The sequence below is a fragment of the Dermochelys coriacea genome, chromosome 1, assembly GCF_009764565.3.
Source record: "Dermochelys coriacea isolate rDerCor1 chromosome 1, rDerCor1.pri.v4, whole genome shotgun sequence".
Lineage (NCBI taxonomy): Eukaryota > Metazoa > Chordata > Testudines > Dermochelyidae > Dermochelys > Dermochelys coriacea.
In genome coordinates this window covers 26,193,810-26,315,705 of record NC_050068.2, presented here as the reverse complement: position 1 = coordinate 26,315,705, position 121,896 = coordinate 26,193,810, and the positions used below count along the sequence as shown (strand labels likewise).

Below are 121,896 nucleotides of genomic sequence, written 5' to 3'. Positions count from 1 at the left end.
TGCAAGGCCAATCAGCTTCTCCTGTGTCATTGTGGAGTGTAGATGTGTTTTTATTAACTTCAGCTTGGAGAAACTGGCAACTGTTACAGGAAGTGTTAGAAGTATGCGCAGAGCAAGAAAAGCATTTGGAAAGAGGGTGGTCATCTTATTTGTGCACGTATATTTCAGAACAGCCTCTGGAGTTGATCCTGCTGAAATGTATCTTGAAAGGGCTTTCAGTTTATCACCTAAATCACTCCCATCAATATCGCACATGTCATCATGTGTCAACACTGTCTCTAGTGCCCTACATTGCTGGTGTAGGTCTTCTTCAGGTATAGTGAGGAGTTTTGGAATATCATACAACATCCCAAATATACTGCTGTGTTCCTTGAGCTGCATGAAACGTTCTTCAACTGACTTTATTGCACAATCTAGCACCTGGTTAAAGAATTCAACTTTGAATTGTTGTTTGGGGTCTTTTATGTAATTATCCCAAACTTCGTAATCAAAATGTCTTCTTCGGTGACTCTTGTATTCTTGAATGGTGGGAAAATAGCTTCAGTGTGAAGTTCCTCTACCAACTTCTGTGCACTCTTCAAAACATTTTGAAATCCCTCATCTGACCAGTAAGACTGTAGGTATGACTTTGCTTTGTCCAGTTGTTCCATTGCTCCAGATATATCAAGGTCAACACCTTGGAGTCTCTTGCTTATAACATTTATTTCAAGCAGTATGTCATGCCACAGCACTAAGCCACACAGAAATTTGAAGTTATGTATTATTCTGGTGATTCCATTTCCCTCTGCCACTGTTCTCCCACAAACAGTTCCTGTGATAGCATTATCTTCTATAATGGCAACTATGGCATCATCTATCTTCCCAATTTGGTGTTTGATAGGCTTTATCGCCTCCACTCGACTTTCCCATCATGTGGCACTCAGTAGTTTCAGTGTCAGAGAGGATGTTACCAGATGTTACTTCAAAATTTGTCATCAATGAGTTGATGCCCAGAGAAAAATACATAGATGCTTTGAATTACATTAAAAAATTCAGCAGCCTCACTAGAAGCTGATGATGCATCACTGATCACCAAGTTCAATGAATGAGAACTGCATGGGACAAAAAAAGCTCGAGGGTTTAACTCTCTGATCCGTGTCTGCACTCCTTTGTTCTTTCCTCTCATGTTGGCACCATTATCAGAGCCCTGACCTCTCATGTCAGCTATTGCAATTCCCATATCTTCCAGCTTTTTAAGAAGCACATTTGTCATACCAGCTCCTGTAGTATCATCAATGTCAATAAATTCTAGAAAATGCTCTCTGACAGTCACCATTGCAGGGACATTTTCACTAGGTTCTGTTGTTGTTACAAAACGCACCACTAAAGTAATTTGTTCTGCATGGCTGATGTCAGGTGTGCAGTCCAGAATAACAGAGTAATATCTTGCTGACTTCAGATCTGCCGCAATCTTCTGTTTGACTTTTGTTGCCAGTAACTATATGATCTCATTTTGAATTGTTTTTCCAAGGTAGTGGTGTATGTACATTTCTTGGGTGGTGACTCTTCTTAGATGCTCCTGGAGTACAGCATCAAACTCAGCCATCAGCTCCACAATTTTAAGGAAGTTTCTATTATTTGGCACATACAGCTGATCTGAAGTGCCACGCAGTGCTAGGTTTTGGGTAGCAAGCATTCTCACAATGGCAATGAGCCTTTTCAGAATATTTTGCCAGTAAAGAGACTCTGATGTAATCTTCTCTTGATGCTGATCATCTATGGTGGCCTTTAACCTTAGTCTCATCTCAAGCTCTTTCCACCTATGGAATGCTCTCTGGTGATTTGCTGCCTTCTCATGGCATGCCAGATTTCTAGCCAGATTTTTCCAGTCCTTTGTTCCTGTAGAACCCAATGTGGCTGGAACATTAGACTGGAAGAGTTTGCAACAAAAACAGTATGCAGCAGTCTGGGTTTTTGAGTACATAAGCCATGGCCTCTCCACTTTGTCACCATTGGGGATTTCACGCCAGTAATGTGTTGGATGGAAACTTCTATTTTCATTGTCTTTGGGGAACATGAAGTTTTTCACTTGCTATGGCCCATGCAGTACAAGGAAGTCCCTCAGGCTACTGCTCAAGTGGGTCACCAGTCCTGGATCATCCAGACTTAAGGACCAAAACTCAGCAACAGCTATTTCTTGAGCCTTCACCACACTCTTCTCTGATCTGTACTTTTCTTCAGGAATGTGCATGGTTACATCCATTTGAGATGGAGATATGGATGCTATAGTAGCTGCCAGGTCACCTGCACTCTGACTAACTGGAAGATCAGGCATCTCCTCACCACTCACATCCTCACTGCGGCCAGAAGGCTCACCATGAACATTTGTGTCTATGTATCTCTGGAAAGCTCCTTCCTGCTTAGAAAAGCTTCCTTTGCTTTCTTTCTTTTTCTGAATGCTGCCCCAGAGGGGCGTTTTCTTCTTTCACTCATGACTGCTGTTCTGTGCCAGCTATAGTGGCTCTCAACACTCAATTGAAGGGAACAAATAAGCAGGCTGGTAGCAGGGCCTGAGTGAGGGAAGATATCAGCATCTTCAGGGATTAACTGGCTCCTACTACTTCAATTGACTGCCTGTTCTCCTCAAGTGGGTTCAGGGAAGCAGCAGGAAACAGGAAACTCCCTGAGAAGCTGGTGTTAATCAGTCCAGGCTCCTGGGGGTGGTACCTAAGGTACCTAAGGAGCTCCTCCTCCTCTCTCTCCCAGCAGCTCCTACTGCTTTCTGTAATTCCCTCTCACCTTTTCTCCTGCCTGCCTGTTATGTCTCTTGTGCCCTCCTTCCTCCAGCACAGCACTCCACCATCTCTGTGCATCTATAGCAGAGAGAATACACATGCACCAGCAGCAGACACAATGTTCTACACTCTGGGTCCTCGTGGCGCCTCCTCCTGCCCAGTCTAGCACCTGAGGCGGCCACCTCAGTTCGCCTCATGGTAAGGCCAGCCCTGCCAGTGAATGATGTACATTGTTGAAGAGCTTGAGAAAACAGGCTATTTCACAGTTGTGAGCTGCAGACTGAGTGAACCAATGTAGATCTTCAATAGCATAACTTTTCTGAACAGCTATTTCTTCACACTCTTCTAACTACACGGTGAGCAGTAAGAACTTCGTGCCCCATTCCCTCAGTGTGAAAGGAAAACTGCAGTAATTATTCCTAACTAAATAACAATGATAACATGTGAAAGGATAGTCTTGTGGTTAAGGCATTGGATTGGGACACACTTGATCTAGGTTCACTTTGCTGCAGACTTCCTATGTGCTTAATTCATCTTAATTCCTCATTGGCGAAATTGGGGTAATAATACTTCCCTACCTTATAGGTGTATTGTGTGATGTTAAATCCATTGTTATGGTCAGCACCACAAATGTCTATAAATAATACAGCCTTATATTTCTATAGAGTCTTTAATCATAAAACCAAGATCCCAAACTGCTTTACAAACTTTATGTTGAAATTATGTCTCCTAGTACTGAAATGTAGCAGCCTCTGGAAGGGAAAAAGACACTCTGTTCATGTGCACAGCAACACTTCGTGACAGCATACGGTAGAAAGTGAAGAACCCTATACATAAGAACAGCTATACTGGGTCAGACCAATGGTCCATCTAGGCCAGTATCCCATCTTCTGAAAATGGTCAATGCCAAGCGCTTCAGAGGGAATGAACAGAACAGGCAATCATCGTGCGATCCATCCCCTGTTGTCCACTCCCAGCTTCTTGCAATCAGAGACTATGGACACCCAGAGCAGGGGGTTATATACCTGACCATCTTGGCTAATACCCATTGGTGGACCTATCCTCCATGAATTTATCTAATTCTTTTTTGAACCAAGTTATAGTTTTGGACTTCACAACACCCCCTGCTCTAAGTGTCCGTAGTCCCCCCTGCTCTGGGTGTCCCAATGAGTTCCACAGGTTGACTGTATGTTGTGTGAAGAAGTACTTCCTTTTGTTTGTTTTAAACCTGCCTGTAGGTGACTCCTGGTTCTTGTGTTATGTGAAGGAGTAAATAACACTTTATTCCCTTTCTCCACACCATTCACGATTTTATAGACCTCTATCGTATCCCCTTTTAGTCGTCTCTTGTCCAAGCTGAAAAGTACCAGTCTTTTTAATCTTTTCTCATACAGAAGCTGTTCCATACCCTTACTCATTTTTATTGCCCTTTTCTTTACCTTTTCCAATTCTAATATATCTTTTTTGAGGGGATGACTAGAATGTCAAGATGTGGGCGTACCATGGATTCATATAGTGGCATTAAGATATTTTCTGTCTTATTATCTATCATTTTCCTAATGCTTCCTAATATTGTTAGGTTTTTTTTGACTGCCGCTGCACATTGAGTGGATGTTTTCAGAGAACTATCCACAATGACTCCAAGATCTTTCTTGAGTGGTAATAGCTAATTTAGACCCCAGAATTTTTTATAGATAGTTGGGACTATGTTTTCCAATGTGTGTCTGCCATTTTGTTGCCCAGTCAACCAGTTTAGTGAGATCCCTTTGCAGTATCCAATAGAAAGTACAAAGTGAATCCTAGGCAGGCAGCGTGTAATTTCCCAGACTGGAATTTTGGTCAGGATACTGATCAGCGCCCCTTTTGGTTTTGTAAAAATGTGCCACATTTTACTACTCACTGAACTGCATAACAGAGGGTAGCATGTAGTCCACTATATTCAGCTTTTTCAAGCTGTGGGCAGTTCAGTCTACACTTTCCCATTCACTTGAGTTACACACTTGCAGGGCCAAATTCTACCACTAGTTGTGCAGTGGGACTGAGGAGCAGGCACCCAATGACTTCAAATGAAGAAGAATAACATAGTAACATCTATGCCTGGACATAGAGAATAATGAAAAATCTATTATACCATCTGCTACTACATTACAAGGTGACAAGGCCAGGCGGAGGCAAATTTTAGAACCCAAGAAGGTACATTAAGATGAAGTGATACCTATTTGCCATTGCATTTGGTTTGTAGTTTACCTTTGACACAATCATATTGGGTCATAATGTTCAGCAGAGGTGGCCAAGACATACAAAGGTTCAGTTCTCTAAGTTCCCGCAAGCAGCTTGCCTGAGCCCTCATTGGAGGAACTCAGGACCTCACAGGAGCAGAGCTACATGATAGACCTCGTAAGAAAATGTATGTTAAAATAGGGAAACGTCATTTTGATTAAATGATTTTTTTCATGAAGTCATATTGATTTCAATGAAGTTTTGTTTAAAAGTTTGAAATAAAAATTTTTGATTTTTTTGTTTTGAAACTTTTCATTTAACAATGTCCTTTATTTTTTATTTAAAAAAAAAGCCAGAAAAGGGTCAAAATCAAAACACAAAATTTTGACTGACCCAAAATGTATTTTTAAAAATATAATTTAGTGGAAAAAATTGAAATTTTGGCTTTTTTGTTCTGATTTGGAACAATTTTCTTTTCAAAATCTCAATTTTTCATGGGACTGAAAACCCTTTTTCCTGACAAGTTCAGATTTATAAGTATAGTTTGCAGATCTTGCATCAATTTTTGTTAGAAGTGACAGGGAGATTATATCTGTAGAAGTAATTCAGATTTTCCATGACAACAGCTTCTACTAATATATTTCTAGCTACTGGTGGTCCAGGCAAACAAAAGTATAAAAGAATGCACAAAAGAACCTCACAACAACAGAAAAACAGTAAGAATCTAAAGAGGCAAAATTAGGTAATGCGTAGAGTAGCTGAGCCTGTTCAAGTAGGTAATTGTGTTAGTTTTGACTCAGTATAATCATCTGTCTTTCATAAACTAATGTTTTGCATGACTGGTTTTCTGTGAGCGTAAATGCCTTGGATTTCTTCTTTCTTGTTATTGCATTTTATAGAAGAAAACAACTACATGGACTGAGGGAAAAAAGGCTAATTCCTAATATTTTTAGGAAGGGAAATAGAAAAAGTCAAGATATGAGGAGAATTGCTACAACTATTAAGGTTCTGAATGATGCTTGTCACTATGAGGAATGGTTCCAAACCAGAACACCAGATCTGAAACACACACACACAAACACATGTCAAACTCCCTAACTTTGGGGAAGTTTAGATTTGGATCCAGTTTCAAACTTTGTGCCCATCTCTAATCACTATTAGCCTGATTCTGTAACCACATTTGCACTACTAGAGAATCACTCTCTATCATTTATTGCCACAGCAAACTGTGGTGAGGTGAACACTGTGATGAAATATAACATGTGTCTGCATTGTAAATGTGAGTCCTGGAGAGATATTATCAAAAGAGGTTAGAGACTTATCTGATGGAATCCAAGGGACTGAACCGATATGAACTTCTGCAAATAAAATGTGAAGAGAGACTTTGGAACTGAGCCCAGAGATGGTTATTGATGCAGACCGATTTTTTCATATCTTTCACGGAAGCCCTGCCATTAATAAATGAAAGGGTTCTAGGTTGAAAGTAAACTTGCATAGCCATGTGAGGGACATGCCTCCCAGGGTTAGTTCAATCTGCATGCCAGTCCAGACCTGGGACTCCAAGGCCAGTGCCACCAAGGATTCTAGTTAGTGCTAATTGTGGTGTTTCTGTCCAGGTGGACTTCTCCTGTCTGTTAGGAGATAAGCAGAGATCACTAGTTTATTTTACTTCTGTTTACTTACTAATTTATTTCTGTATATAACAATGTAGGGAAAACCTGTCTATCCTAGCACCTTACATAAAATCTCTCATTGCAGCCAACCAAAGTAAAGCCACTCTCCAAGGCAACTATAGCCAACTCAAATAAAAATAAAGCTTATCATAGTCCCCTCCCTAACATAGAAGTGCCTGTGTCATGCTTCTCCCACCCCAATAGCTTGTGCTTTATGGTGGGGTTTAATTGTCATCAGTTCAGGCTGTTTTGAACCAAACAGGCAGAAGTAGAAAGAAAAGGAGTACTTGTGGCACCTGAGAGACTAACGGTTCCACATTTGAAGATCCATCCCAGAGAACTGCAGCAATGTCCACATCCAAAAAGAAGGGTCCCAATCTCCAAGCCAGATCAAAATGGAAAAAAGCAACTCTGGACACAGCCGATATATGATATAGCCTCTGTGGAATCAAAAACACCTTCTGATTGCATCATTCCACCTTCCCAGCCTCAGTAAAGTGTCCATCAAAGAGGGGCACAGGTAGGTGCCAGAATGAGGTGGTTTTAAGGGCATGCTGCAAAAGCTATACCTATACCCTGAAATGCCATTGAGTCTTTTAACAGATCACTGAATAGCCAATAACTATAGGCTGGGATTAAGGTAGTGGTTACAGAAAAAAATCCCAAATGGCTGAGCCATCTGGACACCTATTTGCTATGACTTAGGAAAATTAGAAGTGGATCCACAGTAGCAGTATATTTATACAAAGAGGAGTCAAATTGTCTCCTGAATGTCCGTGACCAGCACAGGATATTTTAAAATGAAAAGGATTTTGTATCTAAGTTTCTCCAAAAAAATCTTGTCCTCCTGACACTGAACATATTGTCAAAAAAAAAAAAGTTGACTATTTGTGTGAAAACCCTATGGGAAGCAAAGTTAGGTGTTTGCCATTTAAATAAATTTCTGTGACATAAAAAGGAAGGTGTGATGGAAATGTCAAACTACAACCAACAGTAACTAACATTGCATAATATAATTTAGCTTATTTGGACCCAATTCTGCAAAGAATGGAGTTCTTCCTGTGCGTTACCCAGTCACCTCAATTCTTACTGAGATCAGTGGGAGTTGAGGGTGCTTAGCATCTTGCAGGAAGTTGCTCAGCACCACGCAGGATCCAGCCCACAGTACAGACTCTAACAGTCTTGCAGATATGACAGGTTCTTCAGAAGAGTGGAAAGGTTGAAGAGAAAATTATACTGTATTTCTTCACAGGCTTATTTTTTCTGAGATACAACATCAGTTACACACTCATATATTTCTGGTGGTTGAATATGAAACTGTAGGTAGGTGAGTTAGGGAGCTTTAGGCTTTGTTTCTGTAAGTTTTATGTTGTATCAGTGGCACAAAATTACATGCACCGTGTGTCACAGAAGCAAAGAAATATGCCATGCACATTGACAAAGCTTTCTTCATTACAGTACGTTGAAATAAACACCATTAGATCTACTTATAATTTTTCACATTATCTCCTGTATAATGTGAATTTTAGTCACAATATTTAGTTGCATGAAATATATAACACCATAAATTTTGCTTTTACAGCCTATGTCTATCCTGGTTTTGGAATTGTGAGCCTTTGAAAGCAAATGGTATACTTGCTTATTCTCAAATAGAATTTACAAATGATTCTTTTAAATGAAAAATGCAACTGTAAATATGCAAAAAGAGTAAATTTTCTAGAACAGAATTTGCCTACAAAATATATTACTTTTTGTAGTGTATATAACACATGAATAGTAATGTGCAGTGGTGTTGTAGCCATGTTGGTCCCCATGATATTACAGAGACAAGGTGCGTGAGGTAATATCTTTTATTGGATCAACTTCTGTTGGTGAGAGAGACAAGTTTTCGAGCTTATACAGAGCTCTTCTTCAGGTAAAAGATATTACTGGACATTTTATTTGCAGTAAAAGATATTACTGGATATTCAAGTACTGAAGAAGAGCTGTGTAAGCTCAAAAGCTTGTCTCTCTCACCAACGGAAGTTGGTCCAGTAGAAGATATTACCTCACCCACCTTGTCTCTCTGATATAAATGGTAAATCAGCTATCAGAATTGGCTAGATAATAGTTTTATGCCCTCAGGGAAAATTCAGCTATTGTTATGATGTATTATTTCTAATGGGAGGAATGTGGCCTAGTGGATAGATGACCGGATTGGGACTTCAGAAACCTGGGGGCTAGTCTTGGCTCTGCCACTGGCCTGCTGGGTGACCTTGGGCAAGTCATTTAACCTCTGTCTTTTGTTTTCCCCCTTGGTAAAATGGGGATAATGACCTCCTTTGTTAAAGCACATTGAGATCTATTGAGAAAAAGTGATATATACAAACATGGTGGTGGTGGTAGTAGTAGTATTGTATCTTTCAGTGTAGTATTCCTGTTGTGAAAGGAATGTTGCTGTTCATTTGTCCTGTAATATGGAGACATAATGAGGAGTAGTAGAGAAAAAGAAGAGTTTCCATGTTTTATTCTTCACTTTAAATGTCAATGGTCCAGGATCTCAGTTGGTGGAAATCAGCGTAGTTCCATTGACTTCAGTGGAGCTATGCTACATTACACCAGCTGAGGAGCTGGCTCTTTATTTTCTGTCACAATTCACATGTTCTTCTAAAGACAGCTTTTCTTTGGTAAATTGCATTCTGCAAATGTTTTAGTCTCCAAACTAAAAGAATGTATTAAGTGACTTTTAGTGTTTGTGGGGATGCATCAGAAAGGCAGCCCAGGGGACTGTAGTCTGCTGTTTGCAGAACAAGTCCAGCAGGAACAGCAGCAATGCATGACGCTCCTATTGCCTTGGCAATATGGATCTGCCTGCTTCTGGAGTAATCTCCTCCAGAAGAGAGTGAGAGTAATGCAGTCTTTTAGCTAGTTCAGTCAGTGGTCTCTCCAATGAGGTTGCCATCGAGAATACCAGTTAAAAACTAGATGGAATTTCTACACATAGTAATAACGTTTGGTCACTCTTGACCTGAAGCAGATTTCAACTGGTAAGCTAGCAGGGAAGGAACGTACTATCATTCACCTAAGTTACCCACTCTCACCAGGAGAAAAAAATGCAGGATCTAATCTTGCACTATTGAAGTCAATGGGAGTTTTGCCATTGACTTCACTGGGAGCAGAACTAGGCCCTTAATGCTGTCAGGCATTTTGGAGGTTTAAAACACATTTTGACAGCAAACAAATCTGTGAAGTTGTGTGAGAGAGAAAGAGAGGATGGGGGGGAGGGGGAAAATGGTCCTGCTGGTGCAACGTAGAGAGATTCCCATGGGGATACAGGCCTGAGTGGAGAATAGGGAAAGGGGGAAACCCCAAAATAAATTATCTGAGAAGTTTTTACTATAAAGGATGCTGACACCTGGTGCTAGGTTTAGCTGATACTATGTAGGTTTTAAAACAATATTCTGCTTTTCCTCTCTTACTCTCTTCTTTCCTCTTCCCCTCTTAATCTATGAAGCTCTGGGTCATTCTTTAGCTCTGCCCTTCTGGAATGGCCTTCGTGAAAAAGTGGCTCTCCCATTGCTCTCTGAACATTGTTAGTCTGGGATTCATCCCCTGTGATAATAAGTTCCACAAACTGGGGCTTCTTTGGGGAGCTGGAGGCACAGCATTCTCAAAAGTTTCACTCTGGGCTTCAGCATCCCTGATGAATGCTGCTGTTTCAGGGAACTGCAGATGGAGACATGGTCTCTAGCCTATGCAGAGAGTTATAGATTAGGACCCAGGATCTTGTATCTAGTATTGAATGGGGAGCCAAAGGAGTGTACAGAACACTGGTGTTCTTGCCCTTCTTTTCTTGTTCAAAAGGCAGGCTGCTGCATGTAGAACAATTGGGAGTCTCTGGGAAGCCTTTTCCTTCAGCCCTAGGTAGACTGAGTTGCAACAGTCCAACCTGAAATTAATGATTGTGGGGAGGACCTTCTCTGACAGAAAAGAGGTCTGACCTCCTGGCTGGCCAAAAGCAGAAGTTGACATCTGTCACCTCTGTCCCCTACTTTGAGTGTTCAGGAGTCCAACCTCACCCAGAGAATGCAGTCTACTTGGATAACTGCTGGCTAAACACAGTCAGCAGATGGTGAGCTCAATGTCCTGGCTAGCTACTGGCATTTCCTGTTGGCATTGGCTCAGCTTGAGACAGCTGATTTTCATACATGCAGCTATGCTTCTCTCTTTCAGGCACTCACACATCTGTGTGAAAGCTGTGACTGAGGAGGAGACACAGATGGGTGCTGTCAGCATACAGGGAACATTGAGGGCTGTAGCATCATTATCTCTTCAAGAAACCAATAAAATGAGAGGAGACAGGAGAGATGCTCATGGGAATGCTAATCATAAGGCGGTTGTGTAAGAAGAGCGGAAGGCTAATACCCCTCTGGAATCTGTCCAACAGGACTGTGCAAAGCCATCTTAGTGCCGCTCCTTCCACGAGAAATTTTGGGCAGAGGCTCTGGCCTCCCTACTGCTTCTTTCTGGCAGCCAGACAGTTTTTTAATCTTTACTTTTCACCCTCCACGAGGGGTCCGTCTTCCCTGCAGAGCTAGGCCAGGCAACAGCTTGGTGTTGTGCCTAACCCCCCCTTTTCAATCACACAGAAAAACCTCTAACTCAGGCCTGAGGGTGCTTGAAGCCCAGGCTCGCAGGCACAGCTGAGGTATAGGGTTGAGCTCCAGTTTTGCTTCAGCCCAGGCTGGCAAATTGCTTACTTTTAGAGCAAATGCAGGCTAAATCAACCTCAGGAGCCATTAGTCCTCCAGTCCTATCCCCAAATTCCTTATGGGTTGCACTTTCTTGTCTAACTCCTCCCTGGGTCTGCACTGCGTTTTAATCCCATGTTTGCCTGCTCCATTTCCGCTGCCCTTCCACGGCATTTGAACAGAGATGCTGTCCAAGAAATTCTTTTCTTGCTTGTTGGCCAAAAGCTGACTCCAGCCTGCATGTACTTTATATATAACTGTATATAAATCAGGTTTCAGAGTAGCAGCCGTGTTAGTCTGTATTCGCAAAAAGAAAAGGAGTACTTGTGGCACCTTAGAGACTAACAAATTTATTAGAGCATAAGCTTTCGTGAGCTACAGCTCACGATCTTAAGTGATCACTCTCCTTACAGTGTGTATGATAAACCCATTGTTTCATGTTCTCTGTGTGTCTATATCAATCTCCCCTCTGTTTTTTCCACCAAATGCATCTGATGAAGTGAGCTGTAGCTCACGAAAGCTTATGCTCTAATAAATTTGTTAGTCTCTAAGGTGCCACAAGTACTCCTTTTCTTTTTACTGTAAGGAGAGTGATCACTTAAGATAAGCCATCACCAGCAGCGGGGGGGGGGAAGGAGGAAAACCTTTCATGGTGACAAGCAAGGTAGGCTATTTCCAGCAGTTAACAAGAATATCTGAGGAACAGTGGGGGGTGGGGTGGGGGGAGAAATAACATGGGGAAATAGTTTTACTTTGTGTAATGACTCATCCATTCCCAGTCTCTATTCAAGCCTAAGTTAATTGTATCCAGTTTGCAAATTAATTCCAATTCAGCAGCTCTCGTTGGAGTCTGTTTTTGAAGCTTTTTTGTTGAAGGATAGCCACTCTTAGGTCTAAAGAAAAGGAGTACTTGTGGCACCTTAGAGACTAACAAATTTATTAGAGCATAAGCTTTCGTGAGCTACAGCTCACTTCATAGGTCTGTAATCGAGTGACCAGAGAGATTGAAGTGTTCTCCAACTGGTTTTTGAATGTTATAATTCTTGACGTCTGATTTATGTCCATTCATTCTTTTACGTAGAGACTGTCCAGTTTGACCAATGTACATGGCAGAGGGGCATTGCTAGCACATGATGGCATATATCACATTGGTAGATGCGCAGGTGAACGAGCCCCGATAGTGTGGCTGATGTGATTAGGCCCTGTGATGGTGTCCCCTGAATAGATATGTGGAGAGTTGGCAACGGGCTTTGTTGCAAGGATAGGTTCCTGGGTTGGTGGTTCTGTTGTGTGGTGTGTGGTTGCTGGTGAGTATTTGCATCAGATTGGGGGGCTGTCTGTAAGCAAGGACTGGCCTGTCTCCCAAGATCTGTGAGAGTGATGGGTCGTCCTTCAGGATAGGTTGTAGATCCTTGATGATGCGTTGGAGAGGTTTTAGGTGGGGGCTGAAGGTGATGGCTAGTGGCGTTCTGTTATTTTCTTTGTTGGGCCTGTCCTGTAGTAGGTGACTTCTGGGTACACTTGTGGCTCTGTCAAACTGTTTCTTCACTTCAGCAGGTGGGTATTGTAGTTGTAGGAATGCATGATAGAGATCTTGTAGGTGTTTGTCTCTGTCTGAGGGGTTGGAGCAAATGCGGTTATATCGTAGAGCTTAGCTGTAGACAATGGATCGTGTGGTATGATCTGGATGAAAGCTAGAGGCATGTAGGTAGGAATAGCGGTCAGTAGGTTTCCGGTATAGGGTGGTGTTTATGTGACCATCGCTTATTAGCACCGTAGTATCCAGGAAGTGGATCTCTTGTGTGGACTGGTCCAGGCTGAGGTGATGGTGGGATGGAAATTGTTGAAATCCTGGTGGAATTCCTCAAGGGCTTCTTTTCCATGGGTCCAGATGATGAAGATGTCATCAATGTAGCGCAAGTAGAGTAGGGGCATTAGGAGACGAGAGCTGAGGAAGCGTTGTTCTAAGTCAGCCATAAAAATGTTGGCATATTGTGGGGCCATGCGGGTATCCATCGCAGTGCCGCGGATTTGAAGGTATACATCGTCCCCAAATGTGAAATAGTTATGGGTGAGGACAAAGTCACAAAGTTCAGCCACCAGGTTAGCCGTGACATGATCGGGGATACTGTTCCTGACGGCTTGTAGCCCATCTTTGTGTGGAATGTTGGTGTAGAGGGCTTCTACATCCATAGTGGCTAGGATGGTGTTTTTAGGAAGATCACCAATGGACTGTAGTTTCCTCAGGAAGTCAGTGGTGTCTCGAAGATAGCTGGGAGTGCTGGTAACGTAGGGCCTGAGGAGGGAGTCTACATAGCCAGACAATCCTGCTGTCAGGGTGCCAATGCCTGAGATGATGACTGTTCCTCAGATATTCTTGTTAACTGCTGGAAATAGCCTACCTTGCTTGTCACCATGAAAGGTTTTCCTCCTTTCCGCCCCCGCTGCTGCTGATGGCTTATCTTAAGTGATCACTCTCCTTACAGTGTGTATGATAAACCCATTGTTTCATGTTCTCTCTGTGTGTATATCAATCTCCCCTCTGTTTTTTCCACCAAATGCATCCGATGAAGTGAGCTGTAGCTCACGAAAGCTTATGCTCTAATAAATTTGTTAGTCTCTAAGGTGCCACAAGTACTCCTTTTCTTTTTGTATATAAATCAGTTCTCTGGCTTTTCAAGGGGCCAGTGTAGGCAGGCTACCTGCCATTCCTGGCAGGTGTTGTATGTTGGACAATAGTACCTGGTAGTGCCTTTGGTTTAGTTCAGACTACAAAGTTTTGCTGGCATAGTGATGTTGGCTAGAAGTGTGAAAAATCACACCCTCTAGCTGATATCGCTGTGCTGGCAAAACCTCCAATATAGAGGCAACTATGCCAACAGAAGTCTGTGTCTGGCTTAACTAATGTCATTCAGGGACTCCTCCTGTCGTCTTATGCTGTGTTCTCTACGAGGGGGCTCTGTAGTAGGCCTGTCCATTGTGTCTTAGGTATTGGTGACCCGGGGTCATTTCCAGTCCTATTTCCTACATTCCTATGAACAGTCCATCACTATAAATATGGACCCAGGAGGGATGTAATTACCTTAATTGATTGGGAAAATTCCTCCAAGCAAGGAAAGACTCAGCAGGAAGAAGAAATACTGCAGCTACAGTCAGCAAGGTCTTTTCCTCAAAGATTAACAAGGAAGCTAAAGTGACTTAATTAGTGCCTCCCAGCTTGGCATTCATCCCGGTTCTAAAACCCTGGGTGTGGAGCCCTACTTGCTTATCTTTCCCTTCTCTTTCCAAGCAGCTGCCCAGAAGCCTTTCCCCATAGCACTTATTTACGTGGAGGAGAAAGAGGAGCAGACCCAGTCACATGCTGGTAGTATTTTTTGTTGTTGATGGGTTTTGTTTTGTTTTTTGGTGGATGCTATTAATATTGAGTTATTGGTTCACTGGAGATACTGTACTGTTTTGTAAAAATAAAAATGCTTTAAAAATCTTTGAGTTATGTTAGCATATAAAATCATCTACAAATTATAAGCAATTTTTAAGTAGGGTTTTTTCATAACTCCAAATTGTCTGAGCAGATTTTTTTCCAGATTTTTGAATAAAATAGTAAAGATGATAATAATTCTTCCTGGCATTAGGTTTTGTATATGAAACCAAAAGAGGTTTTTACTGAGAAGTGACATAATTTTTAAAGAGTATTATAACACAAATGTCAATATCTTAACATTTCAGCCAAATCTTTTGACTTACTGTACTGAATTGCTGACTACAATCAATACCCCAAACTGCCTTATTTCTCTTGAACAAAATGTATAGCACATGCCCTGCATTCAGAGGAAAACAGGTAAATAAATCAATAAACAAACCAAAATTTTCTTAATCATGTTTATAGATTCATAGATACTAAGGTCAGAAGGGACCATTCTGATCATCTAGTCTGACCTCCTGCACAGCTCAGGCCACAGAATCTCACCCACCCACTCCTACGAAAAACCTCACCTATGTCTGAGCTATTGAAGTCCTCAAATCGTGGTTTAAAGACTTCAAGGAGCAGAGAATCCTCCCTCAAGTCACCCATGCCCCATGCTACAGAGGAAGGCGAAATACCTCTAGGGCCTCTCCAATCTGCCCTGGAGGAAAATTCCTTCCCGACCCCAAATATGGCGATCAGCTAAACCCTGAGCATATGGGCAAGATTCACCAGCCAGATACTACAGAAAATTCTTTCCTGGGTAACTCAGATCCCATCCATCTAATATCCCATCTCAGGGGATTAGTCCTATTTACCCTGAATATTTAAAGATCAATTACTTACCAAAAGTCACATTATCCCATCATACCATCTCCTCCATAAACTTATTGAGTAGAATCTTAAAACCAGATAGATCTTTTGCCCCCACTGCTTCCCTTGGAAGACTATTCCAAAACTTCACTCCTCTGATGGTTAGAAACCTTCATCTAATTTCAAGTCTTTATGGTGGGCAGGAACAGATGGGGAAAATCCCATTTACCCTCATATAATCATTGTTATGAATAGTTAGACGTGATCCTGTTTATTACGTAACTGACAATGTCCTGGTGTTACATCATTTTGTTGACATAAAATCTATGTAAATTACAGCCAAATGTTGACGTTATAAAGGTTAGAATAACTGTTAATCATATCAGCCAGTATTAGACAGATTTATCTATGTAAAGTTTTGAGATAGCCTATTGTGGTATTTCATCACAAATACACAATAAAACTTAGTTAATAATCAACTAATTATGCATTTTAAAGTCCAAAAATATTACAGGAACATATCCTCTGACTTCTTTAGCACTTCTGATCTTTGACCTATACTGATATTCCATTGGGAAGAGTGTGCAGGAGTTAGAGCAAAAGACAGGAAGCTAGGATTTCTGCATTCTTTTTCCAGTTCTGCTACTGACTTGCTGTGTAATGGTGGTCAAGTTGCTTACCTCTCTGTACTTAATTTTACCCATCTATTAAATAGGTATGATAATATTTACAGATATGTTATGAGAATTAATTAATGATATGTTTGAAGCACTTTGAGATCCTTTGGTGAAAGACTGTAGCTATTATACAATCTGATGTGTGAAACCTGCAAAATTTTTGAACTTTTGTAGCAGTGTCTTAAACTAGAGGTTTATAATAAATATTCAGACAGACCAGACTAGCAATTAAATAACAAAAAGCTTCATTAAGTTAAGTTTGCAAAGTGCAATTCAAGTAAAGATGTACCATTAAACATGTCCTTTAAAAATACAAATATTAAAAAAGAATGAAAATCACAAACCTAGGGCCTATGAATAGTTCTGACACAAACATAGATTCTTAGGTCATGGTCCCAGACAATTAAATAGAAAATTCTCAGTGACGCTGTGGCTGTTGTATTTTATTCACATAACTTTCTCTCACAATTGTACATAAATATATAAAATCCTTAATCCCATTCATATAAAGGTTGTACAAAGTCTGACCTTTAATAAATAATTCACAGAATCAAAAATAGAAAGAAAGATTTACCCATTCAATTTAATATTAGACATACTGGGGCACATTCATCCCTTAGGTAACTCCACTGAAGCTACACTGGGAATGAATTTGGAACACTGTAATTATAATCCGTCCTTAAGTGCCAGTTTCAAATTGACAGGTTTCAGAGTAGCAGCCGTGTTAGTCTGTATTCGCAAAAAGAAAAGGAGTACTCTAAGGTGCCACAAGTACTCCTTTTCTAGTTTCAAATTGTGATCCCTTCTGTCCATCTCCCATGGCTGTGCAGGTGAAAGTTAAATATTTAATAGTACTTTTCAAAGATTATGGGTAACCTGGTGTTCGGGCCAGCAGAGTCTAATGTCCCAAGATATGTGTTTGGGAAGTAGAATGGCTACTCCATTTGTACACACAACCACTGCACTACCCCCTCTAACATTATTTCATAAGCACCTTGAGATACCCACAGTCTGAAAGGTGTTTTAAGACTGTTGTGAAAAAGCTATTGACACAGTGCAGCCAAGATGATCTGAGCACCGTCATTGCCAGGAGACGTTGGAGATGGATCGGTCATGTGCTTCAGATGGAAACTGATTCCATCACCAGAGTAGCAATAAGATGGACACCTGAAGGCAAGTGAAAACGAGGCTGCCCAAAAACAACATGGCGAAGAGCTGCAGAAGCCGAGCTGAAAAACCTGGGGCACAGCTGGGGAACCATTGAAAGACTTGCCAGAAACAGACGGGAGTGGAGGAGCTTCGTCACTGCCTTAAACGTCAGAGACGTGATAGGAACATGATGATGATGATGAAAAATCCACACCCCTGAGAGACCTAGTTAAGCTGACCTAACTCCCGGCATAGACAGCACTAGGTCAACAGAAGAATTCTTCTGTTGATTTAGCTACTGCCTCTCGGGGCGGTGGATTACCTATGCCAATGGAGAACCCCTCCTGTCGGTGTAGGTAGAGTCTATACTGAAGCACTACAGCAGTACAGCTGTGCCACTGTAGCATTTCAAGTGTAGACAAGCCCTTAGAAAATACAGTTTTATTTCTTCTCTGCTCTAGCCCCAAGCAGCTCAGTGTGACTTGACCATCAGCAATAGTATTTCTTTGCATCCTGAAAATCAGATTCTAATCCCAAAGGAGCAGTGTGGCTGGAGATTAGAAATTTGCTCACAACTGGAAAGAACTGAGGTTCTCTACAGAAATGAAAAATGTGGACTATGAGTTAATACCTGTGTGATGTTTTGGGGGATCACCCAGACCAGTATGGGGGCTTTGTCACCACCTGCCTTATAACTTTGGGTGCATGTGTAATGGGGTGACAGATTCCAGTCATCGGCAGGCAGGATCAAACCTGCGACCTCTGGAACTAAATGCATGAGCCTCTACTGTATGAGCTAAAAGCCATACACCCCTTAACTGGCTGTAGCAGACTCATTAATCTCTAAATGGTCTCGGTGCCACTAGAGGGGACAGAGCACCACACTCAGAAGGAGTGTGGGTTACACATGGGCAGCGGGTATAATATGCCAGGGAGGCTCCACTGCTGCGGCTGGACCCCTGATTGCGGGATTCTGGGGGGAAATTTTTGCTTTATTATGCCCCATGTTGTTTCCAGGGTTGCTGATGAAGCATTATGTGCTATTCAGCTTCCTGGGTTCATTGGTAATCTCCCTAGACATGAGAGATTACTGATGAACCCAGCTGAGTAGACAATACCACCTCCTAAACCCGGAACCTGCATGGGGCATATGAAAAGCTTCTTCGGACAATAGTGGAGGGGAGGGGGGGCCTCAGGGCTCCAGCTGGGGGAGGGGGATGAGGGGAGCGTGCAGGCAGAAGGGGCAGAGCTGGAGCCTAGCCTCCCCTAAGGGGGGGCTCCACCTGCTGCTCATGTCTGGGCGACTTAATGATGTGCTGCTATGGCTCAGAGCTCTAACATCAGTAGCCAGCCAACAAGCAAAAAGGTCTCACCCGGGCTTCCGCCAACCTAGTTACTCCTTGTAGGGTAACTCCAACAGCCCTTCCGGTGCCGAGTCTCCCCAGATCCGTCTACCCTGAGTTCTTAAGTATCAGACACTTGGACTTTTCCCCTTTGGTTGGTCACTTTTGCAGGTGTGAAAACTGCCCCCTCAGTTATCAGTTCACTTTGGCACACACACACACTGCACAATTTGCACACCAGAGACGTGCTTGGGATAAAAATAAAAATAAATATCACAGATTCAAAGAAGAAATAACAAAGGAAAGAAAACACATACAAGTTACAGAGAAAATAAACATAAAGACGCAACTTCAGGCTTTACTCTTGTATATTAGTTAAATTCCCTTTTCTAATACCGGTTACCCATTGCCTCTGAACCTTTTCCCAGAATGCCCCTAGCCCTAAGGGTGGGTTCCAGCAATCACAGACCTTCTCCCCTCTTCCCCCCCCCCCCCCCAGATCTGGACACTTTTCACTTCAAACTCCTTCCCTTTTAACAGGGTTTGCAGGTTTTCTTTTATCTTTCTCTCAGACTGTCGGTAATTCATGGTTATTCAGAGTGGGGGAAGCAGAGTGGGGCAAGTCCCTCTTGACACAATAGCTGGTGCGTTTCAGTGTCTTCCCATTAACTATTATGGTCCATCATTTGTCTTTTCCATGGGTTGTACCATGGGATTGTTACCTGCATCTGGTTTTGTGTAAACATGTGGCTTGGGAGGAACCCCTCCAGTCCCTGCTGTGAGATGTATTTGAAATGGTAATACTGGTCATGAGCATAGTATTCTATATACATAAATGCGTAGATTCATAACTACAGTCTGTATACATATCTCATGATAACCATCAAGTTCAGAACATTACAAATTTTCATAAAAGGCCTTACTCAACATATTTTTATACACACTGTTCCCCCTTTTGTGTGTCTGGACCCTGATTGTCACAACTCATGATGCTCTAATATAACTCAATTAGGAAACAGATGTTAAGGTGCCTGTCATAAATATTCACCCAGGAAACTATTCTCAAAATGTGAGATGGGCCTGGGAGAGCTTTGCAGCTACTATTACTGTGAAACAAGAGGGATGGAAATTCTTGTCATTCAGGATTTCTGTGTAAATCTCTAGGCCAAGCTTTCTCAGTATTTAGATCCTGGCCCCAGTGATGGTCATTGACTAGATAAGGCCTGAACCTCTTGTTTTACATTGTTTATTTATTCTCCTGAAAAGTGGCTTTCTGAAATTTTCTGTTTTCTACCAGCCACAACCATTGACTCCCTCAAGCACCCAGCCGAGCTGCTGGAACTAACTTGAGGGTATGTCTACACTTAAAATGCCACAATAGCACAGCTGCAGCCCTGAAGCTGCGTCACTGCAGCACTTCAGTGTAGACACTCACTGCAGTGATGGGTGAGGTTCTCCCCTCGCTGTAGTTAATCCACCTCGTAGAGAGGTGGCAGCGAGGTCAGCAGAAGAATTCTTCCATTGACCTAGCGCTGTCTACGCCAGGGATTAGGTCCGGTCGGCATAGCTATGTCTCTCGGGGTGTGGATTTTTCACACCCCTGAGAGACCCAGCTATGCTGATATAAATTTTCAGTGTAGACCAGCTCTGAGATTTGCCCATAGTGATTCCTCCCAGCCTTGGGGTGCTGGAGGCACTGGTACTGCACCGAGGACAGGAAGACTGTTCATGCTTCTAGCCTCCTTGTTCTCTTTTGGTGCATAGCCAGTTCTGAGCCATTGGAGTGGAGGCAGTAGCAGCCAGCTGTTTCAGGGCCTTACTGATATGGAGGTGAGAGGGTCAATGTTAAGCCCTATCCACGCCCTATGTTCCCCCTTCAGCCTCTGTTCTCCTGGGGAGATTTGTAGGTCCCTTTCAGTTTTACTTTGGGCCAATCATTCCACAACTGGATCAACTCTGTGCTCTGGATCAAGCTCCTCCGTCCCAATGGCACTTGTCAAGGTAAAGACTATGATAACTGAATATACTCTTAACATTCTCCCGTTTCATTAATAAAACACTGCATACAAAGAACAAATTAAAATAATGTTTTTAGGTTGAATGCCAAGCACTGAAAGGAAGGAAATAGCAGCTTTAGGGTTGCCCATGCAACCTGAATCCTGCCCTCTTGTGTATCCAGCCTGTAGTACGCATGTGGCAGGGGGCCTGTAGAAAAAATAGTCTGTGATCACATAATTAAAAACTGCATCATATTGCAGTGGTTCTCAACCAGGGGTCTGGGGCCACCTGCGGGGGCCGCCAAGCATGGCCAGCACTAGACTCGCTGGGGTCCGGGGCAGAAAGCTGAAGCTCCACTGCATGGGGCTGAAGCCCACGGCCTTGAGCCCCGCCACCTGGGGCTGAGGCCAAAGCTTGTGCAGTGTAGCTTCACAGGGACCCCAGGCAAATGCTCCCCCGTAATGTGGGCTCTGACTTTTATATTGAGAAAACCAGTTGTTGTGGCACAGGTGGGCTGTGGAGTTTTTATAGCATGTTACTGGGAGAGGGGAAGGGGGGGGAGGCTCAGAAAGAAAAAGGTTGAGAACCTGCCCTACTTGCACAAGGGGGCTGGAGCGAGGTTGAACGTGTTCAAGTGCTTGACCTAACAACCTAAACCATGTTCTGTCTCCAGGGCCCGCGTCCCTTGCTGCAGAATTGAGGTTAAGAGTCCCTTGGAGTGCAAAGAGCTACATCACCTCGCTGGCTTGGGACCAGGCTACTGGCGAGATGGCCCCTCTCCCTATGCAAGATTGCCACAGTTCAGTTCCCTCCGTTGAAACAGGAGGGAGGTGCAGGCCGGGCATTTTCTGTGAAAGTCTTTCAACTTCGGGAAATTCCCTCTCCCCTGGGCCTAGCAGCGCCGGGGTTTGTGAAGCAACTTTCTAGACATGCCGTAAAGCTCATCTTGCATCGCATGCGTTGGGGAAGGGCAGGGGCTGAATTTCTTGGCAGGGTTTGGCGCTGGGGGTTTGTGTGACCACAGTCTAAAGGAATAAGAGTAGATGCCGGAACGGACCATGTCCCTGGAGAGCAGCCTCCAGGGTGCCGCTTTGTCCTGCGGACGGAGCCTGTTGGCGGTTTCCCTGAGTCTGCCAAGCTCGGCTTCGGGCTCCCACGCTCGGGAGGAGGCCGGGCAGGATCGGGGAGGGCAGGCTGGAGGCCGGGGCAGCGGGTCCAGCCTGCGTTCAGCAGAGGGCGCCCCGCGTTCCGCTGGAGCGGAGCCGGGAGGAGCCTCCCTGCGCCGCTCGCCTCGGCGCGGCCGGTTCGCAGCTGGTGCTGCCACGTCCTCTGGGCTGAGCCGGGACTCGGGCGCGGCGGCCGGAGCCCCACGTGCGCGGGGAGCCGGGACCCGGGAAGCTGCTGCTGGTGCCCGGCGCTGGGAAGTTGGAGGCGGCAGAGCCCGGACCCCTGGCGGCAAAGACAACTCCAAGTAAGGACCCGCGGCAGCCGCCCCCCCCCCCCCCACGGCTGCACGGGGAGCTGCGGACAAAAGGGGCCAAGGAGGGCGGGCGCGGGGGGGAGCGTGGTTAGGGCTGGGGGCGAGGAGGGAGTTTGGGGCTGCAGGGAGGGGAGACGAGAGTCCCGGATCAGCGCTTTGAGAGGCGGCGGCGGCGGCGGCGGGGGCTTCGGCAGGCACCAGGGAGTTACCTAGGGGGTGTCGGGGCAGGTCGCTGTGCAGACAGAGGGGAACATGGGGGTGCCCAGATCAGGGCTGCAGGGAGCAGGTGCTTTGGTGTGACTGGGGAGACTCCCGACGTGGGGCTGCCAGGCGGCTGTTCTCCTGCCTACACTACGTGGATTTAACTCCCGGGGTGGAGTCCCGCAGGCCAACTGCCTGGGGACTTGGCCGCTGCTGCCAGAGCCCCCTCCCAATAGCGTGGTGCTTGGATTTACACTCAAAGTGAAACCAAAAGGAAATCGGTTCCAAAGGGAGTCCGATGCTTTGGGGGAATCTTTCTTCAGGTCCGAGGGAACCAGTTACAGTGTGTTACTGGTGCCTGGGGACAGATCTGGATACTCTAAGCGCTCCTACCCGGTAGGAAAGGATAGTTGTGGTTCAAACAGCTACATTTTTAATAAAAAAACACCCACAGGCATGTAATAATCTTAGCAGAGAGGTGTTGGGGGGGGGCGTTGGTAGTTGTAAAAGTAAATTTAGCTTGGCCGTAGGAAATCTGAGTAAGAAGAGGAGCCTCTAAGTGACAGTCCAGAACTGCTGGGCTAACATTTCAGTCCTTTCTGAATAGTGAAGAGTAAAGGCTGCTTTATTATTCATTTAGAGTAATTAGCTGAATCTTGTTAATTCTTTCATTCTTGATTTATCCAGGGAAGATAACAGACCATGAGTTAAGGCTTTTAGCACTAATCATTAAAACGAAATTTCCATGGACAGTATTTTACTAGAAATCATTGTTTTTGTTGCTGCCGGTTTCTGTGCTCGCTGAGTTGGGGTAGGGTTTTTTTTTTGGTACTGTCAGTAATTTAAACCAATATCAATTATGCATTTCTGTTCATTATTCTAAGAAGAATTACGGTATTTGTTGCTGGTGACAAATCATAGACTTCCCTTCGATAATTTTATTAAGATTCCATCGCTCCCTTTGAAAATAGTTCTGAGACATTAATAGGAAATAATTAAATAAGAAACGCTTTTATTGTTGAATGTTTGGATTTAAGCTCCTTAAACTTGCAGTACAGTTGTAATTGAACAATGATTGAGACTTGTATTGAAATGGCATATTGAAAATCTTAGGAGAGCATTATAAAGAGACCCAGTAAACTGTAGGATAATCCATTTTAAATTTAAGTAATAGGGCTTTGTCTAGTTTCTAGGCCTAATGTATCAATTTGTAGGGGCAAGACACTAGTGTTCTGAGGCAAGTTTAATTTATAGCTTTTTTGTGTTTTGATTGTCAGTTACCTACAAGAAACTGTTGTTGCATCTATAAACCACTTAATTCTTAATGTTTCAAATCTTATATTGAAGAAAAAGAGAAAAAAAACAAAACCATGATTGTCAATGGAGATTTCCCTTTCTGTGGTCCCAGTTCTGTTGTGAAGTCTTCACAGACTCACTCCTACATCCATTTGGATTACATTGCAGCAGCAGGGCCTTAGCATGTTTCCTGTCCTTTTTCTTATAAAACTCTCAAATCCCAGATGTGTGTTGCCAATTATTTTACTGTTGGCTTCTGCTACAAATCTTGAGCTATTTAAAAAAAAAAAAAGTTGAAATGTGCTCATGTGTCTTGTTGAGCTAGATCCTAACTGCATTTTAGAGGCCTAGTTACAACATATAACCATCTTGAGGTATAGTTGAGAACAAAGTGTCTTTGAAATGTGTTTCTGAACTGTGCTAGGGCTATGGACTTTCAGGTAATATCTGCACTAGAGAACTGAATTATTGGTAATTGAACCAGCGATATAGCACCAGTGTAAGTACTAATTGCAGAGTGTGTCCCCCTAGACCGGAGCGGCCAACCTGTGGCTCCGGAGCCACATGCGGCCCTTCAGAAGTTAATATGCAGCTCCTTGTATAGGCACCAATTCCAGGGCTGGAGCTACAGACGCCAACTTTCCAATGTGCTGCAAGATGCTCACTGCTCAATCCCTGACTCTGCCACAGGCCCTGCTCCCACTCCACCCCTTCCTGTGCCCTCCCCTGAGCCTGCTGTGCCTCCTCTCCCCCCCCACACCATAAAACAGCTGATCAGGAGGTGCAGAGAGAGAGAGGGGGAGGTGCTGATTGGCGGGGCTGCTGGTGGGTGGGAGGTGCTGGGAGCAGGGTGGGGGAGCTGATGCAGGGCTGCTAATGTATTACTAAAAAAGAAAAGGAGTACTTGTGGCACCTTAGAGACTAACAAATTTATTAGAGCATAAGCTTTCGTGAGCTACAGCTCACTTCAAAGCTTATGCTCTAATAAATTTGTTAGTCTCTAAGGTGCCACAAGTACTCCTTTTCTTTTTGCGAATACAGACTAACACGGCTGCTACTCTGAAACCTGTCATAATGTATTACTGTGGCTCTTTGGCAATGTACATTGGTAAATTCTGGCTGCTTCTCCAGCTCAGGTTGGCCATCCCAGCCCTAGGCTTTAGAAGGGCCTTCTGCAAAAGGAAAATTAGGGAACAGAGATCAAATTCCCTTCATTCACAGGGAAACTTCAGTAACTACCTGGAGAAATTTCCATAGCAGTACCCGTTTCCCAGGCATTTCCTCAGCGTGGAACACTTGATGCTTCCATACTGCTCAGCAAGGAGGTGTGTGTTTGAAGCATTTCAACAGTGAGTGCAAGGTGGTTGCAGTGAGGTGGTAGAGGGGATTCTGGCAGTTGAAGTAGAGATGCAGAGACTAAGATGAGCAGCTTTCCAGCTATGTCAGGCAGTTATTGTGCATCTTCCACCAATGTCTGAATACATGTTTGTCTGTGTGCTATACCTGAGGATGATCTTTAGCAGGTAGAATGTTGCTTTGGGGTCTGGTCCATGACCACAGACTGGTGGGACTCAGTTGTTCTCAAGACCTGAGACCCACAGCTGTAGCTATATAACTGCAGCACCTTTGTATCTCTTTGTTTAGAACTACACTGCTGTGTTGAGATAGCCAGTGAAGCAGGAGGAGTGGAGATTGTCCTATGAGAGCTGGCACCAGTTTGTGGCTGGGAAATGAACAGTGGTAGCTACTGTTGTGGTGGTGATCACAACAACAGGTGGGATAGGCAGTGTAGTTATTTCCCCACTTGTGGCTTGTGTCAGTTTGCTAGGATAATATACCTAAGAATATTTTTCACACATTAAATAGGAAGACAGTGAAATATGATATGTGTAGGTAAGAGCAGCATGCTAATGAGATGCCATGATCTGGCACATGGGACAATAGATGCACTATACTATAAATCCTTTGGCTGTGGTGCCTGAAATTTTACTTATTGCAATAACATTGTAGTTGCTGAATTGTAGTTTGTGTTGCGTTTAATCCTCCACTTCTTGTCATTTCACTGCTGGACAAATGACATGACTTGACCAGCTGCTGTTCACACCAGATCGAGCACCTTGACTGGGAGTAGTGGTCAGTGCTGCTAAGTAGGGTCTCCAGTTTCCCACGTTAGGGAGTTACAGAGGAACCAAACTGGCTGGGCTGGGGAGGGACTTGGTAGCTGCCACTTGCATTATGGAGGTGTGTGTGGGAGAGGGAATGGGAACTGGCAGAGCAAAGGGAGAGATGGATGTTCCTGTTCTCAGAGGAGGCTGTATCTATCCTTTTACAGTGATGGCAGTGCTCATAAGAACCTGGAAAATTCTGCCGGGTCCAAGCCTGCAAAATCAGCCCTCACAGGTACACTTGACAATAAAAAGCTACTTACCTGACCTAGACAGCGCCTCATCTCCTGATTCCCCTCCTGGAGTGAGTTGGGCTCGGTCTCTGCTGCCATGATTAAATCCCAGTTCTGCGCACACAGCTCCTGGCAATGTCTCTGGCATCTCCTCTTCCAGTTTCTGTGGTCTGTGTGGTTCATTGAGCCAGATATCTCCTTGTCCCTCACCCTGCACAGCAAGATGTATCCATGTTGGCCAGTAGCATCTTGGGCTGCATGGCAGAGTGAGGTTCCAGGTGCCTCCAAGAGTCTCCCTAATTTTCCAAACAAAGCCCTTGTGCACACATAGGATTCCAAGTCTGAATGCTGGTGCCTGGAGTTTATAGTGCTGGTTGCAGCGATAGGTGCTGGGGTGTGGCATTCCACTTGGCTCAAGTTTAACTTGCTTTTAAAATCACTTGCTCGCTAAAGTATCTTACTCCCACCTCCTCTTATGGCTTTTGTGAGGTGGAGATGGGAGTTCCACCATGGCATCAGGCGAAATGGCCGGTGGCCAAATTCCTGGTGGGGTCTCACAGTGAGACCGGAGACTGTCTCAGGCTGACGCATGCATTTGGAGGAGGGAATGAACTGGCCATTGCAGGAGCAACTGCATTGCCTTCTGACTCCCTGCTACGCATGCACAGGCCTCCACGACTACTGCAGGGTTAGCTGTTTTCATGGTGGCAGCTCTGAAAATATAGATGTGGGCTTTTTATTCAAACGTGTCATTTTTGAGCATGTGAGATCCCCTAGGAATCTCCTTGAGTGCATTGTTTTGTGCCGATGTTCTCTGGCCCGGCAACTGTGTTATCTTTTTGCCTGAACTTTTCATTCAGTTCCCGATAAAGGTGAAAAATTCTCTTGCTTTCTGCATGTACCCAGAAGAGCTAAGGCAGCAGATTGGTTCTGTGATGATCCATGAAGCTCACAGTTAACCCTGTTTGTGGGTAATAGTGAGGCCCTTTCAAATTAGTATGTCTGTCCATGGATATGAAAGTCTTGTCTAGAATAGGGAAATTTGTGCTGGTATAATTGCTTCAATATATTTGCAGTGTTGCGTCAGCCCAGTGTATAGGCCCTCTATGCAACAGCAAGCTCCTTTTTGTGCTGATGCAGTATGTCTAGGTTAGGGGTTTGCATTGGCATAATTACATCAATGCAGTGACAGTGGTGCAAATTTCTGTAGTCTAGATAATCCCTAAAACAACTACTGAGAATGGGGGAGGGAGGAAGTAGGCTCTGTACATTAGTGCTGACAAACTGAAAATCGGATGCGATGGGGCTGCTTTATATATTCAGCCACAGGAAGATGAATTCAGTTGTTCCTTCTGCTGTGGATCTTTAGATGTACCTGAGCCTTGATGGGATGAGAATGTGGTATGTTCCGTTGGTCTCCGTACTTTTTTCCCTCCTGAGTTTAGTCCTTTTTTCCTATCCTGCTCCATTTGGTCTCTTGCTCCTCTTTTTTGTGCTTTTGCTCTGTGACTTTTGTCATCTCTTCCTTTTGTATGTGAGATTTTTGCTTTTGAAAGTGAAGGGACTAAAGAGTCTTAACTATTTTAGTAATTAAAAACTCCATGGCCCTTTTCACAAGAGTAGGGGATCCCCTGCCCAAATGACTCTTTAAATTTCCAAAGTTAGCTAAATTACATTTGGTGTATATAGAGCTTACAAAGACTCTTCTCACAGATTTATCATTATTGGCAAAATTCTAATCTGAATAAATAATTACATTGTGCTGATTTGACTTCCCTCTTTGATTTCAGGTGGATGTATTAGACATTTCTTGTCCTGAATAGTTGCTGTATGCTTGCAGTTGCCTCTTAAAGAAAGAGCTGGCTGCATTTTGGTGGTGGATAAGGTAATCCTGTATCCTGTATCCTTGGTTGGTCAACTGTTTGGGATTATTTGGGATGACAGGCAGTTGAGTGATTTTGTCTCCATCCCCCAGTAATATGCAGTGTTGTGGGATCTGCAGTCTGGTGACCTTAATTCTAAGTTAACCAAGCTTTTTGTGTGGGATATTGAAAAAAGCAAGACCCAGAGCCAGGTGTGGGCTGTGTGGGCGGGCAAACAACATATAAATAAGCGTTGACCCCCAGCATTCTAAATGCTCTTCAGTCCTGACCTGCAATGACCGGTACTCTCCTGAGCAGAGGCTGCCAAATGTGCCAAATTATTTTTCTCATTTATTATCTTAGGCACAGAACTTACTGTCTAAATGATGATACAAATTGGACACAGTGGGAGACTCAGGGGAAGTTGCTGTCATAGGGAATGGTAGTTGTGATAGGGGCACTTTCACTGCATTTTACTAATATGGTTTAGCATCTGTGGGCTTTCCATGGGTTGGTGAATTTGGAGGAAGAATATGAATGGAGAGAGTGAGTGCTGGGTGCACTTGGATAGTTGTGATTTGCCAGAGTAGTGTGCAGTGTGGCAGAAGGTGCTAAAAAACAAGTATGTGGTGCTTTTTTGGTTTAGCCAGAAGAGCATCAGAAAGGAGGCTGAGGCCAGGTCTACACTACAGACTTGTATCAGTATACTATGCTGATTACAGGTGTGAAAAATCCACACCCCTGAGCGATGTAGCTATGACGACCTAACCCCTGGCATAAACAGTGCTAGGTCAATGGAAGAATTCTTCTGTTGACTTCACTACCAGGTCTCTAGGGGGTGGATTAACTACAGCGAAGGGAGAACCTCACCCATGGCTGCAGTGAGTGCCTACACTGAAGGGCTACTGCAGCGCAACTTCAGCGTTACAGCTGTGCTGTTGTAACATTTTAAGTGTAGACATACCCTCAGTTTAGTTCCAGCAGCCCAGTGGTTGTGGTGTAGTCACGTCTTCACTAAAGCATTACAGTGGTGCATTGGAGCGCTGTATGAGAAGACAGGCTTTGAGATTCATTATCAAACTCTGTAATGCTTATGATCCAGGCCAGAGTCTGAACTTGTGACTAGTGCATTTAGCCATTGTCCTAGCTAGCCTCTGATCCTCTTCCCTTTCGTGATCTCTATTTTATCTTCTGTGCGGATTGAAGATCTTTCTGATTAGACTTTTTCGAATGAGGCTTTGCTCTGTACGCTCATTATTCTGTGTGTTTTCTTCACCTGTAACTTTCCCCCAAATGTGTTCTTTATTTGTCACTCCTCTTTTGGTTATTTTTAGCTACACCCCTTGGTTTTACTTCTTCTTTTTTTTTTTTAATTTTGTTTACACTTGGTCTTTCTTTGCTTTCATTGCCTTATGTTTTATTCCTTTCAACTTTAATCCTCAAAGGAGCTGGTTTCACTCTTGGAGACCAGCCCTCCCCTATTGATTGCCAGCTGCTTTTATTGAAACTAATTTGCATTCTCCACTCTCATTGTGCTAGACAGAGCACTAGTGATTTTGATTAAAGTTCTGTCCCCAAAGGCTTTGCTCAGAATTGTCTCTGTATTGTACAAAAGGAATGGAGAATAAGGAGCAGCATCAGTTGTAAAAGCTGTTTCTGCCTAAACCAATGTGCTTGTGTCTCTGTCACAAGGAAAGTAAGAATGTGGCAGCCTGTGCCCAGGGCACAAATGACTCCTTGAGAGGAAGGAGTGCTGTTGCCCACGGTAGCGAGTTATACTGTGCACCCTTTTATAGTGTGTATACCAAAGAACCAAAGCAGTTTGGCTGAATCTGTTTGTTGCCTCAATCCTGTTGTTTACAAGCACTTACCGACCTGTGATTTTTTTGCCCATCAGCAGGACTAAAAAAATTGATTAGAGAACAAATATACTAAGGTTAAAGAGCCAGGATCAAACTTCTGCAAACTTGGAAAAAACCTTGAGCAAATATTACTTTTTAAAATGTTATGGTAACTTTTAATGCTGTGGGCACTCTTTATTCCAGACTTTCTCCTTGCACCTTATCTTGATGGGGACATATGCTCACCCTCAACCTGTCTTCATTTTGGGGTTCCCACTACCCTATGTGTATGTGTGATCATGCCTTAGATGCGCTGGGCCCTTGGGTTTGGAATTCAGATCACCTCTTAATTATGCCAAAGTCCTTTCTGTTCTCAGGCAGTTTTCCCCATATTAATAAGTTATCCCCGGACCCTTTTTCCCTGTGTCAGTTTGCTCGTTTGACACTTTGGAGGGTGTTTCTGTGTATATCATACAGTGGCCTAAGTGCCAGGGCTTGGAGAGGAGCGTTATAAACAAATTATTATTAAAACTCAACCTAGAAGTCTTGGATTTTATACTTCATTTCCTAGCATGGCTCCGATGAAGTGAGCTGTAGCTCACGAAAGCTTATGCTCTAATAAATTTGTTAGTCTCTAAGGTGCCACAAGTACTCCTTTTCTTTTTGCGAATACAGACTAACACGGCTGCTACTCTGAAACCTGTCATTAAGTTAGGACAGAAACTGAAGAATAAAATATCCAGTTTGAAACGGCGTGAGGAATTTAGGTTGGCAGTGTTAGGATCTAGATATTCAGGCCTTCTCTCGCTGTGACAATCTGAGGCCCTGTTCTTAGGCCAAGGCCTTCGGCTAACCAGCAGAGGCAGCCATAAGCTGGGAAGCGACCGGTCACCTCCTCATATTCCAACCTAGTCAATATGGGGCTGTTAGGAAAGGGATCCGATCTGTCACCTCCAGAGAAAGGGAATAGCCTAGAAGATGCAAAAGGAAATTTAGGTTGATAGTTTTCTGTCTGGTAAGAACTCACTTATCAATAGACACAGCTGGGAAACCCTTATGTCTTTATAGATGTAGTTGTGAAATCCTCACTTCTGTATTGTTTTGTTATTAAAGTTCCCACTTTGCTATTGTTTATTTGCATGGTCTCTGTCTGGTTTGAGATTGTTCTGTCTGCTGTATAATTAATTTTGCTGGGTGTAAACTAATTAAGGTGGTGGGATATAATTGGTTAGCTAATCATGTTACAATATGTTAGGATTGGTTAGGTAAATTTCAGTAGAATGATTGGTTAAGGTATAGCTAAGAATATAACTATATAAATTAGGGGCAAACAGGAAGTAAGTTGGGATTTGAAAATAAGGAAGAAGGAACTTGGATTTAAGCTTGCTGGAAGTTCACCCCAATAAACGTTAAATTGTTTGCACCTCCGGACTTCGGGTATTGTTGCTCTCTGTTCACGCGAGAAGGACCAGGGAAGTGGGAGAGTGAAGGAATAAGCTGTCTAACAGGCAGAATGCAGTTACCTGTATTGAATTGCAGGCACTTGTTAATAGATATTTCCTTGTATTCATTCTGCTTCTCTTGTTTGACTGACTTAGGGGCGAAGTCCAGCTCTGTGCAGTCAAATTGTGCTCTTATAATCCAGTGTTTGTAACCTCACCTATTGCTGCTGTCTGGTCTTGTTGGCCTATAAAGGCCAAATTCTGCTTCTTGGAGCACAGCATGTGGCTCCTGTAGAATTTGGTGTATCTGCATGAGGGTATCCAAGGACACAATTTATCCCTTCATGTGCATGTATTCACAAAATATGATTGAGCAGTAACTGCAATGAGAATCATAATGTTATATTTCCTGCTTCTTGTGCAGAATCTCAGCCACAACAAGTTATTAACTCTTTTTTGCATTTAGGATACTTTCAATTTAAGTGATACTCTGGACTGAATTATTTTACCTTCCATTGTTGCAAGTAAGACCTAAGATTTACTATAACTGAGACTCAAGAACAAAATATTTCCATTTTTTCCAGTTTGTGTACTGCATATGACAGCATCTTCACTGTTTTCCCCATACTTAATCAATCATTGAAGCCTTGTCAACATCCAGGAATAGCTGCACTTTAGCAATCAATGTAGCTCCACTCTTGCTAACCCTTAAGTGTAGGCAGAGACATGCAGTGATTGATCTAGGAGGTAAAATTATGCTTGCCCTGGACTAAATAATAGGGGTCAACACTGATACAACTACATTGGTTGCTGGCAACTAATTGTTGCTGAATACAAGAGACTATTACCACATATAAGGAAAGATTGATAAGAAATAAGCAAACCACAGTATGGCTTCGCACGTGGAAAAGGCACAATGTACACCGTTGTGAACTTGAAGCTTATATTAGAAAGATCAGTTGAATGGAGAAAATGGTACTGTTTCATTGACTTCCAAAGCGCATTTGACAAAATCCACCCCTACAAATTGCTCAACATATTAATATCTGTAGGGATTGATGGATACAAATTCTGAGTAATAAAACAAGTATAGAAAAATGAGAAGGCAATTATAATGGGAGATGAAAATGAAAATAGTAGAGGCCAAGAGAGGAGTGAGACAAGGTTGTATAATGTCACCAATTTTATTCAACATTTTTGAGGGTTTGATTAAATTAGTCGAAGAAACAGAAGAAGGTATTAAGATGAATGGAAAATGGGTGAATAACATTTTCTATGCAGATGACAGAGTGCTATTGCCTGATTCAGAAGAAGGTCTGATGAAGTGAGTGGAGATTATATGTGAGTATGGCAAAGAATATGGTCTAGAGTTGAATGTGAACAAGACAAAACTGCTAGTATGCAAGGATCCTGGGAAAACACGCAAGATTTCAAGTGAACAACAGAGACTTATAGCAAGTAAGAAATTACTTATGAAGCTTCATTACAGAAGATGGAAGATCAGATACTTAAGTCAGCACCAGAATAGCAAGAGGAAAAGAGACCTGCTAGAAGAATATCTGATGAGAAGGGTCAGAAATCTAAAGACTAATTTCTGACTTTTTAAAACTTGCATTTGGTCTGTGTTAATTTATGTCTGTGAAACATGGACATGCCAATAATCGATTATAAAGAAATTGCAATCCATTGAATTACGATGTTATGGAAGAATTCTGAAAATATCCTGAATAGAGCAATTTACCAGTGAAAAAGGACTGGGGATGACTGGAATGCCAAAGACGCTCATCAGAGATACTATGAAAAGAAAGATTCGATTTGTAGGACACCTTTTAAGTGGTTCAGCACGCGATGCACATTTATAGGCATTGGAAGGAAAAGTTGACAACAGAAGACCGTGAGGCAGAAAGAGAAGATCTTGGATTGATGATATGGTATCCTGGGTGGATCAAAAGGACTATTAATCCACAAAGATTAGCATATTGTACAGAATTGGGCTACCATAGTTGCAAACCTCCAGTAATGGAGAGGCTATAGAAGACACAATTGTTGCTAAATCTAGGCTATTTATTCCATAGTGTAGACAAAGCCCTGGCTGGTTTCCAGCATTGAGGGAAAGACTCTCACAAACAGCAATAAGGGAGACAACCATCTAACAAAATGGTGACTGTAAAATCAAAAAATTTGTCAGAATGCCACAGTGGGGTGGGGAGTGGGTCTGCTGCTTGAAATTACTTTTAACACAATTTAAAATTAACTAGATTTCGAGCTAATCCACTTGCAGATGTCCTTTATCGTCACAATGATATATGCCAGCAATGCCCCTCTGCCATGTACATTGGCCAAACTGGACAGTCTCTACGTAAAAGAATGAATGGACACAAATCAGATGTCAAGAATTATAACATTCAAAAACCAGTTGGAGAACACTTCAATCTCTCTGGTCACTCGATCACAGACCTAAGAGTGGCTATACTTCAACAAAAAAGCTTCAAAAACAGACTCCAACGAGAGACTGCTGAATTGGAATTAATTTGCAAACTGGATACAATTAACTTAGGCTTGAATAGAGACTGGGAATGGAGTCATTACACAAAGTAAAACTATTTCCCCATGGTATTTCTCCATCCCACCCCACCCCCCACTGTTCCTCTGATATTCTTGTTAACTGCTGGAATTAGCCTACCTTGCTTGTCACCATGAAAGGTTTCCCCCCCCCCCCCCCGCTGCTGGTGATGGCTTATCTTAAGTGATCACTCTCCTTACAGTGTGTATGATAAACCCATTGTTTCGTGTTCTCTCTCTGTGTGTGTGTATATAAATCTCTCCTCTGCTTTTTCCACCAAATGCATCCGATGAAGTGAGCTGTAGCTCACGAAAGCTTATGCTCTAATAAATTTGTTAGTCTCTAAGGTGCCATGGGTACTCCTTTTCTTTTTGCGAATACAGACTAACAAGGCTGCTACTCTGAAACAATTCAGGTTGTGTATTTAGTTTTTTAAAGGACCTAATTCTAATAAATCTTTGCACGATGTTTTAAAAATGTCATTGTCATTTGTTTGATGTTTACATACAAACAGTGTGCTGCAACGCTTGCCACTCAAACATTGCAACACTCTGCTGGTCAGAGAACTAGAAAGAGAAACCTGTCTGTTATCTCTGTGTCCAAGCTGAGTGCAATGCAAAAATTAAAAGGCACAATGGGAGAAAATAAACTCTATTTAAAAATCCTTCTCCTGTTAATAATCAAGTGTATTATTATTACTAATACACATGAGGATCTGGTTTTTTTAAGGGGCTTTAATTTTCATATTCCTTTAGGCGGAGATTTCAAAGACACAAAGCAACAGCTAGGTGTCCAACTTCCAATGGGAGTTGGGTACCTAGTGGTCATTTGTGCCTTTGAAAATCTCCCCCTTAGTTTTGTTTTTAAGAGGGAAATAGAAGTGCCTGTGCATTTGACTCTCTGATTGCATATCCAGGTCTGTGGTCTACAGTCATTAGGTACTTAGGCCCTTTTCCCCGTCTTTACAGTGACAGTGAAAAGAGTTCTTGCGGCTTGTCTGCTGGATACCTGGCATCACTTGATGTCACGTGCTGTTGCAGAGGCCTGATCCTGTATTCCTTGTATGCCTGCATTTTCACTGACTTAAGTGGGAATTTGGGGTGCCTGAAGAATGAAAGATCGAGCCCTAGCGGTAATGCACCTTGACATGCATGACCCCAAATGTAATGATATTTAAGATTTAAAGGAGCTGAAGAATTCCTTTTAAAATGTGTGTCTGGGGGGAGGACCTGGACCTTCTCTTCGCTGTTCGTTCCCCTTCGTTTTGCCCGAGTACTTGCAGGGTTGCTTGAGGTTGTGGTGTTTTTGGTTTTCTTTTGTTGCACTGTTGTCGGTGCCTGATTTCTGAGTCGGGCTCCTCTGGAAGAGAGTTGGCTTCTTTCCATACTTTAGCTGAAAAAGCAAACATTAAAAGCTGTCTATTTAGAATCTAGTATCATTTTAAATAGGAGCTGAGGGTTGGTTTGTTTGTTTTTTTAATGCCTGACCTAGCTAGCATGCAGCAGAGTGGAGTCCATTCAAAGACTCCCTGTGCAGAACTGGAGCTGTAGCACTTTGAAAAAGAAAATGTTTGAAGTAAGACAGGTATGCTGGCAGTTCAGGCTCTGACAACCCCCACGAGCACTGGAGGGCAGCATAGGAGAAGAGATGGATTGTGATTAGCCCAAGGAATTAATTTTAACATTTTCAGTCCCCTTCCCCCTTTCACTTATCAGAGTAGCAGTAGCGGGAGCATTAAACATTTCCCACATGATTTTTTTGCAGCACTGGCAGTATTTGGGAGCTGTACAGCCACAGGAGGTAGACACTAAACTTAAGCTCTCTGGCATGTCAGTTTTCCTATCTGTAAAATGGGAGTGATGGCCCTAACCTCCTTTGCAAAGCACTTTGAGATTTACTGATGAAAAGAGCTATATAATAGATTGATAATATTGAACATTTCAAAATACAGTATAGGAAAACAGTCAACAAAATACATAGTCTCAAAAAAGGAATGATTAAAAACATTTATATATAAATCTAACCTTTTAATTTAATTAAAAAAAAGTATGTGTTCCGCACTGTGCTTTTGCTAGATTATATGTACTAGTTGGGCATATGGCAGAAACTTGGCTGTATGTCCCAACTTTGTTACTCTCTTGTGTGTCAAAGAGAAGTTTACTTGTGCAGTGCACGGGGTAGTTTTTTACATGTGAATATTGTAATTCACGGAACATACAAAATGTAATGAGGATGGATTATTTATAAGAATTACCATAACTGGTCGTTTGTATGTGGTGTTATTTTTCTGTAGTTCGTGTAAGAGTTCTAGTAAACTGAAGCAACCTTTACTGTAACTTAATTTTTGTGTGTGGAAGTTTGCTAGTGCATGTTAGAAATTTATATTTGTCACAGTTCAGGTTAATTATACCTGTATTCCCCCTCCGCTGTCATCTCTCTTGGCTAGAGACCCATGTCTCTCTTCCTCCTGATTGGGATTTTTCCTGCCTACACTGTGATATCCCCAGCAAGCCAGATGGCCTAAACACCCAGTGTCTGTGCTTTGCTTTCTCTCCAGAGGTTATGAACAGTGTAGTTGCTAGTAGTTATAAGTTACCCCACAGCTCTTCCTAAGCAAACACATTTATTCTTAAGGTGAAAGCATTACAAAGAAAACATAAAAAACAATAAATGTTCCTATATGCATGCTAAAAGGTAACCAGAGGTCAGTCTTATGGGAACCGAGTAGGTCAAGTCTTTCCATCCCCTCCACAAGGATTGGGGCCCCCATTGAACTGAAGGTCCTTTCTGCTTGCTGGATCAGAAAGGGAAGTCCTCCCCCCACCCCTATTAGTTTAAACTTAGGTTATTTATCCAAAAGTCTTTCCTTTGTGTGTTGGTCTCTGGAGAATCCAGTTTGAACTAGTATATGCAAACTGTCCCAGGAGGTAGTAATACCTTTCTGTGAGGGTTACATCCTGGCTGATTTGCCTTAGTCACCACCCACTGCTTTCAGTTCCTGGAGGAGGTGCGATAGCCCTCCCCAGTGAAGTACAGCACAGTCATACATAAACCTTTCATTTAATATAATGAATCCTAAAGATACTGCGTGTGGTTGCAATATCTGTTACATCTTCCCCTTTGAGAGGTTACATACAGTTCTGGCCTCCAGTGATATATAAACCTAATGCAATAAGGTATGTCAAGGATATTGCAGGAAATTGCCATATCTGTTGCAATATATAACCTCTGAATGTTTAAATTAAGTCATAAAAAAATTCCTCCATTGGGTGGGTGCATGAGGTTTCCTGTGGAATTGTGCTCCAGAGCTGAGTAGAAGATGGGCTCTGTAGATACTACCCTGTGAAGTTTCTGACTCTTGCAAGAGAGAGGTTTGGATTCTTTTTGCGGGTGTGATGATCGGATTCTCAGTACTTTAGAAAGCTCTGTATGGAGAAGGGAATATCAGGGAGAGACAGTATAGTCCCATGGATAGGGCACTGGAGTCAGGAGAGCTGCATTGTATGTCTCTCTCTACCACGGATCTGCTGTGTCACATTGGGAAGGACATTTCACCTCTCTGTGCCGTTATTTTCCCTGCTATCCTTTGTCTTGTCAGTTTAGATCAGTGGTCACCAACCCATAGATAGCCATCGACTGGTCGATCCTGGAGCCTTTGCTAGTCAATCGCGATCTCTGGCCGCTAAAAGTCCGGCGGCGCAGTGGTGCTAATGCAGGCTCTCAGTGTGCCCTGGCCCCAGTCCGCTCCCGGAAGCGGCCAGCACCCCCCCGGGGAGGAGGGGCAAGTCTCTGCACACTGCTACTGCTTGCAAGCACCGCTCCCGCATCTCCCATTGCCTGCAGTTCCCCATTATTGGCCAATGGGAGTTGCGGGGGCGGTGCTTGTAGGCAGGAGCAGTGTACGGAGTCGCGTCTCCCGCCCCCACCCCCCCGGGGCCACAGGTATCTGCTGGCCACTTCCGGGAGCGACAAGGGGCTAGGGCAGGCAGAGAGCCTGCCTTAGCCCCTCTGTGCCACCAACCACAAGCCGCCAAAGGTAAGTGCCCCCAGTGGGAGCCTGCACCCCAACTGTCAGCATCCCAACCCCCCTCCTGCATCCCAAGCCCCAGTCCTGAGCCCTCTCCCAGAGCCAGCACCTCATACCCCCTCTTGTACCTCAACCCCAGCCTTGACCCCCCTCCTATACCCAAACACCCTCCTGCACCCCAACACTCTGCCCCTGTCCGGAGCCCCCTCGGTACCCAAACTCACTCTCAGAGCTTGCACTCCTTACCCCTTCCTGCACCCCAACCCCCTGCCCCAGGCTCAGCCTGGAGTCCCCTCCCACACTCTGAACTCTTCAGCCCCAGCCCAGAGCCCGCACCCCATTCCAAACTTCAACCCCCGCCCCAGCCCGGTGAAAGTGAGTGGGGGAGGGAGAGCGAGAGCGAGCGACGAAGGGAGAAGGGGATGAAATGAATGGGGCAGGGCCTCAGGGAAGGGGCAGGGTAGATCCTGGGTTGAATTTAAATTCAAAAAGTGATCTTGTGTGTAGACCACTGGCTTAGATTGTGAGTTCTTGGGGTAGGAACTGTGTCTCACTACGTGTTTGTATGGCGCCTGGCAAGATGGGGCTCTAATTTCGTTCTGGGCTATGGGTTCTGCTGTATTGTATGTATAAATTCAAAACATTACGTTAAAAGAACACTAAGGTTGCAAAGTCAAGTACTCAAAAATTAGGAAGTGCCAGTATTAAACTTGCCCGTAGAGTCTTAATTCAGGCCCCTTGGGTGTCTCTATTATGACACTGTCTTTAACTACATCATCCCATATTATTTCTCCTCTACTACCACCTCAACTGGAGCTTCTCAGTGAAATGGTTGTAAGTTTTTATGTGTGTTTTTTTTTTTTAAACCTAGGCAAAATAACATTTTCCCCTGTTCTCATTCTTGCAAATTGCTGAACTATTTTAATTGAAACTTTCAAAAAAAAAAAAAAATCAGCCTGGTGCAGACCCCTGGGATGGAAAATTTCAGTCCAAATGGTTAAAGGTTGGCAGAGTTATTATAAGCAACTGAAAGCATGGAAAGTAAATGGCAACCTTAACTCTGGGGGTGCTAGCAGCTCCATCTACAGTATTAACACTAAAAGGACCCAGTCACTATCCTTAGCTGTGCTGAAGTGCAGAGCGCCTTTAATTTTCAGAGTCATGTCCATGGCCCCTTAATTCTTTTGAAGGGGTTGGGAATTCTTTTCCAACCTATGAAGCTGAGACTGTACAAGAAATGGGGGATTAAGTGACTCTTGGCTTCTTCAGTACAGCAGTATTTCTGAGACTTACTGTTGAATTTGTTAAGGTCTCCTGTTGTGTTTGTTTGTTTGTTTTTTTTAAAGCAAACTGGATTCTAGCTGAGGCACTTAACTTTTACCACCACAATATTTTAAGGAGTTCACTGGAGTCAGAGGCTATCCTTAGTTCCCATTGCCCTGGGGAGCTGCTAAGGTTGTCAGGATTCCTGGCCAGCATTGGAGCACCCCTTCATTAACTCTGCCTTGTGGAATTCACAGTATCAGAGAGGCTGGGACATGTTTCCATAATGTGGGCTGTTTCCAGGTTCTCTGGAATTCTCCTGCCAATGGCAAGTCTTGCAAATATAGCATTGCTGCTGCAAAATTCTAGCGAGCCCTGAATATAATGTAAACATATCACTTCTGTGTTTCAGTGCAAGAGCGTCTGCTGTCAAAATTCGGCGTCACTTATTTGGTTGAAGGCCAGTGGAAAATAATCCAGTAGAGCCACTAGCTCAGGGACCATCTGTGAAGCCATTCTCTGACATTTGGGTGCTTTAACATCATATCTTAATAAATAAATCCTTGAAACATTAGGGAGCTAAGAAACAGCATAAAGGTTTTAAGGCTCTGAATTCTTGTCTGGTTTTACTTCTTACTTATCCAGTTATTTTCTGCTCCTATTGTCTAGAATTTCTCTGGCATTTCTCTGGAACATGTTTGCCCTTTGTTTTAATATCCCTTTCTGACTATGCATTTCGTATACCTGAGCTTAGTTGCTGCTCGTTCTCTAATTCTGTGACAGCCTTGTCCTCTTCATATTCTTCACGATTAAGAAAAGTTTCCCTGGATCTGCTATCATCCCTTTTACTCATTTTGAACGACACAGCTATCTCCTTTTTTCTGCTAACAGGGAGCAGTTGAGCTTTCTTCCTCTGCTTTTCCTGCTGCTAAGGTTTGTCACTGTACCCTTGCTTCCATTTGTGTCAGGCCTTCTCTAAGCAGGAACGACATTCATGGAGACTTAAATTAAATAAGTGGGTCAAAATGATAGCTACAGAAAGATGAGAAATTCATAGGCCCTGAGGCCTTCACAGTTGTCACTGGGCTACACACCATGGCTGCGTGGTACTTCACAGCAGCAGAGGGGAATAGAAAACTCGGATCTTCCTGGTTTAAAAGAACAGACCTTATCACTTGAGGTAAAGGAAAATCTCTCGGGGTGGTTAACAGGGTAGGACCTATGCCACACAATTAAGCTGTTCTGAGTCAAATATTTAAAAAAACAGGAAAATGTGGTTGGAAAAGCAGGAAGGTTGTAAGAGAGATTTGGAGGCAGGTATAAGACCTCAGACAACATTTAACTCATTTCTTGAAACTGACTGTGTCCCTTTGTGAAACAATAGTAATAATATTGAGCTGTTTCTTTGCATGCTAATGAAATTCCCTTCTAAAAAGTGTTGAGAGCAATATAAAGAGCAGAAGTAGTTGGGGGAAATATGCATTGGGTTTTGAGCACTAAAGCAGCATGGAGAATAAAAATAAACTTTCATTTCAAGGTTTAAAATCCTGTGTAGTTTTGTTAACTGTGGGCACAGAACAATGAAAGAAAGAGAGGTCTCCTATCATATAGTCTGCATGTAACTAATCTGTTTCTATTTAAAAAAAAAAGAAAGAAATTGTAAAGTTCAATTAACGTCAAACTTTCAAAAACAATCCCCCCAAATGCCCACTACCCTCCCCCCCCCCCAAAACCAAACCTGAGTTATGATACCTGTTTAAGAAAACAATGGGTTTTTTTTTCTTTCTCTAGGCTCTTGATTTTATTCACAGGTCAACTTGTTTCCATCTTGACAAAGTCTGGATGTACTGATTAACCTCTTCCTGACCGTTCTATAACTTGTGGTGTCCCATCTCTGTTTCTCCTAGATAAGCATTAAGCCTCAGTAGTCAAAATGATGATAAAATGCAGCAGTGGAATAGTGTGCTGCAGGAAAAATCTGTTTCCAAATCCTGTAAGCAGTATGTATGACTGTCACTGAAACTGAGTGAAACCTATTAAGAATTTTGATTATTTATCACTTCTCAAGTACAGTTAAAATCTTTGTCAGGTGTGGTGATCAATGATGTCTCACGGGTAGCTTATCTAGTAATAGTGCCATCTTCTTTCATTGAGAGGTGTTTTCTTTAGCAGTTTAGTCAAGTGTGGTTTGTTCATTGCACATACAAAGTTGAGCTCTCAAGTGATACCCTACAATAAATTTTAAAATCCTTTCCTCTGTTCTATCTGACCCTGGTTCATGCTGCTATGTCACCCTTCCATTCAGCAGATTCCATGTGTGATTTTATGTACCATGTAAGCAGCCATACACAATGGGGAGGGGGTATGTGTTTAGTATAAAGACACCGCTGCAAAACGCGCAGTTAGATACAAGGTTCAAAGCTGAATGTCATCAACCTTTAAGTCATGTGATTATTTCAGCAATAATGAGCCCCAGAATATCTTGTGGATTGGATATTAAAAAAAAAATCCACACTATTTTAAAAAATAAATATTAGAAGTATTCTGAATGTGATTTTAATTTATTAAATGGTTCGTATAATGTTTATATAGCTGATCAGGAAATTATAGTGCCTTTTCCTGATAGGCTTGAACAGGAACCCTTTTTAACATTTCCCATTTTAAATTTAATCACATTAATCCTAGTTTACATCGCCTTTACTCTGGTAAAGCTCACATCCTGTTCCCTGGGAGTGGACCTTCATTTCCCTGTGGGGGCTTGGCTGAAATGAATGGGGCTCTGCACTAGCACGTGGGTCTATCAACGTGGAACAATTTGGGACTTAAGTCATTCCTTTCCCTCCTTGCTGTTGACACCATCTGTATATGTGTAGCCCCATAAGTCCAGGTCTTGTCCAGTTTCTTTCTCTCTTTAAACGTCTCCTGTCTATAGCTGTTTTACTTGCCATTTGTTTTCATTCCGCTTGTGTCCTTTTTTCACTTGATGGAGATGAATGTTGATTACAGCTGCCCCAGTTGTTTCTGAAACGCTTTTCACTTCCTACTGCTCATTTCCAAAACGTTATTTGGATCCCAGCCAGCTTTCTCTAGCTCATTTTGCATTCCTTCTAAGTCCACTTCTTCTGAAGTGTGTAAATATTTTTGGTGTTTCTGCTCTACAGAGACTCGATGAGCATTTGAGACCCAGTATTAGGATCCCTTGATGCTAGGTGCACTTCAGCCTTTTCCCAGGCTCATGTGGGGCTGTACGCTGGAGCACTTCCCAGTGCTAGTGGGTAAACACTAACCCCACCCATAAGGTTGCTTTATGACTGCTGTTGGAGCCTTCAAGCTGCTGTAGCTCCCATAGCAAATGCACTTCTGTTACAAGGGGACAGAGACCAGTGGTTGGTAGATCCATCTCCCGGCCTTCATAGAATCATAGAATATCAGGGTTGGAAGGGACCCCAGAAGGTCATCTAGTCCAACCCCCTGCTCAAAGCAGGACCAAGTCCCAGTTAAATCATCCTAGCCAGGGCTTTGTCAAGCCTGACCTTAAAAACCTCTAAGGAAGGAGATTCTACCACCTCCCTAGGTAACGCATTCCAGTGTTTCACCACCCTCTTAGTGAAAAAGTTTTTCCTAATATCCAATCTAAACCTCCCCCATTGCAACTTGAGACCATTACTCCTCGTTCTGTCATCTGCTACCATTGAGAACAGTCTAGAGCCATCCTCTTTGAAACCCCCTTTCAGGTAGTTGAAAGCAGCTATCAAATCCCCCCTCATTCTTCTCTTCTGCAGACTAAACAATCCCAGCTCCCTCAGCCTCTCCTCATAAGTCATGTGCTCTAGACCCCTAATCATTTTTGTTGCCCTTCGCTGTACTCTTTCCAATTTATCCACATCCTTCTTGTAGTGTGGGGCCCAAAACTGGACACAGTACTCCAGATGAGGCCTCACCAGTGTCGAATAGAGGGGAACGATCACGTCCCTCGATCTGCTCGCTATGCCCCTACTTATACATCCCAAAATGCCATTGGCCTTCTTGGCAACAAGGGCACACTGCTGACTCATATCCAGCTTCTCGTCCACTGTCACCCCTAGGTCCTTTTCCGCAGAACTGCTGCCGAGCCATTCGGTCCCTAGTCTGTAGCGGTGCATTGGATTCTTCCATCCTAAGTGCAGGACCCTGCACTTATCCTTATTGAACCTCATTAGATTTCTTTTGGCCCAATCTTCCAATTTGTCTAGGTCCTTCTGTATCCTATCCCTCCCCTCCAGCGTATCTACCACTCCTCCCAGTTTAGTATCATCCGCAAATTTGCTGAGAGTGCAATCCACACCATCCTCCAGATCATTTATGAAGATATTGAACAAAACGGGCCCCAGGACCGACCCCTGGGGCACTCCACTTGACACCGGCTGCCAACTAGACATGGAGCCATTGATCACTACCCGTTGAGCCCGACAATCTAGCCAGCTTTCTACCCACCTTATAGTGCATTCATCCAGCCCATACTTCCTTAACTTGCTGACAAGAATGCTGTGGGAGACCGTGTCAAAAGCTTTGCTAAAGTCAAGAAACAATACATCCACTGCTTTCCCTTCATCCACAGAACCAGTAATCTCATCATAAAAGGCGATTAGATTAGTCAGGCATGACCTTCCCTTGGTGAATCCATGCTGACTGTTCCTGATCACTTTCCTCTCCTCTAAGTGCTTCAGGATTGATTCTTTGAGGACCTGCTCCATGATTTTTCCAGGGACTGAGGTGAGGCTGACCGGCCTGTAGTTCCCAGGATCCTCCTTCTTCCCTTTTTTAAAGATGGGCACTACATTAGCCTTTTTCCAGTCATCCGGGACTTCCCCCGTTCGCCACGAGTTTTCAAAGATAATGGCCAAGGGCTCTGCAATCACAGCCGCCAATTCCCTCAGCACTCTCGGATGCAATTCGTCCGGCCCCATGGACTTGTGCACGTCCAGCTTTTCTAAATAGTCCCTAACCACCTCTATCTCTACAGAGGGCTGGCCATCTCTTCCCCATTTTGTGATGCCCAGCACAGCAGTCTGGGAGCTGACCTTGTTAGTGAAAACAGAGGCAAAAAAAGCATTGAGTACATTAGCTTTTTCCACATCCTCTGTCACTAGCTTGCCTCCCTCATTCAGTAAGGGGCCCACACTTTCCTTGGCTTTCTTCTTGTTGCCAACATACCTGTAGAAACCCTTCTTGTTACTCTTGACATCTCTTGCTAGCTGCAGCTCCAGGTGCGATTTGGCCCTCCTGATATCTTTCCTACATGCCCGAGCAATATTTTTATACTCTTCCCTGGTCATATGTCCAACCTTCCACTTCTTGTAAGCTTCTTTTTTATGTTTAAGATCCGCTAGGATTTCACCATTAAGCCAAGCTGGACACCTGCCATATTTACTATTCTTTCGACTCATCGGGATGGTTTGTCCCTGTAACCTCAACAGGGATTCCTTGAAATACAGCCAGCTCTCCTGGACTCCCTTCCCTTTCATGTTAGTCCCCCAGGGGATCCTGGCCATCTGTTCCCTGAGGGAGTCAAAGTCTGCTTTCCTGAAGTCCAGGGTCCGTATCCTGCTGCTTACCTTTCTTCCCTGCGTCAGGATCCTGAACTCAACCAACTCATGGTCACTGCCTCCCAGATTCCCATCCACTTTTGCTTCCCCCACTAATTCTACCCGGTTTGTGAGCAGCAGGTCAAGAAAAGCGCTCCCCCTAGTTGGCTCCCCTAGCACTTGCACCAGGAAATTGTCCCCTACGCTTTCCAAAAACTTCCTGGATTGTCTATGCACCGCTGTATTGCTCTCCCAGCAGATATCAGGAAAATTAAAGTCACCCATGAGAATCAGGGCATGCGATCTAGTAGCTTCCGTGAGTTGCCGGAAGAAAGCCTCATCCACCTCATCCCCCTGGTCCGGTGGTCTATAGCAGACTCCCACCATGACATCACTCTTGTTGCACACACTTCTAAACTTAATCCAGAGACACTCAGGTTTTTCCACAGTTTCGTACCGGAGCTCTGAGCAGTCATACTGCTCCCTTACATACAGTGCTACTCCCCCACCTTTTCTGCCCTGCCTGTTCTTCCTGAACAGTTTATAACCATCCATGACTGTACTCCAGTCATGTGAGTTATCCCACCAAGTCTCTGTTATTCCAATCACGTCATAATTCCTTGACATCACCAGGACCTCCAGTTCTCCCTGCTTGTTTCCAAGGCTTTGTGCATTTGTATATAAGCACTTGAGATAACCTGTTGATCGCCCCTCATTCCCAGTATGAGGCAGGAGCCCTCCCCTCACAGACATTCCTGCCTGTGCTTCCTCCCGGTATCCCGCTTTCCCACTTACCTCAGGGCTTTGGTCTCCTTCCCCCGGTGAACCTAGTTTAAAGCCCTCCTCACTAGGTTAGCCAGCCTGCTGGCAAAGATGTTCTTCCCTCTCTTCGTAAGATGGAGCCCGTCTCTGCCCAGCACTCCTCCTTCATGGAACACCATCCCATGGTCAAAGAATCCAAAGCCTTCTCTCCGACACCACCTGCGTAGCCATTCGTTGACCTCCACGATTCGACGGTCCCTACCCAGGCCTTTCCCTTCCACGGGGAGGATGGACGAGAACACCACTTGCGCCTCCAACTCCTTTATCCTTCTTCCCAGAGCCACGTAGTCCGCAGTGATCCGCTCAAGGTCATTCTTGGCAGTATCATTGGTGCCCACGTGGAGAAGCAGGAAGGGGTAGCGATCCGAGGGCTTGATGAGTCTCGGCAGTCTCTCCGTCACATCACGAATCTTAGCTCCTGGCAAGCAGCAGACTTCTCGGTTTTCCCGGTTCATCCCCAGCCCTATCTGCTTGACAGAGAAGAGAGCCCCACCGGAGCTCTGAAGAGTGTACAGTTAGGTATGGGCTTCCCAGATGAGCTGCTTGTACTGCACGACCTCACCCATTCTGTTGGATTGGGCAGGATGTACCTCTGACTTGATGTATCCTGACAAGGATGGGTGAGGTAATATAGTTTGTTGGACCAACTTCTCCTGGTGAGAGAGACAAGCTTTCAAGCTACATGGGCTCTTACAAGAGCGATGAGCGTGATATAAGCACCTAGGTAGATCATGTCTACACAAACTCATTTTCTCCCTTCTCCATGGTTTGGTGCTTTAGTTTAGTTTATTTACCTCCTTGTTTTAAATGTTTTGTGTTTTTTTTATGGCATTCTCCCCCCCACCCCACCTGGTTAGTAATAATTTGCTAAGAAAACAACATACTCATTTTGCTCAGCCCTGAAATTTGGAAGCTGACATGGCAAGATGCCTCTTATAAATTGTGAAAGGTATTTGAAGATACACTTTCATGATAAAAATTGGGGTTTCTGGATCAATTTCTAGGGTTGATAATTGTACTGAAGAGCATCCTAATTTGGAACAGTGTTGGCAATATCTCCTCAGCATATATTGGTCTGTCAGGTCAGTACAGGAGCTTTATGTAATCTAGCCTCCATCCCACTTTAACTCCAGAAGAACTTCAGTGATTAATATTTATACCAAATGCTTTCATGTTTCCACAGTGAAATTGTGTTACTATCAAATGAAATGGTGGCTTTTCCCTGTTGACTCAGTGTGAAAAAGATTGCAGAGGCTTTCAGCAACGCTGCATCTGAGACACACTTCAGCAAGAAAACTAGGCTCGTCTTTAATTTGGTGTTTCATTTTGTGAAATCGCTTACTCTGAGAGAAATAATACATTTACATGTATATTAACCAGTGTTTGCCAGCTCTTGGAACAAAGCCAGTTCTCTCAGGGCCAAACACACTTGGAGCGAATGAGTAATAATCTGCTGTTGTCACTCCTAATTTATGAATGGGTAGACAGAACAACGCTTGCCATTTTAAGTTGTCCTAGTTGCTTCAAAGCCCAAAACCCAGTGTGTTAGCTATAGATTCAGAAATATAGATTATAGACAGCATGGCTTCTCATTGCAGATTTACTGGGTATTGCAGTGACACCAGATGAAAAACCTCCTTGGAGGAAAGAAAAGGAGTAATAGAAGAATGAAATATATGCATTCTTATATATATATATGAAATATATGCAAGCTGGAGATGATGAGGGATGGGAACTTCTAAGTATCAGCCAGAGGCTAGCAAGGTATGTGGAGTATGCTCTCTTTAAAGGTGACCTTTAAAAAGAGGGGGGGGGGAAGATTGGGTTTGTGCCCTTCTTTATGATGTCCAAAGAGATCCTGAAGATTTATTTCCCTGTCCCTCCCACACTAAAAAATTCTGCTGATTTCTGAGATAGAAATATCAAGGTTATTTTTGTTGTTGGCAAACAGCGTGTGTTGGAGCTTTCTCATTTCTCAATCAGAAATGTGTCTTATACTGTGTTTCAGAAATTCGGAGTGTGTCAAATCTTCGATGTCAGACTAGAGGCACCTGAAAGAGCTCTGGGTCTTCAGAACCTCTGAAAATGACATAGGTATATAGTAAGGTCAGGTACTACCTAATCCAGTGACTTGGTCTTTAGGATTTGGATCAGGTTATTGATGTTGTAAGGTTCTTTGAGATCCTCACATTGCCCACACTCCCAAATGCTGACCGTGCTTACACCACCTTCTGTTGTGATCCAGGTTTAGGCTATCTGGGAAGTGTGGTGTAATTGAAGGTACATAGGGGGAGAGCGTTTGGCATGTTCTGAAATCTCCAGAAAAGATGCTAAGAGTAGATACCAGCTGATTCAGTTCAGTTTTGTGCAGAGGGAGCAGTATTTTAAGAAATCGGTCAGTAGCATCTGTTAGCTAATAAATTTGCTTTTTAGCATTTACTTTTGGCATGTGTCTTGAAACTGCCATAACTTACAAGGACTTTTTGAACAATCTGCATAAATCTACAAAGAAAGAAAGGTATTTGTGGTATTATAAATAGAAAGCAATGGAATGGAAGCACTTATTTATGATGGTTTAAAAGATTGCAATGGAATGGAAATAAGAAAAATTACTATGGGTCCTGACTTAGAAGTGACTTAAATAACCGTGCTGCCAGAGAAGGCAAAACATAAACGGGACTAAGAGACATTCGGAATAAGAAGTCAGTTATTTTATTAAAGGAATATGAAATCTATGGCCCTTTTCGTCCTAGAGTGGAAGATTGGATGGAGCACTGAGAATTTTGGTGGGATGTGGTTGAACCTTAATTTGTTGGATGCCGTTTCTAAATTATTGTATTTTTCAAAGCCTTTTCTGCGATTTTTTTTGGAAAATATTCTAGTGTGGCACAACCATTCTTTTTCCACGACAGTGTTGCAGAGCATAAGCATGTTTAGCCCTGTGGTCTGGAAGACCTGCTGTGATACGTTGTGGCAATTACGCCTCTGTTCTATCTGCACTAGTACTCCCATCATTGCTGCATTAGCGGAACTTCCTGAAAAATGCTTGGGCAGACACAGCCTGTAAGTGAACATGTTTCCTGGGCAGTGAGTGGGTGCGTACATCAGAATACGCAAATTGTATTTATTATAAAATATTGTGAGAGAGAAAAAAAGGAAGCGTGAGCTAATGATAAGAGCAGGAGTCTGGGATTTGGGACTCCTGGATTCCATTCCCAATTCTGCATTGGATTCATTGTGTGGTCTTAACCCATTTAGATGAGTTTTTCAGATAGTGTGCCTGTCTAGGTTTTGCGTCCAAAACACCAGATGCGTATATGCGGCTTAGGGAGGCACATGCACATGTACTCGTACGTGTATGTGGTCCTGAGCAGTTTTCCTTATATTACTCAGATGCACAAATGTGCATGCACTTGAAAATGTTTGGACCATAACCTTCCCTATATGCAAAATGGGGATGAAAATAGTGTCTGCTTCACAGTGTTCTGAGGCTAATTAATGGTTTAGAAGTACTTTGAGATCCTTGGGGTCTGCCTCCCAGGGTTATGGAATACTAAGTACTGTTTATAGAAGTAGTGCATGCAGAGGGTTATGTATTGTGCTTTGTTCCTCCTTCCTTTTTTAATTCTGTTACATCAGGAGAACTGAAGTCTTGGTCTTGATAAGCGTTTTTTTTTTAAAAAAGTCACTTTTGTGTTTCTATTTTGTTTTCTGGGTTGTGGTATGAACCTGTAGTTGTTTCTTGAACTTTCCAGAAGAACTTCTACAACAAGGGTTCTCAAACTGGGGGTTGGGAGTCCTCAGGAGGTCGCGAGGTTATTACATGGGGGTTGCAAGCTGTCAGTCTCCACCCCAAATCCTGTTTTGCCTCCAGCATTGATAATGATGATAAATATATAAAATATGTTTTTAATTTATAAGGCGGGCTGTACTCACAGGCTTGTTGTGTGAAAGAGGTCACCAGTACAAAAGTTTGAGAACCAGTGTTCTACAAGATGCTCTCCGATAGTCACCTGCATTTCTCATGCTTTTTGGTAATGGACTGATGCATTAGCCACCGGGCTCTGTGCCATCTGTTACTTTCAATGGGTTTTGTGCTGCTGGAAATTCCTAACTCAGGTGTTACTCCTCAATAAATAAATGTGTTGGGTAAGCCATTGTTGCAGAACTGATTAGATTTTACCTTCATGAGACAAAACAAGTCTGCAGTTTTTTGTTCCTAAGCCACGTGGGCTCTCATTAGAGGACACTTATGCTGGGAAAACAGTCCTTGGTTAGACAATGTAACGCTTTTCCTTTTTTCTCTTTTATTTTATTAGGTCTTAATTTAAATTAAGTTGAATTCGTTTACGTTACTGTTGCCATATCGTCCTATGTGTAAATTGAGGAGAACTAACATGGATTTGATCAGCCTGATCCAGCTCTATGTAATGATGTGTCATCTTGCAGGTGGGTTCAATCAAGTTGGAGAAGCCATGGTGCTTTGTTACTGCCTGGGATAGGTTAGTCAAATATAACACGAATGAAGGAGTAAGCTTGAGAGTAGATTGAATTAGATTTTAGTAAATTGGAGGGGGAAAAAACCCTAAAATGCCTGTGAAAACTCTGATTCTAATGACTGAGTGCAGCAAACACTACCTTGAAAGGTTATCAAGCATGTAAGAGAAACAAGAACTTGAGAGTAGTTTGAGCAGGCCTGGATTCCCCAGCACTGGGGGAACCCTGCTTTGAGTGTACGTGGCTTGGGCAGTTCTCGCCTAACGTCTTGGTATTATTTTAATGTGGGGATGGCAGTTTTTGGGTGTGCAGATATGCACGACAGGGAGAAGAATCTCTCTTTATCACCCCTCGGTAATGTCCCGGCTCTGAGTGAGTGCTTTGGAGAGGAGGGCACAGATGAAAACCAGACCAGCAAAGCCATCGCATCGCTTACATTCTGAAATATTCATCCAACCTGAAAATGTGGTGATTGGTGGAGGAGTGGGGAGAGTCCCTATCCCTGTGGGAATTAAGAGGGAGAGTCTCCTGGCTCCCAGCTCACCCTCGTCAATAATTGTATCGGGGCTGAGGGATTCGCTTTACATTTATTTATAAACCGTGCAGTACTTATCTAATGGGCTAATCAGATCTCTCTGGGTGCATGCGCAAGCAGGAGCAGACAGGCACAAAGCCAGCAAAGGCTTTCCACAGCTATCCCCTGAGAAGCCTTGAAAAACAGGGCTTCCAACGTGCCCTGAAGGAGTGAGCTTGAGACCAGGATTGCTCTCTCAAAATGCCCTGGCAGCAACCTCATCTCACTTTACATCTGTGAGTATTTCCAAGATACTTAGTAAAGTAAAAAGCATCCCAGCTTGGGTGTACTGAAGCCCCACAAGGAGCTCACTCACATGAGCTCTTCCCCAGCCTGCTCCATAACTTCCAGCCACAGGAGATTTTTCCTCCTTTTATGTCCTGAATGGAGTAATCAGCCTTTTCCCCAGACAATTAGGGTCCAGAGTGACCTAGACAAATTGGAGGATTGAGCCAAAAGAAATCTGACAAGGTTCAACAAGGACAAGTACAGAGTCCTGCACTTAGATTGGAAGAATCCCATGCACCGCTACAGACTAGGGACCGACTGGCTAAGCAGCAGTTCTGCAGTAAAGGACTTGGGGATTACAGTGGATGAGAAGCTGGATGAGAGTCCGCAATGTGCCCTTGTTGCCAAAAAGGCTAACGGCATACTGGGCTGCATTAGTAGGAGCATTGCCAGCAGATCGAGGGAAGTGATTATTCCCCTCTATTCGGCATCTGGAGTATTGCCTCCAGTTTTGGGCCCCCCCACTACAGAAAGGATGTGGACAAATTGGAGAGAGTCTAGTGGAGGGCAACGAAAATTCTTGGGGGTTGGGGCACATGGCTTACGAGGAGAGGCTGAGGGAACTGGGCTTGTTTAGTCTGCAGAAGAGAAGAGTGAGGGGGGATTTGATAGCAGCTTTCAACTATCTGAAGGGGGGTTCCAAAGAGGATGGAGCTCAGCTGTTCTCAGTGGTAGCAGATGACACAACAAGGAGCAATGGTCTCAAGTTGCAGTGGAGGAGGTCTAGGTTGGATATTAGGAAACACTATTTCACTAGGAGAGTGGTGAAGCACTGGAACGGTCTACCTAAGGGATCGCCATCCTTAAGGTTTTTAAGGCCTGGCTTGACAAAGCCCCGGCTGTGATGATTTAGTTGGTGTTGGTCCTGCTTTGAGCAAGATGACCTCCTGAGGTCTCTTCCCATCCTAATCTTCTTGTGATTTTAATTCGGATCCAACAGGCCCAGCCACCTTGCAGTCAGAAGGCTGTTGACCTGCTGTTGCTGATCTTGCCCCCATGTCTGAGGGATCGCTTCCTCTGTTTTTCTCCCATTCCCCTCCAAAAAAAAAAAAAAATCTAATTCTTGGTTTTTAGAATTCAGTCCCCTCCTGCTGTGGGCATAGACTTTGCCTGCCAAGTTTGAGCCTGAATGTCATTTTCCGTGCCAAAGTTTTAATGACAATAAAGGGGATTATAATGAAAAGCATCAACAGTCCTTTCATATTACAAAACTGCAACATCAGGCTTCAGATTTCCTGGTGCTTTGCTGTGCTTGTGCCTTATAAATCTGTTTCATGTATAGATTTATGGTTAGGCAGTTTCACAGAGTGGATTTTTGGGGAATCTGGTAGTTTGAATGAAAGACGTAACAAAGTGTATATATTGGATAATAGGAAACAGAGTATTTCCCATCTTAGGTCATCACCAGTTCAAGGGATGAATGATGACTGTTCAGTTTGTGAGAGGAGTTGGTAGTGAAAGTCAAATTCCCAGTGGACAGGTGCCCCTAATATAGTTATATTGGAAAACCCATGTTATTTTCAAATTTGGTTTCCTTTGCTGTTCATTCTCACAAAGGCTGAATGCTTGTTGTTTGAAATCACTGCAGGCTGCTATCAGTGACTGGTTTAAATCTTCCTGTTTGGTGGTGGTGTTTAGAAACTGATTGAACTGAACAAATGCACCAGTAAGAGAAATAGCTTCTTTTCAGAGAGTTCTTGTCAGTAACAGCAGAAGAAAATTGCAGTTTATTAAGAAAACAGCTGAGCAAACATATTATCAAGTCATTTGCTGGGTCTTGCAGCATATTGCATTTAAGTTTAATAAGATCTCTGTTTGTGTAAATAGAAAATGGCAAGGTTTTCTTTCCTTTGGCAACCTCCCTCAAACTAATACATTCTGTGACAAATTCGTGTTTATTTTTAACTTGTGTGTGCGTGCACTCGCGCTCTCTCTCTCCCCGTCTCTCTCTACTGAAAACTATTTCATACTAGAACCTGACTTAAGAGACGTCTTGATACTGATCTTTATGTACAAAAAAAATCTGTTTCTGATGCCACTAATTAATTGAGCCTAAAATGCTCTCTTCTCTTCTTTCATGGAGTTCTGCTCTGTTAATGGAATAAAACCGCAAAATAGAACGGTCTTATGTACCAAAAATTTTAGCACCTGGCCCATGTTTAAGAACTACATCTTCCCAGATGTATAAATCTTTTCCCCCCCCACTCCTCCGAGTATGGGTTATTTTTGTATAGCAGGTCTTCAGAACTGTTACAATCATACTGAAATAACTTTTTACTTTGACACTCTTTCCCCCCCTCTGACACTGTGGAAGAATATAGTGATGGTTTTCATTTTCCAAATGCAATGAATAGTTTAGAGACTCTCAAAGCAGCACTTACTGTAAATGTGATGTTCTAGTAATGGTGATTTGATTTAGGACTGTAATTGGGGGAAAAAAAACCACCTTGCTAAAGGACAAAGGTAGACTGATTTTGTACACTACCTTAATAATTCTCTCACTGGTATGCATGCAACTGAAAGCTTTTACCCTTCAAAATGAAGGGTTGAAGGAGCAAATCATAATACTTTGACACAGTGAAATGGACGGAGGTAAATTTTGTATTATCACAAAAATTTGTCTTTGTTGTAGAGGAGAGAACTGATCTTTTTCACCAGGTCCAATATTCTCTTCTAATCAGTGTCTTAATGTTAGCCCTTTTTGAAACCATATGATAAAAATGTCACTGAAACGTGGTAATTTCAAAATCCTGGAGGTTGTTAACATTAACTCCTAAATTCTTGGTTGTGCATGATTTTAGCTGTGTCCCGCCTGTTTTGAACTGAATAAGTCCTATGGGTATAACCCAGATCACTAATTTGAAAATGCAGGGGTAAGATTTATTCATGTTGCTTTCAGTCATTTAGGGTTAAATTGCATGACTCTTACTGGGCAGGTTTCAGAGTAGCAGCTGAGTTGTTCTATTCACAAAAAGAAAAGGAGTACTTGTGGCACCTTAGAGACTAACAAATTTATTAGAGCATAAGCTTTCGTGAGCTACAGCTCACTTCATTGGATGCATTTGGTGGAAGATACAGTGGGGATATTTATATATACACACACAGAACGAACATGAAACAATGGGTTTTATCATACACACTGTAAGGAGAGTGATCACTTAAGATGAGCCATCACCAGCAGCTGGGGGCGGGGCGGGGACCTTTCATGGTGACAAGCAAGGTAGGCCATTTCCAGCAGTTTGTTAAACCATGAAAGGTTTTCCTCCTTTCTCCCCCTCCCCCGCCCCGCTGCTGGTGATGGCTCATCTTAAGTGATCACTCTCCTTACAGTGTGTATGATAAAACCCATTATTTCATGTTCTCTGTGTGTGTATATCAATCTCCCCTCTGTATTTTCCACTGCATGCATCCGATGAAGTGAGCTGTAGCTCACGAAAGCTTATGCTCAAATAAATTTGTTAGTCTCTAAGGTGCCACAAGTCGTCCTTTTCTTCTTACTGGGCAGTATGTACAGGAGTAGTTGTAGTCCTCTCAGTGGGACTACTCGTGTGAGTAAAGGATGCACAATCAGGCTCATAATTACCATTTCCCTCTGTAAACAGTAACTGTCTGCTCGTTTTAAATACACGTACTTGCTTCAATTGCAGACTTTGTGTTATGTAATCGGAACCACAGGTTGAATCATGGAGCCACCTAGGTCTTGCTGAAGGGTGAGTTGGTCCAAAAGGGAGCAGGGGGATGATTCAGTGGCTCTTTCCATGTTAATCTTCTATACAGACCAGCTCTTCAGGGTTCTGTTTCCCTAGCCAGACTGGCCCATGTCTGCAGTATCCAGCTTCTAGGCACTTCTGGCTCACGCCCTCATCACTATCTTGTAGAGCAGTGAGGAGGGGGTCATGTGCCACTTCACACTCTGCACTGAGAGCCGTTGATGTCATCCAGTCCAGCTCCTCATAGCACAGCCATGTACGACGAGCCCTCACAGAATGACTGCTGGAGTCGTTTGCCCACCTGTAGAGTGCTCGGTGTGTTCCTGGCACTGGACTGGAGTCTGCTGAACATCCCTCAGCTCCAGCTTCTGTGAAATTTCTTGGTACAGGTAAATGTTCCTGCCACTCCAGGCCAAGTCGGGAAGAACAGTGCACTCTGACCACACGTTGATCAGCACCCTGGTGTGGCTGGTGGACCAAGCAGCTGCCCATGTCCACCTGCATTAATCTGTAAAGCTTGCAATGGAAAGCTGTATGATGACGGGGAGGGGGGACAGGGACCTTTATAGCTTGGGTAAGGGTCAGGCAGAAAAGGGTTCAATGTGGTGTGGGGGTGGAGGACAGCTGAAACTTGAGATCTGGCATATGCCCTTTTCCCCTGTGTTTACTGCACACTGGCGTGGGTATGGGGCCTTGCCACAGCCTGAGGTTTGTACTTACCAACACCCTTCAGTCGTGCTAGCTTACTCGCCCTCAGACACGTGCCCCTGGGGCTTAGATGTGGTCAAAAGGGGGATTGTGGCAAAACCACATTCATGGACACATGTACAGACCTACCCTACTCTGTTCTCCCCCAGGAACTGAACTGCTCTTACTGACCCAATATGGTAATGTCTCCTTCAGCCATAACAGAGTTTCAGCCATGCTGGCTAAGCCCTGGGCAGAGGAGACCAAATTGCTGACTGCCCCCTCTGGCTGCATGGTAGAGCCACCCTTATATGCAGGCAAACTCACTGAAGTGTAAGCAAATGCTCCCAAAGAATCTCTTGTCAATATGGCTTTTATCTTGCTTCAGGAGTGTTGCAACCAAAGGCAATTTTTCATGTTTCCTCATGGAAAATGTAGTCCTTATAATAAGGCTAGAGTGTATTCCCAATTTAATCTCTGCTCTGGAGAGGAGTATCCCCAAGTGTCACTACAATAAACTGCATCCGATGAAGTGAGCTGTAGCTCACGAAAGCTTATGCTCTAATAAATTTGTTAGTCTCTAAGGTGCCACAAGTACTCCTTTTCTTTTTGCGAATACAGACTAACACGGCTGCTACTCTGATACAATAAACTGCAGAGCATTGTCTGTTCAAGTTCCTAGCATCCCTTTTTCCCCACTGCCATCAACTTCAACTTTGCTCTTCAGTGGAGCAAAACCTGCCTCATTGCTAATTTGTTAATGTGTGATTTATTGATATGTAGGTGTCCTGAGGGATACCTTAAATTATAAATATTAGTTCTTGTTTCAATTTCAAGCGGTGCAGCTGTTCAGGGAGTGTTACACAGGACAGCAAGGCGTGGTCAATCCAGTTTGGTTTGCAAACTCTTTTTAATTAGGAGATAGAAGAAATTATTCAGATTCATGTGGCTAATACATTTTTGGTGTAAGACTGGCTGGCTGTAATAAATTCTTCAGATGTCTAGATGTGATTATACTAAGTGCAGGTAAACAGTCTTTTATGCATGTGTTTTGTGTGTAGAAAGAACTGTAGAGATTGTAAAGTTGAGATGTCATTAGAATAACTGGAAACAGCCTTGCCTTTCCTGTCTCATAGCAGTTGGTCAGAGTTGTTTATATAGTGTATGGTTTAACTATTTAGATTACTAAAGATAGCTTTCATTTTATATAGTCCTGAAGTACTACAGTAACGTACAACCAGAAATGCTCTCTCTTTGTGTGCTGGTTTTCTTTAAAAAGGATTTATATGTTCATTTGAAATGTAGCCACTTTTATGTAGCAACGTTGGTACAACTTAACTCTACACAACAATTTAGGACAGGAAGTGAAGACTACCAGTTGAAACTGCAGAAAGAATTTTGGTGGGGAGCAGTGGAGGAGGGGACAGCATATAATATTACCTTAGCTGGACTTTGGCCAGGCACTGTATATAAAAACCTTTATACTTGTGAGGATACCATGGACTCTTTAGTCGACTCCAAGTAGTTAGAACTCTCTTAAGTCTTGCTTGAAAGATGATCTTTCCAGGGCAGCGTATGCTGGGATATTATTTTTTCAGAGGGAATGGTGTCCTGTATGGAATAACCAGTACCACTTCTTGTTGTTTTGTTTCAGATTAGTGATTAAGAAGATTTCTTTCTATCTAATAATTTAGTCATTAATCCTGACAAACAAGAAAGGCAACTGTTTTCAGTGCTGTTCCTACAAAAGTATCTGTCGAGTTGTTTACAGGCATCTGATCTCTCTTCCAAAACCGGTTAGTTGAACTAGTCTGATGTTTCAGTTCCAGCCTTGACGAAAGCTTGGACCAGAGATGTGTGACTGCTAACAGAGCAAGGCTTTGGGACACGCACAACCTGCAACAGTGAGGCCTCTCTGGTTAAGGAAACTAGAAATGTGAAGGAGATTCTTACCTTTTCTTTTAAACAGAAAGCTAAGTTTCCAGTTCTTTGCTTTACAAAGAAAGTCAGTTGATCACACTAGGATTGAAAGATGAATGATTTGACCAAAAGCTGAGACCGTTCATGATCCATCTCTAGCCCCTTATCTCCATCTAGTCACCTCAGGCTGATGGCCTTTATGGTTTGTGAAAACAGTGGGCACAGATCCTTTGAATTTTGAGGAGGACCCAAATAATTTTGGACCTGTGGGGATCACCAGTACCCATGCTGCCACCGATAGCATTAGGATGCTGCAAGCTCTTTTCTGCTTTCACCTCAAGAAGAGCTTTGTGTAAGATCAGAAGCTTGTCTCGCCAACAGAAGTTGGTCCAGTAAAAGATATTACCTCCCTCACCTTCTCTCTCTCATATCCTGGGACCAACACAGCTGCAGTGACTCTACCTCTACCTGAATTAGGCTTTTGTATTGAGTGGCAGCGTGATCTTTGGCCACAGGAAGAGGTAGCTCAGTAACGAGAGGCAGTGTGTTCTAGTGGACTAAGAATGGGATTAAGAACAATGGACTCCGTTCTAATCCCAACTCTGGCATTGATTGGCTCCTGTGGCTTTGGTCAAAGATACTTAACCTTTCTGTCTTAGTGTTCCCAATCTACAGATGGGGAAACCTACCGGCCTTACAGTGAGGCCAAGGGGAGTGGATGTGGGTGTGTAACCATAGATTTCAAAGATAGAAGGAACCGCTATGGCCATCTAGTCTCACTCGCGTAGCCTAGGAATTTCACCCAGGAATTCTTGCAGTGTGGAGATTTGTTCTTTCCTATTATACAAGTGAACACTCTGAAACCCAAGCTATTGCTTAGTTGTTTTTTTTTGGTAAAATCCTGTGTAAGTGCTACGTTGCACCAGAATGTGTGCACAACTCTCCCATAGCTGGGTCCTGAGTGACTTGGACAAATTCTCTCTTGCAACATTTGTTTCGCTATTGGAAGCTATGAATGGATCCTTGGTAAAAGGTGCAGCAGAGGTACTGCAGTGATCTGAGGAGATCCACCTCCCTCATTTTTATAGCAAATGATTTAGTTCAGTTTGGGTGAAACCCTAAGAATTGCCTCGCTAACCTTCCCTGAAATCCTCCAGCCGGATCTCTGTATAAATTCAGCTTCTGCTAGCAATGAAGCCAAATGACCCAAACCTATTGGAAGCCTATTTGTATGTTGATGCCAGGTTCCCAAACTTGGGAGCAGTAGTCTGTAATTCTAATGGAACTGACATTTATGGAAAACCTTCTGTTCCAATCCTTCAGGATTTAATTTAGTTTCAGAATGAAATATTCATTTTAAAGAGGTTATAAACTATCGATGTTTTTGGTCTCTGTCTAGCTAATGATGTAGAGAATGAGGCACACATTTATTGTTTGAGTGAGAAATTGGTTTTGTTTTAACTTCTGTTTGCTGCTGTGGATCATAGGAAGTCCCAAAGGCTTTTCCTGTCGGTCATTTCATTGGTCCCTTAAGTAACAAAAATATGAAACATGGTGACTTATATTAATAATAGAAACAATATTTTCATGTTGCGCTCTCTCTCTCCAGGCTGTAATATCAGATCATCTAGTTATACTGAGTGGCAAATATAAAACTTTTTCTTTTGTACATCATCTGTTTTAGAGTGAAATAATAAAGCTAAGTACCAGAGAAAGGGAGGAATTGAGGAATGCAAAGGACAAAAGAAATTTCTTTTCAGATGGTTTTAAAGGAGGAAAGTTGAGGCAGATATAAAAAGGTTGTTTCAGGAGTGTAAAAGACCCTCGCCCTAATCAACAGCAGTGGGAGCATGTGAAGGGAGTGAAAAGCCACGGTGAACTGAAGAAAGTATATGCAGTGATTTAAAAACAGGGCAATCCCATTTGAAGAGGATCCAGAAACAAACTGGGAATCCAGGAAGTCGAGTGATCTGAGTGTTGTGGTGTTGTAAGATTTGCCACCCACCTGAAGTTCACTGAACATCAAACATAAGAGGGGAAAAAAACCCAGCTCGTCTCCGAATCCAGGTTGAGTTTTCAGGTTTTTCAGTCAGAAGAAACATTGTTTTGTTTGGAAACTGAGAACGGTGGTACGAGACCAGTCAGAAGTATCACCAACCCATAGGATCGGTGGTATGCCCCTAGTTTAGAACAGTCTCTTGGAGGAACAGCTAAGTGGCATACCCACTTATGTCTCCCAGTCTGCCCCAGAGCAACCTTTCCCTCACACTGGGTAACCATGCAAAATGCAGGGGAAACCGAGGCACATGTTGACAAGAATGTGTGAGGAACAGTAGGGGGGAAAATAAACATGGGGAAATAGTTTTACTTTGTGTAATGACACATCCACTCCCACTCTTTATTCAAGCCTAATTTAATGGTGTCCAGTTTGCAAATTAATTCCAATTCAGCAGTCTCTCATTGGAGTCTGTTTTTGAAGTTTTTTTTGGTTGTAATATTGCCACTTTCAGGTCTGTAGTTGAGTGACCCAGAGAGATTGAAGTGTTCTCCGACTGGTTTTTGAATGTTATAATTCTTGACCTCTGATTTATGTCCATTTATTCTTTTATGTAGAGAGTCTCGACTGTCTGGTTTGGCCAATGTACATGGCAGAGGGGCATTGCTGGCACATGATGGCATCTCACATTGGTAGTGAGACTGGGAGTGGATGTGTCATTACACAAAGTAAAACTATTTCTCCATGTTTATTTTTCCCCCTACTGTTCCTCACACGTTCTTGTCAACTGCTGGAAGTGGCCCATCTTGATTATCACTACAAAAGGTTTTTTTTTCTCTCCTGCAGGTAATAGCTCACCTTAACTGATCACTCTCGTTACAGTGTGTATGGTAACACTCATTGTTTCATGTTCTCTGTGTATATAAAATCGTCCTACTGTATTTTCCACTGCATGCATCCGATGAAGTGGGCTGTAGCCCACGAAAGCTTATGCTCAAATAAATTTGTTAGTCTCTAAGGTGCCATAAGCACAGTTGAGTTACCCCTAGCGAAGTCTGAGCTAGCAAACAGGAGCAGCAAATGGGAATTTTGCAAGGGAGTTCTCCAGGTGAAGGAGGAGTGACTATGTAGCCCTTGGTGTGAGTTTGTGTGTTCTTGTGTGCTTGCCATGTGCCTGCTTGATTGAAGTTTATAGTGTGGTCTTTCTGGAAGGTTGAGGGGGCACTCCGTGCTGCGTCTAGTGGCCTGCTAGGGAAAACTGAGAGCTTCCCAGCGAGGCTCTGATCTGCCATCCTTTCATCCCTAATCTCTTTAGGATTCCCTGACAAGGAGGCGGTGTTAACTCGGGAGAACGGGTTTTAAAACCCTAAGCAACCAGAGGAGCTGGTGAACAGGGGAGTTTTGTGAGGGCAATTTAGAGAGGGAATGTGAGAGCCAGATACACCTAATAAACATTCTCTAAATTTAGTCCAATAACCCCCCCATTCTCCAACGAAACTCCCCCACCCCTACCCCCACAAGACCCTGCAAGATTAAAAAGAATGTAGGTCGAAGTCCAGCAGCAGAGTGGGGGGCTAGCCAGCTTATTGCACTGAATGCAGCATGTATGATTATCTGCTTGTGTGCATTCAGCGCAATCAGCTCATGGTCCACCGAGACCAAGTATGGGCTCTTGAGACCAGAGTGGCTGAACTGGAGGAGCTAAGGGAGACCAAGAGTTACACAGAGGAGACTTTCCAGGATGCAGTATAGTGTTCCCACCCCAGTCCGACAGCCTCTGTGCTACTGAGAAGGATGAACGTCTCAGGGAAAGTAAAGATCAAACTGGAGAAGAGGGAAACAATCTTGTAGTTCAGATGAGATCGTCCTTCCAGATGATCTCATGGCATCCTTGCACACTGAGGATATTTCTCTAGGGAGAGGGGATCCTTGTTATTAGGAAGGTAATAGTAACGGAGGATTCGATCATTAGAAATAATAGATAGCTGGCTTTGTGGTGATTGGGAGAACCACATGGTGAATTGGCTGCTAGGTGCGAAGGTTGTGGATCTCTCAAGATATCTTGACAGACTTATGTGCAGTGCTGGGGAGGAGCCAGTGTCGTGGTACATGAAGGCACCAGTGACGTGCGGGAAAGTAAGTGAGAGATCCTGGAGGTTGCTAGGTAAGAGATTAAAGTCCAGGACCTCCATGGTAGCATTCTCTATAATGCTTCCAGTTGTACATGCCAGGTCAGTTAGACAGGCAGACTTGCAGGGTTTCAATATGCGGATGAGACAAAGGTGTTGGGAATTCCTAATAAATAGTTTATTAGGAACTGGAGAATCTTTTGGGAAAGGAGGAGCCTATACAGGAAGGATGGGCTCCACCTAAACCAAAATGGAACCAGATTGCTGGCACTTAAAATTAAAAATGTCATAGAGGAGTTTTTAAACTAAGGTCTTGGGGAAAGCTAACACGTGCAGAGAAGCATGTGGTTTGGACAGACTCATCCTTTAGGGGAGGAATTATTAAAGGGGATACTATCCCAGTAAAGAGGAGAAGGATAGAAGTTGCTAAAGTACAGGTGGGAACTGAAGAGAAACAGACAAAGAAAGAGTCCCATTCAGTTACATCACATGAAGGCAGAAAACTAAATATTGACAAATTTTATAAGTGTTTGAATACAAATGCAAGAAATTTAAATGGCAATATGGGTGAACTTGAGTGCCTGATATTAAATGAAGATATTGATATAATAGCCATCACAGAAACTTGGTGAAATGATGATAATCAATGGGACATGGTAATACAAAATATATAGGCATGACAGAGTAGGTTGCACTGATGGGGGAGTGAGACTATATGTGAAAGAAAGAATAGAGTCAAATATAGTAAACATCTTAAATGAATCAAACAATAGCATTGAATCCCTATGGATAGAAATTCCATGCTTGAATAATAAGAGTATATATAGCAGTGGAAATATACTACTGACCACCTCGCCAGGATGGTGATGGTGACTGTGAAATGCTCAGGGAAATTAGAGAGGCTACAAAAACAGAAAACCCAATAATAATGGGGGATTTCAACTATCCCCATAGTGACTGCATATGTGTCACCTCAAGATGGGATACAGAGATAACATTTCTAGACACCATTAAGCACTGCTTCTTGGAGCAGCTAGTCCTGGAACCCCCAAGGGGAGAGGCAATTCTTGATTTCGTCCAAAGTGGCACACAAGATCTGGTCCAAGAGATGAATATAGCTGAATCCCTTGGTAACCACAACCATAATGTAATTAAATTTAACATCCTTTCAGGGGGGGAAATACCAGAGAAAACCACCACAGTAGTATTTAACTCAAAAAGGGGAACTACACAAAAATGACAAGGCTAGTTAAATGAAAATTAAAAGGAACAGTCACAAATGCCTGAAAGCTGCATAGAAACTTGCTAAAAACACCGTAATACAGGCTCAGACTATATGTATATCCCAAATAAAAAAGGAAGAGTCAGAGAACCAAAAAAATGCCACCGTGGCTAAACAACAGAGTAAAAGAGGCTGTTAGAGACCAAAAAAAATCTTTTAAAAATTGGAAGTCACATTCTACGGATGAAAATAGAAGGGAGCATAAACTCTAGCAAGTCAAGTATAAAATTAAAATTAGGCAAGCCAAAAAAGAATTTGAAGAGCAACTAGCAAAAGACACAAAAGCTAAGAGCAAACATTTTAAGTACATCAGAATCAGGAAGCCTGCCAAATAATCAATGGGGCCACTGGACAATCAAGGGGCTAAAGGAGCACTCAAGGAATACAAGGCCTTTGCAGAGTAGCTAAATGAATTCTTTGCATCGGTTTTCACTGCAGACGATGTGAGGGAGATTCCCACACTTGAGCCATTCTTTTTAGGTGACACATCTGAGGAACTGTCTCAGATTGAGGTGTTGGGAGAAGAGGTTTGGGAACAAATGGATAAATAGTAGTAAGTCACCAGGACCAGGTGGTATTCACACAAGAGTTCTGAAGGAACTCAAATATGAAATTACAGAACTACAAACTGCAGTATGTAACCTATCACTTATATCCGCCTCTGTATTGGATGACTGGGCAATAGCTAATGTGTTGCCAATTTTTTAAAAAGGCTCCAGAGGCGTTTTTGGCAATTACAGACCAGTAAGCCTAACTTCAGTACCAGGCAAATTGGTTGAAACTATAATAAAGAACAGAATTATCAGACACATAGAGGAACACAATTTGTTGCGGAAGAATCAAAATGTCTTTTGTAAAGGGAGATCATGTCTTATCAATCTCTTAGAATTCTTTGATGTGTCAACAAACATGTGAACAAGGGTGATCCTTTGGATATAGTATACAGTACTTGGACTTTTAGAAAGCCTTTGACAAGTTCCCTCACCTAAGGCTCTTAAGCAAAGTGAGCAGTCATGGGAGAAGAGGGAAAGTACTTTCGTGGATCAGTAACTGGTTAAAAGATGGGAGACAAAGGGTAGGAATAAATAGTCAGTTTTCACAGTGGGGATGAATAGCAGGGATCCGAATGATCTGTGCTGGGACCACTGTTGTTCAACGTATTCATAAATGTTCTGGGAAAAGGGGTAAATTTTGTGGTGGCAAAGTTTCTAGATGATAGAAAATTACTCAAGATGTTAAGTCCAAAGCTGACTGTGAAGTGTTGCAAAGAGATCTCACAAAACTGGGTGACTAGGCAACAAAATGGCAGATGAAATTCAGTGATGGAAAATGCAAAATAATGCACATTGGAAAACTATATCTACAAAATGATGGGGTTTAAATTAGCTTTTTCCACTCCAGAAAGAGATCTTGGAGTCATTGTGGATAGTTCTCTGAAAACATCTGCTCAATGTCCAGCAGCAGTCAAAACGGCTAACAATGTTAGGAACCATTAGGAAAGGGATAGATAATAAGACGGAAATTATCTTACTGCCACTATATAAATCCATCGTACACCCATAACTTGAATACTGCATGCAGTTCTGGTTACCCCATATCAAAAAAGATATATTAAAAATGGAAAAGATACAGAGAAAGGCAACACACATTATTTAAGATTATGAAACGGCTTCCACATGAAGACAGATTAAAAAGTACTGGTGCTGTTCATTTTAGAAAAGAGACGACTACAGGGTGAATAGGCTAGAGGTCTATAAAATCATGACTGGTGTAGAGAAATGGAATAAGGAAATATTATTTTCCCCTTCACAGAACACAAGAACCAGGGTCACCCAATTAAATTAATAGATTTAAAACAAACTAAAGGAAGTACTTCTTCACACAACACACAGTAAACCTGTGGAACTTGTTGCCAGGGATTGTTGAGCAGGCCAAAAGTATAACTGGGTTCAAAAAAGAATTAGTTAAGTTCATGGAGGATCGGTCCACCAATGGCTATTAGCCAAGATGGTCAGGGATGCAACCCCATTCTCCAGGTGTCCATAACCCTCTGACTGTCAGAAACTGGGACAAGATGATGGGATAGCTCACTTGATAATTGCCCTGTTCTGTTTGTTCCCTCTGAAGCATCTGGCACTGGCCACTGTCAGAAGACAGGATACTGGGTTAGATTGGTCTGACCTAGTATGGCCATTCTTATGTTCAGATTCTTCCTAGCTCAGGGGTGGCCAACCCAGAGTCACATGCGGCTCTTCAGAAATTAATATGCAGCTCCTTGTATAGACACTGACTCCGGGGCTGGAGCTACAGGCGCCAACTTTCCAATGTGCTGGGGGGGTGCTCACTGCACAACCCCTGGCTCTGCCACAGGCCCTGCCCCTTCCCACCCCCTCCCCTGAGCCACCGTGCCCTCGCTTCTCCCCCCAGAGTCTCCTGCATGCCACAAAATAGCTGATTGGGAGGGAGGGGGAGGTGCTGATTGGAGGGGCTGCTGACATATTACTGTAGCTCTTTGGCAATGTACATTGATAAATTCTGGCTCCTTCTCAGCCTCAGGTTGGCCACCCCGTCCTAGCTAATGGGGAGGCTTAAATGACACATTTCGGTAATTGTTAAAACCCTGGGAAATTTCCATGGGATCTTTTAAAGATTCATTTACTGGGTTGGCTAGCTATCTGTTAATTTATGGTAAATATATAAATAAAAGGGACAAGTGTTATTTCACTCCTAATTTTCAGTCAGAGCAGACATTTGTGCACAGTGCAGGCACAGAACCATGTGTGTGTGCACAAATAAGGGATCTGCATGTGAATGTGGCAGAACAGATACATGTCTGTCTGTTTTCACATACAGACTAGTCATGCACCTGCACACACCTAAAAAGAATGGGTAGTGATACCTAAGTGTGGCCATACTCTTCTTATCTCAGAGAGACTTGCACGTTGTGCACTGTGCTTATTAACCTCACCTCACAGGTACTTCTGCTTAGAAAGTAGAAGCTTCACAGCATCTTATTTTCAATGACCTCATGTGTAGAACAGTCTGGTTTGCCTCCAGGGTTATCACTTGGAATGAATTCCTCCTTTTGAAAATGCCAAATTTAATAAAATCACAGACACAGCATTGTTTCATAGCATGCTTTAATACTGATCTCGCTGCTAGAGAACAAGATCAATGCTTTAAATGCATCTTTCCAATTCTTTTTTTCCATCAGAAGGCCCTTGATTCCACTAAATGCTTTATGGGGATAATAAATGTGTGATGTCTTTGAATATAATGACAAGGTATGCACTTACTCCCCATGATATCTGTAATGCAAATCTGTGGGAAGCCATAGACTTCTGGTAGGGAACTCCTACTGTTACAAGAAGAGGCAGCTGGTGCTATGTAGTGACAGAAAACTAATTCTTCTTATTCTTATTGTCTTTAGTTCTGTTATCTTGATGCTTTGGTGCATCCAGCATATGGTGCCCTGCATTGTATCTGACTTAACATAGTACAGGTTCAGTGGCCTTTGAACAAAAATGTACATACCATGATGAACTGCTATAATTTTTCACATGGACAGTGTAATTAATAAAGTGAGAATCTTCAGAAATAGGCCTTCATTGACAGTAGCTGTGTAAATGTTGGTGTGCGTTAGATAAAAGTGATATCAAAGGGGAGCCAAAATGTGTGTGTGATCACTATTCAGAATATACATTGATCCTGTCTGAAAGATTTGTTTTGTTTTTCCCCCTTTTACAGATTGTGGCACAGGCAGCCATCTGAAGTAACAACATCTGAAGTTTCACCCTTTTTTCAAAGACCTTCCTTTGCCTATCTCTGCAACTCAACTTTTTGTTTTGTTTTTTGTTTTGGCGGGGGCACAACAAAAGAGCCTAAGAGAAGAATGAGGCAGCTGAAAGGAAAACCCAAAAAGGAGACCTCCAAAGATAAAAAGGAGAGAAAGCAGGCAATGCAAGAGGCTCGACAACAAATCATCACTGTAGTGCTTCCCACAATGGCTGTTGTAGTGCTTTTAATTGTTGTGTTTGTTTATGTGGCAACTCGCCCAAATACAACTGAATGATGCCGCTTTTGAAATTCTCTAACTTCGTATATTAATACTCGTATTTTATGAAGAGTCAAAAAACTCCCCCAAACCTTTCTTCCAATATCCCACTTTTTAATAGTATTTTACAAAGGAACCTACTGTCATCTTCAGTCTTCTACTTAATTGGAGTGCTACGATTTCTGTTTCAGAATGTAACAAAAAATGGATTCGTGAGCGTGCCAATACGTTTTATGGTCCAGTTGATGTGCCTTTCAGACTTTTAAAATGGTGTTTTTTCTTAAAGCTATTTGAAGTTCTATATTGTGAAAGGAAACTCTGCTGTGTTATAAATTTGTATAAATCAGCTTTCAGATTTTATCACTGTAATCTGTAATGTTGCTCCCATGAGTTTTTGTTAGTCTGTTTCATAACTTCCAAAGAAGTACACTTCTTCTTTGTGCTTAATGTCATTTGAAATGCTCTGATTTAAAAAATATATATATTTTTGGAATAAAGAAGATATTAATCTTACTTAGAATCTTCAACTTGTTTTGCCAAAAAGTGGCTTGATTATGTAATATTTTTCATTTAAATGCTATACAGCAATGTTTCTCAGACAGGAGTCCATGGACCTCTGGGGATCCGTGAGGGTATCCCAGGGGGTCCGCGGACACTGCTGATCAACTCTTCCCCCTCCCTCCCTTCGTCCCTCCCCAGTGCCTGCAGCACGCTGGGGGACAGCTGTTCAGTGGCATGCAGGAGGCACTGGGAGAACTGGGGAGGAGCAAGGACGGGGCGTGCTCGAGAGAGGAGGAATGGCAGGGATGAAGCAGGGGCAGGAAGAGGCGGGTAGAGTGGGGACGGGGCATGGGGCTGAGCGGGGGAGCTTGGGGGTCTGCGAAAAATTTTAAATCAGAATGGGGGTCCTCTGATAGCTAAAGTTTGTTGACAACTGCTGCTATACAGAGTACTTACAAAGGATTTCTTTTTCCTGTGGGACTTGAACATTCAAAGTGAATAATATAAGATTTACCAGAACAGTCTTGCAGAAACTCAAGAGAAAGATTCCACAGGTTTGTCATGGCAAAATAACTAATCTAAAGACAGTCACAGGCCTTGAATCTTCTGTTCTTTAAATGAGGAAAATGTGGAATAATGTAGGTTAGCCTTTCAAACACTTTATTCAAATAGACCGTTCTTATATGGATCCCAGTATCTCTTTAGAACCTAGCATCAAACCACGACAGTTACACTCCAGGAAGTTAAAAAGAAAAGTATATCAAAATTCCTGGAATAATTCTATGCACTTTTACTGCCCATACCTTCTTCATCCAAGGATCTCAAAAGCACTTAGAGCCCCAAAAACCCTCAAAACATGGGGAGTTAGTTCAGGGATCACTTCAGGGCAGATGCTGCTGAGGATGAATGCAATCCAGGAGCTGTGTATCAGTATTTTCCCCCGGTCACTTAATGCAGGAAGTGAAAAAGGCCTTAACCCTGCAAACTCTTCTACGTGTGCCTTAACTATCAGCACCTGGACGGTCCCAGAGAGGCTATTGGGACTATTCACAGGCAGGCTTAGGACCCTATTGGCTCCCTGCACGCTTGTGTGGTAAAGATTTTACTGTGTAGAATGCCATATCACATTGAAACTGCAGGAGAAATTTTGGATCAGCAAAACGTAAATGTGTTTGGATTTGGTTTAAGACGTGGGAATTAAAATCCTTGTGCTCAGAAAAAGAGCTGGGAACTTTAACAATCAAAAGTGGTCCTGATCTCTCTCCTGCTACTCACTTGACACGTTTGAACAGTGACCACTAGCTCCAGGCTGTGTCTTGAATCACTGATGTCCCAGATGTGCTATCTAATGAATGACCAAGTACAGCAGAACCTCAGAGTTACGGGCACCTCGGGAATGGAGGTTGTCTGTAGCTCTGAACGGTTCGTAACTCTGAACAAGATGTTATGGGATGCTCCTCAGGGAGGACTGCTCGGAGCGAGGGCCCACAGCTGTGCCTGCGAACTTCAGGGTCTTCACCTCCTGCCTGTAAGTAGCTGCCCGGTGAGTGGGGGTGGGGATAGGCAGCTGGTTCTAGCCTCCTGACTGCAAGGGTGATGAGTGGGGCACCCTGAGGCACCACGGTGGCTTTTTAAAACTGAGCTGCTCCTCCACAGCGCAGGCAGGAGCTTGGGTTCCAGCCAGGTCCACCAGGCCAGGTTCCAGCTGGAGCTTGAGAAGTTTCTTTCCCCAACTGGGACTGAGCATGCACATTTATCACCCTCCTGGTGAGGGAACTGCACCCATAGCTTACAGGAAAGTGGCACAGACCCTGGTGCTGCTCCTCTGCCTGCTCAGGGGGCTCATAGCTGTGCCTGTGAAATTCAGTGTCTTCATCTCCTATCTGTAAGTGGCTTCCCCCTGTGTGGTGAATAGGGGTGGGGACAGGCAGCCCAGATGTGCCTACCTTTAGGATGCAATACAGACACAGTACAGTTTTCCTGTTTTTTGGTTTTTAGGGGTGTTTTTTTTTTTTTTGATCTCCGCTACTGCCTGATTGCTTACTTCTGGTTCCACATGGTGTCCGGTTGACCGGTCAGTCTGTAACTCTGGTGTTCGTATCTTTTTGAGGTTCCACTGTACTACTACTTGTTGCTCAAAGCATCTCCTGTTCTTGAAAAATCATATGGACCTCCTATATTGAGGGAATGTCCCCGTGTGGTTAGCGAAAGATCTAAACGATGTCTCTGCTGGAATTGGTCAATTTCTGATGCTCCCATTCTCAATTGTTACTGTAGTTCTCATGGCTTTTAGCACAATGTTTGTCTTCCTCTACTTTCCTGTGATGAAGAATTACCTCTCTATTAGGGACAGCCATGCTTTCGTGGTGTACATTGTCCTCACTGGATAAAAGTTGGTTACTTTAAATAAGAATGAATTAAAATTTGTGGCTGAGGAAGCTAACAAACCACCACACAACCTACACACAAATTCTGCAGTGTCGTTGGTCAGCTTGTTCAAGTGTAAGTAAAATTGCATTTAGTCAGAGACCAGTCTTGAATCTGAATCCTTCCTGCCCTGTCAGTTGTTGCTTAAGGCACGGACAAGGCTCTGCCATCCTTGTCTATCCTGGGCTGCTTTTTGTGTGTCCTCTATATTAAATCCCATGAGTTTTCCCTCTGAGTTCAACAAAGGGATTCTTTTGGTCAGTCTGTTGTGTGTTCCTTGCCATCCCAAGAAGCACTATCGACCCAGAAGGCCCACTCTGAACTAGTTCACAAAGCCACTATGCTATTCCTTTAAAATCAGTCAAGACTCATTTCTGCCATAACTCGCAAATAATTAATTAACTACTAATTGACCCCCTATTGATCATGTCTTCTCTCCTCCTCATTTGTCACTTATCTTCTCTTATTGTGAGCTCTTTAGGACAAAGACAGCATGTCACTCTGGGACACACACAATGTATTCGGAGTGCTACTACTGTAATCAAAATCAACTATATGGATCAAAATGTTTGTTCAAACTGGTATTCTAATATCCAGGATAGTATTTCCAGTGCACTGGAACGTGCAATTTTAAAGAATGCTACATCCAGGAGTAAAATAGAACACTTCACTTATTGAGGTGTTTATTATGTAAAATAATGTAGAATAAATTAATAGACTTAGTTTGAAACTTTTTTAAAAAAAATTTTTAAAAATAATTGATTGTAGACCTGTCAATATTTTTATGTTGTGAAGATCATATTTTGCACCTCAACTTTGGCATCTTTTACTGAGATCTCTTTTAATTACAGCATATGGGAATATGCATTAGAAAAATGTATTTCCTTTGTCATGTGTAAAATTGACATAAATCACTGACACTTAAGCATCAGGAACTAAACTGATGGTAGCTGGTCAAATGTCAACTATTCTGAATTTGCCAGACAAAGGTTTAATTGTATCTATATATTAATCCAAGTGTCATTAGATTTCAAAAGTATTTTAGAAATAAGATTTCATACGTTTCCCAGCATATAGTGGCTTGTGGCAAAATTGAAGGATTGATTACGAGCACTTTACCAGGAAATCATGCTGAGGTATTTCTGCAACAGTGTCTTGTGATATGGTTTCCAAGAGTGTTCATTATCAGGTGAAGTCATTATAAACCTGGCATTGCCTTTTGATAAATCAAGCTATGGAGCAATTTATTAGGAGCAAATTTTCAAAGCGTAAATCAAATATAAGTAAAATACTTAAAGATAAAGGTTTTAATGGAGTTTTTATAAATGGCTTTGAAGTGTAAAGAAAATAAAGAAGTTACTTCAAATACTCATAGAATGGTGTAAGTGGCTATTGCTCAAACAAGATCTTACTCCCTGTCACCAAAGCATATAAAACAACTGACACTGCAAGGGGTTTTGAGGGTAAAACTACACATTTTTTTAGACGCCGGAGCACTTGATCTTCAGTCTTCTGGTTCAAACACACAATAGGAGCATGCTTGCCCCTTTAAATCCTCACTTTGAAAATTATTTTTAGTAAAGTTAAATAGTGGGAATATGAAATTGGCCTTCATTTTTAAAAAAGGAATAATATGTACTAGAGTGCATGGACAAAGAATATCTGTGCAGACCTGAGGTATGCTGTTGCTTTCATGAGGAACTACACTGGAGCAAAGAGGCTCCTTGCAGGTGCTGCAGTCTGCCCATGCACAACACATTGCAGGATTTAGGGCCATATTCTGCATAGAATGTAGCTCATTTAGACTCCCCACTAGCAGTACTGCCAACTCCCACATTATGTAGTGTTTTATTTAAGATACCAGGTTCTGGAGCCATGTGATTGCAAGAGAAAATCTCAGCTTTTACTTAAAAAGCAACTTTGTAGCCTTCACAGTGCAGAGAACATCTTGAAAACATGAAGCCTGAAGGTTCAAAAGCCAGAAGGTAAATTTTAAAAAAAAGTATTTTCTTTTTAAATCTCATGATATTTAAGCTGATCTCACTGAATGTTTGAAGGTGGCAATACAGTACTACTCTAATGTAGATCAGGAGTAATTGCACAGCAATCAGTGAAGTTAAACTTGTACAATATATATATGATCATCCAAACTAGGCTCAGTACGGTTAAAGCTCTCCAGCCTGAAGTTGGCTTGCAAATAGTACTTATAAAATAGCAATGAATAGTTAAATCCTTGTAATGAACTACTTGTTATTTCATGAGAAGCAAGTGAGTGAGGTAATGTTTTATTGGACCAACTTGTGTTGGTGAAAGAGACAAGCTTACACACAACTTGTCTGTGTAAACTCAAAAGCTTGTTGTTTTCAGCAACAGAAGCTGGTCCAATAAAAGACATTACCTCACCCACCTTGCCTCTCTAACAATCTGGGACCGAGATGGCTACAACAACACTGCAAACAATAGTTAGTTCATTTTTTCTTAACTTAGTCTTTATCTTCTATGTAAGTTTCAGATTGTTTTCCCTTCCCCAATGCCAATGAACAGGCACAATTGGTTGTTTGCAGGGTGTGAGCAGTGAGTGCTAGAATGACCCTGGGTTACATTTAAAAAAATACTTTCCAGCAGTCTCTTGGCAGAGGAGGAATGATCCCTCTTAGAATCCTGGAACTGGAAGGTACCTTGAGAGGTCATCTAGTCTAGTCCAGTCCCCTGCCTTCTCTTCATTCTCACAAAGACACCATGCAGCCTTTCCCTCTCATGCAAAAAAGGCTCATCATAGATCTCACCATGACCAGTAAAGAAGAGCCACACAACCAACACAGAATTGGGAGCAATGCAGGGATTATCCTGAGAGCTGAGCATGCTGTATCTGCAGAGATCACATACACAGATGGCCCAAGGATATTCCAATCACAGCCTTGATTCTCCGACTGGCTCTCTGATTAAGCTTTTTTGTGTGGAATATGTATAGCAAAGTCTTGAAAAATTACATGAAATTTACCAATTGATTTGAGAAAAGTACATTGGGCCTCTTAAAGTTGCATTCCCTCTCAATTCTAAATACATTTTCCCTTACTGTTAATTTTTTTTACATTAATTTTATTTTACCTGAATGCAAATATGATACCCTGAAGAATCCTAAAGCATGTAATATTTGAAACATTGGCTAGGTCCATCTGAGCTATTCAGCCTCTTCTAGTGACTTGTCTGAAGTTTCTGCAATTCAAACAGTAAAGTTCTGGAGGGCGCTTAAAGATCTCACCGCACCTGGAAATAATGCTGACTGTCTGTGTCAGTTCAGTGGTAAGTACAATGAAGTCCTTATCTTTATCTATTTTGGTTCTTCTTTGTCCATTACTGTAGTATCTGAGCGCCTCTAAGCAGATAAAATGCAAATCAGTGGTACTGAAGTGCTTGGAGTCCTGACCCTCAAAGATACTTAGGCATCGCTCTGCTCAGCATTGCAATGCCTAACTCTGAAGTGGCCAGCTGCCCAGTGGAATCCTTAGCCCTGGGCTAGGCATCCAGGTTCCCGCCCTACAATACACGGGAGAGAGGTCTGTAAAAAAGGACCCCATAGAAGCTAGCAAGCTGAGTGAGGAGCCACCTAAGCTCTCCAGGAGTGAAATGCCGAGAAAGGCAACTTAGCCACGCAAGTTGCTGACCTGGCACACTTGGCTGATGGTTCAGAGTTAGGCATCTCAGCTGGGGATCTTCAGCCACGAACCCTCTTCTGGAGTTAGGCACCTAAGCAAGGTCAGCTGCTTAGGTAGCCCTGGCCCAACCAGCTGAAACTATATCCCTGCCTGATACCTCTTTCCCACTCGCCCTATGAGTTCCTGTGCCCCCCATCTTCAGGGAGGGTGCTGTGCTGCTCTGCCACCTATTGCCGGCCTGCAGCCAGCCTTTTTGCTCTGAGGTCTGACAGGTACCAGGTGTTAAGCATACTCAGAGCATGCCTACAGGACCAGGTTCTGCTGGTGAGATAGGGCATCCCCTACTTGCTTCTCAAATCCAGATTTGGGGCCTCTGAGGCTTCAGCTTGAGCAAGGGCCCTGAGCTGCTCATTATGTGTGGGTCAGAGTCGGGGCTTAGGTGTGTGGAAACTTATGTGCCCTAGGGACTTTGCAACCTATGGGGTTAGGTGGCAGCTGAGCATTGGTTTTAAAAGTGTCAGTGGTACCTAAATGGTGGATTAGGTGCCTAAGGGGGTAGATAGGCACATAGACCTAAATACCTCTGAGAATCTGGGCCTAAGTCACTTAGACATTTTTGAAAATTCAACCACCAAGCATGTGCATAGGTGAGTAGTCACATTTAAATCAATGGGGCTACTCGTACATACAATTAAAGGTGAAGTCTTTGCAGGGTCAGAACCTATGGGTATTTACCTGTCACCGCATAGAATCACAGACATGTAGGGCTGGAAGGGACCTCAAGAGGTCATCAAGTCCAGCCCCCTGAGCTGAAACAGGACCAAATAAACCTAGAGCTTCCCTGGCAGGTGATTGTCTGTCTAACCTGTTCTTAAAAACCTCTAATAACAGGGATTCCACAACCTCCCTTGGAAGTCTATTCCAGAGCTTAACTATCCTTGTAGTTAGAAAGTTTTAACATAAATCTCCCTTGCTGCAGACTAAGCCCATTACTCATAGTCCTATCTTCAGTGGTCATGGAGAACAATTGATCACTGTTGTCATAAATATAAAGGGAAGGGTAATCACCTTTCTATATACAGTGCTATAAAATCCCTCCTGGCCAGAGACAAATCCTTTCGCCTGTAAAGGGTTAAGAAGCTAAGGTAACCCCACTGGCACCTGACCCAAAATGGCCAATGAGTGGATAAGATTCTTTCAAATCTAGGGGGGGGACAAAGGTTTTGGTCTGTCTGTGTGACGCTTTTGTCAGGAACAGATCAGGAATGCAGCCTTACAATTCCTGTTAAGTTAGTAAGTAATCAAGCTAGAAAATGCGTTAGATTTTTCTTTTGTTTAAAGAAAAGGAGTACCGGTGGCACCTTAGAGACTAACAAATTTATTAGAGCATAGGTGCATCCGATGAAGTGAGCTGTAGCTCACGAAAGCTTATGCTCTAATAAATTTGTTAGTCTCTAAGGTGCCACCAGTCCTCCTTTTCTTTTTGCGAATACAGACTAACACGGCTGCTACTCTGAAACCTGTTCTTTTGTTTAATGGCTTGTAAAATAAGCTGTGCTGGAAGGAATGCATATTTGTGTTTTTGTGTCTTTTTGTAACTTAAGGTTTTGCCTAGAGGGATGTTCTCTATGTTTTGAATCTGATTACCCTGTAAGGTATTTACCATCCTGATTTTACAGAGGTGATTCTTTACTTTTTCTTTAATTAAAATTCTTCTTTTAAGATCCTGATTGCTTTTTCATTGTTCTTAAGATCCAAGGGTTTGGGTCTGTGTTCACCTTTGCAAATTGGTGAGGATTTTTATCGAGCCTTCCCCAGGAAAGGGGGTGTAAGGCTTGGGGGATATTTTGGGGGAAGACGTCTCCAAGAGGTCTCTTTCCCTGTTCTTTGTTTAAAACGCTTGGTGGTGGCAGCATACAGTTCAAGAACAAGGCAAAGTTTGTACCTTGGGGAAGTTTTTAACCTAAGCTGGTAAGAATAAGCTTGGGGTCTTTCATGCAGGTCCCCACATCTGTACCCTAGAGTTCAGAATGGGGAAGGAACCTTGACAACTGTCTTTTTTTTATAACGGCACTTAACATATTCGAAGACTGTTTTCAGGTTCCCCCCTCAGTCTTCTTTTCTCAAGATTAAACATTCAATCACTTGTTTAACCTTTCCTCATAAGTCAGGTTCTTCTTCAAGTAGTGTCTCTCTGGGTGATCCACTTCAGCTGCTCATGCAACTAGAGATTTTCATTAGCTGTGTCCTTTCAGCCCACACATGCACCATACATATCCTTGTGTCCCATGCTGTGGGCGAACTGCCTTCAATTCTTTCTCAACCACCTTCACCCGAGATAGAGCTGCTTCTAGCATGCCTCATCTTAGAATTTTTTCTTAGTGTTAGTTTAGCTTATTATTAGTTTAGTGTTTAGTGAGAGGAGTGCCTTTCCCCTCTCTTCTCTCATCAGGGAAACTTGCCTTCTTTGGGAGAGCATGCGTGGCTCTCCAAACTTCAAACGTCGTGTCACTTGCTGGGAGGCTATCCCGGTTGGCGATGGCCACTCCAGGTGTCTCCACTGCCTAGGGGAATTACACATCCCACAGAAGTGTAACTTCTATTTAGCTGTGAACTCTAGGGCCTGGAGATCAAAATGAGAGTTCTTATGATGAAGCACTCCCTTTGTCCTGGATTGGAGCCAGGCAAGGAGAATGCCTCTGTACACTAGTCTCTGGCAGCACCTGCCTTAGTGAAAATGGTGCCCTGGGCAAACTTGTATTTTGGCATCTCTGGTGCTGGCAGGTGCCCCGGCAGGCACCCCTCATTGCCCCTTACTCCCCCCATCATCTCCAGGCCCCACTGCCTCCCATAGTGCTTAATTTATATTGAAAGAGGTGCCGGGCTCAGCCCAGGCACAAATTAAGCACTGGCTGAGCAGCTGGTGCTGGCCAGGCACCCAGCTCTGAGTTTTGGGATGTGTGTGTGTTGTGGGAGTGTGTGTGTGGTGGGGTGTTGGGGGAGTGTGTGTGTGTTGGGGGGAGTATATGTGTGCTTGAGTGATTGTCACTGTCTTTTTGAGAAGAGCCTGAACAGCAGTTCCAGTAGCTCCCACTCCACACCCAGAGGCACCAGTACAGACATGCTCTTCCTGACCCCCACCCCAGCTCAGCGGAGATCAGGTACACAGGTTGGGGGAGACAGCACAGAAGGCAGGCTCCAGGTCCAAGCTTGGCCAGGGGCAGCTCCATGGGCTGGGGGAGGGGGACAGGAACAGCGGCGGCTGCAGACAGCAAAGCAGTAGGGGAGGAGGAGCACCCCCACTTTGGGGGAGCTACCTGGCTGGTCCAGCTTCTCCCCCTAGCAGCTTGGTCTGTTCCTTCACTCCAAATGCTGCTATGCCTGCCTGGCTGCCTCTAAGCCTTGCTGGCCATCAGCAGGTCAGGTGGGTGGTAGGTACCAGCACCGCGTCCTCTTGAATACTGCGCCCTGGGCAGGGACCCAACCTGCCCACTCCTAAGGCCGGCCCTGGTCCGGCCAGAGCTAGTGCCCCTTTGACTTTGGTCCATCACTTCTCCAAGAAGGGGAACTGCCTCAGAGGGCTGTAAAGGCCCCAGTAAGAGGGACTCTGACTCACCTCATAAGGAGACTGTTCCAAAGAGATCTCGGTCTCCTGCTTAGTCGATGATCTGGGAATCATTGACATCTAGGTCTGGTATAATGGAGGCTGCAGGATCCTCAGATACTACTTCTTCATCGCTTAGCCGAAGAGTCAGCTGTAGTGATCATTGGCCATTTGGTCTGTTGCTGTGCAGCCACAAGGTCTTGATGGGCCAAAAGTCCAACGTTGGAACAGACTTGATGCACCCATGTAATAGGGGATCTGCCCTTGGGCTGCCTCCACCCCTTGGTTGGTGGAATTTTATCCTGGATGTTACAAGCCACCCAGAGAATGGCATTTGCCAGAACTTCTTGAGGAATTCTGGCAACATGTCCAAAAAGTATAAAATGTCAGCAGTGGAAAATGGCCCCAGTAGTCTGTAGACCAGAGCGATGGTAAACATCTGCGTCATGAATGAAGTTTTTCTACTTTATGCCGAATATATGATGATGGCATTTTGTGTGGAAAGCCTCCAGTTTTGCCCAGGCTGACCAGCATAGTGTCCATGGTTCGCAACTGTACAGCAGTACGAAGAGGAAACTGCTTGAATAGATCCTGAACTTGGTTGTCATGCCGAAATGATGTTGATTCCATATGCATTGTAAACGACCCATAGCAGATGCTGTGATGCCAATCCGGTGAAGAACCTCCATATGTGAGTTGATCGACTGTTGTAGACTGCTTCAACAGTTTCATTATTCAAAGAGATTGGAGTCATGGGTGGACCTGATCCTATGTTTTGCAGCTTTGTCTTTGACCATGAAACATGGAGGCTGATCGTGACTGACTCCTCCTCCAATTGCTGGAGTGCCTCCTGAAACTTGTCAGGCTCTGTACTAGAAGAACCATGTAAGCAGGATAGTCAAGGTCTGAGAGCGAGTAAGAGAGAGAGATCACCGATCTTAAAGCATATGGACCTGACGGAATGCTGCATTATGAAATCAATTGTCTGACAAAAGTGTTCAGGGGCCAAGACACAGCCCTACCGGACACCAGATACTGATTTAAAAGGTGCCGGGGCAAAAATAAAAAGATACTGCTGGGGCTGGAAACCAAAATGCTCCTCCAAGAGCAAACATGGCTCTGAGTGAGTCTTGGTACCAACTGGGCATGACGGGTGGCAAGGAGAGACATTACTCTGGACAGGTACTATCAGACACACCTTTATCTCTGGAAGCACCCTCAGTGAATCCATTGGTACCATATAAATTGAAGCATCTACCTCCAGGGCCCACAAGTCCATAATGTGGGAGCAAAAACCATCCCTGACTGCTGTTGCCCAGGTGCATCCAGCTCCAGCAGTGGTAGGTGCACTTTCTGGTTGAGGGTACCAATTCAGTGGCCCATCGCTCTCGTAGGTTAGTCAGGGGGAAATGGCTCACCTCTGGCTTTGCAAATATGGTGCAGAGCTTAGTTCCCTCTAAGCTGTGTGGCCGTGCACCGGGCTATCAAGGGCTGTGCAGAGCACAGGGCTGCGGCTGGAAGAGGCCTCTCTCCCATTCCCGGACCTGCCACAAGAGATGCTCTCCCCCAGGCCCGGAGCTACTGTGGCCGGGGAGAGCTGCTCACCCCAGAACTGCCACAACCGCGGAGAGGCAGGGAGAGGCACTCTCCCCCAGCCCTGGAGCTGTTGCGGGGAGAGAGGGCGAGGGCTGGAGGAAGTCCTCTCTCCCTGTCACCCTGGTGCAGCCTGCACCCCAAACTCCTCATCCCTGGTCCCACCCCAGAGCCCGTCGCCCCCCTGGACCTCAACTCCTGCCCCATCCCAGAGCCCCCTACCACACCCCTCATCCCCATCCCAGAACCCTCACCCCCAGTCATAGCCCACACCCACCTGCACCCCAACCCGCTACCGCAGCCCTGAGGGTCATCCCACACCCTGAACCCCTCATCCCCAGCCCCACCCCAGAGCCCACATCCCCAGCCTGAGCCCCCTCCCACACTCCAAACCCCTCGGCCCCCCCTCACCACACATCACCTCCATATTGGTGCACATAACAAAATTCATTCCGTACATGCATGGGAAAATTTAGAGGGAACTTTGGAGAGCAAAGGAAGCCACAGTAATGCAGACAACACTAATGACACTGGCATCCAAATGGGTCTGTAAACATCTCCACTGGGATTTCAATCTGCCAAAAGCACATTCAACAACCATTCTGCTCCTGCTGTGAATGTAATTAAGCTGTCTTTTGCCAGGTCCTCTGAAATTAGGTTATGGATTCATAAGCCAAGGCAAAAGGAGGTACGCAGGGGATCCCCAGAATAATGGTGGGCACAGTAATTCCATTTATGACAATGTCATTTGGTGAGAATAGTGTCCCAGCTGGTCCATGAATACAGACTCTTGAATGGCAAAAAACCCTGGACTTTTCCAGTGCAGCCCACCTTGATATTTATAAATTGACCTCTGTTGTCCACAAAGGCCTGTAACAAAAATGGAGTAGTCCCTTCTGCCTTTTAGGTACTTGTGTGCTCCTCGAGGAGGGAAAATTATGGGCACGCGAATCCCATCAATGGCCCCAGCACAGTTAAGAAACCCCATTCTCTCAAAGCCAGCAATTACCTCAAAAATATATTGTATCCCTGCCACCTTGGGGTAAACCATATGCCTGACTGGTGCAGAAACCTCTGCCACCACTTAATCCACACTGTTTGGCAATGGACTTTAGTGGTCTGGAGTAGCCAGCTTCCAGACAGTTATAGCAACCCGCTTTTGGACCGGCAAGAGTGATACAGTTGTGTGTCTTTACACTAGAGGGTTGGGGCAGGCTGTTCACAAAGCTTCAGAAATGTAGTTTTCTTCATGCAAAAGTTCTGGACCCATTGCTGGTCATCCCAGGTCTGCATGACAATGTACTCCCTGTGCTTGTGGCCTGCTCCAGAAACACTGGGCTACATAAGGGGCAGCGATAGCTGTACTGTGTGTCATGAGCAGCATCAGCCAGTTTGAGTTGGCCAGGTCTGTGTTATCCTCTTCCTGCTCCATCATAAGCTGTGCCGGGTGCCTTTGGTGGCTCAGAACACGCCACTAATGTCCACCAGTGTCTCATAGAAGTGCTGCTTGTTGCCTGACACAGGAGTGAAAGCGCAAGCAAAAGAAGTCCTTCAAAAGGCGCCTCCTCCATTTTGCTGTCTCTAGTAGCTGGGAGCACACAGACCAAAATGAGTATTGGGCAGGCTGTTCAAACTGTTTGTAATGTGTAAGGTGGACAGTCAAGTTTTCCCACAGTGCACCACAGTCAAAGGACTAGAGTGGCCATGTTTCAGGAGGGTGCTATGAAGGCTGAGATATGGTTGGTTTTACTCAGGCCTGCGTGCTGAAGTATGGATGCCAGAGCCCAAGGTTCAAGCTCTTTTTTTGTTAATGCTACATTAGGAATTTTCTCAGTGTAGATGCTCAAGCCCTGGGTTCTTGAATCCAGGTCAGCTGACTCAAGTCCCACTAATCCTAGGTTTACATTGCAGACTAGACATACCCTCAGAGTCTCCAGTACCTCTGTTCAGAGCAACGTACTAACTTTTGGCTGGATAAGCCAAAGTCAGTGTTAAAGTCCAACATTCAGAGGTTTAAAAAAAACAAGAAAGATGTGATACCGTGATGATTTTTCATAACATTTGTCCATCTTTGGTTTGATTTGACTTGGTAGGATTTTTACAGCCACTCCCTGCATGGCTCGCTGATCACTGAGACATAGCATCTGACTTGTTCTTGCATTCATTATAAGTTTTGCCTGTTAGCCAGGTTCAGATCTAGTATGACTGATATCCTTCATGGAGTGACTTGTAGGAGCAAGCTGTTTTTACTTCCTGCCCTTAAAGTGGAATGGAATGTGGGGGCCCAACACTGTTAGCATTAGCTCAAAGAAAAGGAGTACCCGTGGCACCTTAGAGACTAACAAATTTATTAGAGCATAAGCTTTCGTGAGCTACAGCTCACTAAGTGAGCTGTAGCTCACGAAAGCTTATGCTCTAATAAATTTGTTAGTCTCTAAGGTGCCACGGGTACTCCTTTTCTTTTTGCGAATACAGACTAACACAGCTGCTACTCTGAAACCTAGCTTTAGCTCAGTGCACCGGACAGGTTAATCCTGTCACTTTACAGAGCTGGCCTTTGGCTACATGCTCTTTAGGACTCTCTAAAGAAAAGGCCCATCTCACTTAAACGAGAGATGAATTTCATTTTGTTGCAAAGCGAACCTTCACATTGTGAGCCCATCACTAGGATTTTTTCCTAGTTCTCAACATGGTTGTGAAAGACTGACCTTTGGCAATCCAAACTTTGTGGATTACCAGGGTTTTTGGAAGCCCCTGGACTGACTTGTAGGTGACTGTGTGTGTGCTGAATAGCCCCACCAATAGCCCTAGGGATGAGGTTGGACAGAAGAAAAAAAAAAAAGAAAACACAAATGAGAAAATTGGGTTGGAGCTAGACAGAGGGTGGGAAATGGAAGGTAAGGAAAAGAGGAGGCTAAAGAAAGAGAAGGAAAAAAAAGAAAATATCTACCCAACTTTCAGGTGAATGATTTTTTAATATATTTATGCTCCTTTATTCTTATTTCACTGATAGATCTCACTTCCAATGTAAGTCTTGGAAAAATGGTGGGTTAGCAGTCCCAAGGCCACCATCTATTTCAAAATTATCCCTTGATGAAACAGGTTGGCAACTATACACAGCTGATCTTCATTTCTCCTGCTGCAAGGAAGCTGGCAGCTTTTTATTTCAAATGAGCCTTTCAATTGGGGAGGTAAAAATATTTTTGGGACGCCTTTGAAAAACATTAAAACCAGTATTGCTGCTTAAATATCTGCTCCATTGCCCAATTGCTCATACTCAAGTTTTCATAAACTTTAGCATCAGGTCACTGCACCCTGTCCTAGCAACTTCTGACTGAATTTATAAATAATAATACATAATTATTTCTTAATTTTAATTTATTAAAACTTTTTAATTTATATTGTTACCTGCAAGTTTATATAGCCTCTGATCCATGTCGCCTTTTAAGTATTTTTTGTTGACTATACAAATTTAGCTTGTGCAGTTGGTCATCACGTATATTATATTTCAATCCTCATTATATTTGATGACCACCATACATTTTCCTAGTTTTCCCACTAACTTTTCTAAAATGTGGCAATTAGAGCACAATGTATTTTAGGTGCCCCATTTCTAGATTGCACCTCCCAATAAATCTGATCATGGTTGAGTTTTCACCTTTTTTTACATACTTAATAAAAATATAAAATTTATTTTGATTTTTAAAATATGGCCCTGGATAGTTTGTTGGTGCAGATATCTGTACATTATCTCCTCTGTCCCTCCTTGCATTTACAAATGTTATAAAATTAAGTTGTGAACTCACCTATTCACAATGAACAAGGTACATTCCCTTACCATGCCCTGGTCCTCACCTCTGGGGAATGGAGTGCAAATAGGCTTTACAGTTTTCCTTGAAGGTCAATATATCTGGAGTTCTGTCGAATCTAGATGGCGCAGATTCAGAGTCTAGGATCTGTTGATGAAATTGCTCTACCAGCAACTCCCTCCTGTTTAAAGTAGGGGATTGTCAATTCAGCAACCTTAGCTGATTTCATCTGGGAAATTATTATACCAGGAAAAAGGTCACATTTCAGGTGAGTGGGTCAAAACCAGCACTTGGATTTATATCTAGAAATTATATGACAACCAGTGCCTATCAGGTATAATGTGATCTGTGCAGGAAACATTGGTTAGCAAGTAGGTTTCTATGTGCACTACCTGATGGCATTCTGGTACGCTGTGTACCATTAGTCTATGGTATATGGCACTGCAAGAAAGCCATACTGAAGTTGAATGAGTAATTGCAGCAAACAAGGTTATTAATTTGGCCAGATGTATTTTTTTAATAAATTAATTTGTTGGACAGCTTTCTTCTAAATAGTCACATAGGCCCAGATCTCCAAAAATATTTAGGTGTCTAACTACCTCTTTAGGGACCTCAGTCCACCATTTAGGTGCCACTAACCTTGAAGGCATCTAAGTTTCTGCTGGTTGCTGCATTCACAAAGCCATCTACCCCATGATGCTGCTCACAGCTAATGAACAGCTCAAAGCCCTAACTCAACCCGAAGCCCCAGAGGCCCCAAAGCAGGATTCTCAAACTAGGAGAGGCTGATCCTTTTGGCATACTCAGAGCAGGCACATACCTGTCAGAGCCTGCAGCAGGTGGTCCAGATGTAGGCCACCAATAGCTAGGGGGCACAGGGAAACATGAGAGAGGTATTGCCCATGAAGAGGAGGCAGTGAGAGAGATGATATCAGCTGTTAGGGCATGGACTACGTAAACAGCTGACCTGGCTTAGGCACCTAACTCCAGGAGAAGGTTTGCAGCTGAGGATCCCCAGCAAAAGGAAATACCTATCTCTGGCCCATCAGCCAGGTACAAAATCTCAGCAGTTTAGATGCCTAAGCCCCTCTTGCTGACTTCTGAGGATCCCTTTCTTAGGGGCTGGGTCACAGGTGCTAACTTTTATTTTTATTTTTCCTGGTGGGTGCTTCACCCTGAGGCACACACCCACTCTGTCACCCCCCCCCCCCGAGGTCCTGCCCTTGCTCCGCCTCTTTCTGCCCCCTCCCCAAGGCCCTGCCCCTTCTTCCCTAGACCCTGGCCTCACGGCTCCTCTTCCCACCATATCCTGCTGCTGGCTGCTCTCCACAGCTCCCATGAGCACCTCCCTGCCAGTTGCCCAACAGCTGATCGGCAGCCCCACCCACTAAAAAGCTATGGCTGGTGTGTGCTGAGCAACCCTTCTTTTTTTCCCCATGGTTGAGCCCGGAGCACCCATGGAGTTGGCGCCTATGGGCTGCGTTCAAAAGGTATTTAGGTGTTGCAATGCTACAAGATCAGGTGACATCTGAGTGGTGGTTTGAGAATGTCAGCGGTACCTAAATGTTGGCACTTAAAGAGGCAGTTAAGTACTTAATGCACTTAAGTACCATTGTGAATCTGGCCTCAGGGGCCTAACTCTCCCCATGCTTAGGGCTGAGGATTTCACTGGACTGTGCAGGGATTAGGTGTTGTGACACACGTTGGAACAACACCTAAGTACCTTTGAGGATCTGGGCAATACTGACTGATTATATGTTTGAATATTTTGCTTGGAAAAGAAACAAGGCTAATATGTCAATATCTTCTAGTATCTTCCTCTCTCTCATTCTTAAAGACAAATTTTTGCTTTCTTAATCTCCAGGGACAACTTCTGATTTATAATTTACTGAATATTATTTCCAGAGATTCCTAAATTTCTACCGTAGTTCTTTTAAAACTTCCAGATGCGTAGTCTCTTAAACTGAAGATTTACATTTTTTAGTTTGTTCAAATACTCTTTCATCATCTTTTTGTTCACTCTTTGCTCTCCAGCTTTCTTTAGTTTATTTGCGTGAGTTTATGGTTCTTTTATATTTTCATTATCATTACTCACTTTATTGAAAACTGAGCAAATTGGTATTTAAAATCTGGCTATTTTGTCTCTGTGAAATAGTGTGTTTTGCTATGTTAGAGAGAGAGCTTCCAAAAACAATTCACATTTTAGTGTGGGCTTGAATATTAATGATGATTCTGTTACTCACAAACCAGCCTATTTGATTCACAGTATTATTTTTATCCAGCTTTTTCCATGAAGTTGCAAACAGCAAGTGCACTACATGCTGTACTGTAGCTTTTCTGTAACTATTCCATTAAAGTCAATTGTTAAATTGTCTCCTGTACTTTCTGACTGTTCCACTTACATAGAATTTAGTATGAACTGCAAATAAAAGGAATGGCCATGTGAAACAGAGAGTTACTCAAGATGCAGAGCACTGGGTTGGAAGAAGGATTGAGAATTGGAAAAGTAGTAACTGCTGAGAGCCTTTACAAAGGAGATGTTCAGCAATCTATATAGTCTGAGGACAAAGGTTTTACATGTTCTACACTGAGGTAAAAACAATAGGTCAACATTATACTTAAACACCCATATTTGCTTTGCAGAAAGATTTACTTTTAATACATTTTTTTCAGATATTTAAATATTAATGAAAAACTTGTAAACCATTATAGGTAGGGCCCTACCAAATTCACGGTCCATTTTGGTCAGTTTCACAGTCATAGGATTTTAAAAATTCTAAATGTCATGATTTCAGCTATTTAAATCTGAAATTTCAGTGTTGTAACTATAGGGGTCCTGACCCAAAAAGGAATTGGTGGGGGGAGTTGTCATGAGGTTATTGTAGGGTGGTTGCGGTACTGCTAGTTTTACTTCTGCGCTGCTGCTGGTGGCGATGCTGCCTGTGGAGCTGGGCAGCTGGAGAGCAGCGGCTGCTGGCTGGGAACCCAGCTCTGAAGACAGAGCCACTGCCTGCAGCAGCACAGAAATAAGGATAGTATGGTATGGTATTGCCACCCTTACTTCTGTGCTGCTGCTGGTGGGGCACCGCCTTCAGAGAGGGGCGCCTGGCCAACAGCTGCTGCTCTCCAGCCCCCTAGCTCTGAAGGCAGCGCAGAAGGGTGGCAATACTGTGACCCCCCTAAAATAACCTTGAAACACCCCCCTCACTCACTCCCCTGCAACCCTCTTTTGGATCAGGATCCCCAATTTGAGAAACGCTGGTTTTCCGTGTAAAATCTGTGTAGTATAGGGTAAAAGCACACAGAAGACCAGATTTCACGGGGGAGACCAGATTTCACAGTCCGTGATGTGTTTTTCATGGCCGTGAATTTGGTCAGGCCCTAATTATAGGTAATATGCTCTGTTCCAACTGAACTCTGCTTAGCACAGTAATGCAAAGCAAAGTGCGGTGCGAAAGGTGAATTCAAGGTATGTTTGCCCTTTCCCTACTCTTGACCATTCTGTGGGCTTGCCTTGTCCTAAACATGAGTTAGAGCAGGCTCAGCTGCAATGGACATAAACAGCTATCCTTGTTGCCAAGAATAACCAGAGCACAGCTATGCCCATGATACTATGAGCTGTGAATAGAACAGTGTAAAACTGTTATTCCGGTTCTATGCAAGCTAGAGAATCCCCTTAGACTAGGTATAGTCTCAAGTGGCCAGCTCCATTGATTAGATAGCTCCCTTACCCCCTCAAGTTTCATGTATCTTTACTTAATTTACAGTGGTTCAAATGTGTTTCTGGAGCACACAAGTAGACAAAAACAAATTACATATTTAATTTCTAGATATGTCTTAGATTGCAAACATACACTGTAACTAACGCAATAACAGAACAATGTGTCATGTTAATATAGGAATGCAAACCCTCCCACCCCAAAATTTATATGACAAGACACAGCTGTCTTCTGTGTAAATTCAAGAAAATGGAAGCAGATTTTAGTTTTGAGAATCGGAAGAGTAACTACTTGGTTATACCTTTATTTTTTTTAAACTGCATATAAAAAGCTAAAAGGCTCATATATGTCTATTTTGCTTTAGCCTGGCATATTTTTTGATAGTATTTTCAGAATGCCTTTGCAGTTCTTCAATGTGTGAATTTAAAATCTCTTCAAATTCTTTTGCTTGTTTCTCTTCTTCTTGAAAGAACTTTTCTGTTGCAGTTGTAGGTAAGGACATCTCTGGGTGAATCTGAACAATACATAGAGCAGGCACAGGTAGTACAGAATTGAAAGTACAGCAATATTTTTACATTATTGAAGCATAAAACAAATTTTTCATCTTAAGTTTTACAAGCTGGTAACTTTGCATATTTTTTATCTTTTACTAAAACACAGACTTAGGCCTTAGGTGTGTCACTACATATTTAAATGTACTATTGGTCACAATTTGGCTCCCCTGCTATCCTCGGGCCAGTCACAGGGCACTTCAGTCCCTGGTGTAATTTAGAGTAGCCTCTTGGCAAACACTGTTTGAAATGATGGGATATATTGAATAAAAAACTTTTTTTTTTTTTTTTGCATCTTAAGAAGTTAGATAGATGGCCCTCTAAAAGAGTGTTAATTCAGTAATACTGGCAACCAAGACACTCAGAAAAACTTTAGTATTCCTTTTCTTTTTAGTATTAGCCTCAACCTGGTGTGGGTTACACCTCATTTCTCCTACCAGTGAATTTTTACTCTAGGACCTCCATGTCACAGTCTTCACAGTGGGATGTTCCCCATCTCTGTGGCAACTGGAGCAGACCAAATCTTTGGTCTGAACTGGACTTAGGACTGCCCCTCAGGGAGAACTCTCCAGAAGAAACGGTTACTAATTTTTTCTGTAATGTTCTTTGAGATGTTGTACATGTCCATTCCACTTAGGTGTGTGTTCTCCAGTGCACAGCAGCTGCAGAGCTTTTCTCCTTGGCTGTATCCATCAGGATGGCACAAGTGTCCTCTGCTGTCTATGTGTTCATTGCTCATGCAGCGCACATAAGGTGCGGAGCCCCCCCAACCCTCCTCAGTTCCTTCCTACCGGCAGACTCAAATAGAGAGGGGAAGGAGGGTGGGTCATGGAATGGACACATGCAACATCTATCTTGAAGAACAACAGTTACGGAAACCATTTCTTCTTCTTCTAGTGATTGCACATATCCATTCTATGAACCACGCTCCTTCCCCTCTCTATTGGAGTCTTCCGGTAGAAAGGAACTGAGGAGGGGTCGGGGTGGCTCTATCTTTTATGCCTGTGTTCAGTGCATGATACAGCAGAGGATGCCCCAATGGGTACTGTTAAAGGGAAAAACTCTGTGACAACTGTGCACTCGAGTGTACCCACACCTATAGTGAAACGGACATATGCAACACATTTTGAAGAACAGTTACAGAAAGGTTAGTAACTGTTCTTCTTTGAGCGATTGCATGTGTCCATTCCCTTATACAGGATTCACAAGCAGTTCCAAATGGAGGTGGGTTCGGAGTCTATTGAACCACTCGTCCATTGTGAGAGGTAAATATATGACAAGACAAGCAGGTTGTCACTTTGAAAATGTCTAATATGGAAATGCTAGCTAGAAAGGCCACAGAGACTGCTTGGGACCTAGTCAAAAGTCCATAGTATGAGACAGGTTACACTTAGTGTCTCATCTTTGAGCCACATCCCTCACATAAGAGTCCACATGGCATCTGTTATCTGTAGTGTAGATCTGACCTCAGGTAGCTACTAAATAATAAGAATGAATTCAACATGAGATGCTAGTTCTGGATCTGGACCAAGATCTTTATATACTTATTTGCTGGAATTGCTATCTGGAAGCGAAGAAAGAATTGTGCTGGGTATAAACGAGACCAAAAAGCCCAGGAGCTGTCAGAGATTTTGTCTTAGTAGAGGTCTGCTAATGTCAGACTTTATTTTCTTCTGTCTCTCTTCTAAAATAAAGGTTATCTTAGAAGATAAGTTAAATGCTGGAATTTTGTGAGCGCTGTAATTGGCCCTTCCACTTGTTTGCTCAAACTTTTGTTTCTGAAGGTATTTTGTGATGACTGCTGAGGCCTAAGTAACATAATGAGAAGTTTCAGAGTAGCAGCCGTGTTAGTCTGTATTTGCAAAAAGAAAAGGAGTACTTGTGGCACCTTAGAGACTAACAAATTTATTGGAGCATAAGCTTTTGTCCAGAGACAGACAGAGGTATCCTTTTCACTTGAAGAGAGGGACGAAATATGGCATTTGTGAATACCGTGTAGCAGGTACAAGTACAAAAAGGGAGTACTCTTTATTGAAAATGCTTCTTGTGTTGCCGAAGCTAAAGTATCTCTGGGTAACTCTCCCTGATCAGTAGGGACTAAGGAACTTTATTTTTGTATTCTGAGGTCTGGGGAAGAAAATTCTGCAATGATGGATTTTAGTATTTCCACTTAAAATATTGATCTCCTTATGGACTTGTTGAGGCACCTGAGATTTCTATGCCATTGTTTCTCTTTTACCACAAAGAATCTTGTGCCCTTCATGAAGCTGGTTCTGTTGTTCCAGTGAGTAAAAGATGGCTGACTGCACTTTTAATCTTCTTATATCACAAAGGGTCTTATTGATAGTGTTGGTTTATTTTAACATACATGGGGACAGGATAAACTTGTCTCAAGCACTCATTTTCTTAGCTGGTTCATTCCCAGATGACAATTAAAGGGGGAAATCTGCCCAGACTTCAGAAACCCCTTATTCCCTTGCTTAAAGCATCAGTGACTGCTTTGTCTCTGTGCTCCCTAAAGAGCTTACCAACAAAACATTTAGAAGGATATCAGTTTAGAATGCTATTCTAATTCCTTCAAGCTATGGTTGACCTTGGAACACATTTGAATGTATAGCAAATCAGTCAGGTGAAGCATCATTCTTGAAAAAGTTGCTAGGGAAGTTTAGTTTAAAGTAGATTTTGTGTCATGTTTTTCTTTATGCACACTCACAGTGGCCTCCCAGTTGAGCAAAGACCTCTCACAATAAGAGACTGCAGGCACTACTATCAGCCCTGAGGCAGTTGTATCCAAGTTTTGTTTGAATTATTTTATTTTCCTGTTGTGTATTTGGCAGGAATATGCCCTTAGTTAGTTTAACTATGTCCTTTACTAAGGATGCAGCAGGCTTAATTTGAGGCAGCATAATGAAGAATTTGTAGTCATTAGGTTCAAGTAGGTCTCAATAGAGAAATTCCCACTCTTATAAACCAGCAGAGGAAGAATCACACCCCTCTTCATCAACTTTCCAATTTTTATTTCTGAACTTATTTTTTGGTGTTTCATTGTCTAAGAAAATAAGTACTTATGAAGCTAAACCTCCATTTGTGCTTAATTCTGGAAAACTTAGTTGAGAGTCTGATGTATCTTGCTCAGAGCCTCAGTTTTAGAGTTTTCTCCTCTTTAGAGGATCTCGGCAGAGAATTTAAGACTTTAGGCTTACGATTGAGATGCTAAAGAAGCACTCAAGGATGATAAAGCCATTTTGGCAAAACTAAATGAATTCTTTGCATTGGTCTTCACGGTTGAAGATGTGAGGGAGATTCCCAAACCTGAGCCATTCTTTTTAGGTGACAAATCTGAGGAACTGTCCCAGATTGAGGTGTCATTAGAGGAGGTTTTGGAACAAACTGATAACCTAAAGAGTAATAAGTCATGAGAACTAGATGGTATTCACCCAAGAGTTCTGAAGGAACTCAAATGTGAAACTGCAGAACTACTAACTGTAGTCTGTAACCTATCATTTAAATCAGCTTCTGTACCAAATGACTGGAGGATAGCTAATGTGACACCAATTTTTAAAAAGGGCTCCAGAGGTGATCCCGGCAATTACAGGCCGGTAAGCCTGACTTCAGTACTGAGCAAACTGGTTGAAACGATAGTAAAGAACAAAACTGTCAGACACAGATGAACATAATTTGTTGGGGGAAGAGTCAACATGGTTTTTTGTAAACGGAAATCATGCCTCACCAATCTACTAGAATTCTTTGAGGAGAGTCAACAAGCACATGGACAAGAGGGATCTAGTGGATATAGTGTACTTAGATTTCAGAAAGCCTTTGACAAGGTCCCTTACCAAAGGCTCTTAAGCAAAGTAAGCTGTCATGGGATACGAGGGAAGGCCCTCTCATGGATTGGTAACTGGTTAAAAGATAGGAAACAAAGGGTAGGAATAAAGAGTCAGTTTCAGAACGGAGAAAGGTAAATAGTGGTGTCCCCCAGGGATCTGTACTGGGCCCAGTCCTATTTAACATATTCATAAACGATCTGGAAAAAGGGGTAAACAGTGAGGTGGCAAAATTTGCAGATGATACAAAACTACTCAAGTTGCAATGGGGGAGGTTTAGATTGGATATTAGGAAAAACTTTTTCACTAAGAGGGTGGTGAAACACTGGAATGCGTTACCTAGGGAGGTGGTAGAATCTCCTTCCTTAGAGGTTTTTAAGGTCAGGCTTGACAAAGCCCTGGCTGGGATGATTTAACTGGGACTTGGTCCTGCTTTGAGCAGGGGGTTGGACTAGATGACCTTCTGGGGTCCCTTCCAACCCTGATATTCTATGATTCTATGATTCTATGATACTCAAGATAGTTAAGTCCCAGGCAGACCATGAAGAAGGTCTACAAAAGGATCTCTTACAACTGGGTGACTGGGCAACAAAATGGCAGATGAAATTCAATGTTGATAAATGCAAAGTAATGCACATTGGAAAACATCATCCCAGCTATGAATATATAATAATGATGGGGTCTAAATTGGCTGTTACCACTCAAGAAAGATCTTTGAGTCATTGTGGATAGCTCTCTGAAAACATCCACTCAATGTGCAGCGGCAGTAAAAAAAAAAAAAAAACTAACAATGTTTGGAATCATTAAGAAAAGGATAAATAAGACAGAAAATATATTGTCTCTATATTAATCCATGATATGCCCATATCTTGAATACTGCATGCAGATGTGGTCACCCCATCTCAAAAGAGATTTAGAATTGGAGAAGGTTCAGAAAAGGGCAACAAAAATGATTAAGGGTATGGAACGGCTGACATATGAGGAGAGACTGGGACCTGTCAGCTTGGAAAAGAGAAGACTAAGAGGCCAATAAAAATCATAACTGGTGTGGAGAAAATAAAGACAGAAGTTAATTTACTCATTATCATAACACAAGAACTCCGGGTCACCAAATGAAATTAATAAGCACCAGGTTTAAAACAAACCAAAGGAAGATTTTTTCACACAACGCACAGTCAACCTGTAGAACTCCTTGCCAGAAGATGTTGTGAAGGCCAAGATTATAACAGGGTTCAAAAAGAACTAGATAAGTTCATGGAGGATAGGTCCATCAAGGGCTATTAGCTATTAGGGATGGTGTGCCTAGCCTCTGTTTGCCAGAAGCTGAGAATGGGTGACGGGGATGGATCACTTGAGGATTACCTGTTCTGTTCTTTCCCTCTGGGGCACCTGGCATTGGCCACTGTTGGAAGACAGGATACTGGGCTAGAAGGACCTTTGGTCTGACCCAGTATGACTGTTCTTATATTCTTATATTATCCCTTTTAATGCTAAGATCTTTCACCAGTCCCTGGGTCAAAAATCCCTGGGAAAAGGTAGGAGGGGCCTTGTGAAGGGGAGAGTGCAAGGAAAGTCTACAGGCATGTATCCTGCATATCTCCTTAAGGAAAATAGTGGCCCTTTTATGACCTCCCCACAGTAGAGGATCTGAATCACTTCATCCCATGCTCCCTGCTGCTGGATCAGTGCTGATTAGGGACTGACCTCACAAAATGAGGAATGAGCTGGCACCATTGAAGGCAAATTACTCATTGGTATCAGAAAGGTCACAGGAGCTGGCATAGACTCCTAAGATCAGATAGGATCACAAGGATCATTGAATCTAATTTTTCATGGCAGCTGAGGCCTTACAGGTAAAATTGCTTGTAGGAAGAGGGCATGTTTTGTTGTCTTCAAGAACCTTGGCATGGATCTTGCTTACAGACTGGCTGAGAGCAGAAATTTTTCCTCCTGGTTGCTATGGGGAGAACTTGCCCTTCTGCAAGAGTCAGGATGCTCCAGTGAACCTCTCCTCCTTTCTCTAAAAGTTGTTGAAATAGGGGCCCTATGACTAGGGGAGGATGGGGCGTGGGGGCTGGGATGGGCTTTGGAAAAAAACCCACTTACTCTATGACCCATGCCACAGATACTGGCCTGGTTTCAATGAAGGCAGCTTCCAAATGGTCTGCTCAATTGTCAGAACATGGACCTAGCCCATGCATTGGCTGGGACCTAGTTTCCCTTTGGCCTGTTGTCCTTGTCTGCCATTTACTGTGCAGGGAGACAGGGAGGAGAGGTGCTATCCTTCAAACCCACTTCAGAGAGCCAAAAGATGATTTTTTTTTCCTGTTTAACAATGTTGAGGACAAAAATCTAAAGCCAATGAAGAAACTGATAGACACACATGCACACACATACCATTTCTGCAAAAGTTCTGTTACAAAGGGAACCTGGAGGCTGCAGCATGTGCAGTTTGGAGGCAGAGAATTCTAGGGAATTCTTCTTGATTGGCAGTCCTAAACCCAGGCTTGCAGCAAAGATGTGGTCTGCCCCCAGTTGCCATAGAAATAGCTAACACCCCACTGTGAAGAGTGACATGGAGAGGACTGACAATGCTACAATTTTACTCTTTCCCTTTAAGAAAAAGAGAGATTACAACATTCAGGATTTTCTCCTTCATGTCTGGATACAATAGTTTACACCTAGAACAACAGGTACACAGATTCCTTTCATTTTATCCATTAATCTACTTCTAAAGAAATTTTATTTTTCTAACAGCACATTAGGGTCCTTATTAGAGTCGTCATGAATTTACTGTGATAGAATTGTTAAAGCAGGGTGCCACAGCTGAAGGCCATACTGGCAACTTGCTAAAAGCCTGAAGCTCACACCTTATTTTCATAATAGCAGATAATAACCACCATCACCATTAACACTGAGGTATGGCTCAGCATGAAATATACCATATCAGCAAGTGTAAACTATATTATAGGAATCCGTGAATCACATTTGGCCTATAAACTGAACTTTGGTCACCTCTGTGTTTGAAGTAAAATAACTACTCACCATTGGGTTGACTTCTTCCACACTGTACAAATGGCTCAGTAAAACATCACACCTGTGCTTTTCAGGAAATGGGCTGTTGTAGTGTGAAGAATAGAACATTGGTGGTGATGGAGATTTACCATCTAGTTTCTGGTCATGATCTCTGCTAAGTCTCTGAAATGGTAAACTGCTGCCACTTTTAGTACCAATGATATCACCTTGACCATGTAGAGTAAGATTTTGGTTTCTGTAGAGTTCAAAGATAGTTGGTTGCATAGGTTTCATTTGCCATTCAATTTCATTTTGTAAAGTTCTAAAATAATAAAATAGTGTTTTCAAAGTAGGAAGACCAGTTAAACTATGAAATATAGTTGTTAGGTCATGGTTTCTGTTCATATAATTTTGTCCTCTTTGCTTTTCAAACAGCTTCATGTATGAGTTCCATGACAGATAAGTTTAAATCACCTTAAAACAGTAGTGGGTATCATGGCATTTTCAGAGAATGACGATCTCTGAAATTTATTCCCCACCTTGGTCTCACACAGTCCAATGTAGTTGACCTGCAGATCTGCTAACATCTATATTTTCTCATGCTTTAACTGATACAATGAGCTACAATATGAGAGTGTAAGAGATAGGAAGGGGAGACCTTATTTATGGTGTTTTGGTTAGTAGATTTTGATCCATTCAAACATTGTCTGGATATAAATACATGCAGATGCCTAGGATTTAGACCTAATGTTTTAAAAAAAAAAAATTAAAGCTTTAGCATGTGGAGCCCCTGATCCTGCACCATTAAACTCAATAGGAAACTTTGCCATTGACTTCAATGAGTGCAGAACAAAAGAATAAACAAGAATGAGAACAGAACAAACATTAAATACATATTTAAACTGAACAAGAGTATTTCTTTCTCTAACAATAATAACTGAAGAACTTCAAGCTGATTCAAGAATCCTTCAAGTACAGTATTATGGTGCTCCATAATCTTTGGACCTTACTGATGGTGTAATCCATAGTAGATGTGAAACTGTATGTTTTTTAATCTACCTGAAACTCAGTCAAGTAATTAACTGTTGAATAAGAAAACAAATCTACTTGCTACCCATTGCAAACAAATTCTCCTGGTAACTGTCTGAGCAACTGCTAAAAACATATTGAGAAATAGCATGCGGTTTTGATTTCTTCTTACTTATACACATGCTTTCTTGATTAGAATAATTTCCAGTTGTATCTTTATTTGTAATATGTACCAAAGTGTGAAAACCAGAGAAATCTGATAACCTCATTTTTTCTTACATAGCAGGTTTTTCTCTTAAATACTTTTTGTAGTAGTAAAAGTTTTCATTGTATTAAAGTCTGAGCTTATTACAAAGAAGTGTTCTGCTTTTGTAGGTAACAGTGAGTACTTAGTATCTACTTCAAACATTAGAGTAATCCTAAATTTGTATACCAACCCAAATCCCAAAGCATTTTACTAATGTAATATACTAGTATACAAAAAAATCTCCAAGCCTGGAGTGAAGGTCCCTGTTCCCATAGCTAGATGCAGAAAGGAAGGAATTGAGACAGTTCGGGACCACACAGCCCATGTATAATATCATTTTGAATATTTGATACTGTGAGGCAGTGTGTATACAGTAATACTAGGAACTTTTAAAATACTTTTTTACTAGAAGTTCACTGGTGCTGGAGTTGTGGAGGCAGGGAGCATCCCACAAATGGGAATATGTAAAGGCCACATCAAAGAAGTAATGAAGAATATCTTCTCTAATTACAAATGAAGTGGGGATTAAAATAAGCAGAATGTAATATTCGGGTGCAGTACAATTGGAATGCTGTAATTATTATCCACTCCAAGATGAGATACTCTGAAAGTAAGCAGAGTCATCTAATGTTTACTCTACCTTTAGTAGAATTTTCCACTTTACTCCTTACCGCTCACTGAATAGATACAGTTTACTCTTTGGAGCACAGAATAAATCCTCCCCACCCCACCATTTTAAAGCTCATTTAGTCCACCGTTGGAGTAAAGGCACAGTGAAGAAGCCACCCTGGTGAAGAGAGCTGGCTTGAATAATAAAAACATGGAATTGCTCATTTTGTGTTTTGACCTTTTTGAAAGTAATTTCCTCTAAAAGCCCACAGCAAAGGTCTCTGTGATCTGTTTTTTTCAAACCTGATTCTCTATGTATTGTGACAAGATGGCAGATTTTAGTCTGGTGAGTCCTGAGCTTTTCTTGGCAGGGGAGCTAAGATGCCACCCTTTGCCCCCGTTCTTGGGTGCCAAGGGCCCCGCTACTAGCCTGGGAAGGTGGTAGAGGAGGGAAGCAGGGGAGGGGTCTGGGTTTGCTCCTCACTCCGAGTCCCAGCCCCTCTCAACCCCTGTGGGTTTCTTAGCTTCATCCCCCTTAGATGTGGTTACCCTCAGTCCTTAGATGCTGGGGGGAAGGGAATCTCCCTGTCCTGCTGGGCAGGGTCTGCCTTACTTCAGTTCTCAGGTCTTCCAGATCTCTCAACCAGTCCTTCCCTTCCTCCTCCCTTGTCTGCCTGACGCAGAAGGTTTTATTAGGTTCCTAACAGTGCCTTAATTGTGCTCCAATTAACCTGCAGCCACTTTCCCTAGTCTACCGGGAACCACACCTTAATTAGCCTTGAGTTTACATATTTCCTCTCTAGCACTCTCTCCCTGCTCTCTGACTGTCCTGTATCACCGTATTTAATAATAGTTATTACTGATTTATATTGAAATTTACTTCACAAAGGCCATCATTTCCAAACCTGGGTGTCTGCTGTTATAATATTTTTTTAAGGTAGTAAAAACAAAAAATATTTATAAACCTAAATATAGGTGGCCTAATTTTTCAAAGGTGCTCAGCAACCCCAGTCTCCACTGAAGTCAATGGACCTATGCTGCTCACTCTCTGAAAAACAGGCCACCTATATTTAGGTGCCTTTATTATGGATTTTGTAGCCAAACTTTAGACATTCATGTTTGATCATTTTCACTTTAAATTTCTGCCAATTCAATGTATCATAATGTGTAAAAACGGAGTTCTAATTTTAATACAAAATTAAAGATATGAAAAGATCTGAACATTTGTGAAAACAGGACTATTTGTTTTTACAGGCAAGTCAAATTATAAAAAGGTGCAGGTTAACCATTTATAAAGTTTTTGCATTTTGCTTATTATTTGTATTATCATTTGGTCTTGGATGGAATCATTAATATATACACATACAGCATAGGAATAACTTCATTGTTGTGGTGGACACAAAGTAACCCCCATCCAACTGAAATTGCAAGGGAAATTTACACAGGCAAAATGTAATAACCCAAACTGTAATTTGTAGCACCACATGTTTCTATTTTTACTATCTAAAAAAATATATTTTTGCCCTTTCTCTGATGTCATAATTACCATGGAAACAGAAGAGCAAATTAAAACAGAAATAACATAGTTTATGTTCACAATAAAATAAAACATGTCCTAGCCTCAAAATAAATCAGCAATAATTGTCTGGTTCATCTGCATACATCTGATTGAAAATTTAACTGTAGTTGTCTGGGAAAATGTTGATGTAGTTCCTTGTTTGGGAACACAGAATTAGAAGCACACAATGGACCTGATTTCAAAAAGTCTGGTATATTAATGTGCATACAAAATATATGTGGAATTTGCACATTTGATTTAAATGGACAATTATCATATTTGTCAACACAAGTACCCAGTTTGTGCATGCATTTATGGCAACTGAATAAGTAAATTAGACTTTAAACTGAAAACACATGGGCCCTTTACTTCTTGAATACCAGACCCAAGATTTACCAGTTAAAGAGCCATCACGTATCCTAGCTTCATGACCTACTCTGAGAATTTTTTGTCCAGAAGCCCTAAATCTCTTAGCTCATGAAAATATGTTTTCTACTTCCATGTGCAACAACTACAAAGTTCTGGTTCCTCCAGACCTGACACTGCACTGCACCAATATACAGGCATGAACAGGCGCTAATTCAGCTCCCCTGCCCCCCTTGTTGGCATGCTAACTACAGTGACTTCAGTTACAAACTTATCAGGGAAAGGTGCTCATGTCACCCACTGGCCAGTTCCTTTGCATTTTTAAATTCTAGTGAAAGTGGGGCACAAAGAAGTAGCCAAAAAACTGTTCGATAATGTCAAAATTGGTCACACTTCCAAGTGCTTAACATTGTTAATTAGAATTAGTTATATTTTATTCTGGAGTATTTGTTTAGATTTCTATTCTGAGATGTTATGGTTATAAAAAACCTCAGTTCTATATGCCCACTGGGTTCTTCCATTGTCTCTAACACTACAAAAGTGCCTAAATGCCATATTTTCAAAGGAATTTTTGGCTCCTAAAGATGCAGACGCCTAGTGGGATTTTCAGAAGTGCTTAGTGCCTAACTCCCATTGGTTTCAATATGAATTAGGTGCCTAGGCACTTAAAATATCATAATGCCACTTTAATCTATGGCTAGACCTTAGTCCATCCCGTGATTTGCTGCACATTGGGCTACCCACATTTGCCATCCTTGCCTGTCAACTGCCCTTCTCTCCAAACCTTCCCATTTCATGTTGAGGTTCTTGATGTTGTTCAGAACTGTTCATTTCCATGTTATTCATGGTCTTCCTCATCTTCCTATCTCTATATATTATTCCCAATATTCTTCTCTGACATTTGTATTGAAATGCATCCAGGTTTTTTCATATCTTTCTTGGTAAGTTGCCATGTCTCACTACTATATGTTGTGATGGTAATAACAATTGCTTTGTACACATTCAGTTTTGTCTTGAGGGAGAAGTTTTTGAGTTGCCAGATGTTTTTGAGTCTTCAAAATGCAGCATTTGCCTTCCCGATTCTTCTTCTTCTTTCCTCGGAACTAGTAACATCTTGGCTGATGGTACTTCCAAGATACGTAAAATTGTCCACCTTCTCCAGTTTCTCTTCTTCAATTTTGATTTCTGTCCCTATAGTGCCCATTAACATGACCTTAAATACTGTGTACAGTTTTGGTCACCCCATATCAAAAAGGATGTGTGAACTGGAAAGTGTTCAGAGAAGGGCCACAATGATGGTCAAGGATATGGCATGGCTTCCATAAGAGGAGAGACTAAAAAGATTAAGAACATAAAGAATGGCCATACTGGGTCAGACCAAAGGTCCATCCAGCCCAGGATCCTGTCTACCAACAGTGGCCAATGCCAGGTGCCCCAGAGGGAGTGAACCTAACAGGTAATGATCAAGTGATCTCTCTCCTGCCATCCATCTCCACCCTCTGACAAACAGAGGCTAGGGACACCATTCCTTGCCCATCCTGGCTAATAGCCATTAATGGACTTAACCTCCATGAATTTATCCAGTTCTCTTTTAAACCCTGTTATAGTCCTAGCCTTCACAACCTCCTCAGGCAAGGAGTTCCACAGGTTAACTGTGCGCTGAGTGAAGAAGAACTTCCTTTTATTTGTTTAAAACCTGCTACCCATTAATTTAATTTGGTGGACCCTAGTTCTTATATTATGGGAACAAGTAAATAACTTTTCCTTATTCACTTTCTCCACACCACTCATGATTTTATATAACTCTATCATATCCCCCCTTAGTCTCCTCTTTTCCAAGCTGAAAAGTCCTAGCCTCTTTAATCTCTCTTCATATGGGACCTGTTCCAAACCCCAATCATTTGTTGCCCTTTTCTGAATCTTTTCTAATGTCAGTATATCTTTTTTGAGATGAGGGGACCACATCTGTACTCAGTATTCAAGATGTGGGCATACTATGGATTTATATAAGGGCAATAAGATAGTCTCTGTCTTATTCTCTATCTCTTTTTAAATGATTCCTAACATCCTGTTTGCTTTTTTGACTGCTGCTGCACATGGTGTGGACGTCTTCAGAAAACTATCCACGATGACTCCAAGATCCTTCTCTTGATTAGTTGTAGCTAAATTAGTCCCCATCATATTGTATGTATCGTTGGGGCTATTTTTTCCAATGTGCATTACTTTATATTTATCCACATTACATTTCATTTGCCATTTTGTTGCCCAATCACTTAGTTTTGTGAGATCTTTTTGAAGTTCTTCACAGTCTGCTTTGGTCTTGACTATCTTGAGCAGTTTAGTATCATCTGCAAACTTTGCCACCTCACTGTTTACCCCTTTCTCTAGATCATTTATGAATAAGTTGAATAGGATTGGTTCTAGGACTGACCCTTGGGGAACACCACTAGTTAACCCTCTCCATTCTGAAAATTTACCATTTATTCCTACCCTTTGTTCCCTGTCTTTTAACCAGTTCTCAATCCATGAAAGGATCTTCCCTCTTATCCCATGACAACTTAATTAACGTAAAGCCTTTGGTGAGGGATTTTGTCAAAGGCTTTCTGGAAATCTAAGTACATTATGTCCATTGGATCCCCCTTGTCCACATGTTTGTTGATCTCCTCAGAGAACTCTAATAGATTAGTAAGACATGATCTCCCTTTACAGAAACCATGTTGACTTTTGCCCAACAATTTATGTTCTTCTATGTGTCTGACAATTTTATTCTTTACTATTGTTTCAACTAATTTGCCTGCTACTGACATTAGACTTACGGGTCTGTAATTGCCAGGATCACCTCTAGAGCATTACATTAGCTATCTTCCAGTCATTGGGTACAGTAGCTGATTTAAAGGACAGGTTACAAACCACTGTTAATGGTTCCGCAATTTCACATTTGAGTTCTTTCAGAACTCTTGGGTGAATGCCATCTGGTCCCGGTGACTTGTTACTGTTAAGTTTCTCAATTAATTCCAAAACCTCCTCTAGTGACACTTCAATCTGTGACAATTCCTCAGATTTGTCACCTACAAAAGATGGCTCAGGTTTGGGAATCTCTGTAACATTCTCAGCCGTGAAGACTGAAGCAAAGAATTTTTAGTTTCTCCGCGATGACTTTATCGTCTTTAAATGCTCCTTTTGTATCTCGATCGTCCAGGGGCCTCACTGGTTGTTTAGCAGGAGTCCTGCTTCTGATGTACTTAAAAAACATTTTGTTATTACCTTTTGAGTTTTTGGCTAGCTGTTCTTCAAACTCCTTTTTGGCTTTTCTTATTACATTTTTACATTTAATTTGGCAGTGTTTATGCTCCTTTCTATTTACCTCACTAGGATTTGACTTCCACTTTTTAAAATATGCCTTTTTATCTCTCACTGCTTCTTTTACATGGTTGTTAAGCCACGGTGGCTCTTTTTTAGTTCTTTTACTGTGTTTTTTAATTTGGGGTATACATTTAAGTTGAGCCTCTATTATGGTGTCTTTGAAAAGTGTCCATGCAGCTTGCAGGGATCTCACTCTAGCCACTGGTTTCAGAGTAGCAGCTGTGTTAGTTTGTATCCGCAAAAAAAAAAGAAGGACTTGTGGCACCTTAGAGACTAACAAATTTATTTGAGCATAATGCATCTGATGAAGTGAGCTGTAGCTCATGAAAGCTTATGCTTAATAAATTTAAGCTTATGCTCAAATAAATTTGTTAGTCTCTAAGGTGTCACAAGTCGTCCTCTTCTTTTTACTCTAGGCACTGTACCTTTTAATTTCTGTTTAACTAACCTCCTCATTTTTGCAGACTTCCCCTTTCTGAAATTAAATGCCACAGTGTTGGGCTGTTGAGGTGTTCTTCCCATCACAGGAATGTTAAATGTTATTGTATTATGGTTACTATTTCCAAGCAGGCCTGTTATAGTTACCTCTTGGACCAGATCCTGCGCTCCACTCAGGACTAGATCAAGAGTTGCCTCTCTCCTTGTGGGTTCCTGTACCAGCTCCTCCGAGAAGCAGTCATTTAAAATATTGAGAAATTTTGTCTCTGCATTTCGTCCTGAGGTGACATGTACCCAGTCAATATGGGGATAATTGAAATCTCCCACTATTATTGAGTTCTCTATCACTGTCCTGGTCAGGTGGTTGATAATAGATCCATACTGTTATATTCTTATTAGAGCATGGAATTACGATCCGTAGAGATTCTATTAGGGATGTTCAGCATAGAAAAGAGTTGATTAAGAAAGGGAGGATATGCTAGAGGTCAATAAAATCATGATTGGTATGGAAAAAGTGAATAGAGAAGTGCTATTTACCCTTTACCACCATAAGTGCTAGAAATAAGAGTACTGGGGGTGCTACCGCATTTCCTGGCTTGAAATGATTCCCATCATATACAGAGTTTGTTTAGTTCAGTGGCTCTCAGCACCCGTTTCCCACAATACAAAAACTGGAATTCCCTGATGAAATTAAAAGGGAGCAGGTTTAATACAAACAAGAAGAAATACTTTTTCAGACAGTATCTGTGGAACTCACTGCCAAAAGTGATGGCCAACAGTGTAACTATGTTCAAAAAAGACTTAGATACATTCATGGAGGATAGTTTCAGTATAGGTCCCTGTGATGAAGCTGAGAAACTACCAGCCGGCATAGCAAAGGTTAAAGAAAACCTTTGGGTTCAGCTAGCCCTGCCATGCTATATCTGCTGGTGAGGGGACTTCCTATTCTTCAGAGCCAACCCAGCAAGACCAGACCCTGTCCCAACCAGATGAGGAGCCCCCTCTATTACCTGAGTCAGAGATTCTGACTCAGTTCTCCAACTTTGTGGAAGAGTAATGGGGAGACAATACAATGAGCTGAGCATACACCCAGGTGACAGCAATGAATGGGGAATCTGTCGAATCCCATCAAATGGGACTGTTCCCACACTTTGAGATTCAGGACCACCATCTACATCACACAGAGAAAGACTGAGAGACTGAAGAGGTTTGGAATCAGCTTTTGGTGCCCTGACCCTACTGGAAGGAGTTTATGCAACTGGCTCTTGTGATACCCTTCACTGTGCGCCTTTGAAGGGCACTAGCCTGGATTCTGGCCTGTTTTTTTGGCCTGGAGTCTACAAAGATGTGTTGAATTTCTGTGCCTCGTACATGAAGTGTCAGATCACTGCATCTCAACCAACCGAGAAAGCTTCCTTGATTCACCTCCCACTTATAAGCGTATTCTTTGGGTGGATTAGAATCAACATAGTCGGTCCACTGGAGAAGAGCGCTACAGGATAACAGTTAATTTTAGTTGTAGTCTACGCAACCCGGTACCCGGATGCTCCATGAACGCCAAAACTGTTGCCACAGAACTTATGAAAATCTTCACTTGAGTTGGGATGCTACGGGAGATCTTAATAGATCAAGGAACAAACCTGATGAAGCAATTTTGCCATTTACTGAAAATCAAGACCCTAAAGACATCTGTATACTATCCCCAAATGGATGGCCAGCTGCAGCGCTTTAACAGAACACTAAAAAAGCAACTGATCACCACCTTCTCCTCAGTATTTGCTGCCCAATCGGGGTGAACCCATCTGTCATAAATATAAAGGGAAGGGAAACAACCTTCCTGTACACAGTACTATAAAATCCCTCCTGGCCAGAGGCACAAAATCCTTTTACCGGTAAAGGGTTAAGAAGCTCAGGTAACCTGGCTGGCACCTGACCAAAAGGACCAATAAGGGGACAAGATACTTTCAAATCTGGGGGGGGGTTGGTCTGTCTGTTCTGTATGCTTGCTGGACACAGATGAAAGAAGCAAGCAGTCCAACTCCATTAGAATTAGTAAGTACTAGCAAGGGAATGCGTTAGCTTATTTTTGTTTTGACTTATGATTTTCTCTGTGCTGAGAGGAAGGTGTATTCCTGGTTTTTCTTTTTGTAACTTTAAAGTTTGGCCCAGAGGGAAATCCTCTGTGTTTTTGAATCTGATTGCCCTGTAAGATTATCTTCCATTCTAATTTTACAGAGATGCTTCTTCTACCATTTTTCTTTCTAATAAAGTTCTGTTTCTTTTAGAATCTGATTTTGATGTCCTAAAAAATCCAAGGTTGGTCTGTGCTCATATTGTTTATTCTCAAGCCTCCCCAGGAATGGGGGTGCGGGGGCTTGGGGGATATTAGGGGGAGTAGGAACTCCAAGTGATCCATTCCCTGAGTTTGTCTAAATCACTTGGTGGTGGCAGCATTACCTAATCCAAGGTACAAGGGAGAATTTGTGCCTTGGGGAGTTTTTAACCTAAGCTGATAGAAATAAGCTTAGGGGGTCTTTCATGCGGGTCCCCACGTCTGTACCCTAGAGTTCAGAGTGGGGAGGGAACCCTGATGCCACCTGATAACCCTCAATATTCAGATGGAACCGGGAGTTAAGGTCAGGGAAAACCCTTACCCTCTTGCCCATGAAGTAAGAACTCCAATTACTTTCTGGGCACTCACTTCACTCTAGTCACCAACCATGCCCCTCTCCAATGGCTACATGCCATGAAGAATATGAACCCCTGAATTATGAGGTGGTACCTCTCCCCCTAGACCTTTTCTTTCCGCATTCAATACTGGACTAGAAGAGCCCATCTGAATGCCAACTTCTTTTCCTGGGATGGCAGAGAGTAGCCGGGGTTGGGGGGCACTTGTAGGAATTAGCCCAGGACAGCAGGTTCTGACTCCCCCCCAGGAGAGACACCAACTGTTTAGGGGTTGATATACACAGGCCCTGAGCTGGGACCTGGTGAAGAGGAAGGGCCCAGATCCCCCTACCACCCACTCAGCCTTAAGGACTAAGACTACTCAGCCCACCAGGGGGCTGAGAGCCCTGTGATCTAACCACTAGGCTGCCTGGCCAACCAAGGCCTGTCACAGTCTGCATGCTTGGGGCAACCCTAAACTTCCGACTGCCAGAATCTGGGAGGAAAAGACAGGGGTGGGTCTCTCCAAAATTGCCTTGTTCTGTACATTCCCCTAATAAAGCTGTGGTACTGGTCATTGTCAGAAACATTATACTGGGCTAGATGGACCTTTGGTCTGATTCAGGATGGCTGTTCTTAGGTCTATCTGGAACTTCATGTGTCTAAATACCTTTGAAAATATGGTCCTAGAGGGCTATCTGCATCTTTAAGTTCCTAAATACTTTTGAAAATATGGCCCTTAGTCTCCTAAGCTCTAGATGCACAATAGGAACTTAGACTCAGCATTACAGGGTATATCTTTACTGCAAAGAAAAATCTGGGGCACCAATTCTCAGAGCCTGGGTCAATTGACTTGGGTTCACGGGACTTTGGCTGAGAGGCTAAAAATAGCAGTGTAGGACATCCCTGCTTGGACTGGAGCCCAGGCTCTGAGACCCTACCACCTTGCGGGGTTTCAGAGCCTGGGCTCTAGCCCAAGTCAGAATGCCTATACTGCTATTTTTAGCTCTGCAACCCAAACCCTGCAAGCCTGAGTAAATTGACCTGGACTCTAAGACTCGGTGTCATGGGTCTTTTATTGCAGTATAGATATACCCACAATATCTAACTTTTAGGCATCCTGACACCTAGTGGAATCCACAGCCCTGAGTTATGTGCACAAGCTACCATAAATGCGTGGGAAGAATTAGGCATCTAAAAAAAGGATTTACATAAACCAGCAGGCTGAGCAGGGAGCCGCCTAAGCTAGCCAGTAGGAAATGTCAATGTGAGGGGTGTGGGCTAAACCCTATTCCTCAAAGGGAATTAGTCAGTGGTGAGCTGGAGCCCGTTCTCACCGGTTCGCTAGAACAGGGACCTCATGGGACACCCGGTTCTAAAAGGGCTTCTAAATTTAACAACTGGCCAAAAGTGATGCCTTAAGCGCCGACTCCGTGGGTGCTCCGGGGCTGGAGCGCCCACAGGGAAAATTTGGTGGGTGCAGAGCACCCACCAGCAGCTCCCCGCTCGGCCCTAGCCCCAGCTCACCTCACCTCCGCCTCCTCCCCTGAATGCGCCACCCCACTCTGCTTCTCCACTGCCCACTCCGGCTTCCTGCGAATCAGCCTGGGAGGGCTGAGAAGCAAGTGGCGGCTTCGCGCTCAGGCCCAGGGAGGCGGAGGCAGATCGGAGGTTAGCTGGGGCGGGGGGGCGGGAGGAGGGCTGCCCATGCCGCAGCAGGTAACCTGGGGCGGGCGCAGGGGAACTGCTCCCCACCCCAGGTTGCCTCCACCTCCCTGGGCCTGAGCACAAAGCCGCCGCTTGCTTTTCAGCACTCCCAGGCTTCCCGCACGAACAGCTAATTCGCGGGAAGCCGGGGTCGGAGAAGCAGAGCGGGGAGGTGCATTCAGGGGAGGACGTGGAGGGGAGGTGAGCTGGGGCTGGGTGTGGGGTGGGAAGCTGCCGGTGGGTGCTCTGCACCCAGCAAATTTTCCCCGTGGGTGATCCAACCCTGGAGCACCCACAGAGTCGGCGCCTAAGGCGCCACTTTTGATGTGATCAGTGGTGGGAGTGGCTGCTCCCCCTGCTCCCCCACAGCTACACTACCCTGCCCCTAGGAATCAGAGGGACCTGCCAGATGCTTCCTGGGAGCTGCCCTAGGTAAGCAAGGCTGGCACTCCCCATCTCGCCCCCTGGCAGGTCCCTCTGGCTCTTGGGGCAGTGTGGGCACCCACTATGGTAGCCCACGAGACCCTCCTGCCTGGTTCTGGGGGGAGACAGGGGAGGAGGATGGATGGGGCATGGGTCCTGGGGGTGGGGCATCAAGGAACGTGGGGAGTTGGATGGGGCAGGAATCCCAGGGGCTGGGGGTGGGTCATGACCCCCTTGTGGGGTGAGGAGGGAACCGGTTGTTAAGATTTTGGCAGCTCAACACTGGAGTTAGTCACTTAACTTTGGGCTGGAGGGAAGTGCCCATGTGCACTCAGGATTCACAACCATGAGCCCTTTCCTGGAGTTAGGTGCCTAAGTCAGATCAGACCTTTCTCCACAGACCTGAGGAGAAGCTATCCTCTTTATTTCCTAAAATCCAAATGGTTAGTGCACTCATCTAGAAAATGGGAGACACAGATTCAAGTACCCATTCTGCCTGATTTGAAGCAGAGACCTGAAAGCCAGATCTTCCTCTTCGGAGGTAAGTTCCCTAACCACCAGGCTATAGGATATTTAGCAGTGAGCTTTGCTCGCTCTCTCTCTCTCCTATTGAAGCTGTTCCACTTTGTATAAAATACTAAAATATTGATTGGAGCAAGGGACTGGAACCTGGGTCTCCCAGGTGACTACCCCACTCACTGGGCTATAGCGTTTTTCTCTCTCTGACCCAATATTTAAGTATCTTATAAAAAGTGGAACACATTTCTTACTCAAAGTATCCCGAATTACATTATAATAATGTTGAATAGTATAGAATAGTGGTGTGTTTGTGAGCAGTCTTCATCTTCTACAAAATAAACAAACAAACGGATCCTGGCAATCACCATCCATTAAATCTAACTTTAATCCCTAATAAAATTAAGAAACAATTAGTTGGTCCCCACCTAGGTTAAGGGTAATGGAAGCATAAACAACAAATCATGCCAGAAAAATTGGACTGGTTTTTGATCAAATTACAAGATTAATGGATGAAGGGAAACTCTGTACGTATATATCTAAGTTTTAGCAAAGATTTGGGAGAGTCTTACTTTGAAGTGCTTAGCAATGCTAATTAGAATTAAAGTTATATTTTATTCACAGGTATTTTTTAGATTTCCATTATGAGAGAAAGATCAGCACTCACAGTTTGGAATAACATTAAACAGTTCTCAGATGGTTATAAAATAAAAGTTCTATAAAGTACCTGGGTTCTTCCATTGCCTCTAACACTAAGATTCTCCTGAGCAACAAGTAAAAAAATAAAATTCTAAATATATTTAAAGTCTTTTAGGAAATAACCATAGCTCCGTTTATGTGTACAGTGCCTAGCATACGGTTGGTGCAACCAGAAACAATATATCATAAATGTTATGATTAAAAATAGCAACAATACATTCACTTTGAAAAGAAAATTTTAGGCTGAAGAATATAAGAAGATAATTAGACATATTTATTATTATATTGCACTAGAATAACTTTTAGAAAGTAGAAATAGCCAAGAATTAAATATACAGGTTCAGAAAACCTAAACCTTATAAAATCTGTGCCTGCAAATTATTCAAATCTTTACTTCCTGGAATTTTGCTGTTGCGCAAGTTCTTCAGATTGGTAAAATCACAACTTTTATCTTTCAATTCATTTTTACTTTGCTATACTGCATAAAGTATGTTAGTAAGTAGTTTATTTTTCTTTTAATTAATTATTTTAATTTTCTTTTAATTTTCAATTGAATGTTTATTATATATTTTGGGGTAATTTAGTTCTTCGCTGGCTAAAATGAATTGAGAACTATAGATATATCTACAATATGCTTTTTTTCTGAGTCTGAATACACAATATCCTTGCATCTCTCACTATTTTCCCCTTAACGGAGTTTAACGTGATAATTTATTCAGGACATCTGAAATGCTGTTTCTTTTAAAAATCAGGTCATTGAAGAACACCAAAATCAGACAAGACATTAAAATGCATTTAATGAAACTTCCAACAAATGAAACTGGCAGGACGCAAGGCTCTGCAGCAGGAGTTGTAGTTCTAACTGCTTATTAAGATAATCTCCTGCAGAGCAGTTTACCTCTCATGTTGGTTTGTATATCCCCCACTATGTTTTTTTTAAATCAGGCAGTATTAATATAGCCTGTACTATTTTGCAAAATGAATAGCAAAAGAATAATACAAACAGAATACAAAACAAGGTTTAAAAAATCAATTAAAATATGCTATATTCAGCTTTTTGTATATCTAAACGATACAGAACACTAGTAGGAAATTTCTAGGGCATTATTTCTTATCAAATTCCTACAGTCATCCAGAAAGGGGTAACAATTTGACTCAGATGTACTGAATGGGGTAATTGATATTATCAAATGCAAAAAAAAGTAAGATAAAAGGTAATTTATGTTGATTTATTGTGAAACTATTGATATGATTATGACACTAAAGAAACCCATCCATGCATAACTAGAGTTTAATTCCATAACTGACATTGTGTAACAAAGGAATTTATGCAGCAAAAAAGTTCGGAGGCCTTTTGAGCTCTGCCATGGGCACGTCTGGCAATGTAATAGTAATAAAACCTGACATCGCACAGGAGTTATGTGTATGTGAAGGGAGCCAGAGAGCTCATGTAAATGTGCCTTTGACTCACTAACTTTGTGGTGCCCACTGGTAGAGGGCACAGAGTTACAGTGATTCCCTGGGTCTGGTCTCTAAATAATAGTTTGTCAAAAGGTTTCACGTAACATCTCTACTGAAAGCCTGTGTCCTACACATTGCAAAATGTATGCATGGATAATATGTAAGGAGTTAAATATCTATACTGAAAATAAGAAGTGGGGAGCATTTCTCTCGCAAATGTAAACAAACTTGTTTGTCTTAGTGACTGGCTGAACAAGAAGTAGGACTGAGTGGACTTGTAGGCTCTAAAGGTTTTTTACATAATCACTAAAAATAAAGCAAAATAATAATTCTACATTTGTAAGTTGCACTTTCATGATAAAAAGAAAAGGAGTACTGGTGGCACCTTAGAGACTAACAAATTTATTAGAGCATAAGCTTTCGTGAGCTACAGCTCACTTCATCGGATGCATTTGGTGGAAAAAACAGAGGAGAGATTTATATACACACACACAGAGAACATGAAACAATGGGTTTATCATACACACTGTAAGGAGAGTGATCACTAAAAAGAAGGATTCTGGGTGGACTCCTCCTGAAGGTCGAAACAGCAGCCTGGATTTCTACATAGACTGCTTCCGCCGACGTGCACGAGCTGAAATTGTGGAAAAGCAGCATCGCTTACCCCATAACCTCAGCCATGCAGAACACAGTGCCATCCACAGCCTCAGAAACAACTCTGACATCATAATCAAAAAGGCTGACAAAGGAGGTGCTGTCGTCATCATGAATAGGTCGGAGTATGAACAAGAGGCTACTAGGCAGCTCTCCAACACCACTTTCTACAAGCCATTACCCTCTGATCCCACTGAGAGTTACCAAAAGAAACTACAGCATTTGCTCAAGAAACTCCCTGAAAAAGCACAAGAACAAATCCGCACAGACACACCCCTGGAGCCCCGACCTGGGGTATTCTATCTGCTACCCAAGATCCATAAACCTGGAAATCCTGGACGCCCCATCATCTCAGGCATTGGCACCCTGACAGCAGGATTGTCTGGCTACGTAGACTCCCTCCTCAGGCCCTTCGTTATCAGCACTCCCAGCTATCTTCGAGACACCACCGATTTCCTGAGGAAACTACAGTCCACTGGTGATCTTCCTAAAAACACCATCCTAGCCACTATGGATGTAGAAGCCCTCTACACCAACATTCCACACAAAGATGGACTACGAGCCATCAGGAACAGTATCCCCGATACTGTCATGGCTAACCTGGTGGCTGAACTTTGTGACTTTGTCCTGACCCATAACTATTTCACATTTGGTGACAATGTATACCTTCAAATCAGCGGCACTGCGATGGGTACCCGCATGGCCCCACAGTATGCCAACATTTTTATGGCTGACTTAGAACAACGCTTCCTCAGCTCTCGTCCCCTAATGCCCCTACTCTACTTGCGCTACATTGATGACATCTTCATCATCTGGACCCATGGAAAAGAAGCTCTTGAGGAATTCCACCATGATTTCAACAATTTCCATCCCACCATCAACCTCAGCCTGGACCAGTCCACACAAGAGATCCACTTCCTGGACACTACGGTGCTAATAAGCGATGGTCACATAACCACCACCCTATATCGGAAACCTACTGACAGCTATTCCTACCTACATGCCTCTAGCTTTCATCCAGATCATACCACTAGATCCATTGTCTACAGCCAAGCGCTACGATATAACCGCATTTGCTCCAACCCCTCAGACAGAGACAAACACCTACAAGATCTCTATCATGCATTCCTACAACTACAATACCCACCTGCTGAAGTGAAGAAACAGATTGACAGAGCCAGAAGAGTACCCAGAAGTCACCTACTACAGGACAGGCCCAACAAAGAAAACAACAGAACGCCACTAGCCATCACCTTCAGCCCCCAACTAAAACCTCTCCAACGCATCATCAAGGATCTACAACCTATCCTGAGGGATGACCCATCACTCTCACAGATCTTGGGAGACAGGCCAGTCCTTGCTTACAGACAGCCCCCCAATCTGAAGCAAATACTCACCAGCAACCACACACCACACAACAGAACCACTAACCCAGGAACCTATCCTTGCAACAAAGCCCGTTGCCAACTCTGTCCACATATCTATTCAGGGGATACCATCATAGGGCCTAATCACATCAGCCACACTATCAGAGGCTCGTTCACCTGCGCATCTACCAATGTGATATATGCCATCATGTGCCAGCAATGCCCCTCTGCCATGTACATTGGCCAAACTGGACAGTCTCTACGTAAAAGAATGAATGGACACAAATCAGACGTCAAGAATTATAACATTCAAAAACCAGTTGGAGAACACTTCAATCTCTCTGGTCACTCGATCACAGATCTTAGAGTGGCTATACTTCAACAAAAAAGCTTCAAAAACAGACTCCAACGAGAGACTGCTGAATTGGAATTAATTTGCAAACTGGATACAATTAACTTAGGCTTGAATAGAGACTGGGAATGGATGAGTCATTACACAAAGTAAAACTATTTCCCCATGGTATTTCTCCCTCCCACCCCACCCCCCACTGTTCCTCTGACATTCTTGTTAACTGCTGGAATTAGCCTACCTTGCTTGTCACCATGAAAGGTTTTCCTCCTTTCCCCCCCCTGCTGCTGGTGATAGCTTATCTTAAGTGATCACTCTCCTTACAGTGTGTATGATAAACCCATTGTTTCATGTTCTCTGTGTGTGTGTATATAAATCTCTCCTCTGTTTTTTCCACCAAATGCATCCGATGAAGTGAGCTGTAGCTCACGAAAGCTTATGCTCTAATAAATTTGTTAGTCTCTAAGGTGCCACCAGTACTCCTTTTCTTTTTGCGAATACAGACTAACACGGCTGCTACTCTGAAACCTGTGATTATTTCATGATAAAGAGATTGCACTATAGTACTTGTCTCAGGTGAACTGAAAAATACTATTTCTTTTATTTATCTTTATTATAGTGCAAATATTTGTAATCAAAATAATATAAAGTGAGCACTGTGTGTGATAGGTATGTGAGGTGTTGTAAATAAAATCAGTATATTTGAAAATGTAGAAAAACATCCAAAATATTTTTAATAAAATTTAAATTGGTATTCTATTCTTGTTTAACAGTGTGATTAAAACTGATTAATTACAACTAATTTTTAAAATCTAGTTAATTTGTTTTGTATTAATCAATTGAGTTAACTGTGATTAATTGGCAGACCTAATTTAAATAAATTCCTATTAGGTCAGATTCTGATTTTACTCATACTGGTTTTCCACCACCCTAACTCCATTGACTTTAAGGTTTTATTCCTGGTTTATACTGGTATGATTGTTGTCAAAATCAGGTCCACTGATTTTGTCTAGAATAGCTACTTAATGGAAAACTACTAGAATATTGTCAGTCTCCATTACTAATAAATGTTTACAGTATATTGCATTTGTAAAAGGCTGTCTTTTAGAAAAAACAAAAATGTATGTAAAATGTTTCATGCAAAATTTGTATTCATATTAATATCTTAGAATAAATTCAAAAGTAGTTTAGCAACTCTGATACTCCCCAACCAATGTCTTGCATTATGATTTTAATGAAAGAAGAGTAAAACATTAGTGTATGATATGTAAAGGATCTCAGCAGAGATCTAAACCTTTCTAAATGTTTGAGGGGATGAAGAATTGTGTGAGGTGTGGGAAAGGAGAGAATTGTTGTTAACATGACCTTTATTTGCCTTATAAATATGGGTGTTTTGCAGTTGGAGAGCTATAGATTATTTTAATATTTTATATCCAGGTCCTGCACAATACTGCTAGCTACTTGGTACAGTAATGTACGTTGACATATGAATCATACAGCATAGTAAAAAAACAGGAGTACTTGTGCCACCTTAGAGACTAACAAATTTGAGCATAAGCTTTCGAGAGCTACAGCCCACTTCATAGGATGCATGTAGTGGAAAATACAGTAGGATGATTTTATATACACAGAGAACAAGAAACAATGGGTGTTAACTGATCACTCTTGTTATTGTGTGTATGGTAAGGTGAGCTATTACCAGCAGGAGAGAAAAAAAAAAACCTTTTGTAGTGATAATCAAGATGGACCATTTCCAGTTGATTATCACTACAAAATGGTTCCCCTCCCCTGCTGGTAATAACTCACCTTAACGGATCATTCTCGTTACAGTGTGTATGGTAAAAACCATTGTTTCATGTTCTCTGTGTATATAAAATCGTACTGTATTTTCCACTGCATGCATCTGATGAAGTGGGCTGTAGCCTACAAAAACTTATGCTCAAATAAATCTGTTATTCTCTAAGGTGTCACAAGTACTCCTGTTTTTTTACTATGCTGTATGATTCATATGTCAACGTACATTACTGTACCAAGTAGCTAGCAGTATTGTGCAGGACCTGGATATAAAATATTAAAATAATCTATAGCTCTCCAACTGCAAAACACCCATATTTATTTAACAAATAAATTTGTTAGTCTCTAAGGTGCCACAAGTACTCCTGTTCTTTTTGTGGATACAGACTAAGATGGCTGCTACTCTGAAACAGGAGTAAGAAAGTCCTAAGAAAGTCTTTCTTTAGGGAGTAAGTAGGTAAGCCTATACTCTGATCACTTGGAGGCTAATTAGTGTCCCAGGAAAAACTGAATGGGACTAATTATGTAATCAGGGTCATGGGCTGGGTGGGGGTAAACATTCAGTTGGCCCCTGATAAAAGAGGCACAGGAAGGAAGTACAAGAAGAGGGGGAGGTGAGTAGTGGGGAGAAAGAGAGGGAGAAACAGGGCTAGCTGAGCCTCGCAATGCAGTAGTCCCAGAGTAGGAAGATCTCAGTGACCATAAAAGCCCAGCAAAGATTGTAAATAGGTGGGAGCACGGGGGTCTGTGGTGATATTGGTGAAAAGAAGTAGAAATAAAGTGTCACTAAGAGCACACCGAGTGGAGTCTGTCTGATTTCTGCAGGGGACAAGGATGGAGCTGGGCCCCTGTTACAAAATGTAATATTTATGACTATCAATACAGTTTTTAATAAGAATAGCCAAAAGCAAAACTGATACTAACAGTAAACTAAGATAAGACCACGACAAGCTTCATATGTTTACTAGTCATTCACTTCAGATCTTGCTACCGTTATTTGAGCCACACAGTTGAAGAAAAGGATACCAGTACAAAGAGTCCTTTACAGGACAATGAAACAACACAATAGTTTCTATTTGGCAGAGATGAGTCACATACAGACTCAAAAATGTTATATTTTCAAACTATGCTGTTACTTCATCACATGAGAAAAGTTATAGAGAAAGTGAAAAGATAATAAAATAATACGAATATGAGGATTTAATCAATGAATGAACTTTGCAACATATAGACACTTAACTTCCCCAGTAAGAGTTTATGATTGTATAAAGAAAAGGAGTACCGGTGGCACCTTAGAGACTAACAAATTTATTAGAGCATAAGCTTTCGGGAGCTACAGCTCACTTCATCGGATGCATCCGATGAAGTGAGCTGTAGCTCACGAAAGCTTATGCTCTAATAAATTTGTTAGTCTCTAAGGTGCCACCGGTACTCCTTTTCTTTTTGCGAATACAGACTAACACGGCTGCTACTCTGAAACCTATGATTGTATAGACATTGGACTGTTTGTATAGAGTGAGTAGGATTTTGACTCTCCTAACAAAATCAGTAATGGTTGGGCTGGTAATTGATTGTTTCTTTCTCCTTGGTTCTTTGGGTTATAATTAGCTGTATGGTGTTAATCTCAGTTTATGCTAAATGCTGCTTTTTGGTGGGGGAAAAGCACTATTTAGTCTGTGCTGCTTGCTAGAAGTACACAAACGGTGTAATTCAACTGTTACATTCAACAGTTACTATTTAAAAGACACAAAAAGACTCCTCTTACAAATTATGGAAATGGGTTCAACAAAGTACATCATTACCTGCACAGAGAATATACTTCTTCATTATGATCTCACATGGCACTATATACTCTGGCCTCAATCCAGCAAAGCATTTAAGCACTTGCTTAACTGTAAGTATGTGAGTAGTCTCATTGATGTCAATATAAGAATATAGGCAGAGGAGACCACATCTTTCCTCACCAGGCTCCTCCAATGCCCCTGGAGGCATTGTGACAACCATAGTTATCATGTTTCAGAATAGCAGCCGTTTTAGTCTGTATTCGCAAAAAAGAAAAGGAGTACTTGTGGCACCTTAGAGACTAACAAATTTATTTGAGCCTAAGCTTTCGTGAGCTACAACTCACTTCATCGGATGCATCCGATGAAGTGAGCTGTAGCTCACGAAAGCTTAGGCTCAAATAAATTTGTTAGTCTCTAAGGTGCCACAAGTACTCCTTTTTTTTTAGTTATCATGCTTCCTTCTAAAATACACAAAGTGCTCCAATACCACAGCATTCCAGAGCACTCAAAGCCACAATTTTCCTCTAAGCTTCAAGTTAGAAAAAAACAGACTCACTAAGACCAAAATTCAAGGAATATAAATACAGCTCTTCAACCATCTGATATGCATAAACTGAGTTTTATAGAGTTTAATTTGTGTGGGTTTTCTGCTGAATCCTTAAAAACTGTGCTCTTGTCTGGTCTGCCTGTCACTGAAGATCTTTAGAGTGTAAACTCTTTGGGGCAAGGACCATGTTTTTGTTCTGTGTTTGTACAATGCTAACACAAGGGGGCATAGCCATGACTGGGGCTCCTAGGTGCTATCACAATCTAAACGTAGTTGTCTGAATGAGTTCTCCCCTGCCATCAGTTGATGAATTGGGAGGAAAGACTTCAGGAGAAGACCTTATTTTCAAAGACACACCTACTTTACCTAGGTGATCAGCAGACCAGCCTGCTTTGCCAAGTGATCAATTTTGGCTGGTCTGGGTTAAAATTCACTTTAGTCTTGGATATAGGGGTAATGTAATATCATTATACTTCTGGTATGAGTAAAGAGCCGTAAAACTACATTTAATATGCCTTAATTGAGGAGGATCACTCTAAATTAACTCGCTAAGTGAGTGGTAGTGATGCCAAATCCAAGTGAAAGAGATGGCTGTGAACAGGTGTTTTTATCTGGTTGTGTGGACTTGTTTAAAGGGTACTAAAACCATTTGACCTTCCTTCTCCAGTGTTTAGACAGAGCTGATCAGACTCTGAATCCTTCTTTCTTCTATGTGATTGCTAGAGCTGAAGTTTCTGATAAGATGGGGTAGGTGTTAGCCTTAGCCCTTATGGTGTGGTCAGTATTGTAACAAAATATAATGCATAGGAGGCAGTATCAGTGAAGTTGCCTGCTACCCTGTGAAATCAGTAAGAGCTGAAATTACAAATGGACTGGTGGAGTGACAGTGGCAAACAGTGCCAGTGACTGCAATGCTGGCAAGAAGCAAGAGGAGGCAAGGACTGAAAGTAGCGACAGAGGTGGCAGCAACAGCAGTGAGTAGAGTCAGCAGCATCACTCTGCCAACCCTCAACGGTGGGCTGGGAGGTTGTCCCACCTGAATTCACCCCTAGACTGTGGCACTTCACTAACCTCAGACAACAAATCATCAGTGGGGTCCAGTGGAGGGAAAAAGGAAGTGGTATGTTTAAGGGATATTCATTCATTGGACTTTCACATCACAAGGTGGGAAACTGAGGCAAAGGACTGCTGCCCAAGATCCTGTAGGAAGGGTACTTTAATTAGTTACTTTACTTATTGTTTACTTACTTCTGAGTTGTTGTGGTGGTGCTTTCCCAAGTTAATGCCATGTATCCCTCTGCTTTTAATAAAGTTTTCTTTTGTTATCCACAGACTCAGTGCTTGCAAGTGGGGAAACATTGCCTCTTAGAGGCACCCAGGGGTGGTGGTTAGTTTTTCCAGATTTCTGGATGGAGGCCTGAGACAATTTGGTTTTGTAATGTTAAGAGAAACCCCTAGATATGGAACAGACCCTTGGTGCTGTCGATGTCACCTAGCAGAAGCGTTACATCTATAATAAGTTATAATAATCCCATGGTACCCTCTAAGAGAAAAGAATTTCCTTTGGTGCATTTTCAGCTATGTCCATTGTTGTGCAAAATACTATATGGTGGCTGCCCTTTGGCTGCCATCCTGTCATCCTAATGATGGCCACATTTTATTTTAATGGTGATGTGATTCCTGTAATGTAACAGGGCGTACTAGCCCTTTAAGAATACAGGGGCCAGAAGACCTGGTTTCAGGTGTTGGAATGAAAAATGGACCCAGAAAATGATATTAGGAGTTGCATGAGGTGGGAAAAACCCTTGAACACAGTTCCTTTAATGGCCTAGGATCAGGAGCTCTGTAATGTATGATGGGGCAGGGCTCGCCTCTCTTCCAGCCAATCAGGAGGAGCTCTCTCGAGGAGGGCAATATATAGATTGCATTCTGTGTCAGATGAAGGGAGATACTGATGCAGAGGGAAGCCCGGGCCAAAAGAGTGAGCTCCACCCAGACAGGATTACTGTCTTTGGGTGGAGAAGATTGACAGAGGAAGAGCTTTGGGTGTGGCTCAAGAACAGGAGCTAAGTATGAACTGTTAAATTACAGTTATGGACTTTATGTGTGGGATTCATTGTGATGAAGGACTGTGAGGATTGTGTGACCTTTATTTGATATTAAACCAGACCCAGAAAGGGGTGTTTTAAGCCACAACTAAGATAGTGTGTAGTGCTTAAAGGGGCTTGCAAGAGGGGGCTAATAGGGAGAGGGTTCTTGTAAAGCAATCCCTGACCATAAAGGGGTGCTCCACCATTACATGTATATTTTTGTTTTTCTGTTGGGCAAACAGAATGGGATGAAAGGTTTTGGCCCAAGTAGCCTGAACTTGATGATGATCAAGGCATGATCAAGCTCATCTTTTCACAAGAATTCAAAATTGGAGGAGGAAATGTCAGAGTGGGGAATTGTTGGAGGGCGATTTAAGCTTTTGAATTCTTTGATTTGCTGGTAGTGGGCCATATTGAATTATACTGCTGGTACTTTAGATATGTTTCAGTATTTTGATAGATAGATAGATAGATATACTTTTCAGTTATGTTCTGGGTGCCCATAACACATGGATATTTGCTCTTTTTTAGTGTGTATACACATCTAAATAAGTAAATGAAACCATAATTTCCCCTCATATTTGAACAACATAAAATGCACAGGTTAGTGTCAGAGTTTAGATGTATCCCCTGGAGTCATAAAAATGTGTTCCTGACTAACTTATCTCTGTGACTGCAGGGTGAAGACAAAACTGATAAACTGCCAATTTTTATTGCTCAGAACAAACATAAAATATTTCTATTAGTATATTATCAAGGAAGATTGAGGGACAAACACAAATTATGGTTGTGTATATTTTGATAATAAAATTAATATAAATGTATATGAAAATTAGACGTAGTCCAAAATTGTCTTGCAAATTTCCTCTATTCTCTTCAGTTAGGCACCCTAGCACACACTGGAGTTCCTGTACCATAACCAGTGGACAAACAAAAAAGAGAATTTTTTGTATAAGAGCAGATATCAACACTAAAATTATAATTATAGTCCTGATTTATTGTTAAACTTATTATATCAGATTTCCGATATTATATTGTAATATTGCCTGCAAGTCAGAAACCAGAGTTTATATCCATTGGGTACAGTTCTGCAATATTAAACAGTTGCAGATTCCCACTGACTTCCATGGGTCTCCAGTATTAGGTGCCAATGTACTTTGTTATCTTCAAAATTTTTACTGATTTGAGAAGAAACAGCACAAAAATAATCTATAAATAATAAACAGATGTTTTAATAATTTAAATTCTGGCCAAATTCTGCAGCCATACTTGCTTACTAATTGGACTAAATGTCTATTGAGGTAGTGGGAGTTTTAAATGAACAAAAATGGAGTAAGGACTTCAGGATTTGATTCTTTTAAAAGACGCTTACGAAATGCTTATGGAAAAATTAATGTATCTTTACAACTTAAATTTTACCTCTCTTCCTTTTCTTGCATTTCTAATTGGGTTTGCTTAGTGTGCTTTGTTTCTCCATATCTATTCAGAGTAGCCAATATTGATGTTTCTGAATCACTCTGCAATTTACCAAGATTATTTCGTAACCTTTCATTCTCACACTGCAGTTCATGAATGGAAGCTGTGTAACTCTCATGCTCTGTGTTAGATAAATCTATGGTCTGTGGAAGAAAATAAAATCATCATTAAATGGGCATTTTTTCACTGTAACTAGAATTAATATTTTTTAACATGAAACTCAAGGCAACACTGTTTGCTAAATACTTAATTACCATACGTAATCACACAGCATTCACAAAAAGAAAAGGAGTACTTGTGATATATGCCATCATGTGCCAGCAATGCCCCTCTGCCATGTACATTGGCCAAACCGGACAGTCTCTACGTAAAAGAATAAATGGACACAAATCAGACGTCAAGAATTATAAGCTTTCATGGGCTATAGCCCACTTCATCAGATGCATGCAGTGGAAAATACAGTAGGACGATTTTATATACACAAAGAACATGAAACAATGGGTGTTACCATACACACTATAATGAGAGTGATCAGTTAAGGTGAGCTATTACCAGCAGGAGAGGAAAAAAAAACTTTTGTAGTGATAATCAAGATTTCATTTCCATTTCCATTTCCAGCAGTTGACAAGAACGTATGAGGAGCAATAGGGGGGAAAAATAAACATGGAGAAATAGTTTTACTTTGTGTAATGACATATCCACTCCCAGTGTGATATATGCCATCATGTGCCGGCAATGCCCCTCTGCCATGTACATTGGCCAAACCGGACAGTCGAGACTCTCTACGTAAAAGAATAAATGGACACAAATCAGACGTCAAGAATTATAACATTCAAAAACCAGTCGGAGAACACTTCAGTCTCTTTGGTCACTCGATTACAGACCTAAAAGTCGCAATATTACAACAAAAAAACTTCAAAAACAGACTCCAACGAGAGACTGCTGAATTGGAATTAATTTGCATACTGGACACCATTAAATTAGGCTTGAATAAAGACTGGGAGTGGATGTGTCATTACTCAAAGTAAAACTATTTCCCCATGTTTATTTTTCCCCCCTACTGTTGCTCACACGTTCTTGTCAACTGCTGGAAATGGCCCATCTTGATTATCATTACAAAAGGTTTTTTTTCTCTCCTCCTGGTAATAGCTCACCTTACCTGATCACTTTTGTTACAGTGTGTATGGTAACACCCATTGTTTCATGTTCTCTGTGTATATAAAATCTACCCACTGTATTTTCCACTGAATGCATCCGATGAAGTGAGCTGTAGCTCACGAAAGCTTATGCTCAAATAAATTTGTTAGTCTCTAAGGTGCCACAAGTACTCCTTTTCTTTTTGTGGATACAGACTAACACAGCTGCTACTCTGAAACAGCAATCATAGTAAATGATACACCAGTAGAAATGCCTCTAGAAAAAAAGAACTACATAAATGGGATACAGGGAATAATAGCCTTTGAAACATAATGAAATTACATTAGAATTTTTCCACAAACAATGCATTCAAGGCAGTAGAGTAGTAAAATTGTTTGGTGTATTTGAATTACTCTCCTTGAAAAACTAAGCCATGAAAGAAGTCCTTAGCTGCCAAAGCTTGCAATTAATTTGACTATATTTCTTCCTCAAGTAATATTTCCACTAAAGAATAATAAGAAAAAATACAAAAAGGCATTATCAGACTATTTGTTTAAACACTATATATAGTAGCAATACATTGGTGTCAAAGGCAAAACATTTAGAAAGACATGTCAGACTATTGATAAAAAATCTGGAGAAATCTTCTTAGACATTTGTTTTTAAACAAACAGGCTTCCCTGGAATTCAAAAAGATGCAATAGAAAAAAAACGGTAACTGAATTTAGAGATTGAAATCCAATTCCAACACTACCCTCAGAGGTGACTTTGAAAGACTGTCATTAAAAAGCTACTGTAAAATGAATAAGTTTGGCAGGTTCAAAAGCTCATTGATTCAACCAAAATTACAACTTGTACAAAAACAAAGCTCTTGTTAGATTTTTGGCGTCAGAAGAATTGGAAAGGTGCAAAAGGGCTAACTAGTTAAAGGCTAAAATCTGCAAAATCCTGGGCATCTTCTTCATAGTTTTGAGCATCTTTAACCTCCATTAACTTCCACAGATATTGAGGAAGCTCTGAATTCTACTGGAGGTGCTTAGTACATCAAAGAATTGGGCTCTTATGTAACACACATGAAAATCCACGAAGGAAATACTTCAAAATAAGCAGCTTTTTATGCATAGTTTGTCATAATTTTAGTAATTAAAGTTGCAAATAATGTTTGTTTTGTACTAATGAATAAATTCATCTGGTTCTTAAAGGGGAAAAAGGTCTATAGATTTCACTGACAAATGTTTAAAATAAGTGTGTGAATGAGAAACAATATAGGCACCTACATATTTATATTTATAATGGTCGGGAAGCTCCTCTATTAAGCTGAATTAGAATGCCTTAGATTTTTTGGAAATATGCTTATGTTATGCTTATGTTATGGATATGACATAATGGAGATGTACTTTATGCAAGATGGATCTTGTAAGATATAATTGGAAAGGTTATAATTTATTGAATGTGATTATCCAATTTGTATGCATGTATCTTTTCTGTATCTAAAATTAGAAATCTGGACTATGTAACAATTACATAGTGGGTGTGTATTGGGAAGACACTCACCAGACAAAAGGCCATCAAATTTGATGAGCCATCAGGAAGGAACAACAAAACCATGAAGATACTAATCTCTCTCCCTCCTGGGAGGTTTTCGGGGATGAAACTGTGACACTACTAGGTCAGGTGATCTTGTCACCTGATACTAAACATTACCTGGGATTTCTTGTAACATTCCACTGGAAGGGAACGGAGGGTCAAGGTTGGGAAACAAATGCCTTATGTCAATCCTATTTAAGGGTGGGGAGGAAGGCAAACGGGACTCCTCTTCATGGCCTGTGTGCCCAAGAAGAAAGAGCGCTAAAGCCACTTGAAGGGGAGGCAGGGAGAAAGTCCAAATTGAGACAGGAGTCCAGTCTGAAAAGAAATATAACTGAACCCTGAACCACAGAAACTTTGCAACCTGCCTAAAATAACATTTAGGGTAAGAAATTACATTTTGTAATTGACTTACGAGGAGAGGCTGAGGGAATTGGGGTTATTTAGTTTGCAGAAGAGAAGAGTGAGGGGCGATTTGATAGCAACCTTCAACTACCTGAAGGGGGGTTCCAAAGAGGATGGAGCTAGGCAGTTCTCAGTTGTGGCAGATGACAGAACAGAAAGCAATGGTCTCAAGTTGCAGTGGAGGA

General features: G+C 42.5%; 2 protein-coding genes across 6 annotated transcripts in view; one reads left to right on the top strand and one right to left on the bottom strand.

Annotated features, from left to right (window-relative positions):
* The first annotated feature begins 21,611 nt into the window (after window positions 1–21,611).
* Window positions 21,612–67,249, top strand: SMCO4 (single-pass membrane protein with coiled-coil domains 4). 5 transcript variants are annotated; one of them, XR_006277580.1, is made up of 3 exons: window positions 21,615–22,311; window positions 49,919–50,048; window positions 66,430–66,562. XR_006277580.1 is itself a non-coding variant. In XM_043504137.1 (2 exons), the coding sequence occupies exons 1-2, from the start codon at window positions 21,884–21,886 to the stop codon at window positions 39,669–39,671; spliced, it is 474 nt and encodes a 157-aa protein (XP_043360072.1). In that variant the 5' UTR covers window positions 21,612–21,883; the 3' UTR covers window positions 39,672–41,026. The 5 variants fall into 5 exon arrangements, 2 of the variants coding, with proteins under 2 accessions (XP_043360072.1, XP_038224906.1); XR_006277578.1 differs by lacking the exon at window positions 49,919–50,048 and adding an exon at window positions 28,006–28,100; XR_006277579.1 differs by lacking the exons at window positions 49,919–50,048; window positions 66,430–66,562 and adding exons at window positions 28,006–28,100; window positions 39,626–41,026.
* Window positions 67,250–85,597: 18,348 nt separating this feature from the next.
* Window positions 85,598–121,896, bottom strand: part of DEUP1 (deuterosome assembly protein 1) — a 58,574-nt gene continuing 22,275 nt past the window's right edge. The window contains exons 10-12 of the mRNA XM_043503942.1: window positions 118,526–118,725; window positions 93,469–93,694; window positions 85,598–86,559 (exon numbers count right to left, since the gene is read on the bottom strand). Coding sequence (XP_043359877.1) covers window positions 86,386–86,559; window positions 93,469–93,694; window positions 118,526–118,725 — 600 coding nt within the window. The 3' untranslated portion in view covers window positions 85,598–86,385. The remainder of the gene's footprint in view (window positions 86,560–93,468; window positions 93,695–118,525; window positions 118,726–121,896) is intronic.

Bases quoted from the DNA above. Each gene is read 5' to 3' on its own strand.
- SMCO4 (XM_038368978.2), top strand. From the start codon at position 21,884: ATGCCGGAACGGACCATGTCCCTGGAGAGCAGCCTCCAGGGTGCCGCT. The intron at 22,312-66,429 runs GTAAGGACCCGC...CCCCTTTTACAG, and splicing joins GGCGGCAAAGACAACTCCAA to ATTGTGGCACAGGCAGCCAT.